The 131054-nt window shown below is 40.6% G+C and overlaps 3 protein-coding genes across 13 annotated transcripts; 2 read left to right on the top strand and 1 right to left on the bottom strand.

Moving 5' to 3' along the window:
* Positions 1-26220: 26220 nt before the first annotated feature.
* On the top strand, positions 26221-70445 carry JADE1 (jade family PHD finger 1). 5 transcript variants are annotated; one of them, XM_084205144.1, is made up of 12 exons: positions 31736-31802; positions 33118-33213; positions 35387-35464; positions 49035-49117; positions 52489-52646; positions 55067-55254; positions 58973-59184; positions 60433-60600; positions 61731-61847; positions 64122-64652; positions 66153-66270; positions 66762-70445. In XM_084205144.1, the coding sequence occupies exons 3-12, from the start codon at positions 35413-35415 to the stop codon at positions 67664-67666; spliced, it is 2532 nt and encodes an 843-aa protein (XP_084061270.1). In that variant the 5' UTR covers positions 31736-31802; positions 33118-33213; positions 35387-35412; the 3' UTR covers positions 67667-70445. The 5 variants fall into 5 exon arrangements, with proteins under 5 accessions (XP_084061272.1, XP_084061273.1, XP_084061270.1 ...); XM_084205146.1 differs by lacking the exons at positions 31736-31802; positions 33118-33213 and adding an exon at positions 26221-26371; XM_084205143.1 differs by lacking the exon at positions 31736-31802 and having other exon boundaries at positions 32560-33213.
* A 2212-nt stretch (positions 70446-72657) lies between these two features.
* Positions 72658-102338, bottom strand: SCLT1 (sodium channel and clathrin linker 1). 3 transcript variants are annotated; one of them, XM_084204065.1, is made up of 21 exons: positions 101970-102338; positions 99220-99287; positions 98522-98574; positions 97571-97640; positions 96699-96754; positions 96207-96339; positions 95373-95495; positions 93635-93679; positions 92298-92368; positions 89839-89929; positions 89582-89673; positions 88795-88972; positions 87735-87833; positions 87192-87263; positions 86425-86499; positions 85830-85975; positions 85346-85538; positions 83964-84160; positions 75818-75896; positions 74641-74736; positions 72658-72817 (listed from the first exon to the last, which is right to left on the bottom strand). In XM_084204065.1, the coding sequence occupies exons 2-21, from the start codon at positions 99271-99273 to the stop codon at positions 72755-72757; spliced, it is 1986 nt and encodes a 661-aa protein (XP_084060191.1). In that variant the 5' UTR covers positions 99274-99287; positions 101970-102338; the 3' UTR covers positions 72658-72754. The 3 variants fall into 3 exon arrangements, 2 of the variants coding, with proteins under 2 accessions (XP_084060191.1, XP_084060192.1); XM_084204066.1 differs by having other exon boundaries at positions 75827-75896; XR_014616096.1 differs by lacking the exon at positions 75818-75896 and having other exon boundaries at positions 72764-72817.
* Positions 102339-102556: 218 nt separating this feature from the next.
* On the top strand, positions 102557-117939 carry LOC311152575 (UPF0462 protein C4orf33). 5 transcript variants are annotated; one of them, XM_084203792.1, is made up of 6 exons: positions 102557-102728; positions 103318-103515; positions 104822-104882; positions 105067-105118; positions 105221-105420; positions 106381-108076. In XM_084203792.1, the coding sequence occupies exons 2-6, from the start codon at positions 103335-103337 to the stop codon at positions 106478-106480; spliced, it is 594 nt and encodes a 197-aa protein (XP_084059918.1). In that variant the 5' UTR covers positions 102557-102728; positions 103318-103334; the 3' UTR covers positions 106481-108076. The 5 variants fall into 5 exon arrangements, 3 of the variants coding, with proteins under 3 accessions (XP_084059918.1, XP_084059919.1, XP_084059917.1); XM_084203793.1 differs by having other exon boundaries at positions 102557-102742; XR_014616093.1 differs by lacking the exon at positions 102557-102728 and adding an exon at positions 117827-117939 and having other exon boundaries at positions 102804-103515; positions 106381-106706.
* The last annotated feature ends 13115 nt before the right edge of the window (positions 117940-131054 follow it).

Here is a 131054-nt window from a genome sequence, read left to right as displayed (position 1 = left end):
TTGTTGATGAGCAACCAGGAAAGTTGCTTTTTATGTTCTTTTATTCCCTGTTCTGCTGGTGGTGGCACCTGAGAAAGCCTCTAGTCCTGCAGTGTCTTCTCTGGACAGCCTTTGGCCATGGCACGGCACAAGTGCTTCCATTAAACTGAGCCTGACCCTCTGGTCTCACACACAGCACACAGGTCCTACTTTTGGTGGAGGCAGTCCCTGCTCATATTAGTCCTCAGGCTCCTCTGAGCTGTGGCATCCAGGTTTGTCATATGCTGGTGTGTATTGCCTAGTTCTCCTTCTTTTTCCCAAAGAACTGCAGGCTATTCCATAACCTGAAGGAGACTGCATAGACACTCACCTACATGTTCTGCTTTGCACACAAATCCTGTTTTGTTGGTGCAGACCACTCCCTTAGCCCTCTTTCTCATCACCTGCAGCTTCTCAAAATAGCCACGAGCCACATGTTCAGGGGTGTTATGGACTGAAAAACTACTGTTACCAGAAGATAAATATCTATTTATAAAAGAATTAAAGACAGTTGGATGCCCGAAACATGTGAATTTCAATTGGAAATCTTCAGTCTTGTTAACTGAATGTAATATTTTGCCAGATTTCTTTTAAGTGACATAATGATAAAAGAACTCAACCTGTTTTCAAATGGCTGCATATTAATAGCTTTGAGCAGGTGCTCTGGAAATCAAGGGAATCTGTGAAATTTCAGAATGCCCCCTCCTCCTATTGAAAGCTTATTTCTAAAAAGTGCACATGTCTTTAGTCTGGTGTAGCAAATGTGTGAGACTATGATCTGTTTGTACTTCTGCTGTATTTGAGATTGGTATTTTTGTAAGGATTCATCTTGCATTTGTCTCAAGTGGAAATTCCACAAAAGCTTAGTCAAAAGACCTCTAAAACATACCATTTTAGTGTCCTCAAAGTGCAAAAACAGTCAGCATAAAGCTTCCAGGAAGAAAAACACCAAGCAACAAGAAAAAGCCCTTAACTCTCTGAAATGTCTTTTGTCACCTGACCTGCAATTGCTCCTAAAAGCTGGCACAGAAAACTACAAAACTGCATTTCATGTGCAGTTACAGACTGATAGATATTCTTTGTGGCTGACAGTAGGCAGTGAGGCATAATTCTTTTTTTCCTATGGCTGTTTAGCACAGTAAGTAAATTTAGGTCAGACTCTCAGTCATTTGATCATATGCCTGGAGATGTAATACAGTTTGTCTAATAGTCAGGGGAAACAGTTATTTAACCAAGTAACTGTTTCATTTCTTTAAGTGACTAATTTGATGGACAAGGCCCAGTTCACAGGCAAACAATAGGTGCTACAATGGGATGTTCTTAGGCTGACCTTCCTGCCCAGCTGGATACCAGTGGGGTCTGTCAGCATGGAGATGTTTGCCAGCTTGAGGGAAGGGTTTCAGCATCATATCTGAGATAGTTACATCATGCAGTGCATTGCATCATGTGTCTACTACAAATAATTTGCCTTTCTCTTTTTCTGCCACAAGGTATCTGAAGTGGGGTACAAAGGAAGAGCATTTAGTTAAAAGAAAAGCAAAGTTTGATTTACATTTAAGTTTCAGAAGAGCAGGGGCTTGTGTATTTCTCACCCTTCTTCATGCTGAAGATGGAATTCAGCACTTTATTGCACAGCTAAAACAGCAGGTGGATTTAAAATGAAGGGACAGCTGTAGGGATGAGCTGCTGTATAAGCAGATTATAAAATATTCAGTTTGTAGAGGTGGAACTTATCTACCCTCAGAAAGGAACTCTCTGCTGGTTGTTATTTGACAAGTTCAGGCATCATCTTTTGAAGATAAATGTTGGTATTGCCATTGTAGCTCTGATTAATGCCACATTGGCCTCTTTATCATCATGGTTTTGTCTCTTTGGAAAGGTTTAGTTTATAATGGAAATGTATTTTGCTGGTCTACTTTAATCATTATAAACTTCCTATACTTGTAGTTTAGTGCTGTCAAGTGAGCATTTCTAATTATTCAGTACATCATTGTGGATTCATCATGGTCTCCTCCAGTGACACAATTCCTTTCCATTTGGTGAGGACCCAGGAGAGAGAATCTGCATTTATATGTAAAGCAAAAAGCATCACAATTATTGCTAAATTGGGTACTTTTATAATCAGATTTAACTGAAAAAAGACTTTCCACTGCAATTTTTACTTTAAATAAGGCTGCACAGCTAACTGTGCAAACTGTGGTAGACATTTGTTCAGGCAGAATGAGTGTTCTTGCTGTTGTAGTACCACACCTTTTATACCAGGCTCTCATTGATGTGCCACCTTGAGGGAAGGCCTTTACTGTACCTTGATCTGGGATGAAAGTTTGTGGCAATTATCTTTTATTCTCTTTTTTCTTTAGAGCATAGCACGTGCAGGGTTTTGTCAAGTACATACCAGCAAATAAGAATATTTAAAATGATTAGTCCCAAGGACTGGTAAAAATTTTAATGTATACAATTTAGCTTCCAAAAATCTTTGTTTTCAAACTCAAAATTTATTCCACTGTTAATCATATTCCTTTCTTTCACTGCACTTTCACTTCTCACAGGTTCTTAATGGTGTTGCTTGAAAAAAAATATTTTATGCTTTTTTTTTTTTGGTAGTTCATGAAGGTGTCATGATCTTATGTGTTAATTTGCCCATGGTTCCAAGTAGTGTGTTAGACTGCCTCTTTTATCTTCCTGCCTTTTTGGTCAAATCTAAAAAGTTGAGCAAATGGGATGTTCTGTACAAGAGACTGCTGGGTGAGTGTGGTATGTATGTGCTATGCACCTCTGAAAATAAGGGACCTTTGTTTTTTAGGCACCAGAATGGATTTCTTTCTTTCTTTCCAAATAAATGTTTAGAAATTAAGTGTCCAGTTCTGTTTCTGATACACTTTGGGAATAGTTTTACACACAGGCTTTTCTGGAGAGCCTTCTCCCTCAGTTTTCCTATTATTAACATCCAAATCACTGCTCTTGGAAGTGAGAATGGAGCCAATTTTATGATCTCTCACTAGGGTCCTCTTAGTTTTCTCCCATCTAGGGAGAACAAATGGGCCTTTTAGTGTGCCCTAAAAGTCAAAAAAACTGGAACTAGTTGTAGGGGGTGGGGGGGGCAAGTCCCCAAACTGAGGTGGGGAGGGGGTGACAGCAGAGAGGGCACATCTGCCTCTTAGAGGCATTCCTGCCCCAGTGCTCAGCTGCCCACAGTTTGGCACAAACTGGTTGTTTGGTTTGGTTTTTGCAGATGCTTTTTTCAAATATTTTTAAGGCAAAATTCTGAAATGCTTTATTAATTTAATTGGCAAAAATAAATGCCTTAAATGCCATAGCCAGAAGAGGTTGAAAAAAGGATCAAAAAATGTATTTGAAAAGAAATAGGTGCTGATGCTACCTCACTGTTTTTGAATTGGGCATATAGTTCACCTGCAAGGGAAAAATTGTAGCTGAGACCTTCAGGATGTAACCTCTGCCAGTCCAATGGCAGAGCAAAACACTGATTATGTTGTAGCTGTTACCATATTTCTGGTTTGGGGCAGAAATCCATTGGCTCCTTTATCTTGTAGATGCAAGTTTAAAATTCAGTACAATATAACAGTTTTTTCCCATTTTGGAATTTATTAGGTTTCTGTGTACAAAGTTGTGAGAGTTAAAAAGAAAAGGAAATAAATGTGCAAAAATTTGTTGCATGGATGTTACTGGAAGAAAAAAAGGGAATTGTTCTGATTTTTGAGTGTGAAAGTTAAGCAATATTCCTATATCCTTAAAGGAGGTGAAAGAGAGAGAAAAGCAGTAAAGTAGCTGAGCAATAAAGGCCATGTCTAAAGCAAATGGGTTTACTCTTAACAGCTGAGATTGATTAGGCAAGAGTAAATGACTTTGTTGCTTCACAAGCAAACAATGATAAGAACACACATCTGCTTCAGAATGGCATGATTACAGCTGTGGTGTGAGATTTCCTCTGAGCTCCAGGAGTTATCAGATCAGGCCTCGAGGAGGCTGCTGAGGGCACAAGGACAGGACAGGCTTGTCTTAGGCAAACAGATGTCAACTCGGGTTTGTAAAACAAGGCTGCTCCATTCTGGTACCACAACAGTTCTGCCAAACTTCTGGGGTGAATAGTTTTGAGGTGAGGAGTGATTTCGTTTTTGTTTTCCTTTTGAAAGGATTTTCCTTCTATGCTTGCTTCCTAATAATGTCAGAAGTGATAAGTTTACAACATCTGGGGTTTTAGAACTTTCATTTCCTTTGTCTCAGTAACAGGGATGTTACACCCATTCCAAATGCACAAAATGTATTTGCATCATATTATGTTAACATATAGTTTTAGATGTCTCTTGAGAGCAAAGACAAAAAGCCTTGGTTGCATCAGCCATTTTTATATTGAAGTACATCTACATGGAAATATCATTTTCTTTCTACATAGGCTTTGTATTTTCTCCAGAAAATTCTTTGGAAATTACAAGTTCTCAAGCACTGGGGTTTGCATTTGCAGAAAGAAAGGATTTCCAGAGAGGAAAACCCATTTCTACCAGCAGCAATCATGCACTGCCTACCTGTGATGGATGAAGCACCTCCTGTGAAATCCCAGGGGAGGCAGGCAGGCTGTTGCTGTGGGGCATTTAAGGACAGGGTTCACTGTACTCATTTGTTCATGACTGACTCTCTGGTTTGTTTAGTGATAAGACTAAGACTCTCTGTAGACTAGAAACTCTCTACTAGTGAATAAACAAAAGAAACCCATTTCTGGCAGTCAAGACTGAGCCATAATGTTCCAGATGGCTCACAGGATTTGAAATAACTCTAATATTACATAGACTGTTTCAAAAACTACAAGTGTCTTGTAGGGCTTTTTATTCCTTTATCTCTTCTTTTATTATTTTTTTTAAAATTAATTTCAGGATTATTTGACAGAGACCATTGCTTGGGAAAAAAATGGTAAAAATATGTGGCATTTGACACCCAAAGTTTAGGACGCCGCAGAATAAACCAGAATTTGTGGTAGTTTTATCACTGGAAGAAATGACACAATTCTGATGTTTGTAAAGGATACAGGCTTGTCTTTGTGTGTGAGTGCTGCTCTTACAATCCCATACCTTTTTCTGTGTGGTGTTCTGAATGTTTTTTCAGAAGGAGCTTAGTAGAAATGCAGCTTCTTAAGACAAAAAAAATGCATTTTGTCAGATAGAATCTTCCTGAGTATGAACTGCAAATCTGAATTTTCCCTTTAACAGTTATTCAGCAAGAAAGACAAATAGGAACATGAGGTAGATGACTGGGTAAGTTACAATAATGGTAGTAAAGTCCCAAGCAGTGCTGGAAGCAATTTGCACAGAAATGCATAGATCCCAAATTAAGAGTGGGTAAGCAAATGGGAGAGTGCAGGAGGGCCAAAAGGTTAATTTGATTGATTCTTTAATTTTCCTTCAGATTCCTAGGACTGGCTTAGGTCAATGGAGAAGGTGGATTATTTCAAGGGAGCTGTTGGGAAAAGGTGTTAGAACTATGGTCAATCTCTCTTTGCCCTGCAACAGAGCTTGGAAAATACTGCTTTGAATCTGGAAGTAGATTCTATCAATAATTAACTTACTGAAATTGAGTGAACATGAGTCTCAATTCTGGACAAAATAATTAGGCAAGACTCACTTAGCTTATGTTTTGGCCTGTACAGTGCTGGTTATGTAAATTTCATTAGACCCCCATATGATGATGAGATGGGGATACCAGGCCACAGTGAGTTCTAGCTGATTGCATGAATCCCATGATTTATTGACATGAAAAGTAGGAATGACTACAGCTTAGTGAACAGCGGGTAAAAAACTCCCTGTGGGACCAATATCAGCTGGAACTGACCTCAGGTGCAGTTACAGTATCTCAAGGACACTGAAATTTATGAGCTTTTCAGCTTTATTAAGAGAATGATTTTTGTGTGTGTGTGTTCTTATTAGCTGCTGGATTGCAACTTGTTGTTTTCATTTTCCAGAGGCTCCTAAATCCACAAAAAGATCAGCAGTGCTTTGCAATTAAAGGTTTTCTCAGGTGTGCTGTGCAGAAGAGCTATAGCAAATAATGTAGTTTGGGAAGATTTATACTTGGCAGGTAAATTCTATGGGGAGGGTCCTTCTTTGCTCTTTTTCCAGAACCCTGTGCCCTTGAAAAGCTTTGGAGTATTTCTGTATGTGGTATGACTATGTAGGTCAAACATTGCACATGACCCTTCCAAGTTCAACCCCACAAAACTGAGAATGTACCTTAGACTTCACAGTCCTTAGGATTTATAGGGATTGAGTTTAGATATTTTTATAATGAAACTTTTTTTTTCCCCACAGAAGGTGAAATAATCTTAATTTGTGTCTAAAATATGTGTAGCACAGGCAACAATTTTACAGGTTTACTTACACTGCCTAATACATCCTTTTCAACCCTGACTCTAAGAACAAAGTGAAAAATGAACTTGTTCCACTCCTCCTCTCCCAAATAATTGCAGGCTTTTTTTTTATTCTGAAAGCCTGGGAACTCCAAGAAATGGATACCCTGTTTTTCCAATGATCAGTTCAAAGGCAGTGTAATCCTTAATTTTAGGTTTGTGTGTATTTAATCCTTAGATTATGAGGTTAAACAAGCATTTAGATACCTGTGGTGATGGGCAGGAGGGAAGTTTCCTGACTAGGCAATGAGTGTAGTTCATTTAGTGGTAGATAACAACATTTGTAAATGTCAAATACTGGGTTCTTCAGATCTTAGCACAAGAAAATAATTACCTGTTGTAAGTAAAAACAGAAGAGAGAAAATACCTGGCCAAGGTTTAGAACAGTAATGGGAAGACTGCAACTGTGTCTATATTAGCAGCTGGATTTTAATTGAGTGGTTTTAAAGTGAAGCCCTTGATTGTTCCAATTTACTGCATGTGTATTCAGTGTTCAAAGGGATCTAGAAACAACTAGATTGCTCTAGGAGGGATCTGACCTGGAAGTTCAGGTCCAAATATGCTCCAGTGTTGGAATTTGTTAGGCTCTACCCTTCAGTTTGGGGATTGCCACCATGAGGTTATCTTGGAAGACTAAATACAGAAGGGTCAAGATGGGGATCTCAAGTGCTGATGGCTCTCACAGCATCCTGAAGAAACATTCCTCATTCATCTATATCTATTTGGAATTGAAATACTTTTCCTTCCCTATAATGATTCAATTTTTCTATTTCTGTCTTCCCTTGCTGAATTCCTACTCCTCTTGGTTTCCATTTTGTGTAATGTCTTCTCTACTTTGTTCACAATCTCCTTCCAAGTCCATAGCTGCCTGTTTTACCTCATGAAATTCAGGAGCCCGCAGTTTTGGGGCCCCCAAAGATCTGACAGTCTTTGAACTGTGCAAGAATTGGGACTTTAGTGCCATCAAATATATCTGCTGATGACCTGGAAGTCGTTAATCTCATGATGGCTGTTGAAAGAGGACACTGGCAAGTGAGGAATTCAACCAGCAAAAAGATGAAGGTAGAGCCCTCGAAGGGCTCAAGAACAACTTCTGACAGAGGCACCATGTAGAAGAATCCAGAGAGTGGCTGTTCTGGAGTTTGCTCCACAATCCCAGTTCCACAGAGAGGGTCTCTGCAAGGACAGGCCAAGAAATACCTCCTTCCATGTTTCCAGCCAGCCCTGGAGTCAGTGACCCATTGTGCCTGTGCCCTGGATCCCAGCCCCACAAAATGAGCTGCTTTATGTTGCTCTAGGAACCGGAGGAAGTCAGAGCCTGACCTTTGTGGTAGGCTTACAGCTCTGGGCTCAGAGCCATGAAGATCTGTGCACAGCTAGTCTGATACCTTTAAAACATCTTCAGAGCCATCAGCTGGGGAAGAATTCCTGCATGGAACAGCTCTTTCAGAAATTCCTTCTCCCGTTCTTACTCTGAGTGAGTACCCAGCTCAGCCCCAGTGTTGGGGAGCTGTGTTTAATGCGTGCAGCAAAAGCACAGCTCTCTGAGGTTCCTGTGCTGAGAGCCTCCAATGCAGCTCCTTTCTCACACTCACTGCCTGCTCACAGGGCATAACTTTGTGGAGCTTGTCCCTGACCCACAAACACAAGATTAAGTACCACTTTTCTGACATACAAAGCAATTATTGGCTGAGGTTCTGGTGGATTACAGTAACCCTTCCTTCCTCTGCATGTCTCAACATCAGGAGTTGCTGTGTCACTCATCCTGTGTCAGCCCCTGAAGGGGAGCCACAAGGATGTGACCATCTGTAATTGTGACAGTCCTTCTGCAGAAATGCAGGACAGAGTCATCCCCCTTGTTTCAGGAGGCTGGGAGCTGTGTTGGTTCCTAGTTTCATTCGAGAGCTCACAGACAGGATAAATTGGGGTGGGAAAGAGAGAAAGGGCTCTTGGCTGTTGTGTTCTGTCAGGCCATTACTCCAAACGAGGTTTGGGGTTCATGCAGGACCACAGCATTACCAGTTTGGGATATGCGTGCCTGAGAGAATGCAGAGGGGGCAGCCCACATCATTCTCTGCATCTCCCTCATCTTCAGGGATTGAGCAGATCCCCAGAAAAGAGGCTGCTGCTGTGCTGAGATCACTGATCAATTATTCTTGGGAAATAGGGAGATCACTGATCAATTATTCTTGGGAAATATTTTCTACCTCCTTCCTCTATGGCACAGGCTACACCAAGTCCATGTGTGAGTGTTTGTGTGTGGAGGGGCTGGTGTTAAACAGCACAGGAATTCATGTCTCAATAAAAGAGGTGAAGAGAAGGGATTTTTTGCTGGGAGGGTATTATAATTTCCCCCCACAAGATAGCTGCTGCATGATTCCCTGTTCCCTCTGCTGTGCTAAGGCTGCTGCTTTAACAGTTGTCAACCTTTCCTTCAGCTCTCCTTTCTTGTAGCTTGATGATAAGAGGGTATATGGCTTTATGACTCTTGTGGGTTGACTTCAGTCAGCAGCTGAGCACCCACATAACAGCTCACTTGACTCCTCTCTCAGTTGGATGAGGGAGAGATTAGGAAGACCAAAAGCAAAAAAAAAAAAAAAAAATCATGGAACAAGCTAAAGAGTCTCATAAATTAACTCCATCCCAGACAGGCCCAGTACAAGAGCCCAGTGTCACAGGGGGTCTGTAGCCCATTCTGTGGTAACCATGTGTTTATTTGCGTTCCCCTCCGATGAAGGAAGGATGAACCTGACTCCATGTTCTCAGAGGGCTAATTTATTATTTTATTATACTATATTATATTAAAGAATGCTGTACTATACTATACTAAAGAATACAGAAAGGAAACTTACAGAAGGCTGAAAAGATAATAATGAAAACTTGTGACTCTCTCCAGAGTCCCGACACAGCTTAGCTTCAATTGGCCAAAGAGTGAAAACAACTCACAGCAGAGTCCAATGGAACAATCACCTGTGGGTAAACAATCCCCAAACACATTCCACATGAGCAAAATGAGGAGAAGCAAATGAGAAATTTTTTTTTCTTTTTCTTGGAGGTTTCTCAGCTTCCCTGGAGAAAAATCCTGGGAGAAGGGATTTTTCCAGAAAATGTGAATGCCACACCCATGGGTGCCCAAATGCTGCAAATGGTCCTCTCTCTTCCTTGTGTCTCACTGCATTCCTAAGTGAGGTTAATGTGGTGCTGAAATATCTGTAAGAAGTGAGAAGACAGAGGGTGCTTGAGGAGACCCTTGGTTTAGGTTGTGAAGCCCTGAAGGATGACTGACCTTCAGAAAGTTTTGAGCAGTTTTATGAAGATGCTCTGGCCTTAGGCCAGGCTGTGATCCAGTGTGACCCCCCTGAACCAAGTACAAAGGAGATATGAGGTGTTTCAACCCCATAGAGCTGCTGAATAGCTCACTTTAAGCTGAGAAATTATGAGGAATATCTTAAAAGCCAAGGTTTTGGCCCTGTATTTTGAGCCATTTTATCTTCTTCCTCCAACTTTTTTTTTTTTTTTGCAAAGAGCATCACCCTGTTTCTGTATCTAATGGATCTATAATGACTTGTGAAAATGACTCCAGTTTTAATTGAAAATCTCCATCCTGCATCATGACTATTCTTTTAAAAATGAAGCAGCTGCACAGATGTTGGGATCCCATTTATGTTGACAGACTTTACTGAGGGGTGGGGGCCTCTCAGTTTCCATTCTCAGGTTTGGTGTAACAAGTATTGCTGCAGTGTGTTCCACCCATTCTGAATTCCCTGATTCAGTACTGGCCATCAGCTGTGCTTCTCAAGCTTGTGATTGTGTCAATGTTTTTAAGGTAACAGGATTTCAGCAGAGTCACTATTTGCATGGCAAATGCCCTTGGAAAAACCAAAAGTGCTGAAAGGGAGGTGGCTTGAATTGCTAGACAGTGGTTTTTCCTTGCCACTCAGTACTGAGTTGGGAGGAGATTTTCAAGCTCATATCTTTTAAATGTCAGACTTTTTTAAACTAGATGTAGTAATGTGATACCATGGTGACATTTACCACCAGCAAGGAGTGTCAGTCTGGGCATCCTAGCCTTCTCCAGCAGGCAAGAGGTGAACTTTGAAAGCTTGCCTCTTCAGGAGGTGCCAGTGACAACACACATGCTGACACTCCCCTTGCAGCACTGATCTGTGCTAGGATAACATGAACGAGCTTTTACAGCTATCATTTGTTCTGTAGTCACATAAGCAAATTTAAACCCCAAATCCAGAGCTGACAAAATATTTAAAGTTAGAAACAATGCCAGTAAATCCAACTGTCTTTCCATGTGGCACTGCAACTTCTTAGACAGCTCTGTGGGAGTGTGTCTGTCTCTCCCTGCTGGGTTTGGAGGTGTGTGTGGGACAGAGGGAGGATGTTTGCAGCTGAAAGGAAAAAAAGGGGTAAGGCTGGCTGTGTTGTCAGCCTTCAGAAATAAAACTGTGGGCATGGTAGAGGATCCAGAACTGTGCAGAGCAATCTAGGGAGAACTAGTAACTCTCCAAAACCTGAAGGAAGTGCATCTCCATGGGCTGCAAGTGAGCTATCTTGAGAGATGCTTAAGAGGAACCTGATTTAAAGAAAACTGACTTCCAAGAAAACCAAATTAATTTGAGCCATATGCAAGTACTCAGAAATCCTGGATATAATGACATTGCAAGATTGTTCTATATTTCTTTGTCTAAATAACAAGGATCAGTTATTAACAAATGACCCCTGCATCTGTGATTTTGGCACACACTGGCTAACCTCGAAATGCAGGATTTTACACACCTAATATGCTTTTTCTTCAACATTTTGCTCTAGGAAGCACAGCAGAAGTGGACAAACTCCATACCAAATAATACAACCTGTAACCTGCACGCCAAAGCTTCCCATGGCTCTTTGGCCAGTATGTAAATATCCACAGGAATTGATGCCTCTTAATATACCCAGTTATTGATTGATATTGATGGGTGTGAAAGTAAATTGGTATCAGATTCAGAGGTGTTGATACTTATCAGTTGGTATGAATGCCTACTGATAACGATAAGTATCTCTATCAAAAATATTGTAAGGTATAAATTCTTATATAAATCACAGTATCAATATCAGTAGGAATAAAAAATGATAAATATTAACTACTCTTGCTTTTGAAAGGTATCAATATCAATAGGTATAGATACCTACTGCTATCAAAATCATTAGGCAAAGATGACTATTGAAATGAGTAACTCTTGAAATGGATAGATTTTTGTGCCTAGCAATGTCTTCTGATGCCTATTGGTTTCAAAATCACTACAGAAATTGATAGGTATTAATTCCTATCTTTTGATACCTATTGATATCAGTAAGTATTGATACCTTCTTTTGATACCCATTGATATCAGTAAATATCAATGCCTAATAATATAAAATCCAACATTGAAATTGATAGCTATGTGTGCTTACCAATATTGAGATTAGTTTTGACAGGCATTGATATTAAGGGTACTGATTCCTTTAAATAGGCACCTTAGTCTTTGAATGCCTATTGGTATCAAAATTCATATTGAAATAGGTTTGGATGCATTCTAATATTGAAATTTGTTTTCAAAATTAGGAGGTACTGATAACTTTACCTATGAATGCATCAAGATAGATATTGAAACTGCCATTAAAAAAAAAGTATTGGTGCCTATGGATATAAAGAGATAATGATCTGTACAAATATCAATGCCTGTCAATATCACAATTTTGAAATTAATAGGCATCAATGGGTAGTGATGCCAATGGATACTGGCATCAAAAACTAGCAATGCCTATTGGTATCAAAATAGGTATCAAAATTTATAGTATTAATATCTTTACTATGCCTAGGTCCATGGGCCTGGGTTTAGTTTAGAGAGACAAGATGGCAGTGACTATGTCAGAATTCCTGTTTAATTACACTGATTTGTAATATGCCTTAAGTTTAGGGAAGATAAATATTGAATGGTCAGACTCAGAGATGTGATGTAGTGAATGAATTACAGCTTGGAGAGCTCCTTGATGCTTTAGTCATGGTGCACTCCTGAAATGGAAAGCAGAATCTGTTTCTCATTCTTCTTAAGACAATCTAGACCCATACACAGATATGAAGTTCACTTAATGCTCAGAATCTGTATTTATTTCTGTATTTAAAAATATCTCTGTGCTACTGCTACACACAACTTCTTTTCTTTCAAAGAAAGAAATGTCTGAGAAATGCAACATTTTATTCCGACTTTACTTTTTCTCTCTCTGTCCCATTTAAATTTCCTTAAAGTGCTTTAATACTAAATGGACATTTTGGCTTTTTTTTTTTTTCTCTTCCTAAATGGTTACTCCGCAGTTAGTAGGCTTTGTAATATTCCTGAAAAGCTACTAGGTTATTAAATCAAGGAGAGCTTTTAGGGCCAGAACCCTCATGTAAAACATGCTATTTCTCAATCCTTTTCTTCCCTATTATTCTTCTATGGGTTTCTTAAATAGTTTCTCCCTCAAGTATTTCTGCTGATCATCACAGGGGGGGCACATGTGTTAATGTGCTAGTTCAGAGAGGAGATGCCCTGTGACAGCAATCTTTTTATCCACCTTCCCTGTCTTTTGTTGGTTGGTGTTGTCAAACTGTCTGGAGAGCACAAACTGAGCTCCTCTTAGATTAAACTAAAACAAAAGGCAGGCTGCAGGACCATATATTTATATATGTATTATAGTGACTGCTAATGGTCATTCAGGGCAGGGCAGAGCCAGTATAAAGCATTTCTCCCTCTCTCCAATAACACCTGTAAGCATGAGGTTTTAATTTACAGCTACACCTGTTTCAGACTTCTCCTGAGTGTGCTGCACAACTTGCTAATGAAACTATAGCCTCAATTATCCTGTATTCCCACCCACCTAAAAGAAAAATATTAGAAGTGTGGTGTGAGCCTGAAAAATAGGCTTAAATATCTGCATTTTGGTGCTGTATTCAACATAATAATATTTCCTACTGAAAAATGCAGGTCATCAGTACAGCAGTTTGGTGTCTCAGTCTTTAAAGCATCTTTTAATTCTGGTGTTTTCAGATGTATGGGACAGAATTTCAGTAGGAAATTCTGTTGATGGTTACAGAGTGAAATAGAACTCAGTCTTTTCACAGATATTCTTTGGTGAATTAAAAGAGCAGTAGATCTTATTTTCACCACTAAAATCACCTCAAGGGACTCTAATCTGTATAGAAGAAACACATTTCTGAAGTGCAGGAGGACTATCTCTTAATGTTGATGACTTTAATGGAACTGTACTTGCAGACCTGAATGTCACTCACTGGCATCATAGAACTCCAGAGAGTTTTTCCAGAGAAAATCCTTCCTGTTTATTTGGGTTTTTGTTTGTTTGTTTTTTCTTCTAAATAGCAAGAATATGGATAGCATGACTGCCACAGCCCAAACCATGGCATGGATGCTTTCAAAAAATGTACCATTATGGTTTTCCTCGGAATGTTTGTAACTAACCAAAAACCCCAAAATTGATTCTTGCTGCTTTCTGTCTGTTTCTGCAGCTGGCTTTTACAAGGAGGTAGTGCCAAAGTATAAACAAGCATCAGTATTTACAGATAAGTTAGCAAACCTGATTTACTTTGTGAATTCTCTTTCATTCTCACCAAGTGTACAATAACTGGGAAAATGTACTCTGAAAAATGCCGGCTTTGGGATGCAAAGATAAATTCACTTCAGTTTTATTTCTATGAAGAGTTCCACAAGTCTAACATGATTTATGGCAGAAGTAGTGGTCAACCCAAAACCCTGGCCATTCTGCCAGGTAAACAGCTAATGGCTCAGCTGGCAGGTGAAGGAACTGAAAGGCTTTGATGAGCAATGCCATGAGAAGAAATCTGGATTTACAGGTCTTTTGCCAGCTGCATTTGGGATGGTGAAAATGAGCACACTGAGAGGAGAGGAAAAGCTGATGCTTGGTGTGCCTCCTGTTTCAGAAAGCAGCTCTGTGTGGAACAGGGATAATTGTGTACTCAGAGGACTTTAATCTTAGTCTTTTACACTCTTTAGAGAAACAGGTTGGTGCACACATCAATGTATTAGAATTTAAGAGAGACTTTTAAAAGCAAACTGCTTGTGGTTGCTAAAATGGAGATTTCCAAGTGATATGTTGCACACAGAGTTAAGGATCAGTTTGCTTCAGTAACCATGTGCTCTCTGAAAAAAATGAGCTGGAAATTGGAGTGTCCTGAGGCTCAGATGTAGAAAACAGCCTATTTTGGGGAAAGTTAGTGTTGGTTGATTTGGAACAGCAATTGGACTATGGTAAATTGCATGAAAAAGTGACTGATGGGGAACTAGTGAGTGCTTTGGACCAAAGATGCCAAAGAGAGAGAGAGGATTCTTGAGCCTGTTCCATCCAAGCAAGCCCAAACTGCCTAGACTGTGATGATGTTTTTGAGTGGCCAACAGAGTCCAAGAGCCAGGGCAGTTGCTGGAGGAACAACTGCCAGGAATGGAAACAAAATAAAAGATATCCAAGAGGAACAGGAGAAGAGGAAATAAGTATTAAAATGGAAGAAAAGGCTCAAGACAGGTTCTCCTCAATTCATAGAAGAATTTTGAAGGGGAAATTTTGTATTGACTGCAGCAGAGCAACCTTTAAGGGAATATAAAGGCTGTTCTGAAAGACAGAGCTAGCCTGTGATTTCTGGGGAAAAGATACTTTGAGAAGTGCCATCCACTTTGACCTTGTAGATTATAAATATTTTTATGAAAGTCTGTTATGCTTTAATTACCTATTCCTCAGAAGGGGTGGCTCATCAGATTTTGGGTTTAAAGAAAAACTTTATAGCCATCTCCTGCTTTGAAGTAAGACAAGAAATTGCAGATTGTTTTCTTAGATGGTTGGAGCTTGGTATATCTTACAAGCAATTTTCTCCTGAAAATGTTATTGCTATGGTCTGTATCAATGGAATTCTTTAGTTTCCTGCCTTTGCTGTTTATCAGAGGACTTTCTGTTCATTCAACAAAGGTTTACTGTAATTATGGCATGGATTTGGACCTTGAAGTAAAACCACTGTAAGTGTCTGAAGGATATGGAGTGAAAGAGTTCTTTTAGTTGTGTAGGATTTGTTTGATTTATTTGACCTTTAATTCAAAGAACAAATGCTGGTATCAATAAGTGGAGAGGGGTTTTGACCTTGTGTCATGGGGCACATTTAAGATTTCATAGAGTATTCCAAGATCATTCTAAAATTAGTCTCAAAATTGGTGTAAAAAAAAAAAAGATGGGTAGAGGCATTTACTGTCTGCTTTCTTTCAGAACTTTCAGAACTGCTACTGTAATACTAGAACAGAAGAATTAGTCATTCCTAAGTCTGGCACTTAAAACATCAAAGAATAAGTTTGCTTCTCCCTATCAAATGTGGCAGTCAGCAGTTCTTCCACAGATTAAAACACAAAAAAAAAAAAGAAAAAATATCAAGAAATGAGGACATTCCAAACTCTGGATCGCACATTCTGCACACCCACTAAGGGACACATTATGGTTTATCATGTACCACCCAAACAGCTGTGGAATTGCCCTTGTGTATGTTTCCTTCTGATTTGGGCATGTTTTGGGTTGGTTTGTTGAGTTTTTTTGGTTTTTTTTTTTGTATGTGAAGATAGAAGACACGGCCTGTGCTCCTCAAATGTCCTGTGCTCTTGTAGTACAGGAAAAAAGAATGCCTACAATGTTTTTTTAAAAATCTAAATAAAGCTCCACAAGTATCAGAAATTATTTTTGGAAGATGATTTTGAATCACCATGAAAAATCAGTCTCTTTTAAAATTAACAAAAATGTGTGAACATTTAAAATAAATGACTGGGGTGATATTTCACTCATTGTTTCTGTTGTCTGTATGACATAAAATAAGCACGTACACAATAGGCACAACATGGTTCAAGGACTGGACCTGTGCTCACTCCTCCACATGTTTATCAAGTTCTTCTCTTGGAGTTATTTCACTAATTTCAGTGCAATAGAAATCTCTTTTGAGTTCTGCTGTACCAGTGAGATTCCTGCTTTCATCCTTTTATGATTGTCTTTGCCACTGAAAGAAAATTGTGTATGAATGTAAAAGCAGCAAATTGCTGGTGACACAGCCATTGGTTGCCCTGGGAGTATTTGCTGCATCCTTCAGTTTAATTTGCTCAATATATGTAATTAATTAGGCAACTGCAAAATGATAGAAATGTATTTGTGGACTCAGCCTCTGTAAATTAGTGGTAAACAATCTGATAGTGCAGGACTTTAGGGCTTTCTCTGTGGGACTAATGATGTCTAATGCCTCAGCAATCATTTGTGGAGCTCATCATGTTTACCTATTAAAATGAAGTCATTACATTTTTGCTGTAGACATCTTAGAATGCTTTTGGTACTACCTGCTGTGAATTTCTGATCATGAATAGCACCTGAATGCAGGTGGGCAGGAACCTGTCCACTAAAGGATTTTCCACAAAAGCAAAAAGAAGTCTCCTGAAGGGTGGAGATCATTTAAAATGCTTGGAGTGAATAGCTGGAATGTGTCTACTTGTCTGCAGAGAGCTTTAGTGCAGCAGGTGCTGTGCCCACATTTTGCAGCTGGGCAGCTACACTTGCAGCTCCTGAGCTTGCCTGCACAAATGATAAATCTTTCATACATGAAAAGCCATAGCAAAAATAAAATTTGGAGGCTCAACTGAAAGAATTTTCAAAATTAAGCTCAAAACAGAGCCTTCCTAATTTCCTGTACAGAACTCTTGTTGTTTTTCTTCCCTCAGACTATTTAGGGGAAAGAGATAATTTAGCTGGGGTCCAGACACATGGTTATGAATGTCATCTGTACCCAGGAGATAAGTGACGTAACCTTAATGCAAAGAAAAAAAAATTGCAACCTCACTTGCTTGCAAAAGTGTGTTTTTTTTCCCTTGAGGAAATTCTTGTGGGTTTTTTTGGCACTGTCAAGCAGCTTAAGAAACTTTAGGAACTTAACCATAGAATCAGTAGGGTCGGAAAAGACCTTTAGGATTATCGAGTCCCTTTAGGATGGCAATTAGATGGGGCTCTGCTAGGATGAGCCTTTTGGAGCTTAGTTTTGAGTGTCTCTGTCCTTTGTTTTAACTTGCTCCACCTACCAAATCTATTAGAAAATTGATTATTTGTTTATTTTTGTGAGCTGTGGCCTAAATATACAGGAGATTTGCCTGTATATGAAACAAAACGCTTTCTCAATAGGAACTGTAAGATGAACGTAGTGGAATTATTAATAGAAATTAGAGTACAAAAAAAGATATTTTAGCTGGTGTCCTGTGTATGTAGTATGTGAACAAAAGTGTTATTTTTCACAGGGTTGAAAGTGTCTATTTTTTTGCTGTGAAGTGTGAACAGGGTTAGGATCAGCAAACACCTTGTTAGGTAGGATTTCATTTGCTGCTTGTGTTGGAAATGAGATGCAGCTTTTAAACCCTTTGTCAGCTAATTCCTCACTGGATTTTGAGGTTGAGATGATGGCTTTCAATCAGGGCACAAAGTGTTGTGTGTGATACATCAGTTCATTAAGAAGTATCATACAGTTGGAATGGCAGCGGCTATAGAGAATTCTCTGTAATTATAAAACATAGGCCTGGGGAAAAGCCTAAGCCCACAAATGTTAGTGGCACAAACACCCATTCACAAAGAAAAGAGACTTTCAGCTCATGCTTTAGGTTTCAATGGTTGCTTACAAACTCTAAGTGCATGGAAATAATTTTTAAAGTAAGAAAAGTATCATTGTTTTCTTTCCTTAGCTGGGCTTGGAGACCTTCAGGCTTTGAGATACTTGTGAAAACAAATCATGTGAGTACGGAGTAGCAAAGGATTTTGTGTGGATGTTGTAGCTTGATTTTCTGGACTGATTTTTTTTTTTTTTTCATGAAAAAAATATAGAATTCAGGATATTAGAGGCTCTTTGGCAACTTTAAGGGGATTTAAGACTTAGGTGATGTTCATTGCATTCTGAAGGACAACCATCTTAGCTGGTCAATGAGACTCCCTACTTTTCAGTATTTTCAGTACTTATTAATTCCCTTCACCTGAACTGCTCACACAACCAGTGATCTTGGGCTCTCTTTACTTTGTTTAGGGTGGGGGACCTTTTTGCTATCCCTGACTTCCTTCACTGAGGTCAAACTCCTGCCAACAAGTGATCCAGGATCTCTAAACCTTGTGTGAGGCACTACTGACTACACCATACTTCCAAGGAAGTATACTTCATACTTATACTTCATACTTATTAAGGAAGGTGTGAAGGATGCTTTATCTCTTTTTAAAGAGAGAGACCCCAAAGAACCCACAGGAGCAGCTCTTGCAGAACATAAACATGTAAAGAAAAGTAGAGACAAATTGAGGCTCTAGGCTCTACTGTCAACATGCTGGGAGAACAAAAATCCCTTTGCTGTCTGTGGCCTGTCCAGCCTGTCAGTCAATATGTGCTTTATTACACACCTTATTGATCCAAAGCGCCACACCAGAGTGCCAGCACACTCTGTACCCTGGCATGGCACTGGGGCTGGCACTCTTTCAGGCTTTCCTGGACTTATCTTCTGTAAACTCTTGTGTGCTGTGGCCTGAGGCTCTGCCTTAAGTAGCCCTTTCCCAGAAGAGATCTGAGGCACTGTGGGCTCACCTTTAGCAGAGATGCTGCTGTGGATGAACACTCGAGGAGCTGAGTAGGCTGGAACTGGCGTTTTGGCAGCTGCATTAGGATTTGTGTGCCCACTATAGGATGTCCCTTTAGGGACACCAGATTCCAGGCAGTTGGCACATTTACTTTGTCCCACTTCTTACTCTTCCATGTGAAGAAAGTAACCTGCCTCAGATTGTCAGAGAGACAAATGTGCCATGGTTTAAAAGCCAGGATGAAAGACAGAGAGAATCTTTTCTGACTTGTGCAATTTGAGAAGCAAACATGGGTGTTTACCCTCTGCCAAAATCTGCCCACATAAGCAGATCAGACTTTTTTTTTCTTTTTTAATGTTGTTCTGGAAGGTCAGACTACTTTTTGCTTTTATTTTTTCTTTTTTTTCTTTTTTTTTTTTTTTTTGCTTAGTAAAGCAAAGTACACAGAAACTGGAGTAATGATCTGATTTCCAATTTTTCTTCCTGGAGTACTTAGTTAAAAATAACTGTGGCAGTCTCACCTTTGAGCAAAGATGCTGTAACTTCTAAATAAGCAATAAACTCCTTTGTCCATTAATAAAAAAGTAACCTCAAAATTACTAGCATAAATGGAATGAAATTACTTGAGGGCTGTTTACATCCTGAGCCCTGAAAATTTACCATGCAACTGTTGGGGGTTCTGCCTCTGGACATCCTCATGCTCTAAAACTGTGTCACCTCCTGTAACCCTCACTGCTCTCGTGGAGTCTGGAGCAGAAATTTGGGATTAGACACACTCAGTGTGCAGATGCAGTGTTAAGGGTAGCTTCCCCCTCGTGCTGTGTGTGTTTCAAACAGCACTGAAGGATTAGTCTGCTGTAACATGTCAGAGCTGAATCATGAATTCGAGTCTCTTTGCTTTGCCAGAGGCAGTTTTTATTTGGATCTCTTTACAATTACGTCTCAGTGTCCTATTTGCAAAAGAGATAATAATTCTCTCCCCGATAAGGGTACTGGGGGTTTTCTTTAATGTTGGGGGATTTTTTACTGGGTATGTATTTCTGATAAGCTCTTAGCAAAGTGGAAGTGTAACAGTGAGAACTGTGCTGGTTTGGGTATGTGTTAATGACAGGGTCAGCTCGGGCCAGCTTCTGCAAGGTTGTGGGGTCTGCAGGGTTATTTCTGCCCATGGATATATGGCATAAGCTGCCCTCTTTATCCCAATAGCTCCCCACTTCTTTGGGGGGGTGGGACAGATGGGGGAGGGTTAGATAAGGGCCCAGCTTTTCCCTATTCTGTAAACATTCTTTTGTGCTGAATATCCCAAACCTCTTGTTCAAGTCCTGTTGGATGCTGTTGAACCTCTGAGCATAAACAGTAGTGAAATCTAAGTCCATGAAGCAGCTTTTATAACATTGATGTTGATTAAAACATCCCAAACTGGTTTTTGTGCTTATTTACACAGTAGAAAAGCTCAGCAATCAGTATTGCCAAAAAAAAAAAAGATATTTAGTTTAGTTTTCTCAATAATTTTTTTCCTATTTGTTAAACACTGAATAACTTAATTTCTAAAACATCTAATTGGTAAAGTAAAATAGCTGAAATAAACAACACTTGTCTATTTGATTGCCTCTAAGATTTCCTTTATCTAGTAGTGATCACTTCTTTACATCCTTTTATTTTGTCTACTACTGAGCTAAATTACTAATAATTCAAGTGTTTCAGCACAACTGCATCTGAAATAAGTGGACCTCTGACTATTCAAGGAGAAAATTTGCCATTTGTTGGAATCATGATTGCCACACCCCTAAGTGGGATTTCAAGCATGGAACCTGAGGAGAAGGGCTTATTTATACCTATTGAATACCTCCTATCTTATGGCTAATTGTGCTAAGTTTGCTTTTGCCATGGAGGTTGTAGGATTTCTTGGCCCTTGTGGCAAACCTGTTTCATGGCCTGCAAACAGCTTTCAATTCAATGAACTGTGAGTCATTGCATTTGGAAGAAGTTGTCCCAGGAGACACCACAAATAGGAGCAGCTCTGTGGTGATTCCATCAAGTACCAAAGGGAACCCAAAAGGACCACGTGGGAAGTTACTTCCAGGATTTCTGCTCTTTATAGGCATGTTATCACAAGCTGCTCATAGCAATTGGAACACCTGATTTTTCTTTTTTTGAGTTAATATTTCTCTGATTCCTAAAAATCCAGACTTGCAAAGTTTTTTTCAGTCATTTTGGCACTAAGCTGTTACTGAAAAAAAAAAAAGATATTTTTTCTGTACTTCTGTGATGAATTGGTACCACTGCTCCACTTCTAGCAACCAGTTATCAGGTTGCACTCTGCAATCAGAAAATCTGCAATCAGATTCTTTTGAACTCTTCCACAAGTCTTGTCACAGCACCTTTCTTTCACTACGTGATTTCTGCCTGCACAAACACAATTTAATGTTGAAGTTCATTTAGATTAGCTGTTGTAATGTTGCCTGATGAGCTGCCAGATAGGCACGTGTAGATACTTCAGCTGAGATTTGATCTGTTGCTGCTAAATTTTCACTTGCCTGAGGTTTTCATAATCCTCAGGGCATTACCTCGGCTGCTAATTACTTCTCTCATCATGTACAAAATTGTGTTATTTCCCTTAAAGGTGATGCATCGTCTTCATCCAGCTTAACTTGCAGACCTGCAAGTCTGTTTCCAATGTTCCATTGAGCTTCTTGTTCTACTGGTTTCCAGTCAGCTTCCACTTTTCAATTACAACAATTTGGAAGCATGTGATTTCAGTGCCTATACTTTTAGAGTTTTGAATGCAGTTAACTTTACCTACTGGGCATACCTGTCCCTGCTTCCTTTTCAGTGTCAGCAGTTGCATATCCATGCAAAGATCGTGTCTGACTTGCAGAAACATTTTAAGATATCTATGTGCAAAATGTCATGGAGGTACACTTTGTACTGTGTTCTGTGCTGTGGACCAGGCCAAAGGGGAGGATATGGTTTAATCATTAGAAACCTTGGACTGAGAGGCATTACTTCAGGTTTCTATTCTTGGTTTTAATGCTGACTTAACATGTGACTTGTGTGAGTGACATAACCTTTGCAGGCCCCTGTCTACCCACAGATAAAATTAGTGTTATCATCTACTTCGCAAGTTTTGTCATTAAAAAGAGTACACAGGTCTGTCTGTGCAAGCCCACTAAATAAAAGTTCAGCTCTGAGGATCATTTTCATCCCTTTCCATCCTCATCCTTCACTGGCACAGCTTCTCCTTCCTGGGGTACTGTCCCATACATCCAGTTAGAGATCTCTCATGACTTCATCTCAATAAACCAAAGGAATTAGAAACCAGAAGAATGAGGGTTGTGAGCACAGGAGAAATCACATCTTTGGTGTATGGCCTAGCAATAAACAAATCACTCTCACAAACCATCCTGGTAGCTGTAAACCTCAGCTTCAGAGTCAAAGGCAATAATTTACTACCTGAGCTCAGCCTTTTTGACCTGCCTAATCCAGACACACCAAATTTTGGTAGTTGTAAATAATGAGAAGGATGAAAAAGCCAGAGCACCAATCAGTGGGGGGTTCTGTGCATAATTTTGTGGAGCAGTCAGGTGCTATGCTACCTTGCCATAAATGATGTATTTGAGTTGGACAAAACTGTGACAACTGTGTTCCTCTATGGCCCATACAGGAGCTGCACTAAGTTTTATTTCTGCAGGAGTTAAAAATATTGCACTTAGGCAACTTGTAAGTGGTATAGATTTACATATGCATGAGGCAAAATCTTTTTTTCCCCTTACTTGTGTGATTAGACCAGCTAGAGACAAAATGGACCTCAAAAGGAATTGGCCCAACAGTGCATTTGTCTTGTGGCTCTGCTCTATAAAATACCTCTCACAGGAGATATGAAAGCACTCTGGAAAATCCCACTCTTTAAGTACAATCTAGTGTTGACAGTGCTGATTTGGATTTGTACTGTGCTTCTTCTCAAGTTTCTAGTCTTCAAAATAAAAAAGAGAAAATGGAAGTTCCTGAAAACTGGAGCCAAAAGAGCAAAACAGTTTTGAATTTTAAGTGTTACTCTTGGACTAAATTTAACAGTGAGGAAGAACTCAGCTTTGTTAGCTCCACCTTCATGTGTGAGGACTGTATGAATTAGTGGAAAAGATTTCAATTGTAAAAGGAGTATAAATAGAAAATAAGAAAAGGAAGAAGAAAGAGGGGAAGGGAGGATGGGAGGAAGGAAGTCAATTTTTTTAGCCACTGCTACAGCAACAGATTTCCACAAAAGGGTGCTGAAAAGCCACATAGTCTTTCCTTGGATTTGTGTATCTGCTAAAAACTTACCAATCCAAGAGGGAAACCTTAAGAAACTAATTAAAAGTAAAAAATTAAAGTTAATATATGAGTGAGCGTATCTGACGAAACAACTTGGAGAAGGGACCAGAAGTTCTGTGTGCTAGCACAAAGCCTAACTCTAAGCTGGATACATATTCTCTGAGTGTTCCTGGAATAAATGATAACACTGATAGATAAGTGAGAGAGGCACAGAGCCTTATGACTTTATTTATTATAACAAAGTGCCTGCTTTGCTGAGAGGGTAAATACCTGTTAGAGACAAAGGCTGATGTCAAAACTTCTACTGACTCTACTTACAGCAGAATTTTCCTCATCACCTTGGTGTTTAGTCAGTGCAGGTAGCAGACTACTCTCTCTTGTTTGACCACAGCTATACTGGTACACAACTTCATACCTGTAGTGCTGAAGCAGTAACCTTTCCTTTTTCTTTTCCAATCACTTCCAAAATTATTCTTCCAGCTCCTAAGCCTTTGATTTTTTCAGTATTTCCTTTTAAAACATAGAAGTGTATTATTCCAGAGGAGTTTCTGTGGATGCACTGTTCTCAGAGACAAAATAGCATCTTTGTTCCAGTTGTGTTACCTTCTTGTGAAGACTGGGCTAGCTGCTTGTGGAGCACAGAGGACTCACATTTGGGGAGATTTCTACAGTAATGGAGATAGCTGGTACTTTTTAAAAACACAGCCCATCATTCATGGTACCATGAAAACATTCATGTTATCTTAAATGTGGCTTCCAAGAGAAATGTTTCCTAAAATACAATGTGTAATACAAACTTGGCTATATATGCAAAGGAAAACTAATTAGAGGGGAACAAAAATACTGCCTCAAATCCAAAGAGCTTGAGACAGGAAAGTTTCTGTCATTCCTCTTGAGAAATTAGAGCCCATTCACATTTAAGCTCTTCTCAGAAGCTTGTTCTGCACTTCTTGGAAATAATTTAGGAGAGTGGAACAAATAGCATTTATTTTGATTCTTTGGTCTTTTACAATGGACAGCATTATTTAAAATTATTTAGAAGAAACATCATCGTATCAGCCCAGTAGAAGTGCGTGCCTCTGGATAATAAATGCCAATTGACAGTAGCTTTGCTAACTGTGATTACTCTTTATGAACTTGGGAGAAGCAGTCCCTGAGCTCCTGAGGGGCCTGCAGACCACTCAGGGGAAAAACTCTGACCTATTCTGTTCTGGGCTTTATACCATGGCACAGCAACAGGTTTAGGGAATACAGAACAACTAAGTCTCCAGTCAGTATCGAAAATTTACAGCCCTGGAAGTTCAGGGTGAGGTGACAGGGGTGTGTCAGAAAGTTTATTATAATTATCAGGTACTATGATGGGGTGTGTTGCATGGATCATCATCGATGTTCCTAATTAATCTGAAAGCTACGCCAACAGGTATCTTTACAGGTCTGGATGCCAAGGCAAGTGCAGGGAAAAAGTAGGGAATGCATGCCTTTTTGTGTTTTCATGTAGTAGAAAACAAGGGAATCAAAGCCTTAGACTCTAAAATCTGAAGGTGCTTCAGGGTGTTCTGTGAATAAAACCACGACTGTCTGATTTTCCCAGCGAAAGAATATCTCCAGGGGGGAGGATGTTTTTGTAGTAAAGTACAACTTTTTAGGATGTGCAGATTCAATGTAAGTACTGTTCCATTATTGGGTGGGTGGGTGGGTGAGACAGCAGAATAAATGACTCGGTTTGCACGGATGAGTAACGACCCAATTCCTCTGCTGAACTAAGGTGTGATTCCTTGGCAGGCTGATGTTGCTGTGGAGGCTGCATTAATTTGTATTTGCATACTATGGGGATTACTTTACACAGATCGCCTTAATTCTGTGTCTGAGCTTATGCTGAATCTTCTCTGTGGTGTTTATTACCTCAGACTGTATCTGCTCAGGAATTCTGCTCGAAAGGGGGAGTTTTTCACTCAGGGAGCACAGGTGTATGGCGTGAGGTAAAGCGATTTATGTGAAAAAAATAAGGAAATCTGCATTCAAACACGCTTTTTAGGTAATGGCAAGTTTAGTATGTCATTTGGTGCCAATTTAAGATAATTTCCTCTCCTGCTAGAGAGATGTGAACTGAACCGCAGATTGTGTTGGCTCTTTCTAGTCTTTGAGAAGTATCAAAGTTAACGAGCCAGAGGGATAACGCTGGGGGCTGAGAATAGGGAGCGTGCAGTTTTATTCTTGCCCCGGCAATTATGCGCTACGCATGTGGCCACGGCGTTTAACTCTTGGTACCCTCAGTTTCTCTGCTTGACAAATAGTGACTCACGCGTTCTGCGCGGGGAGCCAGTGCAACGCTAGAATTCCTGCTTGCGAAATCGCCTTAAATCTTTTGGAGAGAAGCGTTAATGGTTGCAGGGTAAGGCCAGCAGTGCCGCGGGCGGGATGCGGGTGCAGACACGTATCATTTCCCAGCCGCCCGGCCGCACGGCGTTGCCTCCCATCTGCATTTTCCAGCCCGCTGGAACACGAGCGGGCGGCGGCGGGAGCCGGGCGGCCGCGCTCCCCGGGGGCTCCGGCGGCGAGGGGCGGCGGGAGCCCCGCGCGGTGCGGCCGGGCCCGCCAAGAGTTAACGGCGGCTCCCCCGGGGCCGCGCCGCCGCCTCCCCACCCCGGCGCTGCATTATTATTATTATTTCTCCCCCCTTTCCCTCGCCTTCCAGTTTTGGCAGGGGATTAAAGCAGCTCCCCCCTGTGGCAGCAGTGACCCAGAAACGAGTTTGATTCACGGAGTCCTTCCTCCATAACAAGTACAAACGTCAGTCAGAGGGAATCTGTGTGTGTGAGAGGAGAGAGAGTGTGCGTGTGTGTGTGGCGCAGCGAGCCGCTCTCCGTGCCCGCTGCCCGGCGCCGCGCCGAACTCATGCGGCGGCCCCGAGCCCTCCGCGCAGGGGGAGCCCGGCCGCGCCGCCCGCCCTCGCCGCCGCCGCGCCGCCGCCAGCAGGTAACCGTGCCCGCCGCAGCGCCAGCCGCGGAGCCGCCAGCACAGCCATATTTGATGGGGTTTTTTTGTCGCTCCGGAGGCGGCGGGAGAGCAGTTTCGTGCCGAAGGTCGCTGCCTAGTGGAAATAAGATAGTACGTCATTAACATGGCGCCAAGAGCCGCGCCGCTCGGTACGGGGCGAGGGGAGGCGGCCGAGTTGCGGCTCCGCTATCCCACTAGCAACTTGTGCGGGGCTGTGGCGGGCGGAGGCGGGAGGGGAGGCAGCGCTGCCGCCCGGCGCGGCCGGCCGGTGCCGGCTCCCTTTTTGTTCCGCTGCGGGCGAGCGGGCACCGCGCAGCTGCCCAGGTGCAGCGGCCAAGTGAGCCGCCGGTGTTCCGTGCCGTGCCGTTCTGCGCCGTGCCGCGCCGTGCCGCCGGCCCTGCGCCCCAGGCGTCGCTGCAGGCTGCGCCGCGGGGGCAGCGCCGGGTATCTCCCGCCGCGGAAAGTAGGAAGCGTTGGAGCAACTTGGTAGCCAGATGGCAATGGCAGAGCGCAAGTCTTGCTCGGATACTGATGTGTAGGAAGGGGGTGGGGGAGAGTCATGGCCACTGTGTGGCACCGTGTTACCCAGATGCCCACGAGACCCGTCGCCTCTCGCCGCGGGCGGGGAGCGGTGTGCGTGGGAGAGGAGGTGTTCGGTGTGCGGGAGCAGCTTTGTTCCCCCCGCCCCAGTCGCACTTGGATTTGGCTTGTGGGGAGGAAAAATGCTTGGAAAGCATAAAAACTGCTCATCGGTGAAATTAAACAGAAGTTGCCTTTCGGAGCCGCAGCCGGTCTGCCTTCCCGCTCGATGGGCGCCGGTGGGCGCTCCGCTGGAGGCACGGAGCGCCGGGCTGTCAGAGCTGGCCCCGTCCCCCAGACGGGTGCGCGGTGTCTCCTACTGGAGAGCAACTTGCCCGAGCCCCGAAGTGCACGTGTTTGAGAGTGGGAAAAGGCGGGGAAATGCGTGCGGCGCTGGCCGGCCCCGCCGGGGCGCGGGGCGGGCATCGGGGCAGCGGCCGGCAGGTGCACGGCGACCCCGCCGCGCCCGGCCCCCGCCCCGGCTGCGGGAGCTGCAGCGGGAGCGGCCCGGGGGGCGCGCAGAGAACTTGGGCAGGACGCGGGGGGGGCCCGGCCCCCTCCCGGCGCTGGCTCCCGGCGCAGGCCGAGGGGCGAATCCGCGTGGCCGGGCCGGAGTTTGTGGGCGAGGGAGCGGAAAGGCGGCCGGCGGTGTTGGGGCGCGAACGTAACATCACGGGGGGAGCGCGGGGAGCCGCGGCGAACGCCCCAACTTGCTCGGGCGGCGGTCAGGGCAGCTCCGCGGTTCGGCTCTTGCCCCGGTGGCTGGCGAGCGGGACGGAGCGGAGCGGGGCTGCGGCATTTCTGTCTAACGGGCCGCTCTCCCTGGGGAGGTGAGTGCGGCTCCAGCCATCATTCCACTTGTTCCTCTTAGACAAAGCCACCCTGCCCGGCCCTGGGCTCGCGTAGTCGCCAGCTCCCAGGAGAATTTTGGTGGTGTCCGGTTTTTTTTTTTTTTTTGGGGGGGGGGGGAATGGGGGTGGCGGGGGGATGTTTTGTTGTTTCGGTTTTATTTGTGGAATTTTTTTTATTATTTGCTTTTCCTTTCCCGTTCGCGCCCGCCCGTTCGTTCCCGATAGGATGATTTTGGGAAGGGTGGAGGCAAAGGGTGTTTGTTTGTTTGCACCGCCTGCTGGTTGGTTTCCTGTGACAAGAGGTGATAACACAGTTTCCAGAACTGTCTGGGAGTGGGAGGAGAGACGGACAGAGAAAATGAGCTCGTCTCCGAGCTGCCGCTCCATCCGCCGTCCCGTCCACCCCCTCCGTGGCGGCGTGGCCGCGGGGGCGGGCGGGGAAGGTGCCGTGGCCGTTTTGGGCAGTGACAGCGCTTTGAGCCAGAGGCGGCGGAGCCGGGGGCACCAAGTTTGATTTGCAGCCGTGGCCGAGCGGATTGGTGCGGCCGGCGGCGGGGAGGAGCGGGAGCCGGGAGGGAGGAGAAGGAGGGGGCGAGCCGGGCCGCTTCTCATGGAAGCCGGCGGCCGTGCAGCTGGCCGGGAAGGTGCCACCCCCGCGGGGGAGGTGTAGCCCGGCGGCGCCCGGCCAGGAGGCTGCTCCGTGACCTCAGCCGGCCGTGCCCCGGCGGCTCCGGGGTCGGCGCCGCTGCCGCCAACCCTGGGCGGGCGCGGTGCGGGGCCGGAGCCGAGATGAGATCGCTGCGGGAGGAGGAGGATGAGGAGAGCCGCCCTGAGCGGCACCCGGCCGGGCTGGAGCCGGCGGTCGGCGTGAGTGCCGCTTTGGAAATGACTCCCGAAGGCTGGGCTCCTGTCAGCCTGCGGGAAGCGGCTCCGGTCCCGCGGCCGTGGGCGCGGCGCGGCGGCCGGGGCTCGGCGCACCTGCGAGCAGCGCCTGCCGCCGGCCAACTTCTGCCGGTCCTCTCCGGCTGGCTCCTCGGCTCATCGCCTCATTCTGAGAAAGTTTATTAGGTTCACCGGCAGGTGAGAGCCGGGGCATCCTGAGATCTGTCAGCCACCACCCCTTCCCAGTGAAACAGGCCGTGGAAGTATTAGAAATCCCAACGGGATTTAGCAGCACGTCTTAGTTGATGTTTTAATGTCAAAGGCTGAAGATGCTTTTATGCCAGCTCCGTTTTTTAGAGAAAGATTTAGCTGTTATTTGGAATAATTTCCTTTTTAAGCAGGTGCTGTCTTTTAACTAAGTCAGAAGCTGCCCACACTTGCAAACCTAAAACCTTCATTAAAGTTATGCCAAAATATGCTTGTTATGAGTCTATTTCTAGAGGTTTCTCACACTCAGTGGGATATTGTTGAAACAGCAAGGATTGTATGTTTTAGTGGCAGGATTTTCCCTCTGGCTTCAGATACCACTTGCTCCCTGCTTTTGAGCTATGTTTAATACATATGTTTAAAATAAAATAATAATAATAAACTCCCCTTTCCTCTCACAGCTGCAGATTTCCCTTCCAGCTTCTCTGGTTTCATTCCCAATTCACAGAACTAGTAAAAAAAAAAAAACAAAAACCATCCAGTGTTTCCTCAAATGATTTCTCCATGTGTTTAGTACTGCTGCTTCATGCTCCTGTTTTCAGCTGGAGATGACCAAGCTGGTACCATTTCCTAGGTGGAAGAGATGAACTGCAGGGGGTGCAGATTGGGTTGCCTTAATTCTTGGAACCCAGTTTATGCATTGCTTGAGATTTTGGATGGTCAGTTTCACTCACTCCCACAGTTTGGGAATAATTTGTTGCCACTGCTCAGGTAGGAAGCTGACATTATGAGCTGGCTTGCACAGGTGCATAAATGAGCACATGGATTCCTGAGAAGTATTAGGTTCATATGGCCAAATTGTGCTTTTCTCTTATATCAATAAATTTTGAATAGATGTTCTGAATTTAGTAGAAATATTCCCTGTGGAGAACACTGTTGGCCTTGTTTGCCAAGTACTTCTTTGTTTCATGAGACTTGGAGGATTTTTTTCCCTCCAGATTTAAGGTCTGTGACTCTTTGCACTGTGGACAGTGCTCTATAATGGAATTTTAGAGTTTTAGCTGGATTTTAGTAATACAGCTTATTTCTGCTGTGCTTCCTTTTTTTTTTTTTTTTTTAGTCTAGGGTAGAAGCAAAAAAGCTTCTTATGATGTCAGGTGTCAGTGAAGAAGGGGTGGTGTTATAAATAAGCTATTTAAAAAGAGCCCAATAATAGAAACCAAATATCTGCATCTTCTATCCATTTTATTAAGCTGTGTCACACTTCACTTCCATTTTTACAATAGGTGTTCTGAAGCAATTTCTTGTGTACTAGAGATAATTAGGTCTTAGTTTCATTGCAGTTAGTGGGTTACTTTCAGGAAAAGCCAGTTTTTCAGTTTGTCTTCAGGGTGTACATCTGTCATAACTCTGCTTTCTTCCCATTCTGTCTCTGCAGCTGTTCAGTGCAGTTTGTTACAGTGACACCCGTTAACATGGTTACAGTTAATTGTCTGTTAGAGTTTGAATTATACACTCTTTTACCCAGGGGTTTATGCAGCCCTTGAAAACACTTCAGTAAGAATTGTGCTGTGGAAAACCTTTGACCTGAGGATGTAGATTTTCCCATGTATAATTTTTTTTTTTACAATCTGGTTCTGTTTAGCTATTTGCATAACAAGGACTGGCACACTTTACATCTTTCTCTTTGATTGCCTCTCTACTTCAGGTCAAACTGAGTGAAGAACTGTGTGGGGTTCTTAACTGTGCACGTGCTGTGTGGCACATGGGGGTGTGTGTGTGCATGCTGTTGTCCCAGTTTCATGGGGTAGTGTCTGGATTTCTGCTCTTTGCATTTTTTACACTCTTATCAGTGCAACTCCTGGGACTCCGGTGTGGGAGAAAAAAGGAAGGGTCTTGACATCACTGTCCAGTGGGGTCTTTGGGTTTTGTTGGTAATTTATCTCTTGGAGAGGGAAGGAGTAGCATGGTAATGAACACTGCTGAAAATAGTGAATTTGCTGTGCTGTGTCAGGTTGCTGAGTCTAACCCATTGCACTGCATCTGTCATCAAATACTGGGAAGTGGACAGCAAAGTCAGTATGCCTACCTGCCTCTAGTTATTTGTAGAGATTGAGATGTTCGTTGCTCAGCCCCACAAGGATATGTAAATTCAAATGCTGTTGTGTGGCCTGACATTGGTTATATTGGATTATTGTCTAGTCATTTCATTTGCACAGCATTTACAAGTGTTTTGAAAAAGGCTTCCCAAGCTCTCCAAAACGCAGAAGTCAGTTTCAGGTGGTGTTATTTTGCCTTCAAAAACAATTTGAGCAAAGGCACCATGGAAGTCCAGAGTTGCATCCTTATGTTTAAAGTTTGTATAATCGTTGAGCAAAATCCAGAGCTTAACTTCCAGGGCAAGCATGATTAAAAAGGGTGGAAAAGGAACTGGTGGTGTGTTTCTGTAAAACAGAGCAGCACCTTCAGCCTCTGGAGCAGCACAGTAGGGCATGTTGAAAGCTGTGCTTGGCCTCACCAGTGCTGCCCTGGTGTGGCCAGCTCATCTGAGGGTGACTGGGGACTAAAAAGGCATGGTCTGTGTCCCATTGGTGCCATTTATCATGGTGGTGTGACTGCATGAAGTGCTCTTGGATGCTTTGCTGCCCATGGAATTGGAGTTCCATTGCAGGCAGAATTGTGGCTGTTTCTCAAAAGCTGTGTTTGGCTGAAAGCTGGCATTAGTCTGAACCCAGTTTAGTTCCTCCTCAATAAATTGGTAAATGTTAGACTGGAGTGTCAGGAGAAAACATCATCAGCATGCTGTGTGTTGGTCTGACTGATTTCTGAAAGGATGGTTTTAAGAAAAAGAAACAATCATCTTTCGAGGAAATGAAACTGAAAGTTTTTATGTAAGTTGCTGAGTTACTAAGAATTCACAGGAGTCACTGGAAACTGACAGAGAGTGTGGCTTGGTGAGGCAGCCTTCGTCAGCTTAGGGTTGTTGGACTGCAGCAGCTTTTGGAGTGCTGGGCTTTCCCTTTAGGTGGACTGTGTGTTGGGCAAACGCCCTTTTGGGGTGGTGTAAGAATTTGGGAAGAACAGGTGTGGAAATGTTTGATGGAGGATGCAGGGTTCACCCACAAGGACTGTCCTTGCTTCAGAGCACTGCTCCTTCTGCAGAGGGGTGTGGGAGCTCGTTCTGCGCTGCCTGGGTGGGTGCAGTGGATTTTTGTGGGTACTTTTGGGCTGGACAGCAATTATGTGATTGCAGGCACTTAGGAATTGAGCTCAGTCATCTGGGTGTCTCCTCCTGTCCTGCAAGTGTTGCAGGCTGGGGTGCATAGCTTTTACTCCTGGTATTAAAGCTGCCCTCAAATGTTTTGCTGTTTTTATGCTAACATGGGAATTCTCTTTGCTTACAGGCATAGTGATGGTGGTGTCTGCCTGCCTGGAACAGGGCAAAAACTGGCAGTATCAGTCTGCATCTAACCCTCACTATCCATAACCCCTGTTTGGTTTTAATGTGCACTTTTTAACATGTTTCTTGTGTGACTTTGAGTCACCCACCACCTGACACAAACCAGTAGCATTTCAGTCTGCATGGTTGTAAGTCTCACTAGCTGTTCCAGTGTTATCTCCAGAGCATGTGTTCTGATCTGTGGCTATGAACATCTGGTGGCAGCAGTTTAAAATGATTTTAGAGGTTGAAAAAAGCTGTTCTTCTAATGACTAAAGTTCCAGGGGGTTAATCTTACGAGGTTTGAGTCTTGCTCTAAGAAGCCAAATGCTATTTTTTCATCTGTGATTTAGCTCCCTGTAAACTCAGGTTAGGTTCAAAGATAGGAGAATGAGATCTCTGAGTTTTAACTTTTTTTTTTCCCCCCCACATAGATCTATAAAACAATCTCCCAGGAGCTTCATCAAATGGGAAATTTCTTTTAATGTTACAATTGAGAACACAGGCTTTTCAGTGTGGCCAACTTTAGATGCCTGACTGAAGTGGACAAGGAAATTAGCTGTTTTATCTAGTATTCTGTGCTCAGGAAAGTGGCTTCTGCTCTGGATTATTTCCTGAAAAACTTTGGAGAGTGCTTAAACTGGGAGGTGTGGTTACCACTCTTTCCTTTAAACAGCAACCAAAAAGGAGATGCTTGGTTTGTTTTTTAGAGACATGTGGTAGGAGAAAAAAAGTTCCATCTCTTTCCTTATTTTTTGTATTTGCAGAAAGTATATTAGGAGAAGATCAACTCAATATGTACTTGTCCAGAAAGATGTGAAGGAGCAGAACTCCAAATTTTCTTGTTTGTTGCAAGTTCACAGGTGTGTCTTAGTGTACATAAACTCTGTTTTGCTTAACAGTGTATTGTGCTTTTCAGACCATGTGGGAAATAAACCAAGAAGTGAACCAGAAATATACAAATTACACTTGTGAGATAGAACAATTTTCCTGTATTTTCTTCCAAGTTTTCTTTACTGTGTTTATGGGAGATTTTTTGTGAAGTGAATAGCTTCTTTTAAATTGCTGTTATTAATATGTGAACTAATAGAAAAAGTACCTTACAGATAAATAGATATTCATCCCCCTAGTTTTGGCCTTGTAAGAACTAACTGATTTTTCAGCTCTGTCTCAGCCTGTTTTGGATCTGAATACTGGCTTTCTGTTTTTCTAAGTGGCTGTATAGGAACTTGGCTCTGGATCTCTTAAATTTATACCAGATCTGCATTCAATAGGTTTTGATGGTCCTGGCTGGTGTGGGTATTTATCCACTGGCAGCATTTCCATCTCCCATACACACAAAGTTCTGGCCTGCTTCAAAGCAATTTTTGGAGAGAATTCTTCTAACCCTCTAAGAGGCTTCCATTGATGGTTCTTTATTCTCTAGCATCAGATACTGTATGTGAACTTTTACTCTATGAAATGGTGACAAAAGGCCTTGGTGAGGTGAAGAACCATTCAGCTTCTCTTTAGTGAGCAAAGTTTGCAGTTCAGAACTGTTACATGTTTCAATGACAGGTGTATTAAATCCCACTCTGAAAAGTCAGTCTGTGGGAGGGAGGCTTCCCCCTAACTCTGTTTGTACATGTAATAACAAAGAGGAGGCAGTCCTGCAATGCTCATGCTCTTAGAGCTGTATTAAGTTCTCTGTAAGCAGATATTTTTTGTGCTTTATTGTAAATAGTGTCAAGCTTTTTTAGGCTTTTGGGTTTTCTTGTTTTGGGAATCAGCCTTATAAAAGTTGAAGGCATTATTGAATTTGTTAAAATGAGCTTGCTCTCAGTGAACAAAGTTGAAGCAATTAATTCTTACATTGAAGGACCAATGCAAAGTGTTTTGTTGAGAGGGTTTGAGGAAGTCCAAACTCACATGGAAATAAGGTTAGATTTTCTGCACTTAGCTAGAAGCAAAGGAATATTTTGGGATCTGATCTCCAAATCTGGGTGCAGAGGTAGGTATGAGGGGTTTGCTGCCAGCAGAGTGCCCAGACCTTATTGATACCACGGCTGATATGTGGTAAGCTAAGACTCAGGGGTTTTGATGTGCATCTAGAGTCCTTGTCAGTTTAACTTATGGTGGATATGCCTTTCTGGACTTGGCTTGTCATGTCTTTGTCTGCTCTTCAACTTGCACTTTTTAATAGCTTTCTACATGTAAATACTGACTAGCTATTTACAGCTTCCTTGTTTTTACTGAATTTGGCTTCGTTCCACAGGGAATACGCGTGAAAATGTCAACACCCTGAGAATAGCGCTTGAAAAGATTTGGAACTTTGGGCCTTTTTATCACAGCCCCACGTGCCCATGAATTTGGTATTTTGGTAGAAATCTGGTAGTTTGGAGGAACCTCTGAATAACTATCTGAATAATTATCTGAACAATCTTACTCCCAAAGAACAGTTAGTGTTAGGCATGGTGCTGAAATGTCCCTGCAGGAGGAAGTAACCCTCTCGTCTTAGAGGGTGGTGCTTTCCAGGGCATAGATGATGCATGTGTAGTTAATCTGGGAAAACTGGGCTTGCTACTGCTGATGTTTTGTTTTTTATGTGTAAGTGGATGACTTTAATCTCCTATTTCGTAAATCTGGCACTTTAAGCAGGAACAAAATTGCTCCAAAAATGTATTAGCCAAAGTAAATATTGACACAAGCAGTAAAAACGTTATTGTATTGCGAATCTAGTGGCAGAATAGGCAGGGGAAGTTAAGCACATTGGCTGCGGATATTTAGTGATTTTAACGCCTCTCAGGACAAAACCCAGCTTTTCGGTGGGGGGAAAGCATCGGTGGGGCTGTCATTGCCACTCTCCAGTGCTGTTCACCTGCTCATAGGATAACAGCCTAATTAAGCACCCTTGAGAGGTTCACTGTTCATCTTTCAGCTGCTGTTGGAGTTGTTTGTTTTCCTTTGTGTGCTGTAAATGCTCGCATGCCATCAGAAGCACAAGCTGCTGAGTGTGTGTCATTACCTGGGGTTAAGTGCTGTCTCATTGCTTCCCAGGCTGCCTGCTGTTTCCCGGGGAGATCATGAAACGACATCGGCTTCCTAGCAGCAGTGAGGACTCTGACGACAATGGCAGTAAGTGCTCCTTTGGTGTAGAGTGCAGGAGGTTACGTGTTCTAACGCAGTGCTTCATGTGCCAGAGGCGTTCTGCATATTGGTTGAGCTGGTAGCAATGTGTGTTGTAAGCATCTGGTTTTGAGCTCAGTCGTTCTGAGCACAGGTGGACACGAGATCCAGGATCCCCCCGTTGAACTGACATGTGGTTTTAGTGAATAAGATAAAAGAAGAGCTGAACTAAACCATGTAGTTTTGGAGAATAAGATAAAAGAAGAGCTTTTACCAATTAAAATAGTAGTTAATATTGCAATTGAAGTTCTGAAATAGAGACATTTGATTGACTGACCTGTTGCTGATTACAGTGCTTGTTTGTAATGTCATTTGCTGTACAAATACATACTATATCAACCCTCTGTCAAACTTGAAAAATTCTCTACAAATTCATGTCCCACAAAAAGTCAGAGGTCATCTTGGAAATCTTGGCAAGCAGTATAATTTAATCATTATAAGGACAGAGTGAGCATGGAAACATCTGCTGACATTGCCCATAGAAGTTTGCAAAAGGATTTTAAATTTTCTTCAGTCTTCTCACACCCTCTTACACAGTGGGCAAGTATAGTGCTTAAACTTAAGCAGAAAAGAATAACAGAGCATAAAAATTGTTCCTCACTGCATTTGAAGGTTTTCTTTGGGAATTGCTTACAAGAATTTGAATTCAGCAGATCACTAGTTTGGATACAGAATGTATTTATGGTTTTTAACTGTTCCTGTATTGCTGTAACCAGCACACACTGTAGTGTCTCTCTCTGTCTTGTGTTTGGATTCGATACTCTTACATTTAAACAGAATCTTAATCTTTTATTTAAGCAGAAAAAGCAAGGGCTGGGGGAAAGGGGCAAAATACCAGTTTGGGGAATGTGCCAAGGTGTCTTATCTGCCCAAATGAGCAAGTAGATTGCACTTGACAATACTGCAGCTTAGCCACTTGTCAGAGAGGTTTTTGTGGTTTTATTTTGACCTATCTGGATGCATATCTTCAAGTCTGGGGTTTTTTTCTAAAAATTCAGCCTGAAAATGATTGGAGTGGTTTTCTAGGTGCTTTTGAAAGCTTCACTCTGAGAACTTATCCCTGTGGTACACTGTGGCTCCATGTAGGTGACTGCTTCACCTGCATGCATTTCTTAGGTGTGTCTGTGCTGCCTGGGATCTGCTCAGGTATGGCCAAAGCTGCCTCTTTAAACAACCCTGGGCAAACTGGTGCTGAAATGAAGTAGTAAAGGTGAAGGGATTAGAGAAGGTAAGAACTAGAATGTTGATTAGGAGTTAATCCAAGTAAGGATTGAGCAAAATCTGTTAAGAGGTGAGGAATTTGGCTTGGTTTTGGAGAACTACTTGCAGTTTTGGGGGATTTTGGAAGAAGAAACCCCAAAGAAATCAGACATGTTTTTATTGGTTAGAAGTTTAGTTGAGGTTATTTAAATTGAAATCTGTGTACCTCCTTAAAGGTGATGTGTACTTCCCAGAAACAAAGCTGTGTTTATATTTGTAAGATAAACAAGTAGCAGCAAACATGATGTCTTCCATTATAATTTTGCTTTACCCTTTTTAAATTCCCTAGCAGCTTTATAAAATAGTGTTTCATATTAATAAAAGTCTTTATTTTCACTCTCTTAGCTGTTTTTTTAAGTCTTTGATCTCTTCATGTGCCTTGTGTAACAGCTTTTACCAAATAAAATATGAAGCAGTTAATCTTGGAATTGCAGTTCTGAAATAGATACAATTGATTGACCTGTTGCTGATTGCAGTGCTTGTTTGTAATGTCATTTGATGTATGACTATTTGGAATAGAGCTATCAACTTAGTGAATTATATTTTCCACAATATCTGTTCCATAGATCATGATATAAGAAAATGAGTTTAGAAAAGAGAAGGAAACCTCTTGCCCTTTTATGATTTGTATATTATAAAGCCTGGTTATTGCAAATAGCTTCACTGAATAAATTGCATGGCAAAGGTAGTGGGATTTTAAAAGTGTTTTCAAATATTATTTGAAATATATACCACTTTGCATTTCACTTGTTCTTTCCTTGATTATGTTTTTTTCTTTCTTTTTTTTTTTTTGTCTCTTGTTACTGAGTGAATTAAGAGATAGGTTCCTGCATATTCATTCTATTACTATATACATGTTCAGAAGGAATGTTTAATGTGGGGTCAGCACTTCCAAGGCTCTCTGTCATTCAGACTTCCCTGAAAAGAATGACTGACTTAGCTTAGGTCCTTTCCTCTTTTCCTGTCACAGGAGATACCAGTGGTTCCTTGCAACTGTGTTTGAATGTCAAGGGTGTCCCCTTACAGGTTTCACCTTCGCAGGATCTCTCTTGCCTTTGGTAGAATTACTGATTACTCTTCACTGGGTTTGTTTCTGTATTCTTACTTTGCCAGTAGTGTCTCTGCTCTACTGTACTTACAGTAGTCTTAGAAGGGTAAGCAAGTTTTCCCCCCCAAAAATAGAAAGATTTCTACTGAATTTTGTGGTCTGTATTGAAGGTTTCAAGTTTTTCACCAGCTGTTTTTCCTTCTCACAGTTTCCAGAGGCTGACAACAATTACATTTGACTATTGTGGGTGTTTCAAACAGAAATCATCTAATTGAAAAGCTGCAATTTTAATCAATTCCTGGTTGGAATCCTGTTGGCAAACACCTGCTTCCCTTTCAGTCAGTGGTGCCTCTTGACCCTCCAGTGGACTTGTTGCTTCATGGTTTCTGAGCTTAGGGCTCAGCCTTGCTCTCCCTCATCCTAAATGAGGATTGTGCCTCCAGCTGCTGCAGTTCTGCAGCTGATCTTGCATACCATGCTTTACTAGGCTGTGATCAGACATCTCGGGTTCATCATGAGGGTCACTGAGGAAATGTGTTTGGGCTAACCTGAATAATGGTGATTTTCTGGGCTAGGCTTGTGCAACCTGGAAAATATTTTGGTATGGATGAAAAAAAGAAATCTACATTTTATTCTCGAGCTCAGGATCCTGAATAATTGGAATGTAATAGTAATGATGCCACTAATAATGGAATTTATTCAAAAAAGAAAAAGTTGTTTTTCATTGGATCACTGAACTGAATCAGTTTCCTTAGTAGCCACAAGGAAACAAAGCTCATACTCAAGTGCTAAAAATACATTATTCTGGAGATACAGTAGTTCTTCAGAGGGAGAAAAAGGTGCTCTCATCTTGTGAGATGAAAGAAGGGAGAATGGCTTTCATTTAGGGGTGAAATACAGCAGAGAAGAAAGCTTAACAACATGGCTGCAGTCCTGGAGTATATCCATGTATTTACTGACTCATGTAAGATATTTTAGTGTGGCTGTTTATGTGTTTTTTGTAGTATTTTAGAGCCTTGCAGCTTAAAGTCACCACCTTTGCTTTCCTCATCACTTCTTTGCCCTCAGACTTGATTCTTTTCCTAAAGCTAAGCCCCCAAAAGTATTTATTTCATGTATTTCAGCCTAACTACTAGAACTTGTTAAGCTGTGTCCCCTTAGAATCAAAATCCTAAATCCTCATTTCAACATAAAGCCAAAATAGCATATTTGAAGCACTGGGCAGGAGGTGTTAGTGCCAGTTTTGCCTGGCAGTTCTGAAGTGAGTCCCTGGATATCTGAGCATGTTCTCAGGGATTTCATTTTCTGAAATTAGAGGTCACTTTTGAACATCTTACCCGTGAAATATAATTGAATGAAAAATGACTGCAGGCTTTGCTCTGGATTTTGAACTTCTGTCTAAATACAGAGGAATGGTGTTGAGAGAGGAGGCTTGGGGAAGTGCCTAAGAGTTTTTGCTCCTGAAAGCTTTTCTTCTTTGCTCACCTGGCAGAGCTTGTTTGTTCCTGTGGCCTTCTAGATAGTGTAGTAGAGCAACTATAATGGCCATTCATATTAGGCAGGCCCTTCATAAAAGCCTTGTGATGTACATGCTGCATTCTTCAAAGCCTGTAGAAAGGAAATCAGTGATGTTCACCTCAAATCCATTACACTCCTATTTTCTGGTGGCTGGCTTTGATAGTTTTTAAGCAAATTTTGTTACACTGCATTCCAGCTTGCTCCTCTGTTGCTAAATCTTCTTTTTATGGTTTGAGGTCTTACTCTAACTAAATGTTAGATACTGAAGCTGATTTAGCTTTGCTGCTCAGTGTTTGACACCTGGCTTTTTAGCCTCATTGGTCTGTAAATCTGCAAAGGTGGTTTGTGCTGAATATTCCATATGCTGTTTCCTGGTGAGATCAAGGTGTGCAGTGGAGGAGTTCCCATTTATAGCTTGAAGGCATTCCTTTTTGCATAAATTGGTTTGACATGTGGACAGCTTGTTTTTGAGAAAGGTCTGAAACTCGTGGACGTTTGTATAGGGGATATTGTGTGAAATCCAGGCATTCCTTGGTGTCCAAGAGAGTTTGTGTGCTATTTTCCATGAGGAAGGAATTCAAAGCATGATTTTATTCAGACTTTGGTTGCTCCCACAATGCTTTTTCATTTATTCTTGGAGGGGTTATCAATTTTCACACTCCTACATGCAGAGTGTCCGAGAGAAGAACTGAAGACACTTGCAGATGAAAAATACTTCCAAGATTTACAGAGTTTCACGTGAGTTCTGAGAAATGAAAGATTTAATACCTATGGATTATGGAATAGAGTTCTGTAATTTAGGCAGACCCTTATTCCATCATTGCTAAACAAATGTTATTTTAAAGTTAAACGAATTTTGCCAATATCCATTGCACTGACTGTATGACGAGGATCTTAGATTTAGAAAGGGCTTTGAATCCCAGTGGATTCCTGTAGTGTTTGAGATGGATCCCAGGGTGCCTTCACAAAGGTTACTGAGTACATAACCTTGGGGGTGCGTGTCATTTACTGTAGAATTGCAGCCCGTGCTGGCCTGAAATGTGGTGATTGCATGTGCAGAGCTTTGTGCAAAGGAAGCGAGGAAGGTTTTTTGGTTTTCATCTGAGCCTGCCAGGAGGTAAGGGATGGTGACTGAACAACAGAGTGTAATGTAGTTACAGTGCTCAGAATTTGGGCAAAGCAGCGAGAGTACTGGTCACTGTGTGCCTTTGAAAAAGGGTTGGTGAGTGATGGCAGATGGTAAGAACGAGCATCTTACCTGGAGGTTCATCTCAGAGTGGGGCAGAGTGGCTTGTGGTGAAGTTGCTGGAGCAGTCTGGAAGAGTGGTTTGAAAGGCTTATCTTGCCTGATAGGGTATCACATCTGAGGAAGTGACTTCCTATAATGATCACCATCATTTGACAGGAGGGAAAAGTGCCAGGAAAACCACAGCTCTGGACACGAGGAGAGCAGGCCACAAAGCTTTTCAAGGAATTAGTAAATAAAGTGCCCTGGGAAAATGTTTTTGTGGGTGCTGGGGTCCATCAGTGCTTGTCAATTTTTAAGCACCACCTCCTAAGGGCATAGGAACAGGCAATTCCTAAATGTTCCAAGTCAAGCAGGCAAGGCAGACGGCTGGCTGGGCTGAACAGGGATGCCCTCTTGGATGTAAGCCAAAAAAGGAAGGTGCATTCCCAGTACAACAAGGTCAGGTAACATGGGAAGAACACAGAGATGCTGCTTGCCACTGTAGAGTGAAATTCATGTGGCCAAAGCTCACGTGGAGTTGAAGGTGGCCAGAAATATGGGGGACAATAAAGAGTTTTGTTAAATAGATTAATGGCAAAAGGCAGGATTGAAATAGCATCAGCCTGTTACAGGATGAGGATGGTCACCTCACAAACAGGGACAGGGACATGGACATGGACATGGCAGAGATGTTTAATGCCCCTGTCTTCAACACTGATGATGGGCCAAGGGGGTCTCAGTGCCCTGAGCTGGAGGATCATGGTGGTGAGAATCATCAATTCCCAGTTGACTCTGAACTTGTGCAGGATCTGTTGCTGCAGCTGGATCTCTACAAATCCATAGGGCCTGGTGGGATTCACCACAGAATCCTCAAGGAGCTAGTTGAAAAATATTTCTTGATGAGTTTTGAACGGTTTTAGGAATCCTGAGACATCCTGGCTGACTGGAAGCTGGCAAATGTCGTCACAATTTTCAAGAAGTGCGAGAAGGAAGATCCCAGAAACTACAGTTCTGTCAGTGTCACTTCAGTGCCTAATCATGGAAAAGATACATTTAATCATGGTAAAGTCATGGAAAAGATTATTTGGGGAAGTATTGAAAAACAGCTGTAGGATAACACAACCAGTGCTGGTCACAGCAAGTACAGCTTTGTGAGGGAAAGTCCTGCTGTTGAATCCTTCTACAATAGGGTGGCCTACTTAGTTGATCTAGGAAAGCAGTACATGCAGTCTTTTTGGACTTGAGCAAAGCTGTGGACACTGTCTCTCAAAAGATCCTTCTGGACAAGATGTCCAACACACAGCTGGATAACCCTGTTAGATGATGGGTGAGCTGCTGGCCCATGGATCGGGCACAAAGGATTATAGGGAATGGGGTGACATCAGCTGGTGTCCAGGCTCTGCAGAGCTCCATCCTCACCCCGTGCTCTTCAACGTCTTCCTAAATGACCTGGACATGGAGCTGGTAGGAATACTAAGTAAATGTGCTGAGGACACTTCGTTGGGAGATGCTGTTCAACTCCCTTGAGGGCAAAGAGCCCCTGCAAGACCTCAGCAAATAGCAGAGGTTAACAATCACCAGCCATATGAAGGACAGTGAGGACGAGTGCAGGATTCTGCACCTGGGATGGGGCAACTCTGGATGTACAGACAGGCTGGGGAATGAGAGGCTGGAAAGCAGTGCCACAAGAAGGGCCCTGGGGGTCCTGGTTGAGGGAAAGTTGAATGTGAGTCAGTGCCCTGGCAGCCAGGAGGGCAACTGTGTCCTAGGGGCCACAGCATGGCCAGCTGGGTAAAGGAGGATATTGTCCCGCTCTGCTCTGGGCTGGGGCAGCCTCACCTCCAGTACTGGGGGCAGTTTGGGGTGCCACAGTATAAAAAAAGACATGAAGCCATGAGAACCCATCCAGAGAAGGGCCACAAGGATGGTGGAGGGTCTGGAATAGTGGCTGAGGTCACTTGGTCTGTTCAGTTTGGAGAAGAGGACACTGAGGAGAGACATTGTGGTCTTCAACATCCTTGTGAGGGAAAGCAAAGGGTCAGGTACAGATCCCTTCCCTCTCATGAGCAGAGACAGGACTCAAGGAAATGGTGTGAAGTGAACCAGGGAGGTTTAGGTTGGATATCAGGAAAAGGTTCTTTACTCAGAGGGTGTTTGGGCACTGGAACAGCTCCCCAGGGCAGTGGTCACAGCACCAACCTGACAGAGCTCAAGAAGTGTTTGAACAATGCTCTCAGGCTCATGGTGTGACTCCTGGGACTGGTCCTGTGCAGGGCCAGGAGTTGGACTCCTTGGTCCTCCTTATGGATCCCTTCCAGCTCAGCACATTCTGTGATGCCATGATTCATTTTTGGAGAGGCACATTCATTTTTCTCTGCAAGACTGCTAGATGGAGTACACCTAAGTCCACTCGACTTTCAAGGCCTTGACAACATCATGTTATCAGCCTGTGAGTGGGAGGTGCTCAAATTGATAACCTGTAATAAACTTGAGTTAAAAAAACCTGTTATGGTAAAACATGGCTACCATGGGAATTGGTGTGGGGCTTGAGTGGCACTTGGGTCTTGTGCTGAAAAACAAGACGAGGTCTGGGAATTCCTGATTGTTAAAAGAGTGAGATGTGCCTGTGTGTGGTTATGTGTGTGTTCTGTGAGATGGTAAAACTCAAATACGTGCTGCTGAGGAAAGGGATGACAGGTGGCAACTCGTGTTAAAGTGCTGTGGCAGGGAGCTGCAGGGATGGCTCATTATGTGTGTCAGAGACTGAGCACTTGTGGTGTGGTGCTGTAAAGCACTGCAGAGATCCCGTGGATCCACGCATTGTTCAGCAGCTGCAGCTGGGGAGTCGTCAACTGATAGTAAATTTCAAGGAGCATTGCTGTTGACAAGAGATAAAAGGCTATTGCTGCTTCTGTTTTGATCTTGGATGAGATTATTGTATTATAATATGCTATAAAGATAAGGAAGATAGATGGGCAAGCCCTCCAGCAACAGGAAAGTGAGAAAAGAAATTTGGCTTTGTGAAATGGTGTCTTAGGTGGTGTTTGCTTGCATGCTGCTTTCTCTGTGATAAGGCCTGAAGAATTCTGCCCAGCCAGCTCATTCCGTACCTGACATAGTGGAAACTGCCCACAGAATAGTTTGCTTCTGTTTGCCTTGTGCTGGAATTTGAGTCCAAGCAGGGAGATATTTCTAAGTGGCACGGAGATCCTGCTGTAAGGAGTTGTGGGCCAGGCACTAAATGGAAAGATTGAGCACCTCTGTTTTCTCCCCAGGCCGTAGATCTTGGTGACAGCGTTGGCAGCGGCACCTCGTTGGTCTCGGAGTGAGCTGCAGAGCAGCACAGGCATCTGGAAGAGCTGCTGCTAAGCAGAAGTGACAGGCAGACATGGATCTGTGTCAGGGCTGCTTTGCTCTGTTGTGCTGCCTGCTGTAGCAGGGTAGCAGCAGTGTATTTACCGTGGGAGAAGTGCTCGCAGTGATGCGAGGCTTTGAAGTGTTCGGAGGCTGGAGCAGCAGGTAGTTCTCCAGGGACACAGCTGGGTGCCTTGCAGGTGGCTTTACAACAGCCTTGTGCACGATACCTAATAGCTGAGACTTCTCTGCTCATGCTGAGCAGTGTATTAGTTGTGGGGTAGAATTCCCTGAGGGTTTGAATTGTTTTATTGGTTCCAAGCAATTTTCTGTTTTGATTGGATTTTTTTTTCTTGGGATGAAAACGTATTCTTGACAGATCATTTAATAAAATGATGCAGTTAAAATTGATTAAGTTTTTCCTTTTGGGAAGCCTGTGTTCTTCACAAGTGGGAAAAAAAAATGCACACTCCTTGATTGCTTTCTTTTATTATCAGGAGGCGTGTGTGTTACATACACCCTGTGGCAGTATTATAAGAACACTGTATTTACAGTGTGAAGTGTTCATAGCAGCTTTGGGGAACAGAAAAAAATTCCTGTTTGAGTCTGAGAAGTCCTTTGCAGCACCAGTGGTGCGTTAGAGCTCTGCCTCCCTTGCTGAGGGTTACACCTTTTTTGTGGTTTGGGATTCCTTTTTGCTTTTTGTCTTTAAGTAGCTAATTGCAAAAGGAAAACTCAGAGCAGGTAATAGGAGTATGATCCCTCTCCTGTTGTTCTCAGTGATGAAATCCTTTTAAAGCACATAAACACCTTGGTCATCTGAAGGAATCTGAACTGTAAAAGAATGCAATTGATCTTAGTCTCTCTCCCAGAGTGATGATGCTCGGTAGGCTGCTGTGTTCATCCTGGACTTGCCATGATCATGTAACTCTTAATAAGATCCCTTTTATCTCTGATGTCTTAACAATGATGGAAATGCATGTTTTGGATATCTGTATTTGGCTTCATGCCTTGGAGTTGTGTATTTTTCATATTTACTGTTTCTCACATGGCTTATGGTAGCATGGGCTCTCTTAACATCTCACTGTCTTTCCATCTGCTGTGAAACTCATTCTTCCCATGAGCTATATAATGGTATCTTACAGAAGTTTTATATCTTCCAAATCCCAGTGATTCAGACTTGCCTTATGATTTTTGAGAAAAAATTAATTCTATTTTACCATAAGAGATCTTGATCTTCAGTTGTTTTTCTAATCTTGGTGATCCTAATGCAGTTTGGGACTAGGGCTAGTACTCATAAAACTTGATAAACACAGTGATTTTGGATACTTAATGAAAGAGAATGATTTTGGTCAAATGTCTGGAATCTTCCTGAAATAACTGAGCTAGGTTCATATACAGGAGAGCTGTTTGTTTGAATCCTGTGTTTTGTTTTGACCAGAGTAGATTCTGCCTTCTGTATAATCCAGGGATGGTTCTGCAAGCGCTCACATGTACAGATCATTAACCACTGAAGTAGGTGCAATGGGCTGTGAATTTCTGCTTTCAGTGAGGTCCCTTTTCTGGATTAAGTATGGAAATATGAAAATAGACAAATAACATCCCTAATTTTCCTCCTGCATTTCTGTTGGTGTAGGCAGAGTGGGTGGATGGCTTATTAATGAGGGCTTTGGGAAATTCAGTGACTTGGGCTTGGCACTGGTGAAGACAGTGACATTTTCCCATTAGCTTTGATGGAAGCAGAGTTGAAACTCTGTTTGGGTTTTCAGAAATAGTTAGATTCAATACTGTTATGGGCTGGATATTTTGCTGTCATTTGCCTGGCTCTTTCAATTTCTTCCTTTCTTGTCTGAGCAGTGGTGCTGGTTTGAATCTGAATTCAAGGCTTAAAGTCTGGCTTTGTTTATTCAGTGAGTAAATGTTTTCCCTATTGACGTGAAGCCCTTGCCAAAGGTCATCTGCTAGCTGCAGTGTGTAGTAAAACCTCAGTCCCACGAGGAATTCTTCCACTGTTTTCTCCTAGTATTATGTAGTTTACACTGCTCAGAAGAATCCAACAGCCCCTTCAGTAACAGTGTTTCCACTGTGAGTTCACCAGTGATGTGTGCAAAGAAGAGGCTGTTACACAACTACCTGAGAAACTTTCTTTCCTTATTCAGTGGAAAAAAAAAAAAAAACAAACAACCTCATTTTAATAGATCCTGAGGAAGGCTGGCTGTGTTTGACTTGTTTCTTAAGCATGGAAATTTTACGTAGTGCGCTTTCATATAGCACTTAACAAATAATTTAAAGTGAAGCTCCTGTAGTTTTGATGATAAGTGTTAGTTGCCCTTTTGTGAAATGTGGAACAGTTAATTAATCCAGTGACCAAACCCTTGTGTACATGGACATAGAAGTGTGCATTTAAGACACTTGTTCTGATGTGTAAGATGACACAGTGAGGAAATGGAGATGGGTGATATGGCAGGGATTGTCTTACTCCTAACCTTTGTAGCTTCTTTGTGGCATGAGAGGGAACTGAAAAAAGCTGCCCATACTCTTTATTAATTCAATTTATGATAAGCTGACATCAGAGCTGAATTAAAGGACACTGGTCAAGACCCAGGAGTACATCACACTGCCACTACTCTAATTTTGCCAGATACTTGACTTACTTGGGAACAGCTGTGTTAAAGCCTCCAGACTCAGGAGCTCATCTCTCACCTGTGGCATTCACATTCCCTGAACATGATTGCTTTGCCCAGGGTTTTTCTCCTGGGAAGCTGAGAAGCCTCAGAGAAAAGGGAAACAATTCTTATCTCATTTGCTTCTCCTGTGTTGTGCTCACATGTGGAATGTGTATGGGGATTGTTTACCCACAGGTGATTGTTTCATTGGATTCTGCTGTGAATTGTTTTTACTCATTGGCCAATTGGGGCCAAGCTGTGTCAGGACTCTGGAGAGAGTCACGAGTTTTCATTATCATCTTTTCAGCCTCCTGTAAGTATCCTTTCTGTATTCTTTAGTATAGTTTAGTATTATTTAATATAATATAGTACAATAAAGTAATAGATTAGCCTTCTGATAAGATAGAGTCAGATGCATCATTCTCTCCCCTCTGCGGGGTAGTCTGCATTTACAATACTCACCAAACCTTGAATCTAGCACACCTTGCCAATACAACTTGTTGTTCTTCCTTCTTTCTCTTGTGAGCAGGCTCTCTCTCCCAGGTCCAACAGTGTACAAAACCACACAGATCCACAAAAGAACTGGAAATTTCCAGGTGCTGACTTGCTGGTGCAGTGGCAGCTAGCTGGTCAGATATTAATGTCTTGCCAATGGAAAATATCAGAACCCATGAGAACTGAATAGTAATCTGTGTGGGTGTGTATGTGGTCTGTGTCTTCTAGGGAGGCTGTTGATTAAAGAAATCACATCTGTCTGAGTGTTAAAATGTTAATATTTACATTGCTGCATTACAGGAAATAAAGCTGGATTTTTTTGTCATGCATTTTAGCTGTACATCTCACAGTTTTTGTGAGGGATTTTACTTATTCCCTTCTGACCTTAAGTAGAGTTTGAGGATGGTCTGATAGCATCCTCACAAGAAGTCTGTACTCCTATTTGTGTTTCTTCTTCAGTTTTCAAGGGAACAGTTAAATGGGATGGTAGTTAAATGATCTTGGAAGTCTGGCTTTTCTCACAGATTAATAAATGGCAGTCAGTTACTATTTTTTCTTTCTTTTTCTTCTTTTTTTTCCCTTCATAGAAAGAAGGTAGAGTGCCAATAACTTCACCCTCTTTTACATTAAAACACTAATATTTGCTTAAAAGAATCCTCTCTGTATTCCTACCTCAGGAGATAAGATTTTAAGCTATTTGCTGGGAATGTTGCTTCAATTTTGGCCATTATGCATATTCTGTGTAATGTCTGTTATTCATTGCTGTGTTCCAGAGGGTTTTTATTGGGGAAGGTTTCTTAATGTATCACTAACTGAAAACTGATAACTAAAATATAATGTATTCAGTCATATCTTTCCAATGAAAATGTTGAACTGCTACTTCACTTCTAAAATGATTTTTTAACATTTTTAATAGAGAACTTCTCCCATCCTGTGCTTCTGAACAGGGTTTTCTGATCCTTGAGCAGTTTCTGTGGGCTGGTGTGAGGTGGTGCTGCTCTCTTACAGACTGTAGCTTTACCCTTTTTACTCCTACCATGTTTGTGCACAGACAGTGAAGGAATCATCAGTGTGGGAAGGCTTTTGCATCAGTTTGTTTCAATTTGTCTACAATTAATGTCCAGATCTGCAAATTCTGAGTTAATGACATAGGTCTTAGCTTCCCTGTCAGATAGACCTAGTGCAAGTCCTTCATCTCTGCAAACCAGAAAGATTTATTGGCTTTTTTTTTTTCTTTCTCATTGCTGCTCTGTAGTTGGCAGTGGAAAATACCTGCTGTACCTGTAAATCTTACTGTGTTGGAATTAGTTGATTTGCACAGGTATAATATATTCTGGTGTCAAAGCACTATCTTGTCAAAGGAGTGCAGATTCTTTCTCTTTTTCCTTTCCTTCTGTTAAAATATTTCTGAAAGCTGACAGAGACTCTGTCAAACACTTTCAAGGCAAAAAGGTATAATTTGTTTGGAATGTAGTGAATAATTATGCAGACAAAAATCATGCAGCCACACTGGGAGATTTGCTTGGGAGAAGAAACAACAGCTTGTTCTGTGGGCTCTGCTGTGTGTGTGGCAGCATGCTTCATTTTGCAGAGGCTTGTGCCAGCAGAAATCAGGTAACCAGTGTAGGTATCTAGGACATTAGCTTCAAAGAGTACATCCCAGGCTGTTGGCAGAGCTCCTGGTCAGTTATTAATCTGCAGGAAGTCATTTATTGATGCTCAGGGGGAAGGATGTTCTGAAGTGGCGTTTTTGGAATGCTGGGTGGAAGGCAGGTAAGTGCAGTGCAGCCAGTACAGGCACACCTCAGCTGGGAAATGAGAAACAAAACACACCCAGGAGAATGATCACAGAAATTTAGGATTGAGTGGCTTTTATTTTCTGGTTCATTTTGAAAGAGTTTCCTGGGGGTTTGTCACAGAAGCCTGCAAGTGATCATTTCTGTATCCTAGGTCTGTCTACCTGGTCCCAGCATTCCAGATCTCAGCGTCGCAGGACTTCGTGCTCCAGAGATGAGGACCGGAAACCTTCTGAGGTATTTCTGGAATTTGGCTTGCATTTTGTCACATCTCTCAAAGTACCTGTACACACAGTATATCCATACACCTTTTCTGGTAATGGATCCATTTTTTTATGATTTGCCTTTCTTTTTTTAATTTTTTTTTCCCCCCTTACATTTTGGCTGGCACATACCTCCCCTCCCTCACCCCTTCTTCCCCTCTCCCCCCTCTCCTGAAGATTAGAGAGTTCAGCTGTTGGCACAGCTACTGCCAGCACCAGTTTCTATCTGTGAATTTTGTTGTAGTCTGACACCCATTCAGCATAGCTGCCGAGTCTTTCTTGTGCTATTTTAGGCATCGGGGTTTATTTGCAGCTTGATTTGTGAACAGTGGAAATTTACATTAGGTGCATTTATTTCATAGTTTGTATTGGGGCTCGGTGTGTGTGATCTTTGCTAAAGTGCTTGTCAAACTAGAAATCTGCTTCCTGACAGTTCTGTCTCGTCTAGTGCTTTGAAGAAATGCTATCAGGGGAGATAAAAATCTTTGAACTTTCCAGGTTGGATCAGCTGTTAGCAACACACAAAATATGATCCATTTCTTTGGAAATGTTCTTGCCGAATCTTCCTGTCTTCAGGCAAAATACTACACTGCAGACTTTGTAGAAGCTGCAAAGAAAGGAGTAGCTCTGGGAGATGGAATTTCTCATTTATTGCACTTGCCCAGGACATGTATTTCTTACACATTAGTGGGTGGTGTTGAGGAAAAACTGCTTTATTAATCTCCCTAATGACAGTGTACCTAAGTCTCAGGGAAGAGTTTTCACAAGGAGAATGCCGTTCAGTGTGAACTATGCCTAGTACTGGAGTTCCAAAACTCCTTTGATTGTGGGCTATTAAAGACCTTTTTTTTTGCCAGTGTGGAGATCCCTGGTGAATTTATTCTTTTTAACAATAGGTTTGTTTTCCTTAGTTACCTTTCATGCATCTCTTAGAAGTAGCCCTTTATACCTGCTTTTGGGAACCAACTTGTGAAAGGCTATCAAGAAATCATCTGACATAATTAAGAGTCTTGCTGTTGGTTTTTTTTTGTGTGCTTCTGTTTTCTTCTCTCCTTTACCTTTTGCAGTCAGAATCTTTGCAGTTTTGTGCTGTTCTCTCCTGTTTTCTCAGTCTGGATGAGCTTCTCTTGTGCTTCCCTTTAGCTCTGCTCCCCAGCCTTTCCCCCCCGCGCTGTCGCTGCTCGCTGCTGGCAGGAAAGTGACACTCGGGGACTCCCCGGGTGAAATCCTGGGCTCATTGAACTTGGTGGCAAAATTCCCACTGACTTCAGCGTGGCCAGGCTTTCACCCTTTAGCTTTGAAGTGTTCAGTGCTTCTGAGAGCCAGCACTTCTGTAAGCTCTGCTTTCCTCCAGGCACTCTGATTGCATCAGCAGCTAGAGCAGAAAGAATGGTGTCATGGGGCCACTGGCCTGGGAAAGGAGTTTCTGGGCTGTCAGGTGCTGCATTAGCCTTGCTTCTGTGGGAGTTTTGTGACAAATTTATCCAACAGCCTGAGTTATTTTGGCTCAGAGATTGAGCAAGGTTTGCGTCCCATTTTATATTTTTAGTCTTCTCTTAATTTGACGTTTGATTGCTTTAAGTCAAATCACTTAAAAGTGCAGAATCCCCTGGCCAGCTGTGCTTGTTTGTTTTGTGAGCCCATTTATTTTGTGGCTTACTTTTCATTTCTTGATTGAAGCCTCACAAGACTTGTAATTTAATTGTTTTAAACATTTCATTATATTTCATTACCAGTGTTCACCCTGTTCTTCATATGGCAATCTCTTTCTTTACTTTTTAATGCTGGCAGTTTTTTTGAACATGTCAAGACAAGTGTTAAGAAAAATGCCATGATTTTATGCTATTTTAATGACAAAACCAGTGTAGAAACAGAAACATATGTAGACAGAAGTGGGACAGTGTGTGTGTGTTGGGAGGGAGGAGAGGTTTCGAGATGCAGTGTGGCAAGGCAAATCACACTTGAAAACATTCTCAGAAGTGTAATTAGCCATCAGCTACACTAAAATACTTCCCCAAAATCCAGGGTTTTCAGGTGTGTGGGTGGTGGGTGATGGAAGTGGCTGCCTGGGTAGCTTCTGTGCACATCTGCTTCTGCCTCAGCCACATGCAGCAGCAGGCTGGGGCTGAGGTGACAGCATGGCCATTGCTTTGGGGCTGGGAGGATGGGTCACTTTGTCCCCTTAGCAGCCTCATAAGGGAGTCTAAGAGCACTGCCCTGAAAATCCAGAGTTATTTCTGCTGTAGCTGCAGTGTGGGGCTCTGTGGATGTTGGTTTTGACCACCATTGACTGAGAAGTCTGCAGAGACCTCTACCTGTCATTTTCTTGTCCTGGTGGTGCTAATCTTCTGTCACCTGGTTGCTTTTTAACCCTTTCCTTTGAATGAGGCATGGAGTAGTTAGAAATCAGTGTTGTAGAGGTGAGGAGGGCCTTGCCTTTTGCAGGGAGCAGGGGGTGGGAAGGGCTGGAACTCGTGTCAGCAAGTGCAGGCTTGTAGCTGGGATGCCTGTGATCGCAGCACTCGGCTTTCTTCAATGCCAGCAGTCTGAGGCTGCCCCAGCAGTGCCACAGCAGGCCTGCCACAGGAGTGAATCCCTTTTTTATTTCATTCTGTGGCTGTTTGAAGACAGCATGGCTGCTTGTTTGTGGCTGCTGGCCCACAGGTTGCCAAACATCCTGCTGGCTTTAGAGCTGGATGCCTTTGCAAAGGCAAAGGAAAATTACAGCTGTGACATGGAGGTGTCTGTAGCTGATGAATAAATAGCTGTGCTGAATGGGGAGCTGCCAGCAGAATTCCAGTTTGGGTCTTATTTTTTATCTTTTGGGTTATTTTTATAAGTACTTGCACAAAGAGTCATCTTCTTAGAATTTCCTCTTGAGGCTGGTCATGGTGGAGTCACGCCTTGATTTCTACCACAGGGAATTTCTAGAATGTCTTGGTATGAGTCAGAGCTCCAATACTTTAAAAAAAAAAAAAAATCCAAAAAAGCCTGGGAGCAAAAATGAATCTTGTGCTGCTGTTTTACAGCTTGGAGCTCCTGCAGCTTTTATTGCAGCCAATATGGAGGTGAAAGTGGGCAGCACTTTTAGAGCGAGTCTCCAGGGCAGGAGGAGCTCCAGGACCTGTAGTGCAGTTAGGGGAAATCATCCTGTCGGTGTTTGTGTCCTCAGCCACCCCTTTCCCTGCCATGAAGCCAGTCCCTGTTCTGCAGTGGGCTGGGCTAGAGCACTGGTGGTACAGTGCCCTTGCTGCCCTGTGTGCTCTGTGGTTACCCTGAAGCTGTGAATGGTCAATATCAAATGTCAGTGTCTCTGTTTTTCTCTCTTGGTCACTCTCTTTGCAGGTGTTCAGAACGGACCTGATCACTGCCATGAAGTTACATGACTCCTTCCAGCTGAACCCTGATGAATACTATGTGCTGGCAGATCCCTGGAGGCAGGAGTGGGAAAAGGGAGTTCAGGTGCCAGTTAGCCCAGGGACCATCCCAGAACCAGTAGCCAGGTATCAATTGGAGGAATGGGAACAAATACACACACGTTTGTGCTACATTGCCTTGGCTTCCTGAGCTTTGTTGCACAGGAAGGTCTTGGCTCTCAGACATGAAGAGCAACCTGGAATCACCTTTTGGAATGGTCAGAGAGGTCAAGAGTCAAGCCTGTTCTGCCCATGTGAAACACAAATGTCAGAGAACTGTTTTTGGCAATGGGGTGTGATGACAGAACCTTAAAAATAGCTTCTATTTTTAAGCCAGACTTGAGCTCATTTATCATTGCTGGAAGAGCCCTTGTCTGGTGTTCCTTCTGCTTAATTCTGAGCCATAGGTTCTTTTCAAGGAACAGTTGGACAAACCAGGCTTGAGGGCTAGAGAAAAAAAAACATTTATTTTGTTTTCATAGGGGTTTTTTTGTGATTTCTTTTATTAACTTAAGAAATTGATTGTACAACATTTCAACTGTTTTAAAAACCATCCAGATGTTCATGTAACTAAATAATGTGAGATTTTCTAGCTCTTATCCAAAAGCCCCTTATTTTCCTTTCCATGTTTGTTATACATAGATACTATTTCCTGTTTCAAATTAAGCACTGCAGTCCTAAGGGCAGGAGTGTGCTGCAGCCCATTTTATGCTCTTATTAGAAAATAAGAGCAAGGGGTTTTGCCATTTAATCATTCTAGATCTCTTTGAGTCAGTCCAGGCTGGCCCATAAGGCATTACCAAATGACCCACCAGAGCTGGTGGGACCACAGCAGCTCAATCCTTGATGTGCAGCAAAAAATTTGTGATGATGGAACACTGATTGCTTCTTGTAAGGTCTGTATCTGCCAGCTTTAGCCTTGGATTAAGGGGGCCTCAGGAAAGTTTGTTAGTGTTGTTTTTGTTCTGTGCAGCCACCTGCAGAGTGCCCCACTAGGAGGGGCAAAGCTGCACATCAGGGAAATCCTGTCCATCCTTCTTCTAAAGGATTGGACCTGGAGCTCCAAGGACAAGGTGGCATTTTGCTCTCTGCTCTGCAGTGTAGGAGATGGGAACACACCCTTGCCCTGTTCCACACTGAGCTCTCCCAGTCCCTGCAGAGGCACGCACACACACAGTACATGTGCGCTCTCACTGTCAGCATGTGCTCAGAATGACAATTTCAGAATGGTTTGCAGTGTGTAGTGAGGGTTGCCTTTTTTTCCTTCTTTCCAGCCCAGAAATAAAGCCAGGAAAGGGAGTTGTTTTGAGGTCAGAGTCACTGTGCTTGTTTCTTCTGTGCCACTACTGTGGCAGGGTGCTGCCCAGAGGTTATGGTTTCCAAAGAGAGGAATTTCTTTATCATAAATTCCTTCTGCTCTGGAAGGAATTTATGATAAAGAAGATTTGGAGAGAAGTGCCCAGTTTAAAGTACATTGACTGTGAAGACACAGTAGTCTGTAACATTTGAACACTGTGCAATATGACCAGAAACAGTCTGGGCAGTGCAGCTAGGCTGGCAAGGTCGTTCACTTTTGTATTTTTCACAGCACCTCAGAAGCTCCAAATTCAGCATATGGCTCTTGCTCACCATTTCTCCTTGTCTGAAATAAGCTAGAAGAGGGGAAACCTGAGGGATGTGCAAGACTGAAATACATAGAGGATTTACAGAGATCTGTTTGTGCAAATACAGCAGCATCAGATCAGGGTTTCTGCTAGGAGTTAACACATTGGGGGCAGAGTAGAATGGGGTGTCGATGCTGTCCTGCTCCTTGTGGGGCTTAGGCTGCTCCCAGCAGAGAGTTGTGGCAACAGAGGGTGGTGCAATCTCCTCCCTTATGGCACCAGCACCCCAAAAAATCACCTCCAGTGGTAGTGCAGGAGCCAGGCATTTGGCAGCGTGGCCAGTTGCTCCTGGAGGGACCGGGGCTGTGTTGTGAGGTGGGTTTCATCTAAGCTCAATTTCAGTGGGTGCTGTTGACTAAGAGAAAGGGCAATGTCCTCTACTGAGATAGCCAGAAATGTTTTTTTCATTTTTTCCTTGAATGTTCTTGTAGTCACTGTTTTAGTTAAACAGATTGATTTAAAAAAAAAGTCTTAAACCAGAGCTTAACGTGTGTATATATGGCAGCCACTATGTAAATACAGCATCCCTGCTTTGGCTTGAAACAAGTGTGAATTTAGGCAAGAGCAAGCACAGCTCTGTCCTCTAATATTTAATTTGAGTTAGAATTCTGGCAATGAATTGGATTTCTAGACAACTCCAGTTAAACTCTTAACTCCAGTTAAGTTCTTACAATACCCCCAATCAGTTCTGGAAGTGCATGGAACTGTTTTCCCCACCTCAGTGGTGCCAGGTGATTGCTGGTACAGTTAGGTGGCTGTTAGTCACTTAGAGCCAAGCATGTGGAATCCTCTAGAGCTGAGCCTCTCAGCACTCCTCATGCCTGCCTGCCCTGTCTGTTTCAGAGTGGTGTCTGAGACAAAAGCCGTCACCTTCACGCGGCCCAGGAAATTCATCGTGTCCTCGGGCGCGGAGCCGCCGGAGCTGGGCTACGTGGACATCCGGACCCTGGCGGACGGCGTGTGCCGCTACGACCTCAACGACGTGGACGTGGCATGGCTGCAGCTGGCCAATGAGGAGTTCAAAGAAATGGGTGAGCAGTGAGGGATTTGTCACCTTTTTGTTTCTTTTTAAAGCTGGCAGTCTTAAGAATAATTTCAGGGAGGGCAGCTGTGGGGGTGGCAGTTGTCAGTTTATTTGGGTTTGGATTGAAGGCACGTGAGACAGTAATTTGTGTTTGGTCTCAGGTGTTTATTATTTCTTATCAGTAAAACAGTCTCACTGCTGTGAGTTCAACAGCTTTTCATTAGAAGGCACAAAATGGCCAACAATCTCTTGGTACAAGGTCTTATAAGACTGAACTATCCAATTAAGAACTGACTCCTGGATTATTTTCCTTTTTAACCTGATAACTGATCTTTGGAAGCACACAACGAGGACTTTTCTGCCCAATTATAAAATGCTACCTAAACCCATGAAGAAGGAGGAAGAAGCAGAATGAAGAAGAAACCCAGGACAACACCCTGTGCCCTCCATCTTGCTTCCATCCACAACACACTAAAAATCCCAAAACCTAAATTTTTCACCAAGTGATACACCCACCCTGCTCTCTATAATCTATTTCACACTTTTGTGGATTTTAGTTTCCTAGACTTCAAGATAGACTTTCTCCATGAATGAGGGTCAAAGTCAGTGCTCCCCTGGGGATCAGGGCATTCCAGAGCAGACAGAGAAATATTCCCAGTGCCCTGGGTTTCCTCAGGCAGCAGTGGGAAGAAGTAGTAGAGGTATGAGGAGGTGGCAATCATGTGAGCAGAGCTGATGTGATTAAGCCCTAAGATAGATGTTGATAAGATAACTCCTGTGTTTTATCTGCTTAGACCTGCTCAGAATCTGGCCACACATTTTGTTTTTTTCTCTGCTGCTTTCCATCTCACAAAGTTCCCAGTTTGCCATCTTGGTTCTCTAAAGGAACATCTGAGAGACCACTCAGGTGGTTTTTCGAGGTAGTCCTATTTATTTATTTTTCTCTTCAGCACAAATCATTTCAGCTTGTAGTGTTCAGTGCAGAGAAGGCAAGACAACTTGTTTGGCAGGTTTAGAGAATCTGTGCCAGCTGAGTGGCACAAGGAATGGGACAGGAAGGAATTCCTGCACTGATTTATTGGAGGGAGCTCCCAAGCCTCACTGTGACTGTGGGCTGTAGTTCCAAAGCAGGAGGAAGAGCTGTCACAAGGGGAGCTTTTCTGCAGAATGGGTTGTGTGAGGGAAAGGACAGGGGGAGAGGAGCAAACTGGATGCTTTCTTGGTAAGGTGAGTGCTTCAAGGGAGGGTTTCAGCAGAACTGACTAGGGTGTAAGTCAGCACAGAACTTCTGCCACATTGTTTGGCTGAGGGAAAATGCTGTGGCAGATGGAAGAGGTTTGGACATGTTGGTGAACACCTTTGGTTTTTGTTTTCACCCTGTGGCAGTTCCCTCCTTTGGGCTGCAGTTTAGTCAAACATGTTTTACCTGGCTGTGGCCCATTGGTGGCATGGCTGAAGAACTGGTAAACCACAAAATGACCATTTATAATATTGTTTCTCCTTTCTAAGCCAACACATGAAAGAAACAGGTGATGTCCAGGCCTTTTTTCCAGATCTCACATCAGCCCTGCTCAGATTTAGTCTTGGGCTTAGAGGACTTCAGTTTATGGTTCCAGAGTTTAGGTTACCTTTCCAGTTATCTTCAGGAGAACAGCAGCAGCAAGTTCCCTTGGCATTCCTTGGGGGAAAAATATACTTTTGTTTGATATTCTTCTCTCCAGTCTGTCTGCTTTTTTGCCAAAACCAGACAAGGGCTCCTATAGTGGGGTGTCAGCAGCACAAGAGGGGCAGATTTGTACCTCTGCAGGGAGCCCCATTCTGCTACACCAGCATAACCTTTAAAAGTGCATGCTGCACATGGCACAGTGAACAGCTAGAATTTGTTGGATTTTATGTTTTTTATGTTTTGGTGTAGTTTCATGGAGTTTGTTTGCTCTAGATTGTTACCCACTCAGTTTTGCTGTATGCAGAGGGAAGGAAATGCTCCTGTCAGTGCCAGGCAGTGTTGGGGGTCTTGAAATGTGTGTCTGGGTGCTTGGTCAGACACTGCACACTGCAGATACTACAACTGGGCATTTGAAAAGTGAGCTATTTCCTGATCTGCACCTGGAGCACTTCCTTATGGTGTCCCTGGAACCATGAATTCCCTGTGTTTTCTTTGATCCCTGTAGGAGTGCTTCAGGTACATGAGAACATGCAGTGGTTCTGTAAAAGGATGACTGTGAGCATCTGAACAGGAGCTGCAGCCCCTGCTCCCCTTTCTGTGACCCTTGCAAATGCACAGGCTCTCAGTCACATCTCCAAGGGTCACTTACAAAGTGAGAGCAGATAGGATTCAGTTGGAAGCTGGTGTGAAACCTGCCATCATCTGCTTTGCTGGTGCAGCAGTTCTGGGTTGCAGGGCAAAATCCTTTCATCAGCAGGATTTTGGATGTTCCCTCTTGCTACTTTTCAGCTTCTCAGTTTGAGTAGCACGAGATGCATTGATCCCTGCTGCAAGGATTTACCTGTCAGCAAGGGAAACTGGAAGTACTTTTGTGGAGTGTTTGTTTTCTGATCTGGAGAAGCTAGAGAGGTTTTTTATTCTTTGTTTTGTGGAGCTTTTGGCTCGGTTTTTCACAGGGAAAGCTGAAAGGAGAGTTTTCTTGTTAAAACACCCATCCTGAGATTGCCATCTCCTCTCTGTCCTGGTTTCAGCTAGGATAGAGCTAATATCTTCTCAGTAGCTGTTACAAGTGTTGTGGTTTGGATTTGTAATGAGAATGGTGTTGGTAACACACTGATATTTTGGGATCTGTGGTTATCCTAAATCAGGGGCTTTTTTTTTTTCCCTTGTTCTTTTCTTTTTTCTTTCATGCTCTGTCAGGGAGGAGGTGAGCAAAAGAAACTGGGAGGGAGCATAGCCAGGACAGGTGACCCAAACTGACCTGGCTATTCTACATGACAGAAGGTCATGCCCAGGATATAAACTGGGGGAATTACCTGAAAAGGGAGGCCTTTCGATTTCAAATCAAATCTGAATTATAAAATACCACAACATAATGGGTCTGTAGCTGTGTGTCATGAATAATTTTCTGATGGATGCTGTTGGAAAAGAGCAAGTTTCAGGTTAGATATTGCATTTAGTTATTGTCCATGATTTGATGTTGCATTTATTACAGTTTTTCACTTTTTAAAACAAATTAATTCATTGTTGTAGGGTCTGAGAAAGACCTCAGTTGGGATTGCATCCTGCTGGGTTGGAATTTGTGATAAACCAACAACTGTTGTTAGAAACTGCGTATTTCCTCCAAGTATCATAGCAGATTTTGTCACTGATTTTCTCCCCCTGCTCCATCACTTTTGGTTCAAAATACTTCCAAATGTTTCATTAAAGAGCCAACATCTGAGTGGCAAAATAGGAGCAAAAGCCCTTGATAGTGCTGTCCCAGAAGGAAAAATGAGAACAAGACCAAGAAGCCAGATTCAGTCTTGGAAAGTTTTTCTCAGAATTTGAGAGATTTGCACACTCCACTTTTGTTAGTTTAATACAGTTATAAGACAACTTTGCCATTTTTTTACAGTTTCCCTGGTTTATGCTGGAACTGGCATGGTTGTCTAGGAATGAAATGTGTCTCTGTGAGGATTGGCTGTGTCTACTCAGCTGTTCAGAAAGAAGGTGGAGCTGCTTGTGGTGATGGTTATCACTCTTTTCTTCAAGTATGTGAACAACTGCTGTTTTGCAGGGATGCTGGAGCTGGATGAGTACACCATGGAAAGGGTGATGGAGGAGTTTGAGCAGCGCTGCTACGATAACATGAACCACGCCATCGAGACGGAGGAAGGGCTGGGCATTGAATACGACGAGGACGTTGTCTGTGACGTCTGCCAGTCTCCAGATGGAGAGGATGGCAATGAAATGGTGTTCTGTGACAAATGCAATATTTGTGTGCACCAGGTATGGCAGCAGCACGGTGTCAGATGTGACAAACTTTTCTAAAAGGGCAATGGGTAGGGACACAGGTGGGGTTTACTCCGGAGAGCTGTGCTAAGGAAGCGCTACTGTGTGTCACCTTTCTGTGGTAGTTCTGAAGTTTTCTTAATGTAAAAGAAGAGATACAGTTTTAGCCTGTTTTCATGGATGCTTCTTACTCTAGCAGGTGTCTTCCCATCAGCCTGTCCTTCCTTCCCAGCTTTAACAAGTTTCTGTTGTCATTCAGTGTTTGGAAACATTTCTGGTTGAGCCAGCAATGTGCCTTGGTGGCCAAGAAGGCCAATGGCATCCTGGCCTGTGTCAGGAACAGTGTGGCCAGCGGGAGTAGGGAGGTCACTCTTCCCCCGTACTCTGCGCTGGTGAGGGCACACCTGGAGTGCTGTGTCCAGTTATGGCCCCTCAGTTTGGGAAGGACATTGAGACGGTTGAGAGCGTCCAGAGGAGGCAACAAGGCTGGTGAGGGGCTGGTAACACAAACCTGTGAGGAACGCTTGAAGGAGCTGGGGCTGTTTAGCCTGGAGAAGAGGAGGCTCAGAAGTGACCTTTTTGCTCTCTACACCTTCCTGAAGGGAGGCTGTAGACAGGTGGGGTCGGTCTCTTCCACCAGGCAGCAACTGACAAAACCAGAGGACACGGTCTCAAGCTATGCCAGGGAAGGTGTAGGTTGGATATTAGGAAAAAATTTTTCACCAAAAGAATAATAAAGTACTGGAATGCTCTTCTCAGGGAGGTGGTAGAATCACCATCTCTGGATGTGCTTAAAAACAGACTGGACATGGTACTGGATACTATAGTCCAGTTGAGGTGTTAGGGCATAGGTTGGACTCGGTGATCTTAGAGGTCTCCTCCAACCTCACCATCCTGTGATTCTGTGATAAAGGACTAGGCCTGTGACAGCTCTAAGTACAAGTGACAGATACACAGATACATCCACAAGATACACTGAGCAAAGTTGGTATTTTCAGATCTGTAGGGTTTCTCTGACCACATCAAATCTGCAACTTAAGTGCATTAAAGCCGATGGTAATTGGGATAGAGTGCTCCGTAAGGATGCAATCTTCTGAAAAACCTGCCCTTAATTATTTGCCATCCATCCTGCACTTTTCCCTCTGAGTAAAAATAACTGTGAGAGTTGTGTGAGGCTGTGTGTAATCAAAGAAACACCGTGGTGTTTGCTGTGCTCTCTTTGCCCCGCTGCCCGTGGGGATGCAGGCGTGCTACGGGATCCTGAAGGTGCCCGAGGGCAGCTGGCTGTGCCGGACCTGCGCGCTGGGCGTCCGGCCCAAGTGCCTGCTGTGTCCCAAGAAGGGCGGCGCCATGAAGCCCACCCGCAGCGGCACCAAGTGGGTGCACGTCAGCTGTGCTCTCTGGATCCCAGAGGTGGGTGCTGCCTGCTGCTTGGAGCCCTGGCTGCTGAGAATTGCAGACTTTCTGTGCTGACCCCCCCCAAGGGAACACTGCATTTGAGCTGAGGCCGTGGAGAAGGCTTGCAAAATTGAATTGTAAAAATTGTAGAACTGGGATTATGGGTGTGTAGTTTGTATAGAAGTGTGTTATATCACAGGGTGGAAAACTTAGAGTTTAAGGTGTTAGATTATAGTAATATATATAAAGCAAGATGGAAGTTTTAGGGTGGAGGCTGGTCCTTCTTCTTCACCTTCTTCTTTGTGGGTTTGGGTGGTTTTGTGCAATTGGACAGAAAAGTCCACATTGCAGGACAGGAGTGATTAGTTATTGGGTTAAAAGTTAAAATAATTTAGGTGTCATTTCTTAATTTATCCTTAAAGGCCTTGTAGAGAGAGAGATACAGCTCCATTTTTTAGTTTGTTCGAGTGAAGTGCTGTAGAACTCACTGTTTGTGAGACTGTAATATAGATAAAAACTAATAAACACCTGAGCCTGAACAAGAAATACCATCTTGCACATTTAATCATGACCCTGGCAAAAATAGAAGGAAAGACTCCACAGGTGCTGGTCCTGGGATTCTGGGAGAGAAAAAAACCTCCTTAAAGCATTGTTCAACTTCAAAATGAAGTATAAAAGCTCCTTGGTTAGGTAAAAAGTCTGGCAGGGGATGATGCTTTACCTGTAAGGAAACTAATTAAATCCCCTTTGTCAATCAGAATTAGGCCTTGGAAAATGAGGCCTTTGCTGCTGGCAAAGCTCATTTAACAAGGACACCAGATACCATTTCACTTTGTAAACAGAACATTAAAGGTGAATCAGGAAGTTTAAATCTGACAGAATTCCTGTGGGTTCTCATAGTCATAGTGTTCATCCTGTATGATAATCTTAAATTGGTGGGCTTCACCTTGAAACTGGTTGGTTTGTTCACAAAGTCCAAAACTGGTTTTTTTTTGAAAAAGAATTTTAGATCCTGATAAACTGAGGAATTTGGGACACACTAAGTTGTGTATACACACAAGGAATTTGACTTCTCTAATAAAATTATTTCTCTTTTCAGTTAACAGTGTCATAGTCACTCCAGTTTTTTGACATTTTTCTCTTAGGTGAGCATCGGAAGCCCCGAAAAAATGGAGCCTATCACAAAAGTTTCCCACATTCCCAGCAGTAGGTGGGCACTGGTGTGCAGCCTTTGTAATGAGAAAGTTGGAGCTTCTATACAGGTAATTTAACCACACAAATAACCACATGTGTTTTCTTTTATCAGTTTTTAGTGGGTAGGAAAATGTGTTGCTGGTTGTTAGTATGGACTTAACTGACCTGATCTTCACCAGAGCATTTTACACTGGGCAGTGTTGTTTCATGTGCATATTTATTTTTGGGTTGTTAGCTGTAAGGCACCTGGAGACCCTTTACAGTGGAGAACCACTCAGAAATGTTAAATAATCCTTTAAAGAAAAATTTAAAAATCTATAAAAGACTAAGAAAACGTATTACCAAACCTCAGATTTTTGAAATAGGAGACACTGGGACAGCAGAGAAGATGTTGATGTCTTTTACTGGAGAATAAATGATGAGGGAGTGTAAGACAGGTGACCCATTTGAGGCAGTGTTGTGCCTGTGTAGAAAAAGACAGTAAGATGTAACTTAGCATTGTGGTGATGCTCCTCATCCTCAAAGCCCTTCCAGCAGCAAAACAACCCTCAGGAAGCTCCCTGAGACAGAGAGGGATGATACTGCAGTCTCATAAGGAGGCTGAGGTAGAGCTCTTTCTTCTGGGGCTAGCCTGGTGTTACAGGATCCATGGTGGTCAGACCAGCATTAGGACACAAAAAGAAATGAAAATTACAAAAATTACTTTGAAAAATTACTTTGAAATTACTTTTCTCATCTGCCCCATGTTATTTGATTGAGGCTGCCAGGAAGAGCTGTAAATCAGCAACACAGCAGTAGTTCCAGTGAAACCTATCACAGTCCACTTCCATGTGAGGAATGTATGAAATAGTAAGTGTTAACTAGAGAAAATAAATCTGTCCACAGCATATAAATTTGCAACCATAATCCCTCCTTGCAGAGCCATCCCCTTCCTCTTGGCTGCTGTTAGGTAGCTGAAGCTGTTTTTGTCTGTTCTCCAGGCCACCTTCTGATATGTGCACAACAATTAGGAAAAGTGGCAGCTGGAAGTGTGTGTCAGGCTAGTCAGGGAGCTGCTGTAATAAGCTGAGAAAAGCAAGACTGCTTATTCCCCCAGGTTCAGCAGATTTCCTCCTGGTGAGACAGGCTTTCCTCTCTTCTCCCAAAAAAACATGAGCTGTAATAAGAGCTAATTATGGCTAAAGCACTTCTCTGTACCCTACCCAGTGTTCCAGTTGGGATGCTCCTGACCCGTTTGGTAGTAGGAGAGGAAAGGGCAAAAGATACTTTGGTATTTTTAAATTCCTTTTATATGTTGCTTTTATTAAAGACTGCTCATTTGAAACCTGTGCAGTTTAAACCCTGCCATACCTTTATAAGCCATCTGGCTGCTGGGTCAGCCTGAGCAGGAAAACCCAGAGGGGAGAGAGATTTGGCTTCTTTACAAAGCGCTGTATAAACATCCCAGTGCACTGTGTTGCTCTTTCAGGGTCGGTGGCTTAGGTTAAACATAGATTTGTTTCCTAGTTAGGAGCACTAATGCTCATTTCCACTTCAAATCCTGTTCACCAGAGGTGTGAGTGGGTCCAAACACATATGTATGTGTGTTTCTGTATATATACATATTTATATGTATTTAAACCTTTCAACTGGTGGCTGGTGGTATGTATAGTAGCATTTTGCAAAAGGAAATTAGATATAATAGAAATGAAGTGCTAAATCAGCTGAATTAGTGCCCATCACTCTACAATGGCTGAGTTCACTGAGTAGGAATTAAAATGACAACTTTTTTTCAATTTCCTGTTCTCCTCCTCTCCAAGGTGAAGGCTGTGAAATGAAGTAATGGTTGATGGTGATTTAATATTTGACATTATAAAGTTGGGATAAAGGGGAAAAAAATTCCCTTTGGTAGAGGCCTTTTGGATAGCATGGTTCCAGGTGCTGGGAAAGACTTTTAATTAAAAGTCTCTGACTGGCCTGGAGCCACCACAATGTTTTTACTTCCCCCTGGTGCTGGCACATTCCAAAGGGGAACGCTTAACTTCAGTAACAGTGCTGTGCACAAGTGGCTCTGGTGTCAGTGGGAATGTTCCTCTTGTGGCTTTTTGTGCATGGAATCGCATGGTGGGTCTGGAGGGGGGGTTAAACACTCCTGTCCCTCTGGGCCGCTTGATCCTTGGCTGGCCTGAAAGCACTAAGTCATTACCCTAATTAAAGGGAGCAAGGAAGTGCCTGCAGCTTGCAAGCAGAGCGCGGTGACAGAGTTCTTCTTCCAAAGCAGCCCCGACTTCTCCAGCAGTTCTAGGCAGTGTGGCTTCTTAACTTTTATATTTATTTGGTAAATTGTAAATCATGTTTTCTAGTGTTCAGTGAAGAACTGCAGGACAGCCTTTCACGTCACCTGCGCCTTTGACCGCGGCTTGGAGATGAAGACCATCTTGGCAGAGAACGACGAGGTGAAGTTCAAGTCCTACTGTCCCAAGCACAGCTCCACCAAGAAAGCGGACGCTGAGACTTTGAGTGAAAGCCCAGCTCAGGAGAACAGGAATGGGATTCAGGACACCTCCCTTCCTGCCCACATGGACCCTTTCCACAGCATGGATCAAAACCAGGAGGAGGCCCACAGGGTCAGCCTCCGCAAGCAGAAGCTCCAGCAGCTGGAGGACGAGTTCTACACCTTTGTTGAGTCTTTGGAAGTGGCCAAAGTGCTGCGGCTGCCTGAGGAGCCCGTGGAATTCCTTTACCAGTACTGGAAACTGAAGAGGAAATCCAATTTCAATAAGCCTTTGATTACCCCAAAGAAGGATGAGGAGGACAATCTGGCTAAACGGGAGCAGGATGTTCTGTTCAGGAGGCTGCAGCTCTTCACACACCTCCGGCAGGACCTGGAGAGGGTAAGCTGTGGCGCTGCCTGTGGTGGCCAGAGTTAGCTGAGCTCCCAAACTGTGCTCACCCTGAGTGCAGCTCAGCTCAGAGCTGTGCTGTCAGGCAAGGCCATTAGCACTAAATTTCTCCAGAGCACAGCAATTGCCCTTTGCACACAGAGGTCAGTCACGGGGCCAGCGGGTCTTGGCATGTAGCATTCAATCACCTGCAACTGGACTGTCGTGTTTTGGCCCGTGCCTTTTTACTGATTAACTCTGATGGCTGTGGACTGTGCTGCAGCCCCCAGCTGAAGCCCTTTCAGCCTTTCAGGGCTTTGCATGCTCCTTTCACCCAGTGAAAAGGATGATGAAACTTACCTTGATGTGCAGCAGATCTGTTTTTCATTGGCATACCAGAGTAGGATGATCAGTGCAGGAGTGCAGGTTTGGGAGGTAACTGATTGATTTATTTAGGTTTTGAATGTTTGAAGAGCAGCTCAATAAGATCAGTTTGGTGTTTCAATAAGTACATCTGATCCTGAATTCCTGTCTTTTTTGGGTTAATTTAAGAGCTCTTAGAGCCAGAAAGAACACTGAAATTAGTTTTTCACATCCCTACAGCACGTGGCTCATGTATGCCATGGACGAAAGCTGGCTCAGGAGGTCCTACCTCAGTAACCTGTAGGTGAAGCAGAGCCTCTCTTTCATAATACTGTCTGATCTTTAAATCAGGACAGCAGGTTCTCGTGGATGTACTGCATCCTTTGTAAAGGATCCTGATGCCTAATTACTCTTACAATGAATTGCTAGTTTCAACTCCAGCCCATGGCCCTTCTGTAGCTGTTCAGATAGATAGCCCAGATCCTAGCTATTTCCTGTGTTCTTTTGTTCCTGCTCCATGTGCTCAAGCTTTCTTGTCATCTTCTCTTTGATCACCTTAACTATGTTCTATGGACTTTAGATTTTTCTCTGTGTATCCTTTCCATTTCTAAATGTGATGTCAAAACAGGATACGTGATTTTAGTAATATTTTAATGTTTTACTACTCTGTTCCCACTGATTGTACATTCAAGATAATTTGGATTTTAAAAAAGGGACCTTTGCAAAAACAAACACACTTGTTACATTTCTCCAGACCAGGCCACAAGGTTGTAGTTCACAGGACTTGCACCCCTGAGAGAGGAGCCTTAGTATCATCCACCTGTGCTTCTCAGTCATTCCCTCACCTGGGAAGTATTGAATACTGAGTGCATTCAAGGACTTCCAACATTTCCCTAGATTCCCTGATGGAATAATCTGTCAATTAAATTATCTGTCAATTCAACAGATAATTTGTCAGTTAAACAGACTGTTCTCTAAGAATTGTGTTGAAGGCAGTTAAATTTAAATTATTTAAATACTTTCAATTTTAATTGTACACCAGTTGTTTAAAAGGTGTGTAGCACTCCAGCTGAGTTAATTCAAAGCACAGGTAGGGCAATATCCTGGGAATACAATTCCTGTAAAAGCCATGCCCTTGCTGTCTTCCAGGTGCGTAACCTCACTTACATGGTGACGCGGAGAGAAAAAATCAAGAGATCTGTTTGCAAAGTTCAGGAACAGATATTCAACAGCTACACAAAGCAGTTGGAACAAGAAAGAGTTTCAGGTATGCCTCAGTGTTCTCTTCCTCATGTCAGAGCATGGGGACAAGGTTTGCTTACAGGCTGTGAAGGACAAACAGGGCCTCATTTGTTCTCATTTCATTCTGCAGAAAGATGAATACCTTCAAAATTCCTGCAGTGGCCAGATTATCCTTGAACTATTGAGTAACTAATAAACCATATTTGAGATAGCATCAGGGAGATCCACTTGCTGGTTGCTTTTTGCCTCTGTCTCTGAGGAGTGTCTTTGTCTTGGTGGACAGAGGAGTGCTAGGACTTGTGTTTTCTACAAGTGTAATTAGGTGCAGGTACAGGAAGATGAAACCATGATGTAGCTGCAGAGTTGTGACTTAAAAGTGCAGGACAGGCAGCCAAGTACCCATTTCTAATGTGAACACGTCAGGCGTGAGGAGCAGAGTTAAAACAGGTACATTGCAAACTGGTATTTTTCTACACAGCTGTGGGATTGCTTGACTTGAACTTTGCTTCCATGCAGGTGTGCCTTCCTCATTCTCCTCCATGGAAAGCACGGTGCTGTTCAACAGCCCGTCGCTGGGCCCCAACGCCCCCAAGATCGAGGACCTGAAGTGGCATTCTGCGTTCTTCAGGAAGCAGATGGGCACATCTCTGGCCCACTCCTTGAAGAAACCCCACAAGAGAGACAGGGTAAGAGACAGGCCTGGGAATGACAGCAAATCCCTGCTGAGGCAGCCCAGCCCGAGGGAAGGAGGTGCAGCTCCAGGCAGCTTCTTCAGTTTTGACAAGCCCTTTGCCGAGACACGGATTGCGTCGGCGCAGCAGAAGAACGGCGTCGTTCTAGCGGAGCACAGGAAGAGAAGAGACAATCGCCCACAGTGCGAGGGGGCGAAGGTAGAGCTGAAGGAAAAGACTTCTAAACACAACCACAAACCCCTGAGACCCACGGAACTCTCTCAGAGACAACTGGAAAACAAAAGGGCTGTCAACCACTCCGGTGGGAGGTCAGCAGCGCCTGGCACTCGGAGGGATATAGTGCCTAAATGTAACGGGGGTCTGGTCAAAGTAAACTCTAATCAGACAGTAGTTAAAGTGCCTACCACGCCCACGAGCCCGGGAAAAAACTGGGGAGGATTCCGAATTCCAAAGAAGGGGGAGAGGCAGCAGCAGGGGGAGAGCCTGGAGGAGGCCTGCCGCCAGAACTCCGGCTACCCCTACCTGGGCGTGGGCAGAGCTGCAGCCAAGGAGAGGACAAAGAGCAAGTTAAAGCCTGACAGTGAGAACGATGGCTACGTCCCCGACGCCGAAATGAGCGACTCGGAGCCCGAAGTGGCTGAGAAGAAGTGCAGGCAGCAGAGGCTCAGCCCCAGCAGCAGCATCGGCAGGAGGACGGACATTATTCGGAGGAGCATCCTGGCCACCTGACTGGACACAGGCACGGGGTCACCAGAGTCACACTGCCTACAAGCCAACTCCACCTTACCCATCGGTGTGAGAGAGGAGCATTCTTAGAGCTACAGACTGACAAAATGAAAGCCCATTTCTTCTGAGTTATATAAGTATGTTTACATGCACTTAAAGCTGTTTTAAGCTCTTTGGTTTTGTTTTGGGTTTTTTTTTTTTTTCCTCTTCCCCATCCACACCCCCTTCACCCTCCCCATTTCTGTGAGAAGGTTGAATCTCCCTTATTTGCAACTTCCTTGAGTAAGCAGAAGAGTGACATCGCTACTAAAACAGGAGTTGGGATGCACACAACTCACAAAAATCTTTTAAAAGGGGCTGGGGGAGGGTAGGAGGAATCAGGCTGCATTCATCCCTTCTAGCTAAAAGGCACTGAAAATTGTACTCCCTCCCCCTGACTTCTGGAAAAGCACAAGCTCTTAATTTAATTCATGTGTATTGAATGGAAGATGGTTGTTAGACCATCCTGCGCTGCACTGGTAAGTCCCATTGCAAATGCTCCCCGTCCCTGGGCAGGGGCTGCTCTTTCTCCTCTCTTTGCAGAATGTGTTCTATTGTGTTCAGTTTGAGCACAGGTGGCAGCTCAAACCCCTCCCTATGCTCCAGAGTTTACATGTAACTGATGACCAGGCACAGCCAGACATTGCACTGGAAGAGGAGGAGGAGGAAGGGACAGGGCAGGGCTTGAAAGATTGGGACTGACACAAAGGATGTTCCCAAATGGCTCAGTTCTGAGCAAGGGGCAGGTTAGGGGGTTCCAGCACTCCCTGGAATAACCTGTCTCCCATGGTCAGGCACCTGCCTTCGGGAGTGTGATGACAATTCCAGACAGAAGTTTTCTATGGCACTAGGCAGGAGGATTTCCCAAAGGCCACCACAGATGCACTAATGACATGTACTGGGAGAGTCAGGCTTATGACACTAAAAGGTTGCTTTAAATGGACACGAATATATATTTTTAAGTAGGATAAAACACAAAGGCAATACGTTGTGATTAGCTCTTTACAGTCAAGCAGAGAAAAAACTATTTGATTCTATTATGGATTAGATTTGATGGAAAAGGGAACTTGTATTCTGACTGTGTACTTTTTTAATAATTGCAAGTGGCAATAATGAGTAAGCTGTGAGCAATAATATGAACAGGTTGTGAGGCTACTGTTTTGTACTGAGTGCACACATCTCAGTGGAGTGTTAGGAGCCTGTCCATTTTGGAATTTTTCATAGATCTAGGAGAGGTATGTACTGGTGAAAAAGTAGCAGCAGCAATGTGTTAACAGAGAGACAGGCATAAAGAACCTCCTTCTCCTCCCCTTTCCCACTCCAAGCCTGCTGTTATGGCATCCACTCACCTTGGAATGCCTGACCCTTGCCTCCTGAGGAGGGAACACTGACAACACAGAATTCCTCTGCCATAGGACTGAGGATTCAATCAGAAAGTAAAAAAGGCTTAACACCCTATCTTGCTATGCAAGTTAATATTATCAGTTAAATATTTCACCAGAATGCATCCCTGTTTTAAAACTCAGAAGTCTTAACCTTTTGAGGAAGGGCAGTTTTATGTAAGATAATACATTTTCAAAATCCTGTTGCTGGTCCCAAGAAGTCAGAGTAAATACATGATTTACAGAGGTGTACAGGCAGGGCAGTGGTGACTGAGGTTACATAGCTGCTCTTGGGATGTCTTCAAAGTATATACAGCAGACAGAGAAAAGGTAAAAGCCAGTAAGTTCTACTCAGCATCCAGCAACATTCTCCAGACAGGCACTGGTATTTTCTGTAAGAAAGAAGTTTATGACCACACAGGAATTGTCAAGCCATAGATGGAATACCCGAAATTTGGATTCTGAGTAAACCTTTAACCTCACACCCCTTGGACAGAGGTACCTTGTTAATTTGCACTATATTATGTTGTGCAGAGTGAATGCCTTAGCTGCTTTGTCCCCTGGCACTGAGGGCAGAAAGCTTTGTGAGGTTTCCAGTGGAGCTGACCCCAAACCAAAAAGGCTGTGGTATGACCAGCTCTGTAGGTTAGTTTTGTCCCTGTGCTTAACCCTCAGCAGGAGGTGCTGCAGGTACTGCAGTGACAAACCCACCCCTGTGTTTTACTGGGATTTGCTGGATTTCTGTTTCCAAGTGTGACCTTTCCTTGTGCTGACTGACCAAGAGATCTTTGATATGATCCGTGTGTTCTGTCCAACCGTAGGCTAGTTGAACGTCTGTAGAGTTGCCTGGAATGCCATTTGTTAGGTTATAAACTCACACAGATCTAAATGAAGGGTTCATGTTCTGTACAAATCTTGATTTCAGAAGTTTGAGACAATTGTGATGACATTTGTAAAACTTGTACAGATTTTTCACTATGTGCCTAGCTTTGGTGTCCATTCAGCTGAAATTAATTAAAAAAAAGGTGCATGAAGAGAAACAGAAATAAAAAAAGTATATGTAGAGATGACTATTTTATATTACATGGCCCAATCCTGTATTTATTTTCTCCCTTTTTTGAAGTTTTTCTAAAGACCTAGTTGAAACAGCTGTATTTTTTGTTAAAATATTCCGTAGAATTGTGCCTTTTGTCTGTATGTGAATAAATGCTGTACATTTTTGCAGTATCCTTGCCAGCAGTGGTTTAGACCTTCCTGTAATTGTATTTGGGTTCTTACAAAAACACTTGACTGCAATGGTCTGAACAGCTTTCATGGATTAGTACAGCTATCACCACGCACACTACAGCTGCAAGATTTTGTAAATTTTCAAGGTTTTTAAGGTTTTTTTAAGGACTGCTTGTTACTGACAGCTGTGTCCATCCCATCAGCAGCACACGGAGTGGTTTTCCCCTTGGCATCCTCACAGAGATGTTGCTTACCTCAAAACTTTTACATTTGTAGACAGAGGATGTCCTTGCACAGTCGATGATCTCTGTACTTGTTCCACTGGAGAAGGAACCTGAGGTTTGAAGCTGTGGATCTTTGGGATAAGCAGGCTGAAAGTTCATTCACACTCTGAGCTGGCTGGGGTCATGCATTACTGAGGGAATATCTTCTTGTACAGCAGGATTTCCAGGAGATGAGGATTCCTGTAAACTACAGATGCAGAAATATGGAATGGACTTGGTGCCAAGCAAGAAAAGGCAAGGCAAGGCTGTAAAAGGACAAGCTGAGCAATCCACCTTGAAAAAAAACAGACCTCCCAATTTGGGAGCAGCCTCTTCTAGCCACCTCAGGGAAACAAAGGATGAGCTCCATGTCACCACATTCCTCTTTGTGACCAGGACAGAAACCTTTTCCTTTCCTGTGTCAGCTGCTGGAATTGCTCTCCTGCCCCTTCCTTTGTGTCATCCCTGCAGTTCCTGTTCTGGCAAACAGCCACCAGGTAGGAGCTGCACCCCAAGGTGAAATGAATGTACCCCTAATTAACAGGGAAGCATGCAGGTGCCCTTCTGGGCCTCCAGGAGCAACTACCCAAATCCTGAGAAGTGCCTGCCCTTCCAGCCAGGTTTCACTTCACAGCCAGAGCCTGCCTTTGAGGAGTGAAGGGGATTAATGGCTCACACACAATCTTCCAGGTGGCCTGTCATCATCTCAGCTGTGCATTATGCAAATGAAAACATGGTGCCTGGTACTTGCCTGCCTCTGTATCACTCTGCTGATTGATGAAAATCTCACCCAAACAAACACTTGGAGCTTCTGAAAAATGTATCCATGTTGTTTTGGAGAATCTTTCACATCTTTTAACCAAGATTGTGATTTAGAGATTGCAGTGGATACAGGCATCTATCAAGAAGAAAAAGCAACCACAGCAGGAAGTAGTGGCTTTCTCTGCAGCAAGCAGGAATTGTTTCTGAGGGTGTATTCATCTTGCAGGCTCTACCTACACAGCCAAGATTTCAGGAGGCAGCACAAAGTCTTGTTTCCACAGGGACATCAGCCCAACTCTGTCCTCTGGAATGTAAATATGGTGAAGATATACTGCCATGGACACAAATGAGACATTTCCATCAAGTACTACCCAGCAGCTGAATGAGAGGTTAGGTATCAGAACTGCACTCTTCACATTTAAGTGGAAGGACAAGCAATTATGTCAGTTAAAGCCAAGATGTGAACACTTCAGAAATCACTCAAACACCTATCAAATGCTTGTAATATATGCTAAAAGAGAAAATGGAGTTTGGCTGCAATTGTAGAATGATAGCTATGAACTGTCTCAACTAACAAAAAAACCCCATGTACATGAGGATTTCCACATCTTGGCATCTGCACAGCTGAAACCCACTATTTCAAAGGGCATAAGGGCTTCATGATTTACCTTTGTGCAAATTGAAATAAGAGAATGGAATTTCCCAGATATGTCCAAACCAAGGGAGCAGACCAACAGAAAAGCAAGGAATTGTAAAATAATTATGAAATTACTAGTATAGTAAGAAGAAAAAGCCCAAATGCAGGAAGATGACAGAGCTTAGGAATGAGCTGAATAGCCACAGCAGCATTTTCATTATTACCTGCACCTTAGGGCCATCAAACCAAACCAAACTGAATTCTTGACACTGGAAGGCAACGGAGGCATCATGCAGCTCAAACACTGACCAACAAAAGAGCAACTCTGGCACTCATGCTGTAATGAGTCTAATTACAATTCACAAAGGATCTTCAATGTGTTCCCAAGTTACCAGCACTATAATGAAAAATTAAAGATACTGACTGCACATGAGCAAAGCCAAGACGAATTTCAACACAAGTGTTACCTACTGCCTGTACACAATCTCGTCACAGTTGGAGCTACTGGATTTTAGACCAAAAAACCCTGAATGTGCCACAGCACTGTGCCAGATTTTTTCATTTGCCACATTAAAGGACTTCAATGACAACATTTTGCAGACTTCTTCCAATCTTTATTGTGGATACAGAGACAGGATCTTCATCCACTCCTTTTCTTACCAGAATTTAAGTTTTACAAGCCTTGCTGTGCTTTTGACTGTAGTGCTCCAATATGAAGTTTTTCCAGCAACCTTCTAACTCCCAGCATGGGAGTTGATAAATGAATGATAAAAACACGTGTTTAAATAGTTTCCAGATCCTTCAGGGAAACAGCTTTTTTATTCTGTGTAGTCATCAGGCTGAGCTGTAATGAAACACAAGCAGATGATAGCATCATAATAATTCTTTGTAGGATCAAAGTAACAGTAACAGTAGAACTTCCATGCTGAATGTGTTATGAAGGAGGGGGAAAAAGCACTGGCAGTGTGAATTTGGGATGAACAGCAGAATTTACAATGCACTCTGTAGATGACTACTGCTTTTGTCTTAATTCAGATCCCAGAGAATACAAGATGGTAGGTAGCAGGAATACACTTTAAAAGACATGTACAGGATAGATGTTTGAAATTTGTGCAAGCATCATTTTGTATTTTTTTATGGTTCTTATTGAATCACTATTATTTCAGAATAAGCTAAGCCTTACAGTCATTGAATTGACCACAATAAATGGGTAATTTTTAGGCTCCCTCCTAGTGCAGCTCTAGTCTATATCTGATACAAGTGAAGGTGGATAAAGTAGTGACAACACACAAGCCAGAAAGCAGCCCTCAGCCTACAGGTTAGGAATAGAGAGACTCATTACTCTGATGGAATTCACTTGTGAACATTCAAGCTTCTGGGGCCTAGGAGAGAATAAATACCCAGACTCAGAAGAGGGGACATTCTTGCCAGCACTACTGGAGACCTTTAGCAGAGACAATGCCAGCATGTTTTTTTTTGGCGTGGAGAGAAAAAGGAAGAGGCTTGGCACAGCAGTTGCGAAGTCACTAGAGAGCAGCCAGGCCTCTGCAGTAACCTCTGCCATGAGGGCAAGGCAGTTCTGAAGTCTGGCAACAGCATTTGGGCTGCACAACATCAGATCTCTTTGTTATCTTTCAGAGAAAGCCTGGTGAGGAACAGCTAATTACCAATGTTTCTTCTAGGAACAGCAAGACCTCTTCCTGTATGGGCACCAAGGCCACAAGTTTATTCCCTTGAAATGTGACATGAGGATGTTTGGGGGTTTATGGGAAGACAGCATCTTGGAAGCATTAGAGCTAAACAGATCCACATAACAAACAGGAGGTTAAAAAAAATAAATTCCTCTTCAGCAGCTGAATAGACCTTGTCATGACAGGGAGCATTTAGAGCCAGGAACCACAGCTTATGTTATGACAGCTTGGCAGCTATGCCCATTTATTCACTGCTGTTGGGAAAAAAATGCCATTTGTCCTAACTGAGCAATTTAGGTCAGCCAAACATCTCTCCTCTCTTCAGCTCACATGGGGTCACCCACATTAACAAGCTGTAATTTGCAAATGGTTTTCCTAAATCACTGTAAAAAAAAAATCAGGAGGCAGAAAGACCATCTTTACTTAATAGGAGGCCAACTTGAGTAATGAACTTCCTTGGCAAAAAAATGAACTCAGTGTATAAACCCCCATGGGGTTTGCTTCAAGTTGTACAGCTGAAACACTATGGAAAAATTGAATACCAAGAGGGATACACTCTCTCTCCTTTACCTCTCCAATGGCCTGGAAAGAAACAAGCATTTCCTACTCTGTCTGCACGATTTTCACCACTGCAGGAGCTGCTGCAGCTGTTGCACACAGCCAGTGGTAACTGCAGTGGGTACACTCCAGCAGACCAGCAGACAGGAGCTACAGTTATTTAAGGATTTGGAAAGGCCTGTACACCTTCATTCACACATTTTGAACCATGCAGGTGTCATTCATATCAAATTCCACAAACAAACCTAAGCTGTCAAATAAACATCCTGTCAGAAATTGACATGTCCAAAATACAAGCTTGTTAAAATCGTGTTGGTAATAATGCTCATCAGTGATCACCTCTGCCTGAGGAATGATGTCAAATGAGTACTTTTGCACATTCCATGTGCTTGGATAAGACTTTTTGTGAGCTGGGTACCTGCTGGGACGCTGTGGCTGCTCTCTGTTCTGCCTGGCTCAGCCGCCTCTGAAGCCTGTCGATGTGTTCCCGATACTCCATCATCAGCGTCTCGTCCTGTGGAAACAGAATCTCTCATCACAATGCCAAGTTCTTTTTCACTGAACCCACTCATTCTGTAGCAAAAAAAAAAGCTTAACAGAAGAGGAATGTCAGAAGTGGAACTATTTTCCCCCTACAATAAAAGCCAGAGGACAAACTGCTAACACATTTTAGAGAATTTCCAGCTCAAATGTGACATCATCTGACTTTTCCAATCAATCAATCTACAGGGCAAGTTTTACTCATTTCACCACCTTGAAGCAAGATGGATTAAGGCTAACATTTTAATTCAGGTTATTTAATCCATGCAACCTTACAACAGAAATGGTTTAGCTATTTAGCTCAGAAGAAAAAGGAATACAGTAGATAATACAAATGGGATGATAAACCTGCTACAGATCTCCTGTTTGCTTCAAAGGGTCTGTACAAAGCCTTTTTTAACCAGCCTTTACTCACTTCTCATATAATTTTTGTCCTCTAAATAACACTGCACTACAAAAAAACAAGACAGAAGGACTTATTCTGGATAGAACTGGATGTTAGCCCAGATTTATAAGGCTGACAGGAAAGCCCTTTCCTAAAGTGCCCATTAATTATTGAACAATGCACATTCCAAAACAACCCTGCCCTTCATCTTTAATGGATAATGCTTTTAGCTACATTCATACATGGACACAGGATGTAAATTGTGCATACACACAGCCCATGGAGAACTTGGTGTCTGTATGTGCCGCATTATCCATAATCCCAGTGTGCCTGCTCCTGTGTAGGGGCTTGCAGGGATTCACAGGCAGAAGTTAAGTTCAGAAACACTTCCTGAAATTTGTCCAGAATTGCTACATTAGTCACTTAGAAAGACAGAAAGATGATTTCCCCTTTCACTTCTGTAATTTGAGAGTAAAGTTCATTTGTCTTCCTGCCATTGGAACGTGTCAGTCAGCAAGAAACAGTGAGGCTTCCCAACTGGTACTGACTAGCCCTGTCAAAAATCCTTAATTTTCTCTAAGCCATCAACATAACTCACCTAAATAGGTTTCTGCTAAGATCTTAAGTGTATGCACACTGAAAGTAGCTGTCACATCAGTCATTATCTTACCTCAGTTACCTTCTCATTTGCTATTTCCAGCTGGGAAATGAGCTCCTGGCTACGGAGTTTTTGTTGACGCAGCTCACTTCTGGGAATCAGAAGAAAAGATGCTGATTGGCAAACAGGAGTACTTCAGTTATTGGAATGTAATTTCATAGATAGTTCCCTGAATTGTGGAGGCTTATGGTGGGTTTTAATTGCAGGGTTACTCTTAAACCACCCATTTCAAAAGCACCACGCAGCACTTCTTCATGCTGTGCATTCAAAAGTGTAATGGCAGAGGAACAAGATGTATTTGTTGGAATCAGCAAGACTTTGTCAAGAGCACTTGACATTTTACAGGGTTTTTTTTCCCTGTTTATTGGACCTTATTTTGGAGGCATGCTATCTAGTATGTAATAAATATAAGCTGCATTTTGCACAGTAAGTTCAATATTGAGATTAACATTCTAATTAGTGTTCCATAACCAGACCTCAATGTAGGCATTTTAAGGGTGCTTTGAAGTACCTAAAAATAACTCATTCTATACTTGTGAGACAGACAACAATGTGACACTTTGTGAGGAAAAGGAAAATAGCACCTACTTCAAAACAGTCTTTTGACTTTTATACTGAATGAGTTTTAGTGATCTTCAATTTACACAGTTTTGAAGACAAAAAACATCTGGGTTATGACAGAAAATCTCTGAGCTGGTGCCTAAAGGAAACAGTTATTGCTGTTCAGCAATAAGAAGAAGGATGATTGAAGACACAACTGCAGTAATTTTGGCCAGGGAAAGATGCAAACCTAAGTGAGCTGCTCCAACCTCTGACCAGTCTCCACCACCTCACCTTAAATGCTCTACCTGTTGCTGAAACTGCAGGGGAAGCTAAAGCCTTTATTCTTTTTGAGGGAATGGAGGTAAGGTACAGATACTTTAACCTCAGATTTTCACCTTAAAGTCTGCTATTTTAATGATGACACTTAGTTCTCAACAATGACTTGCTTTTATAAACTCTTAAACTTGGTACTTTGTAAAAGTTTGATACATGGCACCTGAAATACAAGGTTGCAATGCATGTGTAACATCAGGTCACCGCTACATCTGCTGAGGACTTTCCACTCACCTGTTCTCAACCCACCTTCTTAACCTCTTTCACCAGTCCCAGGTAGATATCACAAAAACTTCAACAACTTTGAGCTTTCATAGTAATGAAAGTACATAGGCACATATTTCAATGTTGTTAAACAGTTAAAATCACATCTAGGTTGTACCTGTTATCACATGTGAACACTTTTATATAAAGTAATACTTAAGATTGCGGGATCAAGGCAGTATGTTAGTATGTAACACTATTTTTGTAATTTGTCCTCTGTAATTAGTACCAAGCATCAAATGAGGCATTTTCAATATAGCAGACCAATTTTTAGGTGCCCTAAAAATTCTGAGTTACTGAAAGGAGCCTGTCTCCTGTGCTGAGGTGTGGAATTAGCATGCTTAGCAGCACAGACCATAAACACAGTTTACAGGCTCATACACAGCTGTGATCAAGAAATTATTTTTATAATGAGATCACACTGAACACATATTTAAAAGGAAACAGTTTAACCTTGTAAGCATCAGGAAATGTGATGGCTATTGAGCTAGACAGTTGATTCATTCTGAGTGTTAACCCTCCCCCAAACACAACTTGTGGGATCTCAGTATTAGAACTGAGCAATAACCCCAACTGCTGGATAATTACACCAGCTCCCACTGCACATTGTCTTTGCTAAGTGAGTAGGAAACAAAAGGTGAGCTTCCAGCATTTCAGCAGACGGGTGATAAATCCACCAGCTGCAGCAAGTACTTTCTGCAAAGCTCTCATGACAAATATAGCATGTGCCAGCTGTTTCTTTGGTTGAATTATACTATAATATGCTTCAGTTACTCTTAGTAATTATGAATTTTGTATACTGCCAGTACCTGCAGCTGTCTCTCATCCTGGTAATATTTTTTTTTCTTTAATGAACATCTTAAAATAAGCAGCTATGGCTGCCAAACATTGCACAAGTGCAGCCAAGAATAATGTTTCAGAAAAAGAGGCGACTTCCTCATCTCAAGATGCCATGCAATTCACTCCATATACTCTTCAGGATGCAGGGAAAAGGAGAAAGCATTCATAGCCAACATTTCATACAGTGCCACCAAAAAAGGTCATTCCTCAGAGGCAGACTATTTCCAATCACAGAAAAGATAAAAACAGACAACTCCAAACCCCACACATGCCTACCGATGAGTCAGGGACTCCAACTATGACAAAGAAATGTGTCAGAGGCAAAAACTGGAACAAAGACACCCAAAATAGCTGCAGTCAGATGGCTTAAGCTAAGCAAAGTCTTTAAATATAAAAACAATATAGCAAGGATTTCCCTTTTGTTAAGTACTGACAATTATAATGCAAGTGACTACAGAGGAAATTAAGCCATTCTGTGTAGTTACTCAAATAAATGGAAGTGTTTTTTTTATCCCCCCCCAAAAGTTATATCTTGCTACTACACAATAATAGCAGACAAATAGGATTATTAATTTGTTTGTTGACATTGTGTATTATTACTGCATTTTATTACTTCTTTAATTAAAGAGTTCAGATTTTAAAGCTCCTCAAATGCAATGTTTCATGGAAACAAACTTACCCCCTTTATCGTTTAAGCCAATGTTTATAAATTGTTTGATGCACTGTTTTGTAGAAGAACAGACCTGTGTATACCTATTCTATCCTATTTCTATTCTATTTCTACCCCTATTCAAGCTAAACCGTGCCTAAACTTAACAATCATCTGTGTGTCTGACAGGCCAAAGCAATATCCATGGCAAAGTCGAGAGAACTGTCAATTTCCTGTCAGTTTTCAAGTTAGAGGATTGACCTTTTTCCCTGTCTGCAGTTGCCCAGATCTAGTCCACTTGAAGGGCATTCTGGGATAATTCAGTCATTTGATTCAGTAGAAAATTTTGTTTATCCATGTGAATCTTATTCTTGCTCCAACCAGAATCATGTTCAGCAAAAATAAGCTCTTGGTGTTGGCCACTGGTGCAGAGTGTGGCAAGGGTTTATCTGCTTACCTGCAAAATTCTCTCTCTCTTTACCCCAACTTTTCATTCTCAGGGTAAGGACATAAAAAGCTACAAAAAATACATGCCAATGAGATGGCAGATATGATTAACCATCTTTTGTATTTGTGCATTTATCTATGGACCTGTAAAGGTGGGCTTTACAGAACAAATCAATCATCTTCCCTTATTTTTAAAACTTGCATAGAGTCTGTCACTTCATTTTATTTGAGCAGATGCTGGCAGACTGAATTACCCTGGTTTTGCCTGAATTCTGCTGTCAGAACTGTCTCTTTCAACCCTTCCCACTCTACCCTTTGTTCTGCTGTTACTGAGGTTTATTTCCTTCCAATTTACAAATTTCCTAAACATCCCTTTGGTATTGCTGATTCCACTTCCTATGTGCTGTCATTTATTTTTCTTGGCTGAAGTCTGAAGAGCTACAGAGCTTTACAGTGATGCTGGAAGGTAACAAAAGCAGTCTCAGGCAGTCCCTTCCCCCAAATGTGACCAGAGGAACCATTCTTCTGGTTTATAGTGCAAGAGCCTTTAAAAACTTGTGCATGCTTGCCTCATTTCTTTCAAAAATAAATTCTTTCAAATGAAGTCAAGAAAAGTAAAAAGCACTTGACACTGATTTTTTTACCATGACTGTCAAAGGCAGATCACCTTAAAATTTTGGGACATTCAAACTGAGAGCCTAAAGCTTGATAATTGGAAGCTCTGCACCCTGTAGATCAGCAACAGCAGCAACATGGATTGCTTCTAGTTCTTATCAAATTCAACACCCATCTGTGGAGAAGTGACACTGGAGATCAAAATGGCTTTTTCAACATTAAGTCTGATTTGGTTATTTAGATTACTTGGACAACATTCCACATATAGAGGAGGAGGGGGAAAGAATAAATTAGTAACTCAAGAATCAGTTAATCTGATGAACATAAAATACTTAAATTATTCACCAAGACTTAGAAGATCTTTGTGTTATGAAAGAAGTTTGACAGTTTTAAAAAATTTCTATACTTCTGTTTTCCAATTAATTCCTATAAAGAATATGAAAGATGCCTTTTTAAAACAACTTTTTACAGTGATAACTCACTTTATACTATTTTACTACTATTTTATAATTGCCAGCATTTGCTGTCTAAGTTCACTTCAGTACATATCATGAGAACTCCAAGTCCATTTACCATGGATGCAATCAGGGGTCAGAGCAGTTTGGTTTCTGACTCTGCCAGAGTAGACACTGTGGGAGTAAAGGGAAAAAACTTGGCAGTGAGTTGTTGGCCATGCTGCCAAGAGCAAGGTTTGTATTTGGAATGATGACCTGTGTCACAAGGAGCAGTGACCTCCTTAGATACCTTCAGGCTTGACTGGCAAAAGGAGAGGGAAGCAAAACTGGTTCCTTGCCCTTCTGCAAGGTAAAGATGAGGTCTGTTACCCATAAATTCTCCTTAAGATGCATGCAGCATCTTAAGATGCTCAGAGGGAAGAAAGCTTTTCTCATAAATGAAGACTGTAATCCATTTGTATGAAGAAAATGTAAATGTAATTTAGTCTACAAGTATTCAGTGCACTGCCTCCTGTTTCAGCCCTGGTTCTGAATTCCAGGTTCAGTTTTATCAGCAATTAACTTGAATGAGATCTAAAGGTCCAGAAAAGCACAAATAATTTTCAATGAAGTCTGGAAGTATCAATTTGCTTATCAACACTTCTACCAACAGGTTTTTCACTGATCTACTAGATTCTTATGGTTTTTATATCTCTATCTCTCTATCATTACAGTTTGCAAAATGTACTTTTACTTAAATTTTGTTTTCAGATCAAAAACCCCCTAACATTCACTGGTGCTGCTTCATTGCTTAGAATTATTTGAAATTATTTAATGCTTCCTTTGTGTATATGGATTACATCTCACCAACAAAACCCTGCAGACTTAGAACATGACAAATGAGCAGCATGGAATGTGGAAAAGTTAGCAGCTGCTGCTGGTCAGTTTAATAAAGAAACCAAAATGCTTCAGACACCTTCACATGGGAAATGAAAGCAATGAGGACAGAACTGGAAAACCACCATGACTTTCATGCAAAGGAATGGGAAACACCTACACTAACAACTGGGACACTGAGTCAGTGTTTATGGGAGCTGCACTAACAGCAACCTCCTGGTGCAATGCAATCTAAAATGCTTCCCCCACACACATGGACAGGACTTGGTTAGGAAGTTTCTAACTTCCTAGAAAACCACTCAGCTATAAAACACGTTAGCATGCTGCAAAAGTAATCATTCTTGTTAAAAATTGTATTTTTGTTAAAAAATTTAATTCTGCTACATGTCACCAACACATCCTCTGCATTTGCTCACATATTTACATGGATCCTCTGTTCCCTTGGACCCCACCATGAGGCTTGGTGAGAACATTTCCTGCATTAGCCTCAAGAGACCCTCAAACACAGCATTTAATTAGCAATAGATTAATTAATCCATTACCAGTCTTATTTTGTGTTCTTAGTGAAATTTCCCTGATAAATGCATTTGCTGCAAAATTATTCTGCTTTTTAAATAATCAGCAACTTGATTTTAGCTTCCAACACAGTAAGAAGCTATTTGCTGCTCTGTACCTGCAGTCAAAATGTTATTGTGATAGATGAAAAGAAATATGATAATTATACATTTATAGTATAAGCAAGGACTTCTGTGCTGAATAACTACTACAAAGTAAATTCTGGAGCTGATTTTCATACCAACTGCATTTTGCACTACATTGCTGAGTGTCTGGCAATGCATATAAAGTGAAAAATAAGCTGGCTTTCAAATTTCCAGATAATACTGATAAGGTTCATTTAGGCTACTTGTCACCATGATATCAGAGCATCACTGCACAGATTTAACACCAAATTCCTCATGTCAGTCTAAATGACAACCCTCTTGTTTCTGTTGCCAGCTTCCTTGCCAGGTAGAGCAAATGCAGAGACTTCTATTTCTTCTTCTAAGTCTTCTATAAAGACTTCTATTTCTAGCTTATACAGTATGAAAAGGCATAGCACACAAAACCATATCATAAAGTAACTGACTTAGCTTTTAGACTTGCACCAAAATATCTACTGAAGTCACATAAATAGGGACATTTTCAAGATTTATTACCCACTTTTCATCTAGGTTCACAAAGCAGACTTCCTTGTATTTTCTATGTCAGCATTTTGCTGCAGATAAATAAGGTCTAAATCTTTTGGTCTGCTGTAACAACATTTTAACACTGAACAGTAAAGCTTTTAGAGGGAAAACAGCTATATCACAGATAACTTTAATTATTTTGGAAGTCTGCAATTTTCTCCTTTTAAGTGGAACTTGCTGAACCACATCCAGGATCTAATGATGAACCTAGATGCTCAGCTATGAAGTTTTGTATTTTGATTTACAGAAAATAAACTACAAGTTTAAGAGCTAAAATTTACCTTAGCACGAAAGATGGCAAATCATTTTCTTCTCCAGTTAGTGCATTTACAAAAGAAGCTAAAACAGTATCAGTAAGAGCCAGCTAATTACATACAGTGAAACTACACCACTAAAACTGCCAGTGAATCAGCTCCCAGTGTCTCACAAACAGGCTCAATACTCTTGTCTTCTGAAAGAGGCTTTTCCCTTTCCTAAAGAACTGATTGATAACAACCTTTGCAAAATGAAGGATGTTTTAAGGGAAAATAAAGCCAGCCTGTATCTGAACAGATAAGGTAAAGAGCCCCCTGTAACAGTTTGCTTAGGGAAGGTAAAGGTGAGCACATACTTCACTGCAAAGAGGGATGTCCAGGTTAACAGTAGTGGCAAGGTAGATTTTCCTGGCTAGTGTTTAGAGAGCTGGGATCTAATTCCACTCACACCACTGGAATTCTGACAGCCAAGCTATGCTTCAGAAACTGTAGCTACAGAAATTGTATGGGATACTGGAAATATGATTGAAGCTGAGAATATGTAAAGCATTACATTAATAATAAGACATGAAAAAACCCCAAGACTACCCCAAAGGAAAGGTAGAATTCACAGGTTCCCAATTTTAATAGGGAAAAGCTTTGCTTCCACGTTAACATGATAGCAAAGCAACTTCTAAAATCACTCTGAGCAAAGAACCACCTGAGTGCATCACTCTAAGTGACTAAAGGGCTGCTTCAAATTTATCAAGTTAACAAAGCTACATAACCTGAATTTTTGTTCTCAAACCCACTGAAAGGTAATGCAATGCTATATTCCTTCCTAACTACTTAAATTTTAAAAAATTAGACTTATCAAATAAGGCTTCCTAGTTTAGCAGTTATTGTGGACCAGTGTGTCAGCCTCCTCCAATTTTTAACCAGTTTCAAAGAAGAGGAGGAGATCTTGAAGACAAACTTCTCTACAGTTCTGTAAAAATACTAGGCTAATTTAATCTCAAATTAATGGCCTACTTGAGCTATCTGACAGTGCTTCCAGTGCCTAGAAATTAAATGAAGCATAGGGGACCCTTGCAAAACTGAAAATATTCTTGTATTCTACACTCCAAAATACAAGCATCAGCTTAGAAATATGGATTAATTAAGAAAAAATAAAAATTTATACCATATTTTTTCTTAGGAGAATCACACAACCTATTTTTATCTTCATTTATAACAGCAACTGCTCAGAAGAGCACATTAGATGTACACTCCAAGAGGTTTTTGTCCAGTTTATTTTAGAAGTCTGGAGATTCACTCCACAACTGATCTTATGGCTTTTCTGAAGAGGTACAAAAGTTCTCATAATCCAAAGTTAAAATAGTCTAAATTGACCGTGCTGTAACTTGAAAGAGAAAAATCAAAAGCAATATATTCCATTTACTTTTTGTCATTACAAAACCTCACACATTATGAACAAAGTAATGAAACAGTGAAAGTTTTACTTCAGAGAGCATCAGAGATTCTGTTTAGATCACTCTTTCTTTTGCTGCAAGCACATCTTTGAGTCTCTGGATGGTTTGCCCTTCGTGGTTTTTCACCACAAATATTTCACCTACTGCCATTCCCCAAACAGTATCTGAACCCCACTTTACAGAAGGGGAACAAAACTGCACTTACTTCAGCTTACTGATCCTGGCTTCTGCAGTTTCAGTGAGGTTTTTTGTTTCTTCTTTCCACCTGTTTGTTGCTTTCTGCTGGGCTACCAAGAGACGTCTGAGCTCAGTGGTGGACTTGTGAGTGGTGTCCTCCATCTCCCTGAGTCGAGCTTCATACCCATGTTCTTTCACTGCATGCTCATGCTCCATTGTGCTTATCTAAAAAAACCCCACAAATCCAGCACAATCAAGTCTCTTACTCTTTACCTTTTTTTTTTCATTTGTTTTACAACGCCTGAGCTAAATTTATTAACATTTGTTGAAAGTGTGTAAGATACAATAATTAAACTTCTAATTATATACTCAGAGATACGTGTTCCCAAAGCCAATTTAAGCAAATAGGACAACTGACAATAAAGGATAATGAGCTGTGTATGCTTATTTTTCTAAGTAATCTTTATTCTTCTCTCTTGTGTTTCCTCCACAGAAACAAGTTGGCTCTTTTTCATCTAGCTAAATGTGTTAGGAGTTTCATAACTGCATCTGCAACCCTTGGTACATCAGAGGGAAATGAAATCAAGCAGTCAATCTTATCTGTGACCGTAATGGAAGCCTGCCTGATTAAAAACAAGACAGACAAAGATTTAGTATCTGCTTTCTGTGCTTCACATCCACCACCTCTCTGTTACAAGATTGTCATCCTTTGTTTAAGCAAAGGGTTCTGGACTTGTACAAGAGTCCCTGCTCGATTTCATAGCTTTCTTTATCTTGTAGTGCAAAGTGAAAACCAGATTTGAGCTGGTGCCTACTCACACCCTGTAAAACTGCTTACTGAGGTTGTCTTCATTGCTCCAGATCCTCAGATCCCTTTCTTTGGTATCTTTACACTGCAGAGGGGAAAGGACCAGCTTTCAGAAAGTACATCAAGGATGAAAGCTGTTCCTCCCTCCAGAAGCCACAGGTACCCTGAATCTGTTGAGGTTACTACTGATTCCTTATCCCACCTGCAGCCTGCTCAGGGGCATTTAATGGAACATGTTTCTGTGGGCAGAAAGTCAGACAGGCAACGACTTCTGACGCATGAGAGACAATAAATAAACAAAGATTGGGAATTGCATTATTTAATCTATTCATTGCTTATTTAAAGCAAGGAACATTTGGGGTCTTCTGATCAAGGAGAATTTAATACACATTAAAATGCAATTTAATTAGCAGAGATTGAGTTCCCCCATGGATTCTGAGGACACACAATGCAACAATAACACTATTTTTAAGCAGCAACCAGGAAGCATCACTGAAACTCTCAATCTTTGTTCAAACATTTTATGCTATTTTTCTTAGAACTGCTGCCTTACTAAGCAAATATTAGCCTTGTATTACAAAGAGAAAACAAAAAACCCATACCTTTATTTTAGCTTTTTTTTGAGCCTCTACTGCCAGTTTTCTCAAAGCCTCCATTTCATTTTGCAATTGTTCATTCTCCTGCTGAAGTTTTAGTCTTTGTTCACTGACAAAGGAACTCTTTTCTCTTTCTGAATCCAGAGTGCTTTGCAATTTACAGATAACTTCCTGGCAACGGGATTTCTCTTCCTCAGAGCTAAAAGAGAAGGAAAGTCTGGCTGCAACTGAAGAACTGAACAACTCCTGAACCAGAGAATGAAAGAAATAGACTGGGAGCTATCCACAAATCAGCAAAGAACTTTATCATGATGATGGAATTGATAAAATCAATCTTAGTTTCACAATTATGGTATCTTGATACCATGTCTGCTACTGAATAAAAAGATTTGACAAAGCCCTAACAGCACACATTGAAAAGTTTAAATAGTCCAAGTAATTTCCACTGCTTTCTCTTTTAACTTCTGTAAACATCTGTAACATGACTTACTTCATTTCCAGCTGTTTCAGTTTATTTTGTGTCACCTGCAGACTCCGCTGCAGGTCATCCTTGGCAGCTTCTGCAAATAAATACTTCTGATGCAGCTGCTCCAGCTTCCTACTGTCAGATTCATGCTCTCTGTGCTCCCTGTAAATCTGAAGAGTAAATTACATGTCAGTTTACTCCTCATTGAATCCTATTTTCCCATGATTTAAAACATAATTGTATTTCTAACATTGTTGCTTCCACTTGAAAAAGAGAAAAGTTTCCAATGATCTGATCAGACATTTATTTTGTGTTCTGTCTATTGATCTTAACTGGAATATGTACCAGCATTCTTTTGCTTATGCTAAACATCTCTCTTTTACTTTTTACATTTTTCAAAGAACTTTCTTTTTCAGTTTGGTGTTGCAGCTTTAAAAGACCTTCTGGATTAAAAAAAAAACCCTTAACGTAAATATATGAAAATTTACAATTAGGAAAAATCTACTCAAAAATAAAATAATTAAGACAAAAATACATGAAAAATGGAAAAAAAACCTATGTATTTTTCCTTCTGTAAAGAGATCTTAAATGTGATGTAAAATACATACAATTGCCTTACCTTTTCAAGTTCTTCTTCCACTGCTCTCTTTTCTCTAATGGCTCGTTCAATTTGACTTTGTTTTTCTCCACATTCCTTTTCATAAAAGCAATTTTAAAATAAGATTTAATAACTCAAAATAAAAATTCAAGAAATACTGAAGCCAAACATCACCCAGTGTAAATGCAGTTCTTGCTGCTGCCAAGGATGCATTTGATTTTGTTTACCCGCTCATTATTTTCTCCATAGGATCATTCAATATACAGACCGAGACATATCAAATGAAACCTTTTAAAAAGAAATTTAATGCATAAATAGGTGCATAAGCACTGAATTCTTCTAGTAACCTGCATAATTTATTACAAATTCCTGGTTCATTTAGAAATAGGATGTCTGTGATCCACAGACTTTCTCTTAGGATACTTTCTCAGCTTTCATATCAGCTTTCCTTTCTACACACACAACTACAGATAAGCATGGATGGCTGAGTTCAGTGTATCACTGAAAGAAACAGGGATACTTAAGAAGTGCCATCACATGGGAAATATATTCTAGAGCACAGATCTCACTGTCAAAATTCCTGTGAACTCATGTCTGGAGGCATGCAGGATGTAATGTGCTATACAGCGAGAGAGGACTGTCCTACACAATTACTCATTAATCACATGTTGATTCACCTAAAATACTGAATTCTAGTGGAAGTATTTGATCAGCAAAAGTCTTAGTTAAAGTCTTAGAAGTCTTGAATGTTTTGCTACTGAAAATATTTTTATCAATCAACTCCATACCATCTGAAGAGCTGAAACTTCTTCTGTCAGCCGAGAAACCTGCATGTTACATTGCCTCTTTGCAGCGTCTACCTGTGACCAAAACAAAACTACAAAATTAGTCCCACAAACTACTTTTCCATCTTGCTTTTTGACATATATATGTAGCATATAGGTGGTGCATGTATATAAAGCATGAAAATACCTGGAACTGCAATAACTGACAGCTCTTATGACATAAATGTTAGAAGAATGTTTATTATCAGTCCACACTATTTAACTGAGTTAAATTTAACTATTTAACTCAGTTTTTAGGAGAAAAAAAGCACAAATGAAGACACCACATGTGCCATTCACATCTTCACAGTGCAGCCTTCGCCATGCCTGTGTCTGCAGAGACACCAACAGTTTTGCTTCTTGTTTAGAACCCATGTTCTTGTTTAGAACCATGTAAGCATGCTGCCTTGCCACTTATCCAAACTCTTGTGAGAAAACTGCTTGTGATGACCATGTACCAGAGGAAAACCAAAAAATCTTCCCATCTTTCTGAACAGCATAACTTACTTCCTTTCTAATTCTTGCAGCTGTATTTTCTGCAAGTTGAGACATTTCATCCTGCAGTTTTTTGATCTCTTCTTCCTTTTGTTTCTCCCCAAAGAGTGCCTAGAAGAAAAATAACAAAATGAAATATGACTGATATTTCAGTGTGATGCTAAGAGCACCAAGAGAAAAGCACACATTGCTCAAAAGACACCTTCTTTTCCCTTTTACTTTGTACACTGAGACTCAGTATCACTGACACTGAAAACACATGGTGCTAAATACACATTCTTGTAAATCAGAACCACACAGAGTTAGTGGCAGTAGATGCCTTTTTCTACTGGGACTTGGAGATTTTGCCTGAGCATGGAATTATACAGAAGAAAGCACAGGAACCCAGAGCAAAATTTCCACCTCAATCTCTTGTAGAGCAGGAAGAACACAATTTAAAAACACAAAGTGTTTACAAATATGTGTATTAATGTGCATGTTTTTTATTCTGTTTATTAACTGAACATTATTTTTTTTCCTTATGTTCACTGAATTTTCTTCCCAGTTTGAAAAATTCAGGATGCCTAAGCCAGAGCAGTAAATTAAGAATTGTCTGCTTTGTTTTGGCTCCTTGAGCCATATCAATATTTTTGGCACAAACGTTTTTCTATGATAGTTTAATCACACATTGTATACAAAAATTTCTTTTAAGGCCCTCCACATGTCTAGGTTTCTTTGTTGATGACTCTGAACTTTCCTTGTTTCCTATGTCTTACCTTGAACAGTTACAAATTTATAACAGAACCTTCCTCTTTTTTCCTGACACCAGTATTTGGTAAGAAACTCTGAACTCTTTGTCAAAAACTTTGGAATATTCATATTTAGGTACAATGTTATCACTTAGATGACCTTGATCCAGGCACTCAGCATATGCTTTGAAGTTTATAGTGTATGACAAATCTGAGTGGTGAGTGGTAACATCCCAGTCTGCTCTCTGTGCATGACTAATTTTAGTACAACAGACATGAAAGAAACTAGCTTGCATGTCCTAAATATCCTAATTTCTAGGGAACACCTTCATCCAATGACTTACCTGACTTTTTTGCAGGTTAGCTTCTTCCAAAAGCTGTATGCAATCTTGGACTTTTGCAACAGCATCATATGTCTCACTTTCTAGAGTGGCAGACTTGGCCTGAAGCTCTCTGATCTGTTCCTCCAGGGCTACTTTTTCTGTTCTCAGCCGTTCAGCATCTTGAACAGTCACACACAATCTACAAGACAGTAGAAATTGGACAATGTGATGGTCAATCAGGACACTGGTCCATTCAAACTGAGCTATTAGTAAGTATCTATTCATAAATTGCCCAAATTGCGTTGTTTTCTGCTTGTTTTTGGACAGAGTGTTTTGAGTTTGATGATCAATCAAGTCCTAGAAAGAAACAGAATTACAGGAGTTAACTCAGATATCTAATCTCAGAAGATCCTTAGAAGAATCCCAGAGATATCCTGGGATACATCACTGAAAATGTTCTATATTAAACCAGAATAGAACAGCCCCAGAAGAAATAAAGTTTTTCTCTGTGGAGGAAACTGAATAATTGGATGTGGGCAATGAAGTTGCAGCTATAGTTTTAGAGAAAGAAAGCCACTGGTAATTTCACAGCATCTCAGGAATTCTTATTGCTTAATTATGATTGTCAGTATTGGCAGACATGAGAAAAGACAAGAGAGCCTCAGAGGCATCATCAAAAACTTCTCTGTTACTTCCTAACATGTCTGTCACAAAACATGCAAGGACAGACAACCCCTTTATTTTTGTAGGGCCAGGGTACAAATTTTTGCATGTATCCTGTTAGTAACACACAGTGAGCTCTCTTTACCTTATTTCCAACTGTTTTATGTTAGACTGCATTTGCTGCAAGCGTTTGTCAGATGCTGTTTCTCTCTCCTGGGCAGACATCCTGTCTTCTTCCTGGAAAGAATGAAAGTATTATCCAGATCTGATCTGGATATATATAAAATAAAGATATAGTCACATCAAACAAGCTAGATAACAACTTGCAGTTCATTTAATGTCAGCATTCAGAAAATGACTGTCCACTCAGTTGCAACAGAAATGATTCCTTTCTTAGAATACCTTTCTCTCCAACTGGCTCTGAAGCTTCTCTTTCAATGCCATCATTTCTTCAAGCTTAGCATTTGCTGCCTGCCCATCTATTTTGGCTTGCCTGTACATTAAAACAAACCAGTTATTATAGAGGAGGAAAAAATGGTTCAATTAAAACTTCATCACAATAGCTGGGAAGAGCAGAAAAATTCCACAATACTGTTCTCACAGGGCAGAAGAGGTTTCCCCCTTCTCTCTATGTGGCACAGAGAGAGAGGAATACCAAATTCCAAAAGTCCTGTGGAAATTACTTCACAGATTATAAGGAAGGTGTATGCATAGATTAAAGAAGGACTAGGAAATAAAAAGCTTCAAGTGATTCAATAACTTGGGTATAATTAGTCACAGATATGTAATAGAGAAGTCTTTTGCAGAATTAGATTTCACTTTTTAAAGCAACAGGACCAGGAATTAATCATTATACACTCCTAAAGAATTCAGCTGATGTGCTTTGTAATCTGAATAGGTTTTGTGGGCTGAAGTAGAAGAGGGAAAAAAATCCCAGGAATAGTTGGTGAATCATGTTAATGACTAGTGGCACTTCATCCTCAGTAGAAAAGTCTGTTGAAAAAAGAAACCCTTCGTTCCTCTGACTTGGGAGCAGAAAGACACAGAGAGCCTTCACCTGGGGTGTAACCCAATTATTCAGGCTGCATATTAGGCTAAATTTAAAAACCAATGACTGACTCTATCATAAAGGTAAAAGAGAGCAAACATGTATTAGATTAGCTCATGCAAAATGCAGCACCAATGGTCATGAAAGAAGCTGGAAAATATTTCATACTTTTAACAACTTCAAGTAAATATTTCTTCTAGAAATACTGATTTTGAATTAAGGGCATAAAAGTCAAGACTACTGTACCTACATGAAAATCTTAAGCAAACTACACATAATCTAAGCAATTTTACAGCAAATACTTTCTTTCAGCCTAGTTAATTGGAAAAGTTAATCTGGTTCCAATTTCTTTAAGATGCAAAAACCTACAACAAAAACATTATTCCTAAACACACAGTCATCAGTCTGGGTCCAAAACTTTAACCTTAGTCCATCTGAAACATTGCATTTTTCTCCTACAAGAAGTACTGGAAATTCAGGAGGACATTAAATTGCCTGCTGCAAAATATTTTAGTAGTGTTGTAAAACAAAATATAAACTCAAAAGGCAGCATAAGAAGGGAAAAATAAGAAAAATATAAAAAGGTCATAAATATTAGAACAACTTAAGTATTAACAATGCATTTTAACAACCAAGTTCAGATGCTGATCCAATTCAGAGGTCTGCATCTTACAGGCAACAAATTGATTCTAAAGATACAGCTTTTATTCTTTATTGTACAATATATCTTTATCCTAATCTTGGCAAGTTATCTCTGTGTAAGAGCTTTAAGATACTGAAATGCAGATCCATGCCCTAGCTATGCCAAGTTTCTTAATTTGTGTGTTTTATCCAGGCCATACGAACCTAATTTAAACCTCAGTTCTCTAACACACAAGTTGGCTTTTTAAAATCTACTTTTGCATTCCTGGCTTAGTATCTAGTACCATAAATCATGTAAAGCTATGGAAAACATCCCAAAGGATTAGAATTGTCTGCACCATATGCGATATAATCCATGCAGACTACATCTTCATGGTGTAGAAGCAACTGGTGAAAATATGCAGCACTTTTTAGGGCCAGACAGAGCTGCTGCCATCAACTTTGGGAGTAAAACACTGACTCTAGGAAGGTGAGCACAATCAGTGTCTGTAACTAGAGATGGATAATGACTGAATTCCTTATTTTACTCTCAGTTCATAAATACACTGTTGAATGAAATAAAATTTTAATTTGACATCAGTTAAAAGAGAGAAGAGACACAATAAACTGGCACTGAATAGACTTCAGCTGTAAACACCATTATTATGAAATTGTGTCACAGATATTATTTCTCCTTTCCCTTGATATACTTCAGGAATGTAATTAACACTTCTTTTACCTTTAACTTCCACAGAACCTATGGTTTAGAGTTTTTTATTGATAAGGGGTGAAAGCAAATTCCATAAAAAAAATGTAAAGTTGGAAGCTTGTTTGAACATTCAAATTTCAGATCTGTAATGAGTAGCCATGTAACTGGCTTTTGAACAAACTGTATTCTAATGAAAGCCTATCTTCAGAATCAATTATGATGTGATACTGACAATTTCTTTTCTTTTAAATCAAAGGTCAAATGTTGACTGTTTCAGGGAAAAGCTGGACCAAACAACACTGACTGGAAATATGTTACCATAACACTAATGATTTCTAGCAAACCTCAGAGAAGTTAGTGAAACCATTTTAACTCTGAGGATGAAATTAGCTTGCAGTAAAAACAAGAGCCATGACACAGCAGCAGGTCAGAAAAAGCTACAGAAAAGATGTTAATTATTTTTTTAACCTGCCTGGTTTATACCTCAGTTGTTTTCGTAGCTGCTCTAGTTCCACATCTTGTTCTGTCACTGTTTTCAGAAACTGCTGATTGGTCTGCAAAATAAAGATGTTCACTGTAGTATTGAAAATGTTTCACATCCCTTACACTGAGATGGTAAGGATGACCATGATGACAGGCAGCATTCAAAATGCACAATATTCTCATTTTCTCCCCTCTCTCCTATTAATTGCTAATGTTCTTGGTTTTTTGACTGTTGCTAAGAATTGTTTTCAGGCACTTCCTACTTCTAAAATACCTATTCTGAGTGCAAACAGTTCATTTCCAGACCACCATAGAGTACTCAAAGTAAAAAACCCCATCTTGCCTAGATCTATTATTTTGGTTTAATTAAAAACAACAAAATATCAGATGAAATGAACTCACATAATCAAAGAGATCTTTCTGCAAATTTCTGCAGTTTACTTCAGTTTTTACTACCCTAAGTATTTTAACATCAGCAGTGAACACTCTTGCCTTAATACTGAATCTCATTTCCAGAGCATGCATAAATATGCTGAACAATTCTAACCTGAGCACATCTAGGAAACACAGCTGTTTTACCACAATAAAAAATGAGACTAATTAACATGTCTCCTCACTTCCTATTTTTCAGTTTGTTCTTTCAAAAAAAGGGCTTCATGCTTTATCCCATCACATCTTTATGCCTTTGGTAACAGATGGTACCAAATGTTTTTTGGATAATGCAAACAAATGGATTATCTTTAATATTGTCTTAACTCTTTTCTCTGATGTGAGGGAAAAAAACTCCAGTGATAAAAACAAGAGTAGACTGTTGGAGTAGGTTAAGAGTCTTTTTGCCAGTATTCAAAACAAACACTCAAAAAAAATCATACAGGAATCAAAAACAAGCTGCTCAGTCAAAAACCTCACCCCTTCTTTCACCTCAATTTTTCAACAAAAAACTACTTGAGAGATTCTGTTAAAACTGCTTGTCAATTTTGGAAGGCCTAGGCTAAAGCTTACTAAGAGGTCTCACAGTCTAAGGATGTGGATAAAGCACTGGAAGGTTATCAGAGCTCAGCAAAATGTGCATGAAGGTGACAAAGACACTGTAGACAGCAGTACCAAAACAGGAATGGATAAAAATGTGCCAGAGCTAGCATATGCAAGAGGGCATAATTTAAAGAAATGTTTCCTGTGTGAAGTACACTAGCCACATACTGTAATTCTGAGTGAACTCTGCAAATTTGAATGGCACCAGGTATGTGTGAAGGCCTATTTGCTTTGGTTTTGTACTCTGAGGGTCTATTAGGAAAAGAAATAAATTCCTAGTTCACTGTTCAGAAGGTTTTACTCACCATGTGCAGTTGGCGAGTTAGCTGCTGAATGCTGCTCAGTTGATCCTAAAAAGAGAATTCAGAGTTTCTTATAATTATTACAGTCAGAAAGAGTGAATAATTAGAAAGCTTCATTAACAACTGAAAACATTTTTAAAAATAGGTACCAGGAAATTCAGTGTGTCTTCAAAGATTTCAGCTAGATTGCTTTTAGCTGTTGACCTCATACCCCATAAAATTAGATTTACTAACTGAACAATTTATCTAATCTTCCCTGGGTGACCAACTGCCTCCTTCCAAACCTCACATGCACTTACTATGAAAACATGAAAGGACACATGAACAGTGCTTTTAAAGAGTCACACAGACTGCGGTGCTACTACAAGCATTTTTGCTAAGCAAAGTAACAGACATGCATCCATTGGTTAAAAAAATGCCTGTTATGGACATTTCAATTTGTTCTTTGCTATACAGGATTATCCCTAAAAAACACAACTCAGTTAAATTCTTGAGTCTCTGAATGTGAACTCTATCATTCTAGGAGAACTAGCAGAACTCAGAAAAACCATCTGCAGCATGCCAGGTGCCTTCAGAGCAGAGAGAGGACTGAAGGGTCTTCTAATTGTGCTAACAGTCTCAAGGCCAAGGATATGCTAGGAACTATTCCTGCCACTCCCTTACCTTCTGCATCCAGTCCTTATGATGTCCCCTCTCCTCCTTGCCTTCTGTCAATTCCAATTCTACTTGATCTTACCTATTTCTATTTACCTCTGACAGCTGTTTGCTGCTCCTTCACTGAAAACTAAACTTCAAATAAAATTTTGTTTAACTGGAGAGCTGTTTTCTCTGGGAGACAAGTAGCATCCAAGAATAAAAGGCTGTTCAGTCTCGCTCTTGTCAAGGTGGCATTAAAAGGCACCAAAAATTTAGTTACTAATAAGAAATGGAATCTGGAAGCCCTACAACAGCTACCAATGGCTCTCTATACTCTCCTTTGTGAGTATGTTATTGGTAACTGACAATACAACACGAAAAATAATCTAATATTAGAAACAGGAGCAGAAAGCTGGAGCCACACAAAGATCAGAGCCCTCTTAACTATTCCTTGAAATCATTATGAAATTTGACAGAGAACAACAGCTGCACAGACACTTATCCTGTTTCTCAGAAAAGATCACATTGCCAAGGTGAACTTAATACTACAAAAACCCAAAAATCAGTAAAATAATATTTCTGAGGTGAGCTGTAGCTGTGCCCACAAGTCAAATGTGTTTGAAAATAGAGAGGAAATATTAAAAGAATTTGTAGGCTCTCTCCTAGAAATACATGTAGCAAAGTACATAAAAGTTTCTATAACACACTGAATATCTTTACATAGCTCATCAGAGAAGAACAACTTTTCTAAGAATTTCCTGAAAGGTCTTCCCCAGACTCAGCAGAAGAGAAACAGGCTGCTAAACACAAGCTAGTATTAGATAAAGACAGATTAGTGAACTTAATTTTTTCACCTGTTAACTTCTTTATGGAATAACAGCAGGAAATGGTGACTTCTTTTCCAACTATTTAAAGGAGAACAGATAAAGAAAGACTTTCCCCTCAGAATTCAGAAATCTTAAGCAACTTTTTCAGATGTTTTACCATCCTGGAGATTTCCAACCAATCAATTCAAACACAGGATTTTTTATATGCACATGCATATTTTGTGTACATATATATGTATATGAAAAAGAAAAAAAGAACAAAAATAAGTGAGAATTACACTCTGCTTTTTCCTCTCAGCTATGAGAACGTGTGTTCTGGTCAGGCGCTCCTGGTACTGCTGCTGAAGCCGGTCGTGCTCCTGTGACAGCGTCTGCCAGCGCTCAACTGCTTGGTCCTTCTCCTAATTTACAGAACAATATTCTATTACAGCACATTTGTCTTCATCTATCATTGTCTAAAAAGGCAGGTCTTCACTTCTATTTTGAAGAAATGCCATTAGCTATTCTTTTCTCTGCAAGTATTTTAAAGTTTAATTTCAAGTGCAGAAAAATAAATGCTTGAAGTTCAAATTCCCCTTCCAGTTTTTTGCCTTTTTTTTTTTTTGAAGAGATCAAACTTTCACAGGTCTTTAAGGTAGGCCTGCAGTATAGACACTATTCAAATACCAAAATTCAATTGATATATTGTAATAAACTGAACAAAATTTGCTTGTATTTTTACACTTAGGTACTATTTTCTACATCCCACACTTTCCTCCTCACATCCCATTACAATAGTTTTGATTAAACTGACAAGTTACTACAAAAAACTTGAATTGAACAAAATATTTCATGGAGTTGCTGATCATGAATTTGAGATACAGATCAAGTCAACTAGGTAAAATTACTGATTAATATTAAAAAATTATTCAAATTTTTAAAATTTAGTATTAAAAATTATTTTATTAATCTAGGAAAGGAATTTCTTTAATCTTTAAGTTGAAGGAGGGCTCAAAACAGCCTCTAGGAACTCTGACCAAATGATTTCTGAATCAAGAAATAAAACAGCCTGCCCTAATCTGCCAGGGCACAACAAGAGAAATAAAACAATCTAAATGTTTCATCTCACACACTTGCTTTGCCAGCCGTAGTTCCTCTTGAAGGGTTCTCACTGTGCCTTCATCTGCAGGAATTTCACTTTCCAGATGCACAAAAGGAAGAGCCTCCAGTTGCTTCTCAAGAGGCTCTTTCAACTCTGCATGCAGCCTGAAATTCAAAGAACTAAGTTCAGCAAGGTATAACTTTAAAAGGGATTTTTTTAACAACTGAAATATACTGTGCCTTTCACCTGTACATACTACTTCCTTCCAAGTCAAATTTAAATCTATGCGGTTATGTTCTATAAACAAAATGAACAGTTTAAAATAGTTTCACATCTAGCTCTTTTGGTGACATGGTAAAATCTCCTCTATCTGGTGCTGTAATTAGTATTAAGCACTTCAAGACTAATGTTAGGCTCCTGAATTTACTAAGTAGAAGATTTCAAGGTCCTAGGAAAAAAAAGCTTATTAATGTTTAGAAATCAATGGAAACAGTAGTAGCAACATGGCAGTGCAATTATTTACCTTTCATTTTCCTTGGTTACTTCTTCCAATTTTTTCTTCATCCCACCCATTTGTGCCTGACACAAAGACATTCAAGAGTTAGCACTCATTTAAGTTACACAAACTCTGGTAACACTGCCATCAGTATTTCTGACTGACACTGTAAAAGATGGACAATTCAATTCAGCACAGTACAGTGAATGAAAGTCAATTGCTTTTTTAGGGCAAGTCACAGGGTGCCACTTGAATTTAATGGCTGCCAAGTCCTGTTACACTTCAGCATTTGGAAGTTATTACAGACATTAAACTTAACCTTTTAAAATTCTTATGGCTTTTACAGATTGATTTTTAATTAACTCAAGTTTTTAGGGGTAGAATGGATAACTCATCTTTTATGCTGCAAGCATTTGATGAAAGTTTAGCAGTCAACTGAGAAGAAACTCCAGTTACATGAACCAAACTGGATGTTTTATTTACTAGTGCAAGGAAGCCGTAGTGCTTCTGTTGCCTCCTGAAATTGATCAAGCTGCAAGACTGCTTGCAAAATCTTTATGATGGACAGATGAAACCAATTAAGTGCATTAAACCAAAAGCAGTGTGCATCTTCTGCATGAAGATCACAATCAAAAATTGCTTTCTGTGTGCCATAAGTTTTAATATCTTTTATGTTTTCAGTCATGTGAAAGGAAGATCCCTTCCACCTCAGCCCCCAGGATTACACTGATACAATTTGGACAGTCTCCCAGCCTTTTCACAGAAGCTCTCCATTCATCCCCTTGAGGTGGCCTGCAGTCCAGCAGCTTTGTGAAGCATGACAAAAAAAACTAGTGCCCTACATATTCACACCACTAAAAGGAGAAATTTCCAGTCTGAAATGTTGGGAATGCCCATACCTGATAAAGCTGCAGCTGCTCTCTCATTTCCTCCACCTGTTTTCCATACTCTGTGATTAGAGCTGACAAGCTAAGAAGTTGAAAAACTCTATCAGAATGAGTTTCATAAATGCTGAAATGCTCAGATAATTAACTAGTTTTCAAAAATTCTTAATCTAGAGGCCAGAACAGAGCAGTCACTCTTCTTGAGTCCCAAGCTTGACATTCCCCAGAATCAAATGAACAAATTTAATCACAACTTTTAAATAATGATCATTAACAGCAAGGGTGTTACATAACAGAAATAGAAAATATAACAGGACATAATAAATGACCATTAATACAATATTAATATACTTTATTGATTCACACAGAACACCAATTATTAAAGACTAGACTTCATTGCTGCTTTCACATACAATAGCAAAAGTGGCCTAAAAGTCAATGCAGAACACTGTAGCTCTACTTTTATATTTTTCTCCCTCCTAATATTTTCATAACTGACCACAGTTCTCTGAAAATCCTATATTAAAAGCTAAGAGGAAAAGCTGGGTTATTTTTGTAAGGGGAAATTACAGTGATGATGAAACTGTTTACTGATAAACAACTGTTAGTTGAAGAGTATCAAAAAACCATTTTTAAAAACATCCCCCAATCTCAACAGACAGCAGTTACCTGTGTTACCTAGATCAGTGCAACCTTACCAGAACTTTTGTTTGTTCTCTCAGAACTTAGACTAGAGAATTCCTTCATTTATCTCTTATCCTTTATTTTACAGCTTGTGGTAGCAAAGTCAGTAATTTAACTTACTGAATAAACACAATACCACCTAAAACCAACTTTTACAGTAACACTTCTACAGACACATGTACTCAAGACCCGGTTCACCTGGATATTTACACTTCTGTGAGCACATGACAATTTCCTTCAAATACACTGCAGTGTTCCCACTTATCACTTGGAGTCAGTTACCTTTGGTCCATCATCCTGGATCCTGATGTGCCATCACCACCAAAGGCATGTTCCTGTAATGGAATAATAATTTACTCATTACTAATTGCAGATAAATGTATGTGGTTTTAAACTTTTACATGAAACCCAAAACTGCCTGTGTTGTAATTTGTACACAACATGACATAGAATCACTTTCAGGTTTATGTACAAAAACCCTCAAGTGCTGGCCCAATATGAGAAAATAATGATTTTTTTTCCCCTGAACACATTCTGATCTAAAGCATAATTACATCTGAGGGAAAATCAACTCAATCTTATAAGAACAATCATGGCTTTGTGTAAGTGCTTGGTTCATTTCCATGCATCTCAGCATCAGGAAAGCACTGAAGCCTGAGCTTCTGCACAAGCTTTTAGACAGGCTTATGGCACCCAGCACAAAAAGCTACCCCAACATTAGACCAAGTTCTTAGAAAAGTGAAAAAGTGCACTGAATTACAAATCAAGTGCTCTTTCAGGGATGAAACTTTCAGAAATTCACTAAAGAGACCATAATTTACTGTTAGGGCAGGTTTTTTTCTGCTGTTTCTCTGTTGTGTGAAGGACCCAAAACAGGGCCAGACAACACTGAAGTGAGCTGTGCTCCATATTTGGAAAGTTGTTTGTGACAAAATATAATCAAAAAAATTTTTACTACTTCCATGCCTGAGTTCACATACCTGCTCAGCAGTAATTCTCAGAACTTCATTGGTTTCAGAGTGTCCAAGTGCCATTTTTAGCCTCTGATCTGAAAAACACCACGTTTGAGAATCATGGCTATAACACAGGCCTCAATCTAAATAAATGGGACTGGCAGCCAGAAATATGTTTAACCATATAATGCTTTGAGAGGAAAGAAAAAAAAAAAAAAGCTTCTAAAATTCTTCTATTTAGCTGTTTAAAAAAAACCCAGGACTTGGAAAAAACTATAGGAACTGTAATAATAATAATAACAATAATAACAACAACAATAATAACAATAATAACAATAATAACAATAATAACAATAATAACAATAATAACAATAATAACAATAATAACAATAATAACAATAATTCCATTGCTGTTATATCCTGTTTTCTTTAGGAATTATTTTTGCTCTGTTTTGTAAGAATCTGAGTAACACTTTTGTAACTGCAATGGGTAACAAAGAAGAAAAAAGAAGTGGGGAATGTAATGGCTGTATTGTGATTTAAACAACTTCTTGCCTATTTTTCTTGATACACATCCCATGACTCTTTTACTAGTTCTAAACTGCTACAGGAGAATATAGGAAAAAGGCAGGGGCACAGAAAGGAGGGAACAGCAAAGGAATGCCAGGAAACAGGAAGGGCAAAGTTGCTGCCTTTATTACAAGCCACATGATGTAAACCTGAGATGCCACAGGTGCAAAAAGGGACAGATTTTAAACATCCCTTATAGAAGCTGACTTACAACAGTAAGACATTAAATACATTGTGAAAAAAGTTCAGCATGTACCACAAAAATATGGAATGGAATGGAGGATTATTATTTGTAGGTCTGGCTACTAATATTTCAAAAACAATTCAGGTAAAGCTCAACCTTCTTTACAGCTACATATTTAACACAACAAACACTCTACAACATTAAGTATAATACTGGTTAGAGAATCTCATTTCAGATGCTTTACACACATTCAGTGTTTTACAGCTCTGATTTCACATTTGTGAAGCAAGAGAAACATTAATCCATGCTTCAGGCTCAGAGTAGGCCTATAACAACTTGGGGCTCATCTGGCATAGAAGCCAACTTCAAATCTTGAGCTGTGAAAATTTCGAATTTTTCTTTAAAAAAGGATTAAACTCTTTGATAGGAAAGGGAAAAAAAATTTCACCAAAAGAATAATAAAGTACTGGAATGCTCTTCCCAGGGAGGTGGTAGAATCACCATCTCTGGACGTGTTTAAAAACAGACTGGACAGGGCACTTGGTGCTACAGTCCAGTTGAGGTGTTGGGGCACAGGTTGGACTCGATGATCTTAGAGGTCTCTTCCAACCTCATTATTCTGTGATTTCACAGTGAAGTTAGTCTGAGTTCTACTTAGATTCTAAAGACTTACAAAATAAACTACAGCCGAAAGAATTATATACGAAAAGGAAACATTCCAATATTTGAAAGAATATTCAAGTCACAGAATAATAAATACTCTTGCAAAGGCCAAGAAAGATACAGATTTTTGAACCAGAATGACTGTGTTATCTCAGACAGAAGCTTTTCTGCTATCCTTAGAATCAAAAGTTGGTTTTTCACCTTTGCCACCACACGGAACTTGGTACCCAGAGAAATTCCGAGGTCTGAGTGATGGAGTTGCCAACGCTGCATGCACCATGTCCTGCCCCTGCTGCTGTGCTGCCAAGTTTTCCTGCAGCACTAACTGGGGACAGTGACATTCCTTGGGACAAAGTGCCTGCCCCATCTACAACTTACAGGAATATAAACTCAGCAGAAGCACATTTGTCTGGCCAGTTATTTTGCTGGTGAGTAACTAAAATGTGCCCTGATTAAGTCATGTTAAGTTATATTAAACCCATCAAGTAACATATAATTAAAAATACCAATTTTAGTGTGTAAAGCAAATTTCATTAATAACTGGCAAGAGAGCTTTCTAAAGCGTAGGAAACCCTGCATGTGAAAAATGCCAATCACTTGTCTTTAAAATTTTAAAAGTCTAATAGTAATAAAACAGTTATAAAAATAGTAATATAATTAGAGTAATAGAAATCTGCACAATTGTCATTAGGACAATATGAGACAATAAAAACAAAGAGTTATGGACATCCAGGTACCTTTTTCTGGGTGAAAAACGCCCGAAAAAGGACCCACGTTAAGAGAGGATTAATCCTTAAAAGCAACAACCTGTTGCATGTTCATACATCTCATACACGATGCATAAACTCCATTCAAACAAAGAATTCTGTTTGGTCAGCGTCACTTTCTTCCTCTTAATCTTGATGGTGTCTTCAGGGCTGATCGAGGCAGGAAGAAGTTCGTTTCTTCTGATAAGGGAGCAATAAATTCTCTTTCTCTGAAAGATTTCGGTGTCCTGTGCCTGCTATCTGGTGCGAATAGCTCATTCCTTTCTTAAAAAAAAATATCTCACGTATATAGTTTCTATCTTAACAGTATGTCATAACCTAAACCACTACTTAAAAAAATTAACACAGCCTAACTTTCTAACGTAACACATATAACATTCATTTTAATATTTGCGAAAAGCCAATCATAAAATACGCATTTCCCACACTAAAGAGCCATTCATACAAAAACGCGTGTGCTTTTGGCCATCACCCTCATTAGCAGCTTTTAATCGCTGCTGTTTAGCCAACTAAAAGCGCTTCCCTCACTGGGAAACCTACGGAACACAAACCTTGGCCGCTGCCGAATATAAACCCTCGCTGCCCACACTCACCCGGCCGTGCCTCGCTCCCAGCCTTCCCCGAGCAAACTCCACCAAGCCTCGGGGGGAAAAACTGCTTGTCCGAGTGGAGGGGAGAGGAGGACACCCAGAGCCGTGCCGGAGGAGGGGAGCACGGCAGGAGCAGTACCGGAGGAGCGGAGGACGGCAGGAGCAATATCGGAGGAGCGGAGGACGGCAGGAGCAATATCGGAGGAGCGGAGGCGGTAGGAGCTCGCCGGCGCCGGGGCGGGACGCGCTCCCCTCACCCGCCGGTGCCCCGGGGCGGAGGCAGCGGGGAGAGCCGCCCCTCCGCTCCGCTCCGCTCCTCCCCGCTGCCAGCACTGCTGCTCGGTGAGGAGGCAGCCCCGGTACCAGCGGAGCCACAGCCGCTGCAGGGCCCCGCGGAGAAGCCTCACAACCGCCGAGGGCCGGGACAGGGCCGGGCCCGGCCGCCAGCGCCGCCCCCGTCACGTGAGGAGCGGCCATGGCGCGGCGCTGGGGCCGTGTGGGAGGAACGCCTGGTTAAACTCTGCTCGGGGGGCTGTGGGTTAGGGACGGGCGTTTAAAGTTCCTTTCGGCGTTTAAAGTTCCCTTCGGAGCTTAAAGTTCCCTTCGGGAAAAACAATCAGGCTGTGGCCGGAGCAGCAGAGCGGGGAGGCGGGAGAGCTCTGGCCTTCGGAGGCTGTGGGCAGGCGGGAGCGGCCGCTTCTCCCCGTGAGGCGGCGGCAGGAGGAGAGGACACAGCCCGAGGGTGCACTTGGAGAGGGACAGGTTGGACTTCGGGGGTAATTTCTTTACACAAAGCGTGATTCGGCTTTGGAACGAGCTGCCCACCGTCCCTGGAGGTGTTTAAGGAAAGGCTGGTTGGCAGTGACTGCAAATGAAAGCTCTAGCTAGTTGCTTCGTTTCCTTGTGTGTCTCAAACATTAAATTTTTCCCCTCAGTCTGTTTTTTCTCATGTTACCAAATCCTCTAAATTCATGTAGTGGAGACCGTTTTGTTTGTCTGTCTTCTTCATAAATATTTCTGGTGGTTTTGGAAGGTATTTATTTATATGTATGTGTGAAAAGCTTCAAGTTTAATGAGACTCAGAGTCATTTGTAACCCTGAGGGTATAAAAACTATGAGAAACAGCATTTATGTAACTGTTTAGTGTTACAGTTAAGTAACATTGTTAGGTTTTTGTTACAAAAGCTAGTTTGTTTCAGTTCTGATGTCTATAAACAGGATTTGGAAATTGACTTTGTACTTAAACGTGTGTTTGTTGGCTTTTTTTTTTTTTTTTTCCTGGGCAACCAAAGGGCAATTCATGCAGAGCTGGAATGTGAGATCTTCTTTGACAGAACTTTTCCTTTTTCAGTTGTGTAGTACCTGGAGATGGAATTTCGGATTAAACACACCTGGGATGGATTGCCTGTGAGCCACGAGCCGGTTACAATTGGGCTGAGGCCGGCTAAAGCAGGGCTGCTAATGGAAGTTCGTGCTCCTTTCTTTAATGACCCTCCAGCACCTCCCGGAGAGCCAGGGAAACCTTTTGGTGGACTCTGGGACTACGAGGGTAAGTGTAACTCTTCTGCAAATACATCTGATTTCTGCAGACACTGATGTTCCTCTGTATTTGATATGCCTGGTCTTTTTTTTTTTAAGAGATTTAAATTGTGATGGTTGTTTTTTTTTTTTTTTTTAAAAAAAACAACACCAAAATTGGAGTTGCTTTCAATAATTCTGAAGTAGACTTCCTGATCCTTTCAACAGTACATGCACTCAAACTTAGATTTTGGGTTACTGATGTAACTTGTGAACTATCAGAGGCTTGACATATTTGAGTATCAAAATAATTTTGCGGCATATATATATATTTTTAAATGCCCTTGTGGAAGGAGAAGTGAAATCCTAAAGACTGATTCCCCTTTTGCTTTAGAAGTTAAGCATTTTAATCATTTTTCCAAAGTTCCTTTGAGGAATAGGAAGGTGTGAAACACAGAAATTACACCTCATGAAATGCAGTTCAAATTGTAGCTAAATTAAATGGGGAAAACTCTCATAGTAATGCTGGGTATTTCCTCCTTTCCTCTCCATACTGTCACTTTTACCCATTGCTTTGAGTAATGCAAGAATTGAATATTTTTAGCACTTCCTTACTTCCTGATTATTGAGCTATTCTGATTCAAGCTCTACTAAAATCCTCTTTGGTGTTATTATAATAAATATGCTTAAGTAAAAATAAATAAAGATATCAGTCATATCATAATTTTAACTGAAGTTTTCTAATAATGTCATTGCTGTGAGAAGCACTGTTGTAATTTTATATGAGGAACACCATTGTGGTTCTATTTTTTGTTCCTGAAATGTGATTCAAATGTCAGATGCAGCTTTCAAGTATACCTGGAACAGTAATCCCCTGTAGAAAATATCCCTCTACAGGAAAAAAAAACATTGAAGAGCTAAATGCTTTATGATTTCTGAAATTTAACAGTTTTAGCTATGGGGTGTGTGCCCTGCTCTGAATGTGTGACCCTTATTTTCCTGATGCATCAAGGTGAGTGTTTTCAAAACTGGAATTGGTAAAGCTCATAAGGCCTGTACAATACTTTATAAAGCTCTTTATGATCACAACAATTAGAAATAAGAGGTCCTGAAGCTGGAATTGTGGCACAGCATTTTGAATATTTGGGTTGTAGTTACTGTGTACGTGTCAGTAGCGAGTCAGGCTCTGGCATGGCACAGGTCAAAACCCATGAAAATTGAGTTGCATTAATGGGCTATGAAGATCTCAGGATATTACAGAATAGTTAATATAAAATACTGACAGCTTGGTTTTGGTTTTTTTTTTCAATTTTTTTGCTTGGTTTGTTTTTTTTCAGTTGTAGAAGCATTCTTTCTGAGTGACAGAACTGAGCAGTATTTGGAAGTTGAGCTTTGTCCGTAAGTACAGCACTGATAAAATCCCAAAAGTTAATTTACACTTGCAGTTCTAATGCTTGTGTGGTACATGGATGAGGGGGACTGGACACAGATGTCAGTATGGGGAGTGTACAGATCTGTGGTGGTATAATGCACTAATAACTTGACATAATTTTAGGAAAACTGTGCTCTGATTCTTTGACAGCCATGGGCAGTACTTACTGCTGCTGCTTTCTGGCAGAAGAAAAGCATGGAAAGTAAGTGCTCAAGTACATTCATAGTGGTTTTTATTTACCTACTTTCTGATCAAAAGATGGCCAATACCTCTTATTTATTTTTTTTTCCCTCTCCTTTAACAGGAAGAACTTCCTTTGGAGTTTGAGGTGACCAGAATGAAAACCAAATGGGAGGGTAAAGCTCTTCTCCCTTGGAGTTATTTTCCACCATGCACTGACAAGTTCAATGCATTTGCAATTCATGGCTCAGGAGAAGAGAGAAAATATGAAGCACTTTACCCTGTGCCTCCACACCAGCTGCAGGAAGGACAGGAACCAGATTTGTAAGCAAAAAATGAGCTCTTCTGTAAAATGGTTGCACTGTTGTTGGACCACTTGAAAAGCTGGTTTTTAGATTGAGTGCTGCTAGTATTTTATTATGGTACTTAGCTCTGGGTCCACTGGTGCTGTACTGTAATTAGTGCTTGGTTTCCATGTTAGAGGCATAGAAAATTACACATTCAGTACCATTGGTATCTGCTTTTATCACCTTCCTCATCTAAATCATGGGTGGGATGTTCTACTTTTCCTTCTTGACTTCAGCTCCTCCTGACGTGCCATTTAGTGATAATTTGACCAGATACATTTCACATAAATCTCTTCTGTTCCTCCCCTACTGGTCCAAAAGCTTTCACTTCTACAGATGGTTCCATGCTCTGGAAAAAATGGAAAAGGCAGGCTAAACACAAAAAATATAATTAAAGGATACCCCATATCAATAGAAAAAACAGAGAATTTGTATTTTTAGATTGTGCTTCAGGCTTGTTTATTTTCTTTGCCTGTGAGGCTGAGATGAACTGGTAAAACGTGTTACTCCTGGACATTTTGTATAAATGAACCAGCTCTAGAGGACACACTATAGCTCTTATGAAACCTGTCACACAACATAAGTAAATTTTAGATAAATTATCCTTTATTTAAGAAAAATTAGCCTTTGCAACTGTATATTAAAAAAAAATCTGAGCTATTGCTGATAAAGCACATCTGTGTTCTGTGACAAATGGAATTTTTATTTTATTTTTATTTATTGTATTGCACTGGAGAATGGCTGTAATACATTTTGAGAAGGAATTCTTTCTATAGTACCCCTTTCAAAAAAAACCTCTTGTCTTTCTCAGATGTTGGTAGCAGATGAAATTGTGTGAAGAGACTGTTTCTTTCTGATTTCATTACTCTCAGTTTATCTTTGCTCTTACAGATTACTACAGAAGTTAGGACTTTGTTTATTTCTCTTTTGTTTGCAGTCATCGTTTGGAGTTTTTCAAAGACTTGAACCTGAAAGAACTAACAGGAGAAGACTGGAAGCAGCCTGAATCAGATATATGGAAATCTCTCACTAAATGAATGGATTGAGGCATAAATTTTTAAGATGTTGAAGTTGCCTGGAGCTGTGTGAAAACAACTTCCTCATTCTGAGCAGAGGTTGTAGGTGCAAGGCTTTCCTTGGCACCAAAATCATGGATCAGTCTGCAAATCAACTGTAAAGCATGGGGATCTGTTGATTCTAAATGTATGAATGGCTTGGAGTTTTTCATCTGTGCAAGAGATGAATCTGCTGCTAACAGTGCAGGTAGAAAAATGTGCTGAAATTGCAGCTGTGCTTTTGTGAGAGCTCTGAAGTCTGATAAGGCCAATACCTGGATTGAATTTTTTTTGTTTACTATAGTTGCTGCATTTCTGCTGTATTTTCACTGCTGCTTGTTTGTTTGTTGACTGCTGAAGGAGATCCTTATGTGCCTAGATTTTTTACTTACAATCAGGAGGAAGAATGTAGCTATCATGGATTTTGGAGGCTCAGTACTTGCCCTGCCAGAGGTGTAACACTGCCCTTTCTTGTATGTTCCTGTGCCTGAAGTTTTCCCTTGTTTAATGCCAAAGGGGGAACTTGGTCTGTCCCACCGACCTCTCTCTCGAGGTTCTAATGGTGTTTAGGTGCAGAGGATAGATTCACAAAAGGTTTTCAGGTGAAGTTTCTGGGACTAAGCGTGCTTGGTGGAATCTTTTGGTATAGTTGTGTGTGTGCAAAAGCAGTTTTTTTTTCTAAGACATTATATCACTTCAAGAATTGATCTCAGATGTCTGAGGATTTTTTTTTTTTTTGCATGCTGCTGAGGGCTGGAGATAGTCTAGGTGTATATTTTCTGTGTATGGGCATGAGTCATTTTAACAATAGTGAATATTCCTAGGTGGCAACATCTAATCTATAAACCCTCACAAGATTTAAAATCATATGTTACTATTTTTTTTGTCTAGCACAGCAATTGCTGCTTGATTGTGGCTGCTGATTTAATCTTATAAAATTAGCTTAAAAAATGTGAGGCTTGCCCACTACTTAGATCCTTGCTAGTATGCAGTATTAAAGACATTTTGATGGTCCTATTTTCTTTGCTGTCTTTCAGCTTCACTCTAGCTGTAAGTTCTGCCTGAGAAGCAAAGAAGATGGGAACATCTCACCTTTGTGAAGAACACCTCAGTGTGGTTAATATCTGAGCTAGCATGTTAGTTCACTGTTTTTGTTTAGCTTTAGATTCCCTCTTTGTACTTTCAGTTTTATAGAACTGTGCCTTCAAATTTGAAGATAGTTGTTTTTTTTTTCCCCTATGGCAGACTTTGGCATGTTAGTGCACTCAGCCATCCAATTGCTTTTGCTCTGTGTCAATTAGACAGTATAGGTTCCTTTGCTGTAAAGTGCCATCTGTTGAAAATTGTAAGTATTGTACCTCCAGTTGTTTGGCTTCTTTTCTACCTTCTATCCATGTACAGTTTTCTAAAGGATGACATCAGGCTGAAATATTGAATAATTCAATAGATATTGATTAAAGTATCATCTAGATGTTGATGCCTCAAAGCTGCTTTAAAAATTTTAGTCAAAACCAAAATGCCATTTTGCTAAACTTTTAGACTTTATTTTAAAATTTTAGTCAAAAAACTGTGTGCAGAGATTCAAAATGGGTGTACTGCTTTTCTCATAGAGGTTGTTTTCATCTGAGGAATGATACTTTGTATGTGAAGGACAGTAAATAAAATTTTTTCTTTATCTCTTGTTTATTCCTACTTCAAACTGACTGCTTCGGATTTGACTTTGGATGTAAATGATGAACTTGGAGGGAAACAGATTACTTTCCCCAAATAAGTAATTGAAAATAAAACCATTGTCTTTACAGTACAAAATGCTAGGTGCTCCAGGAAATGGAAGTTGTTTGCACTCCCAGGGACCTTGTTCTTTTTGCTTCTTGCCACTAGGTGGGAGAAGAAGGTTGTCTAAACTGTGCCTTGGTGCTGCCAGCCTAGTTATCCTTAACCAGATCCATTCCTTCTTGCTGTATCCTTGATTTTAGAAAAAAGAACTTTCAGTCAAGCTGATGGTGGCTTATTTTGGTTTATTTGAGACATCTTTGTTGCAAGAAACACTTGTCATGCTGTGCAGTTGCAGTTCTAATGTTTGCTTTCCTGCAGGGCTATTTTCAAAAATAATTTTTGAGACCAAACCAGCAGAAGATAAATTCCACGAGGTGTCAGTCAATCTGTAGTATAAAAGTAGTTTTGTGGTGTTCAAATGATTTAAGTGTTATTCTGGATTAAATTTTTTTGCAAATGTCTTGGATGGTCTCTGGCAAACTTTCCAAAAAGGCTGTTTTGAATTCTGAAGGAATTTATTTCTTTTAATACAGCCTGATTTGTGAGAGGTGGTGCACCCCTTCAAGGGTGAGGCTTCAGTGGTTCAAACAACCTGCAGTGAAACAACACGAAAACTGTGGTTTAAGAGGGATAGAAAATTCTTTCTCTTCAATACAAAAATGAAAAAAAAAAATTATGTAAAGAAAATTTCAATGGTAATGTTTGTTACTGTTAGAAGTGATTTGTACCTTTAATACAAAGCTGGAGCAGCTTAAGCTGTCAGGTAACATCTAATATTTCTTGTTATGATCCTGTGCATTTTGGAGGCAAAATCTCTTAACAGGAGTAAAATTTTGCTCATGTCTTTATATAATTTTAATTTTTTTTTTTCTGATATGCCAGGTCAGATATTGGAACTAGGAAGCTCTAATTTCAACCAGGACCATATATATTTTGACTGCTATGGCTGATACAGCTCCTGCATTATCTGTTCTAGTTATTAGATACATGAGTTGGTTCATATTTGTACTGCCCAGTATCATGATGATAAGTTACTGCTGAATGTCATGTTAAGTACTATGCTGCTTGCAGTTCCTTTTTTCAAGGCTGTTTTGTGCCTCTGAAGTCACAGCACAGAATGTTTTGTGTTTTAAATTCTGACCGTGTAAAAATCCTTTGGAAAGGTGAATAGCACAGTGCATAATTTGCTGCACATATAAAGTTTAAAAGAATTCTTCCCTGCTACCAGGGTAATCTCTAAAGTGGAATTCATTGCATTTAATTATGGTACATTTAGAATAATGGTGCTGAAATTTGATAGTTAACCTGCATTTATTTAGTTGGTGATTCCCCGCTTTTTTCTTTTGTTGAGTGCTTTGGTTTGCTGTGGTGTCTCTGAGCAGTGCTTCAGCAGAAGTACAGGGAAGTGTGTTAAGCCTGATTTATTTGCACAGGTTGTATAAACAGCTGTGTATAAACATATAAACAGCCTCAGTGAGATCAATACAACACTTATCATAAACTGTATTGCAGTTAGGCCTTTTTTCCATCTACTTGTCTGTCTGCTGAAATTAGTATTGTCAGGAGAATTCTGTTCTATCCAAGCTTGTTTTCATTGTTCTGTTTCTAAACAAGTAAAAGCCTTGGCTGCAGGGGGTCTGTGGGAGGCTTTCCAGGGATGGATCAGGAGGCACTGTTTGTATCTGCACTGGCTATGAACATACCAAAATATTTTCTTGTTTCATTTTCAGAAATTATGCTGTAGGCTCTCACAAAGTGGGTGTGTAAATACTCCCTGCCAGTTATGTAGTGTATTTGCAAATACAAATGTATTTTTAAATGTGATAGACCAGAACTGACTAAATAGTGTTAAAATAGTTGAAGTAAACATTACTGAAGTAAAATTAAATTACCATGTCCTCACTGTTGTTTTAAAACCAGCCCAGCCAGACTAGTCCAGCAGCTTTCTTGGAATATGGAACAGATTCTTGTGAGGGAAAAAAAAGTAGTTTTCAGATGTTACCTTTTTATAATACAGAAATTCCCTCTGTAGAGCACATTTGTTGCCAATTTAATCTTGCCTTTCATTTCATGAGTTATTTCTCTTGAACTCAGTCTCTGCAGGCAATGAAATTTATATCTTGGTGCCACTAGCAGCTGTCATAAAATTATTCATCTCTAATTCTAGGCAATGTAATTGGTTCACTTCTTACTGCTGAGTTTGCTTCCTTCAGCAAATGAAACTGTTTGGAAACTGGTATTTCTCAGTCCTTTATTGCTTATACAAGCCATGGCATTTATATTTAATAGTGTCTGGCACTTTAAAGAACTGGTTCTTGTTTTAAAATTGCATATTAGTTTCCTAAATGTTAACAGGGTGGGCTGTAACCTCTTATGCCAAGTATCTGCTTTAGACCGTTTTCATTTCAGCAAAATACTTAGTGGTTTCAGAGGAAGGGTAGTTCATGATGTCAGAAGACAGAACTGTGGTCTTGTACCTCCTTAAATTCCTATGACTTCTGGAATGAAATGTTGGGACTTGGTGAGAGGTCCATATTGTCAGGAGTCTTTGTGTGATTTCTGTGAAACAGCTTTTCAGAAGCTTTAGAAGAGCACAGCTTGAGAGGTGAATTCTCTGCAGAATCTGCTGGGAGCAGGAATCCACCCCTGGCAGGCAGAATTGCCAGGGTTTGACTTTGTCAGTGGGAAGTGTTCTTTCTGCCTGGCAGGGGCAGGTTCTGTGATGGGGAATGCCCTTTGATTGGGAGCACCTGCTGTTCAGGCTGGGGCTGCCTTCAGCCATGCTGGGAGCAGAGGAAGGTGATATTTCCCTTTACACTCTGCTGCCACTGTGTGCTTGAGAAGGTTCTGTGGACTCAGTGGGAGGCTGACTGGAAAAGGTACATGGCAGAAAGATGAAGCGATGGGTTTAAAGTATATAAAATCAGATTAAAGAAATCCTCTCAGCATAAAATAATTTGAATTTAGGAGTGTGATAGGATAAGCCTGTGCTCTCTTTCTTACTTTTTTTTAGGCATCTACCTATGTAAAAAGGTCACTGTGCTGGATGGATTGTTGGCTGGAAATATTCTTATAGCTGGAAAACCAGCTGAAGGAATTGTTTTGTGATTCCCTGCAGTGGTTTCTCATTACTTACAGGCTGTACTAGAACTGTGAGCTAATAGCTGGGGGCAAAGCAGAGCTCCTTGCTGATGTTCTCAAAACTCTCTTGCTGAGTGAAGGTAGTGAGAAGTGGAAGAAGAAATCTGCCAGAATTCAGGCAATTGGGAAGCTCAGACTTTGCTGTTGTGGGCTAAGTGCAAACCATGAAGAGGGAATGGGAAATCTCCACATGCCTTGCTGGTAACAGATTCATTCTCTTCATGCTCCCTATAGGGTGAAATGAGAGTACAGCATAAATCACAGAGTTGTTAAGGCTGGGAAAGACCTCTGAGATTGAGTCTAGCTCTTAACCTAACACTGCTGTGTTCACCACTACCCCATGTCCCCAGGTGCCACAATCACACATTTTTTGAACACTTCCAGGGACTGTGGTGATTCCCCCACTTTCCTGGACAGCCTGTTTCAGTTTCTTGAACTGGGCAGACAGTTCTGGTTCCTGTCTGATCACCCTTTCAGTGAAATTCATGATACATGTTGTTCAGTGGAGTGTAGGATCACATAGTCATAGGCTAGAAATTAAATATGAAATGTATAAGGCTGCAGAGCACTTGATCACCTCTGAACTCTTGAGTGGTTGATGCAACAATGCCTTTCTGTGCTCCTTTATATCCTTGGATGGATCCCTTCAATCACCTCTGCAGGCTCTTTTGTGCTGAATAGGTCAAGTGCTACCAGCCTGTATATCAAAAATCACTGTTCAAACTAACACCAATCATATTTCCTTACACTCTTAAATAGGCCTGACTATCTCATTTGTATTTTTAAATTGTTGATAAAATCTGTGTACAAAGCAAGAGTCAAGTCTTCCTTGAAGAGATCTCATACATCAAGCTCTGTCAGATCATTGTTAATATTGTTCTTTGAGTAGGAAGTGGGGACTAAAATTTATCTCTTCATATATTGTTGATGAGATGGTCATTAGAGAAGTCTTTGGTATGAAAAATGGTTTTGGATTTTAAGTGCAGGCTGCTGCCTAAAAGGAGACATCTTTATCTTGCCAGTGCTTTTGGCTTGACATGTCTTTTTGTGCTCACAGTAGAATTTTTCAAGTCATAAAGTGAGTCTTGAAAGACAAGGGGAATTTTTTTATATACTGGAATATCCTTCAGACTTGACTCCATTTCCACATGCTGCACCTCTGAAGTGTCAAGACTTATTGAGATTTTACATTCAGGATTGGAAAAGAATGTCTGAGCTAATGAGAAGTGCATATTTCCCCCCCCCCCCCCCCTTTTTATTTCTGCACCTGTTTAGGTATAATAGAGAAGTAAATTGACTGCTTTCCATATCAGTTAGTCTGTGTGTTTGATGCTTGTGTGAGGCCCTCCAGATTAATTAGCAGGTTTAGTAAATGATACAGGAAGGACTAATCGCATTCTGCATGTGTTAGCTTCGGAGTGCCAAGTCTTTGCTTTCATCCTCCTGAGTCTACAATGCCTGAAGTGCTTCAAATCCTGATGGCCTTGCTTGTAAGATGTGCAATTTATCTGTTAAAATGAGGGCTATTGCACAGATTCTGTATCACCTGCACTGACTGCTTTGTGCTCGCTGTAATGCAATATGCTGAGTAAATAACCTCTTTGGTTATTAACACCTTCTCCCTCTAGGATTCATAGATGTATTCTGAAAGTCCTCTGTAGTTTTCAATAATGTCTGTTTTTTTTTTTTCTGAAGAAATCTGTTTTTTCCTGATTAGCAAGACCACAAAAACCTCCTTAGAGAAGGTCTTCTGAAGATCTGTGCAACTTCTCTCCTTTCTGTCTTTATTTTGTGTATCAACATTTACATCTCAAAATGTTGGTTTAGCCAAAACAGCCCTTAAAAATTGCCTTTTAGTCAGAAGAATTCTCTACTCCATATAAACTTAATGAAACATCTGGGTTTTTTTTTCCCCTCCACTTGTGGAAAGACCATTTAATTAAAAATTGATGGTGCTAATTGACAAATGTGATGATTCCTTTAAACTGTTAAATATACTGCTATTAAAATCAGTCATTTCTAAGTACAAGTTAATGGCTAGTTTATTAGAACTACTAATTACCTAGTTTTTCAGCAGATGGAATGAACCTAATTATGGTCATAAGGACTGGATTGTTTAAAATTAAATTGCAGGTATTATGCAAAATGAGTTTTTTGGTTTTCAGTAGGCCACACAGTGGGAGAACAAGTAAAAAGTAAGGAACGTTTTCCCATTGCCTCTTGGAAGATTCAGGTTTGAATGTTAAATTGTTAAACTGCCTGTGTCTTTTCTGACTTAGCTGTGTTGTTCCCTAAGCCTTATCAAGAGTAGAATTAATTGTGGGTGATTGTGCGTCTCTTCAGCATCTAATTAGAACATCCTAATTAAAAGCTGTTTTGTGAAGCCTGCTTTCCATTGGATTTGTGTTCCATGTTCCCTGAGCCCTTCTACTGCATTAGAAATCACCTCAGAATCTCAGGTCTTGTTAGAAGAGTTTTTATTGCTGTCAGACTCTGATTTTGCTGAGTGTCCATCACCAGCTTGACACAAGTAGAGACAACAGGAGTATGTTGAGATTTTCTTTTTAAGAATAACTTTCTTTGCTTGTGCACCTTTGAGTACACTCTATTTGATATCCCAGCTGGTTTTCAGAAGGAGTCTGAAGCTTTTCACATTTGCTTAAGCTCCATTAGCACTGGTATTGAAGGCTGTTTCCATGTCTCATGGTGAAAGGTTGGCAGAGTCTCAAGTGATGTTTGGATCTGAAAGGCTGGGTGTTAAAAGCCATTGCACACTGCAAGAGCTCTAATTTTGAGGAAACAAATGATGCCACCTGTTACCCGATCTGGAATGCTGATATTTGTGATTGGCTATGTCAGGCCCTAAGTTGCAGTGAGCCCCCCTGTACAGCACAGCCCTTTGGAATCAAGTTGAGTTTGAAAACTGGAGCCAGAGAAGTCACACCAAATTCTGCAAGGGGCACAGGAGGGAATCTGTGGTAGATGATGAGATTGTAATTTCAAATGTCCATTCTGCCTTTGTTAAATCAGCCCTGTTGTTCCCAGAAAACTCTGTTAGCATTACCTTGCTGTAATGGTTTGCATATTGATTGGATTTAAAGTCTACAAGCATTTAGACCGAATCAAGTTTGGGCCAAATTCTGAGACTTGCTGGGCATCATCTGGATAATCTTGTGATCAGTAAAAAGTGCAAGCTGGTATTCTAATAATTGTGGATTTTTAAATCCTGTTAAAACAGGTGAGAACCATAATGGTAAAATTAATTTCTCTAGTATTTCTTCTTTTAGTGTTTTTCCTAGTTTTTCATGTACAGAGAGGTTTTCCAATCGACCATTGTTGCTCTTTTCACCACCTTCTCCTCTGTGATCTTTATTTCCTTCTGGCTTTAAAAACTTGTAAATTTCATTTTATTTGTTCTACTGAGCTAAAATTAAGCACTGAAATGATGCCTTTTGAGTAATAACAGGATCTCCTTGTAAATTTGCTCAGGTTATCCAGTAAACCAGAAAACTGTTCTGTGAGTATCTCTTTCTATTCAAGTTTACACTTAAGCTCCATGAAATACAGAACTGATTTTCCCCTATTAATTGTCACAAAGTCCAACCTCACTGTGGCACGTTGTGCAGAATGCAAACATGTTTCTTCAGTAGCTCAGACTTTCAGTTAACTGCACACTTAAGTTAATGTTTTTAGGGTAACAGAATTTCTTTTCCAACTAAGTACTTGATCTCACCTAAAGGTTTTTTTCCCTTAGATTTTAGCCCTAGATTTATGTGGAGGTACTTTTATGCATGTCTGCAGCATTTTGTGTCTGTGCAAGCACATGAAGTGAGTAAAAGTGAAGCCTACTGCTCTTACAAGCACATAAATATTCTTTATCATCCACCACTTTCTGTCCTAATGGGTAGCACTTATGTTGTTGTAGGTATTGTAACACCTAACCATGCAGTAACCAAGGCTAAAGAAGAGAGTAATTTTCATGATTTATCTTAATGTTTTAAATTTGTATGTCACTAGAGAACACGGTTGGACAAGTTCATGATTGTCCTTTGTCTTTAATGAGACTTTGAGAGAGCTGTAGAAGAAAAAAGGTGTTACCTTTATGAGCACTGTCCACAGTAAGAGTGAATTAAACATTGAAAAGCAGCTATCTTTCGGGGTGGTAGTGGTTTAGACATGGCTGTCTTGACCCAAAATGTCCACACACAAACTGTTTTGTAAGTTTAAATCATAGAAACTAATTTGTATCCTTGCATCAGTATTTGATTGAAAAATCAGCAGTTTTCACTTTGAAAAGTTCCAATGGAAATTAAAAGTGGAAAAACTGATGGTACCACCTAGTGCTTTGATGGAAGGTCTGCACTTCTCAGTTTATATATAGACAGGGCAGATTTAGATTAAATGGAAGGAAGAAATTCTTCCTCACTGGGAAGTGGTGAGGCCCTGGAATAGGTTGCCCAGAGAAATGCTGGATGCCCCAGCCCTGGAAGTGTTCAAGGCTGTGTGGGACCGGGCTTTGAGCAACCTGTCTGTGACAGAAATCTTGGAATGAGAAGGTCTTTAAGATCCCTCTCAACCCAAATTATTCTGTGATTCTCTTTTCATTTATTTATTGCAAGCTTTTGCCACCTAAGAAGAAGGAATTCTACACTATTTATTGTGAGGGGAAGAATATGTAACCATTTTATCCAACACTTAAAGAAGAGATGAAACTGCTTCATGGACCTGATTTCTGAGTAGCAACAGTTTCTTTTTGTCAAAAAAGCAAGATTGGGCTTTAAGGCCAACGTAAGTTTTTTTTCCTTTTGACTTGAATGTGTTTTGGGTTAAATTCAGAATGGAATTTCATCTGCAATAGGATCTTTCATCTAATGAGAATTCAGAGCATCCTTTGTAAGTTGATTATTTGCATTCAATTACAAGAAATGAATGTTTTAGAGGAAATACAGAAGGTATATACAAACAACTGGCAGAGAATATATATATTTAGCTGTATTCCTTACATGGGGGAACCCATTGACTTCAAAGTTCCAGGGCTGATTTATAGTGTGCAGTGGCCCTGATTTCAGAACTTGAGCAGGATGACAAAGCTACTGTGGGAGCTTTTCCTTCATTTTAGGCTTGGTGGTTTCATAGAACCTCAGAATTTTCTGGCTCTCTGAAGGACCCTAGGTAGTCTCTGGTTAACTCTATTAGAACACGATTTCCTGCTCAGTCCCAGTGAAAAAAACATAGTTATGCTAATAAAAAAAAGAAAAAAAAAGGTATTTTGATGTGTAGCTACCTGATTGGTGGGAATACAATAGCATTTACATTTGCAATGTTTCACAATATTACTATACAATTGTTATTCTAGTTCTGGTTTGGTTAATGCCAATTAACTCCTTATAATTACTTCCTACATTAACTTAAAATCTTATTGCATTTGAAGCAAAATTGAATTTTGCTGCCCTGAAATGTGTGTCCAATACACAGAAGTATTTGGCAAGATACATGTAAGGCCTGGAGTACTGTGGTAGACTTCCAAGTGGCTTCATATGATAGCCAGAGACTAAATTGTGGTTTCATCACACCTAAGTGAATTTAATTTTTAAGTGGAAATTTTTAGTGGAACTCATAGCATTTACTTGCAGAGTGTTTTCCTGTTCCTTGTTTTCACCACTAGCTGTTGTTTGGTGTATTTGAAAACGTTAAGTCGAAAATGGAATGTGGGAGGGATCTGGGAACCTTACTGTTGTGGATGTGGATAAATCAGTTCCTACTGTCAAGTAATGACTGAAACTACATGACAATAACCATCTGATCCAGCTTGTTAAACTGTGTTGTCTCCTGCTGAAAATCACAGCCAAATGTTCAAGTTCTAAGGGGTTACACTTGAATACTTCTTGTGTTTTGTGTTGATTGTTATAAATTCTGACTGCAGAGGGATAAGTGGGGCTTTAAAATTCTCAGGCACAAAAAACTTTCCTGAAACATTCCCTTAATGGAAAATACTTGAAATTATTTTTCCCAATCTTCTAAGTAGTGATGGTTTTTCTATTAAAAGGCTATCGCTTAATCTCTCAAATTTAGAGACGTGGTTGTTCTTGTTCTGTTACTACTATCTCTAAAACCTGATTTTTTTGTCTATTTTGAACAGTTCTTTATGCATAAAATAACTGCTACCAGCTTACCCTTTCTTAAACTGGAGGGAAATAATTTTATGGAGTAAAATAATTTTCCAGAACATCAGATCATTCTGCCAAACACGATTTTTGTTTTTCACTAGTGAAAAAAAGCTGCTGCAACTTCTTCCCTTGTAGGAAAGGACTCAGAGCTTTGCAAGAGCTACAGTTTAATTATAGCCATGATGTACCTGCTCCTTTTTGATACAGAGTTTGACTTTGCAGATTTTCATGCTGTGTGTTTCAGGGTGGCTCTTGGGAGTGATCTTGTGACGCTGCTAAAATTGGATTATTTCCAGTGGCCAAAATGGAATTCCCTCTAAGGAGATTTTTCAGAACCATGGAGAGACTGCACAGATTCCTCACTGTTTGCAACATGCAGGTAGGAATATAATGGAAAATAGGATGACAGTGTTTATTCTGGACAGTCTATACTTATGGTTCATGGTAAAAAGTTAACTTCTCTTAGATCCATATGGACTTTACAGGATTATATATTCTGGAGTGTTTCAACTTTGTTTGCTCTAAATAGAACCCTTAGGATGAAAATCAGTAAAGAATAAACTGAGTCATAAACCATAAGATGCTACTCCCTGTTGTGGTTTAGGAGTACTACTCCACAATTTAATGCTCTCTCTGAGACTCTCCAAACCACAAGCCACTCACTCCTTACTCCTATCATGTTTTTAGTAACTTGCTTTTAGGGAATGGTTTTTGTAGGTGGCTGAAAAGAGTGGTTAATAGTCTGGCTTCTTTCAATTAGAACCAAACACCTGTCTAATACTGAGCTTATTATTGCTGGATGTTACTCTATCAAAAAATCAGACATTGGTATCATTACAGGCAATGACCCAACTGATGGTCATCTATTTTGCTGTAATTAGTTTAGTAGCACCTTTTCAATGTGTTTTTGACCTTTCTCTGCATTTGAGAACCCTGTCCTGCTAATGGAGTTCCTGCAATGTTGTAGGTCACTTCCAAGAAAACCCCAAAATGGTAACATATTTAAACAGGTCACTGCATTGTCTTGTGCAGTGGGGTTTGGGCCAAACCTTGGTGTGGGCTCAGCACACCTGTTTTCAAGTCAGCTGTGTGACTGAGGGCATCTTGAAGTCCTTGAAAACATTCTCTGAAATTCTGTGTAGTGCCACTTTAAATGTAAGTTGAGGAACTTTAAATGAAAGTGTGTTAAGTTTTCTTTGCAGAGTGTTATTTAACTAGAGGGATTCTGGATTAATTTAGCAGCCAGGTCTGTTCTTTCAGCCATAAGCCATGCTGTCAGGGAAACTTAATTACACTTTAAGTGGGATGCAAATGAGTTGTGACACTACATCATTTCACATGAAAGGTTCATTACTTACATTAACTGCACAATACTCTCTCCTAAGCATAGGGCTCATTGCAATTTCTCTATTTTTTAACATGGCTACATCTGAATATGGCTTTTACTTTTAATGTGTCTTTTCCTACTACGTGTCCTTACTTAAATCATTTAAGCTTTAAGCTGGTGAATTTATTAAATTACTTGAACCTGAGTGGCATAGAAGATACTACAGTAAGACCTTTAAAGTCTTCCAAAACTCTCACTTTGAAATTATTTGTCTTCTTCTGAGCTTTCATGTGTAGCATATACTGTAATATGACACATGCTCTTTAGTAGGGATGTACATATCTTCCTTCTTTCCCAGAAAAATTAGAAGAAAATAGATGCCATTATTCTTAGCAGTTCACCATATTTGTCAAGTCACAGTAAATAATGATGATGGAATGAAATGTCTTTCTAATGACTCAAAATTATGGAGCTTTGATTCATGGCTGGTCATTTTCAAGTGAGAAAATAAGATATGGTGATATGTCTCAAACTCCTAGAGCAGCTCCATAGTTCCTTGGCAGGTTTCTGCCATTTACCAGTTGTCCCTATACTGGTGAAAAAGGTCAACAGGACAGCAGGTGGAAGGAATTCTTGAGTGCTCTTGGGGCTTATTCTATTATAAATAAATTAATTTTGTTTGCAAGTTCACACTAAGCTAGATTCTAGTTAAACCCTTTGTTGCTGCTTAGAGAGGGTCTTGAAGGCAAAACTCTCAAGTTCTATCAACACTCCACTGCTAATTTCATAATGGCCAATTCTTTTAGCAAACCCCTTTCCATTTCACTGAACTGAGTGCTTGTGAAAAATGCTCAACATGATACCCTTGGAAATGCCTGGCAAGCATGTTTATTGCTAATTCCTGTGGGTTCCTGAGGAGCATTCTGTACCCCTGGCTGGGAGGGTGAACCAATGAGTGTGTATCAGGTTCAGCCTGTATGAAACAGGCTGTTTTCAAAAGCAGAGCTTTATCCAAGCCTTTGGTAGCATCTCTCAAGCAGTAAGGTCACTGTGGAATGGAGTGGGACTCTTCCTTGGAATCCATGGGCCTTCCCTCAGTTGTAGTTTCATTGTGACATTGGGAAAAGTGATACCTGAACAAGTTCTAATGAAAGATTTATTAGGTCTGCAGTCTACCTCAGTCCTAATTTTATGCACCTCTGAAGTATGGCTCATTAAGTGCACTGCTGCAATTTTAAGAAGGGTATCCAAGTTCACAAATGCTGTTTGGCATGCTGCTGTGGCCCCAGCAACAAAATAACTTGCTTTTCCTTAGGGAGACTTTGGGGATCATCATGCATCTCTTAATTTCATCTCTTTCCCTTCTGTTAAATTAGAACAGAAGGGAGATCTTATTACCTTCCCACTGAGTTTGAAACTGTGTGGTTTTGTGAAACTTGTGAGAATGATGACCCAAAAATCATTGTTGTTTTAAACTATACATGCACCTATGACTTCTTTCTGGCCTGAAAACCAGTTCATATATAACTTATACCATTGACCAACAAATTTTGATCTTGCTGATTTTTAAAAATTTTTCATTCCATGAATGTCCCTTTAGTTTTAAAAGATAGAATGCATTAGAAAATGAAAGCAGAGCTTTTCTGAGGTATTTAATCTCTCTGGCTAGGTTATATGTTTGTGGATGTACATATTCTCACACCCAGCAAGAGGACAGGTTTAGCAGTTTCCTTTAATAACAGCCTTTAAGAGCTGAAATATTTTCAAATAGCAAAACTTGCATTTAGAAGGCTTCCAGAGATTACCTGTTTGCTTTTTTTTTGTTGGTTTTTTTTTTTTTTTTTCAATGGAGAGAGGATTGTACTTGGTGGTTATTTAACTTTTTTGGTGTTATCTAGCATCTTCTCATCTTTAAATAATAATCAATGAGTTTGAAAGCAGAATACTGTTTATTGTGCATTCCCGTTTCTGGGAGCAATCTGGCTTGAATGGCTGAAAAAGGGACTGTCCAAAGTCTGAATTTTTTTTCCCTGAAGTAATAAGGAAAAGAAGAGAAAAGAAGTAGAAGGCAGAGACATAAGAGTAACTATGAAACCTGGGACTTTTGGGGAATGTTTTTACTTGCCCTTCCTCTCCCCATTATAGCACTTCAGTTCTTGCATTCTATTTTGTAATAAATATAGATTTTTTTTAATTACACACCAGATTATTATTTAATTATAGTTAAGGCAGTAAAAATGCCTTTTCAATATCTGTGAGAAAAGAGTTATTCCAGTCAGTGCAAATTGTCCAGTGCATTAACAATACTTGGATGTAAAATATTTGCCCCATTACCAGTTATTTCTGTGCAAATCATTAGAATTTCTGGACTACCACGGGATGATAAATGCTAAGAACTTTTGAAAAAAATGTTGATAGTTTTAAAAATGACTGGGAATGAGTGGGAAGTATTTTGGAATAATCTGAAATAATCTTGAATAATCTTAAATCTCTAAATTTGTTTACTTAATATTAAGCTAGATAGTGTCCTAAAGGCCATTGAAATGTTTTGGCCTGTTTTATTTGCTAAACTGCAAAATGTTGATAGAGAAGTATTCCAGTTTCATTTGATTGTGTGTAATCTTGAAGGGGGAACAAGACACAAGTAGAACATCTGTTATGAAAAATGAAATTCAAGATTTGGAGAGCAGCTGTAAAAATACTCCTAAGGAAGCACATACTGGGCAGAAAATACTGTTCTAATATAACACTAACAAAAAAGGATACCTAGCACTACTGCTCAAACATAGAATTGCACAGAATTAGAAACTCAGTACAGTTGTGAAGAGGTATAACACCTAAACCAGTTCTGGGGAATAAAAAGCATGCCAATAAATTACTTGTCATTGTAAATAACAGAATGCTGCATCATTTTCTCTCAGCTGAAGTACAGGTTCTACAAAAACTGCTTTCTCAAACAGTGTGATTTTACTGGAATATTCAGCATTGACTTCCAGGGTGCTGAGGACCAGAATTCCAGGGAGTAAGGGATCTTCAGGGCACTCTCCTGTGTGATTCTTTCTCTCAGCTGCCTGTTCCTGCTGGCTCTTGTGTCTATTGCTTTTGCTGGGTGAGTTGAGTTGGGAGAAGTGGGAAATAACACTTAAAATTTAGCTTTTGCTGTACTGGCCCTTCTAACTCGTACTGGGTAGGGTGGGCATGAGTGAGGGGTGGCAAATGGGAATGACCTGTTACTGATAAAGGTCTTGAGGCAAAAATATAACAAGGAAATTATTACAATTATTTCAGGCACAGCAGTTATGAGTTGGCCAATTTATTGTTTACAATGTGCTTTTGAGGTTGAAATATTTTCCCTTTTCCTGCAGTTGCTATAATTTCTGAAAAAGATGCCATAGTATTTAATAGCAATAATGATAAGAACATCTGAAAGACAGTGAATTTGGAACTAATGGGAAAAAAATTACTTTCCTTGAAAAAAAAAAATGTTGACTGTAAATATTATTCAAAGTGTTCTACTGCAAATATTATTCAAATTGTTCTGAATAAAGGAAGTGTGGTAAATGAGTAGCTTGTCTTGCTTTGAATAGTAAGCTGTTAAAATCACAAATATTTACATTTCAATAGAAGCACTAGGGTACCTCAATGTCTTAACAACTAATTGTCTGTAACTGGAAATGCTATTTTAAAGTAGCCTTTATAGCTATTATTTTTTCTGCCGTGAAATTGCACAGAAGGTGGGGAAGGTTACAGATTAAAAGTAAATTGCAGGAGACAGTTGAGACTAGATATTGCCACCATTGTATTGAGTGGGGTTTTATGCTAAATTAGTTTAAATAGGACTGTCTTGGGACTCTCATCTCAATGAGATTTAGCCTGAAATAGGAGTTGCACTATGCCCACAGTGGTCACTAATTTAATTTTTTCCTTTGTGGCTTATCTTGATGTGGATTTTTCTCCCTTGTGTTCTTTGACATCATGAATTTTATGCCTGTGTTCAGAGAATTTAGAGACTCTGACCAGCTTTTGCTGCAGTGGTGTGAAATTATAAATTATAACCCCTTGAGTTTTTTGGACTTGATGTACTCTTATGAACATTATTTATAAAGCAGAGCTAAGGAAGGATTAACTCCTCCTTTTAGCACAAAGCAATACTGTTTCCACTCAACCTCACGTGATGAGGACAAGGTTTAAATGTGTCAGAAACTGGGATTAATGCTCCACACAGGAGACTCTTTCTCTTATCTACATTAGCAGTGTAATTAGCAGTCCTGTCACAACAGCAGTGTAAAAAAAAAAAAGTTGCATTTTTGTATTTTAACAAATGAGACAAGGCTTACCTGAAAGAGAGGACATTGATGATACTACACAGTAATGGAGTGTATAAACTCTGTTAGGGGTTCCAGAGAGCCTGTTACCCTTTAGTGAGGATAGCAAAAGCATCTTGATATCCTTATCTGTTCTATATAGGAAAAAGAAGTTGATGTCATTCACAAAAAACATGTCTTTTCTTGGGAAGTCTCAGTTTATTTTCTATTTTAATTTATATCTTTTCTCGATTTCGGTTTTTTTTTTTTTTGGTGTAAATTCTAATATTTGCAGAACATGTAAAAGGCAAACAAAAAAAAAAAAAAGCCAACCAAGGGGAAAATGATCCCAAAAATCCTTATTACTTCATGGTTTGTATTTCTTTTAGCAGACACACCCTTTTCCCAATGTGCCACGTTGATGAGGTGCTGATATGCTGTGAATTAGCACAGGTTTTCCTTTTGAGTAAAATAAATAAATGTTAAATTTTAGTATCTTCAAAGTGTTAGTCTTTTTAAAGGGATTTTCAGGAAATGATCATGTTAGTCCAAGGTCCCAGAGCAGTATTTCAATATGGATTGATTTTCCAGGCAACTGAGTCTTTACTTGAGTGCAGTTCTTTTATTTTATTATAATTTCTGTAGTATTCTGAAATACTGACATAAAATGGACTGTTTTCTGGATTGAGGGTCAAATTTCATCAGGTTATATAGAAATATTCCACTGAATTTTTTATCTTTTCTTCCTCTCATGCTGCTCTCAGCTATAAAGGAATATTACTGTGTACAAATTAATAGCTACTTCAAATTCTGGTCACATTGGAAAGCAAGTGAATTCTATCTAAAATAGAGGAAAAGTAATTGAGCCTTTTGACTTCCAAAAGGTAAGTGTAGTTCAGCATTGTTGTAAAGCCAGTGAGAGCCTATTCCATGCATTTTTATGCTTTGATAAATTTGTAATGATTGGTATAGGAAATCAATGGAAATCATATTAAATACTTTTTTTTCTGGTAGGATGATTGCAAAGCAATTTTAGAAGAACCCAGTGAACACACACTTCATTTTAAGCAACAGAAGTCTTTAATAAGTGTAATGATAAAGTAAAAATGGAGACAGCTTGCCCTAAATACATAATTTTTAATGATGCTTGGCAAAGTGCTTGAGCTACAGCATGGAAAGATGTTTGTTTGTGTTGCAGTTTCCATCTCCACAGGCTTTGGCAAAAGCCAGGCAAAACGTGGTTTGTGCTGGTAAATTCTGCAAAAGTCTAATGAATTACAGACCCTGCTTAAGTGTCACTAAATTTGTTTAGTGACTTCTATGATGTGTATTGCCTTTGTGTTGTAAATGCACAACGAGCGCCGTGTCAGGGAAGAACGATGCACCTGACTCCATGTTCTCAGAAGGCTTATTATTTTATTTATTACCTATACTTTAAGTATAAGTACTTTAATTTATTACTTATACTTTATTATGGTAAAGAATGCTATACTATACTAAAGAATACAGAAAGGATACTCACAGAAGGCTAAAAAGATGATAATGAAATCTTGTGACTCTCTCCAGAGTCCTGACACAGCTTGGCACTGATTGGCCAATGAGTGAAAATAACTCACAGCAGAATCCAATGAAACAATCACCTGTGGGTAAACAATCCCCAAACACATTCCACATGTGAGCACAGCACAGGAGAAGCAAATGAGATAAAAATCGTTTCCCTTTTCTCTGAGGCCTTTCAGCTTCCCAGGAGAAAAACCCTGGATGAAGGAATCATGTTCAGGGAATGTGAATGCCACACCTGTGCTGATTTTCTCTGCAGAGAAAGAATCCAGTGAGTGGCACAGCCCATTTCTGCCAAGGTCTGTAATATGTTCATTTTCCCCTTGTATCTTCAATCAGGCACAGAAATACCTGGAGCATGTATGTTAGAAAGTCGACTTCATCCTGTACCTTTGAGATAGTTCTTAATAATAATAAAAGCCCTAGTAGGGTATGACCTAGCTTTCACTGAATCTTGTTTTTAAATAGAAATTAATTAATCTCTTTGGTGAGCTTTTGTTTAGTGTTGTAAATGATTACTTCAAAATCTTATGTTTTTGAGAGTACCAAAAGATAAAGTAATAAAATAATAAAGATATTATTTCTGGAACCAGTCCATACGATTAGCCTTAGCAACTTCTGAATCCTTTTGCATTGTTTATATTAAGCAGATATTATTAATTGTATAGCATCTTAAAAGGTCTTCCTCTAGTCTAACGTTAGTCTTAATTTTAGGATAAATTTTCCATAGTCCATAGTGTACAGCTCTGCACTGTGACACCTCGTAATGGCTTCTGGAAGAATGAATTTCTTAATGATGCCTGATACTCCATCCACTTGAACCTGATCTTCTCATTATTAAAAGAGGAGAAAGATAGGGCTACTACCTTCACATTGTAGAGGATTTGGAACCTTTTAAAAATGGCAATTATTGCCTGCTTCTGTGGGTGTAAGAGTGACCTAACATATCTTTAAAAAAGAAAAAAAAAAAAATCCTAACTTTATAAAATACTTCCAGCTAAGAACTGTCAGTTTACTTTTTCTTGTTTTGAAATTATGGGCAATAATACTCACAAAAGACTCTGCAAGGAGTGTATGCCATAATTTTATTTTTAGGACTAACAGGCTATCATTTTCAAGCACTATTTTATTTTTCCAAGGAAGAAGCACCTGTAAGTTGTCCTGACACCCGTGCTTTTGTGAATGGTGTCTGCAAACAGAGTTTTGGGGGTTTCCTTTTTAAATGTAATCAAAACCATGCTTGCAATTTGAAATATTGCACCTCAGAGCAAATTAACTTTTGGTTGGTGAAAAGGTTTTTTAAACTTCGAGGCTAAAATCCGGTGTATCCTGGAGGTGGCAGCAAAGTACATGCAAGGGAAGGAAGGAGGCCACTAATGCAGAAACGAGAGAGATTAATGCTGCTCTGCAGTGCTGCTGATGACTTTGACTAACTGCATCAGACTCTGCTAGCTTCAAATGACAGAGCAGGTAAATAGAGGGTTGATGTATTTATCTATTATTGTTTGAAATTATCTTGGGTTTGCTCCAAGTGCGCTGAATTCCCACTTCAGGGCATCCATTTTTAGCAGAAGATGGAAGTTTGCATATTTTCCCCTTTCTTTTACAGTATCATTTCAAGCAACTAAGACAAAAAGCCCTTTTGTTTAAAATTTTTCACTTTTGTGTGCCAATCTGGCACCGTTCAAAACCCTATATTCACTAGTCTGCCTGCATTCTTTTTTAAAGAGCTTTCCTTAATCTGGAAATATAAGTATTTCAATCCCTCTTGGTTTTTTTTATGCCTTCAGCATTCATAATGGTGTGATTAACTGGCAAGGTGATTCATACTCTAATAATGGATTGCAAAGGACATCATATTAGACATCCTGTGAGGCCTCTTTACTCCAAAGCATACACACAAAAACGCCCCAGAGACATGAGTTATGGCTGCTGCAGCTGGAATAACAAGAGCTGGGAGTGCTGGGCAGAAACATTATTAAAATGAAAAGCAGAAATCCCGTGGCTGCCAAATTGCAGCTGTTGGTTTCAATGTCCAACTTGTTTGTCAAAACACTGGTTTGTGGAATTGATAAAAGCCGTGGCCAGAATGTTCTACAGGGTAGCAGCCTAAAGCAGAAAAGTTGATTTTAGAGCTGTCTAAATGTTTAGGGTTTTTTTTTGGTAAAGGAAATAGTGTAAGTTTTTGGAAATGGACAGCTGGTTTTTTTGGTTTGGTTTGGTTTAGTTTTTGGGTTTGGTGGGTTTTTTTTGGGTTTTTTTTGTTTTTTTTTTTTTTTTTTTTAATTAAATAAAAGGCCTGGTAGTATGGAGCCATTTATTCCTTTTATTCATAGACACAATATAGGCAGAGATGGAGCAACTTCTCAGTTCCCACTTCACTGTATGTCTAATTTCCAGCTTGTGTGAAAGGGGATCAGAAGATGTCATGTCCAGGAGAAATTTGATGTTTGTTCTTTGTGAAAAAATAAGCACACTAAAACTTTGTATTAGGGGAAAGAGGCATCTGCCTAACATGAAAAAACAAGTTTTGAGGCCTTGCTTCCCTCCTTTCATTTCAGTGATGGGAATGCTGGAATAACAACTTGATGGGGGCAGAGGCAGCAGAGGTGTGTGTGACAGCGAAAGGGGCTGTCCCCTACAACTGTGACCTCTTTGCTGGAGCTTCCATGAAAATCAGTAAGCAGAGCCTATTCCTGCAATGTAGGGGGTCAGTGACCTTTCCCAATGTCCATTTTAGGACGTTGGAAAATGTCCTAAAGGAATATCTTTAGGTGTTCCTAGGTATTCAAAGGTGTTCCTAACTCTTGTTTGAAGAGGAAGGAAGCAGGAAGCCTGGCAGCTTTGTATGGTTAGTAAGAATGTGTAATGGAAAAGTGAGCAGTTGTGGAGGTTTTGCAAGACAGTGTTGTTTTCCTGCTGAGCTAAAGAAAGAGCAGCAAAGTTGGATTTTATTTCTCCTCTGTCTTCTTTCCCAGTGTGTATGGCAGTAGCAATGACAATGTGATTCTAAACTGTCCCTTTTGTGGCAGGTGTGACCAAAGTAGCATCTCTCTGCTACTCTTTCCCCATAAACAGCTTCTTGCACTATTTCCTATTTTATCCACCCACTGTTTCATCCAAAGATGGCTTTTTGTGAAATAGAGGAATGACAAACGTTATTAATACTGTTCTTTCATCTAATGGAATAATAATGATAATAGAATAACTTCCACAATATAACATTGTAGCTAGTGTGCATAACCAGAAAGAAATCCCTGTATTTTAAAATAACAAGGTAAAGCCATTAGAAGAGTATTTTAGATCTCCTTAGAAGATTTAAATTTTTATTGTTTAGGTGATGCCATGGGTGGAGTGGTAGCTTCAGACAAAGTTTATTAAAGAAGTTTTCCTGCTGCTGAGTCATGAGGTGCTGAGAAGTCCCCCTTGCTTAAGGGGTTTAAAGTTGCTCAAGGTTTAAGTTTTCAGCTTTGTTCCTCAAGTTTTAGGGATGGCAAGTCAGATATATTTATAAAAGATGTATTACTTATTATGGCAAGGGAACAGAGAGAAGATTTTAATCAGAAGTACTTACTACACAGCATAAAAGCTAAAGCCACTATAACATAAAATGGCAGAGGGCACTTTATTAAAGGAATAACCTTAAAGCAAGAATATATTAAAGTTAGCAAAGGAAACACTGAATAGAGGTTTTACTGTATCTCACAAGACTGTTTCATGGAATACATCTTGATTATGCTCTTTTCTTCTTAATAAACTGTTAATCTGTGTTTAAAAAAAACAAACCAACACTTCAATTTTTCCTGAAATATGTACTCCTGAAATATGAAAATTGTTCATCTCAGGGAGATCTGTCCTGAAGTCCTTAAAAGAGTTATTTATAATTAGCATTTAGTTTAGCTTATGTGATGTTTAAGATCACCTAGAGCTTTTATATTAAGTGGCTCACATAACTTTTGCTAAACCCACTTGGAAGTAAGATTCAAATTAATCCCAGGCAATATTTTACTGAAGATTAAGAGGTATTTCCTGTCCAGCCTTGAAAAGAGGGAAGGACAAAATTACCAAATTTGTCTCAGATGTAAAGTCATGTTGTTTAACCTTATTAATAAACAGAACTGAGAAATGTGTTCAACAAAGTAGAATTTTTTTGTGCAGGATTTCTCTTTTTTACTAGAGACTAGTCTTGTATTCAGGGTTTTTTTCCCATTTGTTTAAAGGTGCACTTAATGGTAGATTTCAACTTCAAATGGTTTCAAATCCACTGAGTTGACTCACACCTCTTAATATTTAAGGAAGACAGCTTTCATGTTTTCTCCCTTTTGAAACTTTTGCTGGCACTAGTATATATCAGAACCATCTTAACAATTTCAATGCTGGAAATTGAGATGCAGCCCATGAATTTTTTCTATTTCACATACATCTGCACCCTGTGAAGACCTTATTAATACATTATTTATAATGTATTAATAACATTATTAATAAACAGAACTGAGAAATATGTTCAACGAAGCAGACATTTTTGTGCAGGATTTCTCTTTTTTACTGGTGACTAATCTTGTATTCAGGGTTTTTTTCCCATTTGTTTAAAGGTGCACTTAATGGTAGATTTTCAGCTTCAAATGCTTTCAAATCCACTGAGTTAACTCACACCTCTTAATATTTAAGGAAGACAGCTTTCATGTTTTCTCCCTTTTGAAACTTTTGCTGGCACCAGTGTGTGTCAGAATTATTTTAACAATTTGCATGCTGGGATTTGAGATGCAGCCCATGAATTTTTTCTGTTTCACATACATCTGCACTCTGTGAAGACCCTGTGACGCTGTTCCTTGTTCCCACATCTCACCATTATTTTGAAATCCATCAGATTCAGTTCCTCTCTTAATTTCTCTGCAATGAAAGTTGCTGCACTGTAGTTTTATTGCTCATTCTCTTGATATGTCATGCCACCAAGGAGGGTCAAGGAATATTGAGGAGATGCTTTGTTCCAGAGCAAATGAGATGCATAAGGAATTCAGATGGTTGTAGCAAATCTCCTTCATTGTGCCAATCACTGGTATTTGTATCATCTTTCTAAGCAACGTGGCATGTGGCAAAAATATGTCTCAGTGATAGTTTGGAACATATTAACTACCCAGCTTTCCTTCAAGGAAACTCAAAAAATGTCATCCTCCAGTTTCTATGACAGTGACTATCAATCAAAGTCACTGCCTCTTGATTATCTGTATAGAAGAATATCTGAATAGAGGATTTTTTAATTACCATTAAATGCATGCCAAGCATGGATGGGGAAAAATCAGTTGAGTTCTGGTGTAGACACTGAACTGCAATCAAAGGGCATTTGAGAAAAGTAAATGAAATAAAATAAAATCAGTTAGAAAAGCAGAGGTTGGAAAGAGGATTTGAGAGGAGAGCAGAGGTCTCCTCTACTTTATTGTCCTTTCCACCTTGTGGTCTGATGTCTGTGCCTGTAATTACAGTGTTGGTGTGCTGGGAAGGAGGCCTGCTAAAAAAATTTTAGATTACTTTTTCTTGGATCCTTATGGTTACAAATGAACACAGTTCTTTGCTTTTCATGTGTGTTCTTTGCCCTCTTGTCTTTTCATGTTGAACTACCTTGGGCTGCCTAAGTAGGACCAGACTGAGGCAAAAACTGAGTTTAAGCCAAAATAGATTTTTTTTTTTTTTAGCCCTTTTATTTATTCAATAAGAAATTACAAAAGTTTTTGGAAATGAGGACAACAGGTCAAGTTTTTATTTAAGGTTTTTACATCTAAAATACTTTTGCTACAGCTTTTACCCATTGAATTGGGTCCTGCAACACATCCCTAATCTGTAACAGAGTTGGATTTTAATCTCCTGTTTCTGAGAAGTTGATTTCCATCATTTACCTCCTTTGCTGCCATGAGGAAAACCTATGGGATACATAGATAAGGATTCTGGGGATGTGTGACATTTCAGCCACAGTTGTGTTTCACATGCAGGTTTTAGGATTTTTTGCTTCTTGTTTTCTGTGTAACTTTTGTGTGTCTGAATGTTTAACTCAAATTGGATGGTTAGATGCTCAAAAGAATTGGAAAAAACAAATGCAAAATGAAATGATAGGAAAAACAGGAGAAATGGACAAGAAGATGTTTACTGAAAACAAAAATATATTATTTCACCATTCAGAGAATGCTGCTGGATTGCTGCAATTCACTAAGTTCTACTTCTTGTTGAGAAAGAGATATTAAATGTAATTGAAAAATAACTGAGAGGCATTTGAGACTTTGCTCTTATGC

This window comes from Fringilla coelebs (genome assembly GCF_963513975.1).
Source record: "Fringilla coelebs genome assembly, chromosome: 4".
NCBI classification, from domain to species: domain Eukaryota; kingdom Metazoa; phylum Chordata; class Aves; order Passeriformes; family Fringillidae; genus Fringilla; species Fringilla coelebs.
Note: the sequence above shows the minus strand (reverse complement) of the source record. Positions and strands in the feature narration are given on the sequence as shown.

What these genes read in the sequence shown, in the direction of transcription:
- LOC311152575 (XM_084203792.1), top strand. Translation starts at nt 103,335, where the DNA reads ATGGAATTTCGGATTAAACACACCTGGGATGGATTGCCTGTGAGCCAC. An exon ending in TGGACTCTGGGACTACGAGG is followed by an intron (nt 103,516 to 104,821) that starts GTAAGTGTAACT and finishes GTTTTTTTTCAG; the next exon opens with TTGTAGAAGCATTCTTTCTG. An exon ending in TTGGAAGTTGAGCTTTGTCC is followed by an intron (nt 104,883 to 105,066) that starts GTAAGTACAGCA and finishes ATTCTTTGACAG; the next exon opens with CCATGGGCAGTACTTACTGC.
- JADE1 (XM_084205146.1), top strand. Translation starts at nt 35,413, where the DNA reads ATGAAACGACATCGGCTTCCTAGCAGCAGTGAGGACTCTGACGACAAT. An exon ending in AGGACCGGAAACCTTCTGAG is followed by an intron (nt 49,118 to 52,488) that starts GTATTTCTGGAA and finishes CTCTCTTTGCAG; the next exon opens with GTGTTCAGAACGGACCTGAT. An exon ending in TGAGGAGTTCAAAGAAATGG is followed by an intron (nt 55,255 to 58,972) that starts GTGAGCAGTGAG and finishes GCTGTTTTGCAG; the next exon opens with GGATGCTGGAGCTGGATGAG.
- SCLT1 (XM_084204065.1), bottom strand. Translation starts at nt 99,273, where the DNA reads ATGGCACTTGGACACTCTGAAACCAATGAAGTTCTGAGAATTACTGCT. An exon ending in AGCAGCTGCAGCTTTATCAG is followed by an intron (nt 96,755 to 97,570) that starts GTATGGGCATTC and finishes TCTTTGTGTCAG; the next exon opens with GCACAAATGGGTGGGATGAA. An exon ending in TGGAAGAAGAACTTGAAAAG is followed by an intron (nt 85,976 to 86,424) that starts GTAAGGCAATTG and finishes TTTACTCTTCAG; the next exon opens with ATTTACAGGGAGCACAGAGA.